At 32.7% G+C, this 144,179-nt stretch overlaps 1 protein-coding gene across 1 annotated transcript; it reads left to right on the plus strand.

The window, feature by feature from the left end:
- Nucleotides 1-12,440: 12,440 nt before the first annotated feature.
- LOC129226654 (uncharacterized) lies at nucleotides 12,441-111,618 on the plus strand. Its single transcript, XM_054861285.1, has 4 exons — nucleotides 12,441-12,530; nucleotides 93,009-93,096; nucleotides 102,180-102,970; nucleotides 111,532-111,618. Exons 1-4 carry the CDS (start codon nucleotides 12,441-12,443, stop codon nucleotides 111,616-111,618), a joined length of 1,056 nt encoding a protein of 351 aa, XP_054717260.1.
- Nucleotides 111,619-144,179: the final 32,561 nt, after the last annotated feature.

Here is a 144,179-nt window from a genome sequence, read left to right on the forward strand (position 1 = left end):
AATATAGTAGGGCAGGTTTAACCGCTGTGCCCTGGCGGTTAACAATATACTAATAATCATTACCGTGATACGTATCTAAATTTAAATTTTTTTTGTAAACATGCGATACTTTTAAAAAAACATTTTTTTTCCAATGAATCAACCAAGAAAAAAAAAGATATTTTTTGAAGCTTCTGATCTTCTCATGTTTAGATCATGAGTTGCTGAAATACATTTTTAGTCATTAATCTGGTTTTTGAAAGTATTCCGTGCCAAGTAGATGTTTATTTTGCGTCTCATTCTAAAGTCACCGGAAACCCACATTAGCGTCGAATCGAAGTGCCTGACATTTGCAGCGTTCGAGGAAGAAATATGACTGCAAAAAGTTCGTTTCTATTTCTTTCTGAGAACCGAATGAGAGTGAAATTTTCCAATTTGATTTCCACCGGGACTTTACTCCCTTTTATATGCTTCATTTATCTGAAATGAATCTTCCGGTTTTTCTTTCCACGTGCCATACGTGTCATTTAGGCCTTCATCTTGTGGAACATCCATGATCTATTAGATAAGATACGCCTTATATGGTTTGTGGTTTCATTTCATTTTATACAGAATAGGTTTCTGCGCTTTCTGTCAAAGGCCCTGATACGCTATTTAGTGTTTGGAAGAAAGTGGTTTAATTTTGAAAAAAAAAAAGTTTTTATGATTGGGTTTGCCATCAGAATGAAGGCACACAAATAGAAGTTGTAGACATTAAAAAAAATATCTTAATCATATTATCGATTCAGAAATTTGTGGTAATTACCATAATCGTTTTAACACTAGAACGACTGACATTTTCTATGTACCTTGAAAGACTGAAGGGGCCAGTGTGGTCCCTACCCATTTTTGGGGTGAATTCTTTTAAAAATTCTTCCTGAGTGAGTCACATGTCTAATACACCTTCTTTCATGACTAAATGAAAACTTAGTGTACATAATTATTTTCAGTTTTTCTCTCTATACTGGCCAAAAGGTTGAATTAGTTTTTCTTTCCAAGAGCAATGGCTACCGTTAGGCTGGCAAGCAGTTGGTAATGTTTATAGCATTTGGATATCTAACCGGCAGCATAAAGATGAAGTTACAGGTTAAACTACAGTGAATGATATTGTTTATGCTTCAATAATTAGGAAAAAGGAAAAAGAAAAACTTTTCAATTGTAAAAAAGCTTAGGGGTCATTGTGGCCCCTTTCGTTTTTCCATCCCTGTCTCGTTTAGCAATTAGTTCCGTTAGATATTATCCGAGTTATTAAACAACAAACTAAGCGGGGGGCCACAGAGGACCCTCCGTCTTTCTAGTGATTAAAAAAAACATAAATGATATTTTCGCTTCGTATAATAGTTTAGTTTAAAATATAAGGCTTTAATTTTAAATAAAATAATAGTTAAAAAACTAAAAAAAGAAACGCTTTCGTAGCAAAATTAACTAAAAAGTGAAAAATAATCTTTGGATGATAGTAGTTGACCAATCACTTAATTTTAATGTAATACAAAAAACCGTGGGGTGCTGTCTATTTACATTTTTGCATGGACAATAACTGGAAGAAATTTAAGACAACTGATAAGAAAATTACGATTATTGAAATTTTGCCGAATGATGATAACTTTGTCAAAAGAAACTCCAAATTTCGCCGAATGATGCCAATTTTTACGAATGGAACTCCACGCTTTGCCAAAAGAAACTCCAAACTTCGCCGAATAATGATAATTTTGCCGAATTGAATTCTAAATTGTGCCAAATGATGATAATGGGTAATTTTCAAAATTTTAAAAGGATTTTTTTTCTGACAGAGCATGCTTAAAAACATAGGATCTGACCATTTTTTAAATAATTTGATGAAGTTCAATATTTTTTAAAAAAAATATTTTAATCGGTGTGCAGCTTCAATTTTATTTTTACGCTTCTGCACATGACATCACAAGTGATGAAATGCCATTCACTGATGCCATTAGTGCTGAACACAATATTTAATTCGCGTCTTTACTCACATGTACTGGCAACGATTTGCTTGAAAGCAAGGGTAGAGCGCAATATTTAAGTTGCTTCTGAATTATCATAATGTGGAAACGTGGTAGACAGCAAGCGTAAGCATTCAGAGCGCCAATAGCGTTCGCACCAAAATGCGTTGATGCCATAAAGACCACGTCTTGTTTGAAATATCGGAAATTAAAAAAAATAATTAAAAATTAAATGTTTTGCAGATAAAAAAAGTTTCATCGATTTATGTTACTTTTCTTCCTGTTCTTCTTTTTTTTTTCATTCTATCAACTTCATTGACTAAAAGTAATACTTTTGAGTATGGAAACAACCCCACTATAAATCATAAATTCATTTGCAAGAGTTACGCAACCGAACCTCGTGGAGCATAAAATTTCTTTCAAAATAAGAACAAGATTTAATAAATCATAAATTCATTTGCAAGTGTTACGCAACCTAACCTCGTGGAGCATAAAATTTCTCTTTCAAAATAAGAACAAGATTTTATAAATCATAAATTCATTTGCAAGTGTTACGCAACCTAACCTCGGGGAGCATAAAATTTCTTTCAAAATAAGAACAAGATTTAAAAAACAGGACAACCGTCATGTTTCGAAGAAAAAGCTCTTGAATATGAAAAGTATACATATGTGTACCAATTACATTAAAGAATTTTTAATGTGTGTTCTATCAACTTAGATTACATAGTGTGCCAATAAGAAAATGCTCTTTTTTTAAAACATATAACCCTGCTTTAGTCAAGTTTTAAAGTTTCGTAGCATATTCTGCTCACAAGGTAGACAAAAAAATATGCACTTAATAGACACAGTAGAAAGAACATTTTGTTATGCAAAGCTAATTCTTTGTATATACTCCTTTTAAGTTTCATACGGAGTATGATAATGCTTTAAAAATTATTTAAATTTAAGTTTAAAATTGAATCAAAATATTTTGTCTTTTTGTTTCCTAAAACTGCTGTAATTGTTGACAAACTATTTAGTAACCAAAAAGAAAAAAAAAACATTTAAAATGACTGTTCTAAAATAATAATTATAAATGTTTCACATTTTTTTTTAACTTCTAGTATAGTACCCTACACCTAGTGCGTAGTTGGAAGGGGGGCAGGGGGACGTCATCGGCTGAAATAGGTGAATAATACAAACTTAATGTCGGGGAGACCGGGCTTAGTTGTTACAATTTTTTCTATATTTTTTACACTAAACTATTTCAATTATTTACACGCGTGAAACTTTAAAATGCATCTAAATTGTTTAACATTCTTATCATATTTTTTAAAAATGATTAGAAGCCACTACTCCAAAATATTTCAAGTTTTTTGAATAGATGTAGATTGTAACAATTTACCCCACCACGGGGCATGTTGTTACAGTATGTGGGGTTAGTTGTTACATGAGATGTATTTCAGTAATAAAATGAATTTTAAATATATTGTGGTTTATTCTGTTAAATTTTAAAAATTCTTAACCACGTTCAAAATCAAAAACTTTTTGGCTCATAAACTATCATTATTATTATCATTGTCCACGAATTACAATTTTTACAAGCATATAATTTATCAAACTTAGCACATGGGTCATGTGTCCATTTGTCACAATTATGACATTGAAGCCGTTTAGTTGGTTTTTTGGATTCTGAGTACGGTTTAGAGCACTCTATGCAGAACCAATCTTCATCATCTTCATCCAAAGGACGCACCTTCTTGCATTTTTTTTTTTTTTTTTTTTGCCTTTTTCTTCTCTGTTAGACAAAATTTCCTTTTCACAGATTTTTGTTTCCCAGCTTCGGCTTGCAAAACATTTTTTATTGGTGTATCTGTTAAAGTGGCGCTGACCTATGGTTTCCGCTTGCGAACCGTCTTCACTTCTGCATTGCTGCAGCGTTGGAGAAAGACCTACATTTGAATAATACATTATTATTATTATTATCATTGTTGTAATTATTGTTATCATTTATTTAATCACACATATTAACAATAAATTAAATCATAGAATGAAAGAGAGAAGAGATTATTTTTATTACTATCTTCATTCAACTACAGTATTTTATGACTTAAATCATGCAGTAAAACAGATCAAAAATAATACTGATCACCACTAGCATTTTTTATCTAACTGCAGAATCTCTCTAGTGTCATGAAACTCATCGGATGCCTTTTGTAATGAACTACCTACAATTACTTCTTTAGCCACATCTATATATGTTTCTTTAGATGTTTTGCCCCTGTCCGTCTTGTTTTTATGCTCCTCCGCCGTATCACATTAAAAAAAAAAAAAAAAAAAAAAAAAAAAAAAAAACATAACATTAAATTAAAATTTGTATGGGGCAAGTTGCTACTTGTAACAACTAACCCCAACAAAATTGTAACAACTTGCCCCATACGACGCCACTTTAGTTCTTGGCTCATATTACTGGTATTAAAACTTTGTAAAAAACTTTTAAATATGTTAGCTCTTACCTGAAAATGTAGGCTTTCACGTGGTATTGAATTGAATTCGTTATCTGCAACGACTTCGTCACAAACAGAAAAACAACAGCGTAAAGAAAAATTACTTACAGACTTAAAAAAACCGTTTTCCTTAAACACTCTCCCTGCAAGCACTCCAGTGATCGTCATGGAATGCAGATGGGTGAGTGCTGTCATCTACTGCAAGGAAAGTCAGTTTCTCCTGGCGGTTAATTTTAAATTCGAATGTAGCAACTTACCCCGTGTAACAGCTAACCCCGGTCTCCCCTACTTTGGTTTCAAACCACCTTTTTTGGTCAAACAAAAATTTGTCAACCGTGGCATCCCTACCCTATAACAAGGTATCTGTTCCCCAGATAATTTTTTCTCTCTAAATACAGCAATGCCTACACTCATGCGCGGATCCAGGTAGGGTGTCGTAGGGGTCACTTCACTTCACTTCACTCTCCGGGGGCCCACTGTACCTATCACTAAGTGATTTAACCAGTTTAGGACCCCCGGAGCTTTATTTTAAACATTCAACATATACATTTCAAAATACAACATATAACAATGCACACACATACAAACAAACAAGATCACAGACAATTACAGTACATGTTGACAAACAGACATAGAAGCACAAAACAATTCGAAAAAAACATGCTATAAAACATGATGCCGAGAAGATAGTAGAGTAGTCGATGGGTACATAGCAGGCGAGTTCGCCGTTACAAAAGTACATTTGATTATTACGTCGTGAGTAGTGTTGTATAATAATACATAATGCACTAAAACTGTGAATGCGTACGGGTCATGAACCCCTCCCCCCTTAAGAAGACCAAGGATGGCCTAAAGTTGCATTGGGAGGGGGGAGGAGTTTTTAAAAAGAACCTGCCCCAGATTCCCTATTTGCGCTTGAATATTGCACTTATGATCATGCCTTTCCGATAATGACACTCTCATTAGTAAAAAGTTGAATCCGCCCTTTCTACACTAATATTAATATTATGAAGAAGGCATGTGAACTGTTCACACCTATTCCAGACGTTGTGTTCTCAAGTTCTTCTATAAGCAATTTAGAAAAAATAAAAGAATTATTAACTCATTTAAAAAAATTAGACATTGTCATAAATTGCAAAAATAAAGAACTAATGGCTTGAAATTAGTTAAGTTTAGCTTACCAGTTAGTTTAAAATGTATTTTTATGTGAAAACGCCATTTATAAAACCATGTAGATGTAACACCTGTCAAAACAAAGAAGTTGTCACTACGGGAAACATAAAATGACAAATTGAGAAATTTTGCAAACAGGTAGAGCTGATGTTGACTTGAGATTTTTTTTTTTTTTTGCTTCAAGTTATCGTAATAAAACATATCAAGTTCATTAAATGCCGTCTCCTTTGCCCTTCTAATTCTTTTAATTTCGTACCGTCATACTAGTACAATGGTTAAAATGGCTTTTATTTCCCGCAAAATCCAATTCTTTATTCGTTTAGATAACTTAAGTGTACTGTAGTACGCTTTGTCTTTCATCTTTCTTTAATTCTGTATTTTCCCCTTTTTAGTACAAATGCAGGTGGCAGGGACTTTCAAGGATGACACGAATACCCAAGATCTTGAATCTCAGGAACTGCATTGCAACGTTTCAGATCTCTGGAGCTACCTCAATGATCTGAGGTCTGCACTATCACAGCATCTGACGCATTTGAGGCAGCCCCTGGTTCAATTGGAGACTGACGTCTACGAGCTTCAAGATCATTCACATGGAGAAGGAGGTGAGAATATTCAACTCTCTTGTGAATACACTCTGCAACCGTCATAGATAGTCAATGATTGTTTTTCGCTTCGGTGGTTGGTACCAGGCTTGGAGTAATCGTCGATCACATAATCGTAATCTGCGCAATCGATTATATTTTTGTGTAATCGTAGTCTGGCAATGAGACGCGCGTAATCTTATAACCATAATTTCAATCAACTGTTTCTTGCATAATCGTAACTGTAATTTAAATTCAAATAATCGTAATTTCGCCTTGTAATTGTGTAATCCTGACTTGCTGCAGAACTTGTTGAGATTCTACAATGGTATAAAGGAGATGGTATCCGGGCAGAGGAAAAAATAAAAGACTTCAATAGAAGCGTAAAAAATTTATTAAATAAAAACAAAAAACCCGACTGCGTAAAAACAAAAAAAAACTAAAAAGAAAAATGTATAAACCCAGTAGTTTAGAATGTTATTAAGTACTGCTGATTAACTGCTTCGTTGAAATATTTTTATAACCGTACACAGATAAGACAAATCATAAATTCAAAAACAGAATAGAAGGATCAACAATCGAGGCCAATTCCTTTCTGATTCAAAGAACCCCGTAAAATTTGAATGGGCCCCGACGGTTGATCCTTCTATTCTGCTTTTGAATTTTTGATTTGTCTTGTCTGTGTACGGTTATAAAACTATTTCAACGGTACAGTTATTCAGTAGTACTTAATAACATTCTAAACTACTGGGCCTATACATTTTTCTTTTTAGTTTTTTTTTGGTTTTTACGCAGTCGGGTTCTTTGTTTTTATTTAGTTTTTTTTTTATTTTCGTTATGCGTGTATTTTTTATATCTCAGAAAGTAACAAGTGAATTAAATGTTGATCTATCTGCTATATATTGAAAAGTAATGAACGGAGTCAAGCAAAAATTGGACCACTGTTAGAGTTTCAAGGGTAAATGTCAAGTCAATAGTGGCGCCAATACTTCAAAAGGATAGGTGGTGCAATCGAACGTTCTTTCTACTTCATTACGTCTGTTATATGTCAAGAAGTAATGCTAAAATTTAGATGAAATTTCGATCAAACGTAAATCTACACGGAAACGTGCACTGACTCTAATTTGGCACCAATATCTCCAAGATGAGGAGGTTTTTGCCATAGTTTGTGGAAATATAGCAGCTTAAATACAATAACTTGAAAGATATTTTTCATTAAAATGTTTTCGCTTAATATTGCTCGAGAAAACCTTTCACGTTAACTGTACGCAAATGATCGGAAAAGTTTCATAGACTTAAAGTTTTCATCAGTTGCCACTTTCCATTTGTTAACAAAACAATATTTATGATTAACTACCAGTACCCGCACAGCGATGCCCGTGCTAAAAACTTAATTGAAGTCCGTTGAATAAAAAAATGACGCCCCCTCCCCCTTTGATGTGAAATGATCTTTTTTTCTTCTTTTTTGAACGTATTCTAAAATCGTTTCTATGTTGCTGTTGAAGTACAAATTTTTAATCCCTTACTGCGATTTAAAATGTTACGAAATTTGCTGTAATCGTTTTCTGATACCTTGGATAAGTTTATCCCTCCCCTCCCTACTTTGTAAAACTGTGTGTTACTAATTTTATAGTATTTTTAAGGGTTAATGATGCTAATTAGGATTTTGTGGAATTAATGTCCCTATTTTAATGGCGACAATGGAGAATATTGTTCTTTCTTTCTTTCTTTTATTTTGTTTTTATTTTTTATTTGTTTTTTTATCCTATCGGACCTGTACTGATGAAGATTTTTGGAAATAATTATGACTGAGATCATCAGAGGGAAATGTTATTTGAAAACGCTGATAGAGACCATTCTAATAGAGACTTTTGGGAATTTTTCTCTTTGCGAAATGAGAAGTTTTTTGTACTATTTCCTCATTTAAATGGGAACTTGAAAAAAACTGTTGTCCTTACTCTGATTTTAATGGTATTTTCACTGTGAACTTTTTGGTATTGTAATTAGGATCGTTTACGTTATTTAGAAACAGTTGATTTCCTTCTAATGGTGATTTTAAAGGTTTGATGTTCTCACTCTAAAGAGACATTATTAAATCAGGATTTGTAGTGATTGTTGACCATATTTTGCAACGATATCTCCGGTAAAAAGCTATACATTACAGATTATACAATAATTTAGATAGCCGATGTAGCGCTGGATATTATTTGACGGAAATCGGGATTATAAGGAAATTGTTTCACTTTTTTTTTTTTTTTTGAGAATAGTTGACCTCACTCGAATTGGATTTTTTGAGAATTACCCAAACTGACTTCTTTACAACTCCTGAACGTTTTCGTGATTTATTTTTTGTGAATTTTGGGTTTCTTCTCAGTTTTGCCAACATTTCATTTACTCCCTTTCCCCCTAATTTTCAGTTTTAATCATACCTTTTGATACATTTAAAGGGACAGGCAATTTGAAATGTCAGCGAAACTGGAGACAAACCATTTTTGGCAACTATTTGACCTCTGCCTGTGTTGACCGTTAACTTGAATCGATTGAAAAAAAAAACTACATCAACGTGAGCGAAGCCGCTGGTAAAAGCTAGCATTTCGATAATTGGAAAATTGGTGCGGTCGCGAATTTTTTCACAAGTACTTTTATTTTATTGCTGTGCTTTATGGGAACTCTATGCAAATAAATATTTTTCCGTTCTTTGTTTTCGTATACAAAGGGAAAACATTCCTCCTGCAGGCTTTTGTGCCAAAAAAATATAGTCACTGAATTAAGATCGCCCAGAATTTTATAGTAGCAATTATAGGAGCGATTATGGGTCATTCTCCAGAAAACGTAACTTTTGAACGCAAATATTTTTCAAGTTTGAAATCTTTTGTTTTGTTTTTTTTTTCGTTCTTACATAAAAGTGTTACCTACTAGAAGCCACCATAAACAATTTCTCAGCTATGTTTTAATTATTTAACTCATGTATTTAAAAAAAAATAATAAAAATAAAATGCCTGTTTCATAGAAATAAAAAAAAGAAAAAAAAAACCTTTAATGTTTAAAAATCAAGGCCAATTTTATATCAGGGTAGTAATTTTGTTAATTGTGCAAACAATCAGCTATTTTAATGATTAGTGGAAATATATATTAAGCTCTCTTAATTAAAGTACGGCTTAATTAGTAGTTTCAAATATATTTTTAAAAAATATTATTCAATAAATTTGAGGATATACTGCGAATTTATAATTAAATAAAATGCCAATTATTATTGTATTTCTCCTCCATAATTTATTTTCTCCTCAGTAATAATGACATTGATAAGGTCTGTCACGATGAGGAATTTTCCATAAATATAGTCCTTATAGATACATTTTTCAGGGATTTTTTTCTTCTTCGTTGCTATTATCTCAATATATTAAGCAAATGAAAACATGTTCACTTATTTTTTTACATTAATTTACTTCCCTGAAATTCAAGTTCAAGGAGGTGAGAAGTCAGAATAACCAGACTAAGTTTTTGAAGCAAAATCTATCTTTGTGTGTTTTGACAAAAATCTCCCAACTTCAACTATGGCTGAAAATATCATGGAAAATAAAATTTGATGTCATTACTGCCACTTGTTAATGAGGAATCGCATTTTTTGTTTAGGTAACGAAGCTGAGAATTTATTGTGTGACATGACTTCTTGTCTTACTTAAACAAACTAAAACACAATATTGAAAATATAAATATACTAAAAAAATTAGTATTTGAGACACTTCTGAAAGGAATAATCAATGAAAAAAATTAATAAAAGTATATACTTTTAGTTAAACAAGTTATTAAGCAACAAAAAGTCACACAAGGAGTGTGACATGTCACGGAGGTGAGAATTTACATGTTGTGAACCAAAAATATACTAAAATAAAAATTATTATTAAAAAATTGTTGGCTGGTTTAAATAGATATATATTTGATGAAATTAAAAATCATTGTAAAATGAATTGTTCCATAAAGTTTTTACTGTAAAAGGCGTGTGACAGAAAAGTTACACTTTTGAAGAATGCCCCATATACGTTAGTTCCAAGAATTCATAATAAAGCTTTAAAAAGGTTCATGATGACCACAAAATACCAATTATTTCTTGATTTTTAAACCGGTTGTAAAATAGACAATAGTTAAGATCAAACTAAATTAGGAAAAGATACTTTGGAAACTTATTATACCAATTTGGATTATCAGAGAGTTACTCCGGGGTCACGTTAACCCTACCCATCATTATATCTACAAGGATTATTATTTGCGTGTGTATTACACAAATGCGTAAATAAATAAACACAAAAAATGGATCTTTACATAAAAAAATACTTAACGTTAATTACATTTATATTAAACGCATTGCATTAAAATTTAAAATAAAAAAGTTCTTCAGTGTTCTTTCTACATTTTTCATCTCTCAAGCACTAAAAATGTGGGAAAATATTACATATTCAAAACATGCATTCGATTACTTAATTTAATTAAAGAAACTCTATTGAATTGCAAAATCGATTTTTGAAGAAATTGATATCAAAATCTCAAACAAAGTCGTTTAAAAAATCCACCTTATTTTCCTTTGAAACATTTTTCCCCTATTTTCAAAAAGCAAACCTACGGACAAAATCTAAATCCTAAAATGGAGAGAGAGAAGTTCCTTATTCTCATTTCTATTTCAAACTGAAATATTTTGTATTAAATCACATTTCCAGTGCAATGGGAAGCTTTCAGTTGATAAGACCGCCAATTTTCTTGGAAAATGAAATGTCAAGTCATGTTTTTTACAATATTTATCACAATAGTAATTTTGAGATTACAAGATATATTTCATATTTTATTTAGTTCTCCGATATTCTTACTTTTCTTCGTACAAAACATCTTTCTAGCTCTGCAAATAAATGGAAAAGTTACATGAATCAGTTTTGATCCATGCTTTTATGAGAAATTTATTTGTCAAAAAGATTGGCTCTTTTCAGGGAAAAGGTTTTTGTTGTATAACTTTAATGTTTAATAAAAGCAATAGCATTTTATATTCTTTACTATACTTTCGGGAAATAAATTGATATTGGCTTCCCGTAAACAATGTATGATGGAATAAATATATCTTTAATTATAGTAATTGAATTTCAGCTCTAATTAGCTAAAAGAGGCATTTGACTATATTTTATTTATTTATGTTCGTATTCGCCGTTATCTAACAAAACTAAGTATACTTTTTGCATTTCGTTGTACTATCCACGTGCGACTCGCGTAGGAGAAAATAACAATTTTAGCTGTTGTTCATTTATATTTTTGTTTTTTAATAAGGATAAATAAAGTGTCACATTATTTCATATTATCTGCAGTTGCCAGGAAGGAATGGCAGGACTAGTTTTAGCAGTTGTGCATTTCCAGTAATAAATATGATTTTATATTAGTTTTATTTTTCACATTAACGTTAAGGAGCTTTATGACTTAACTTACGCAAAGAACTAAAGTAAGCTTTACGAAATATGTATTACTACGAAAATTTGTGCATTTAAAGTAAATAGTTTCAGTTTGTTCAGTAAAAAAATCCGATTAGTTAGTCTGTAAGAGACAATTTTAGCAACAAAAATAAAACGAACCCTTAAAAACATCCTGAAATTTTAAAATCTATGTTTTAATTAAAATCGCGTCATCATTTTTAGTCCATTAAGCTAAAATATTTTTTTTTTTTAGAATTTCGTTAAAATACGATACGGTACTAAAAACCTAAGAACTATTAATCTATGTTTTATCAATATTAATTTAGGGTGCTTAAAATCAAAACTTAAGAGTCCTATTCTTTGTACACATGCATGTTCCGATTTGCATAACATACTTAAAAAGTTAAAAAAAAAAGAATTTTGATATCTTGAATTAATTTTGTTTTTTGCGATCACGAATTACCATAGGACCCTGCTCGTCGGATTTATTGTTTCTAGAAATGGCTCCACTCCCACAGTATCGAATTCTTTTATATCGGACCCTCTCGACATTACACAATTCTCTTTATATAAAAAACAGCATCCAGCATACAACAAGCTACCGCGAACGTGTCCTTCTATCTGAACGGGGCTTCCATGTCCTCTGGGTCCAAGGGCCTTGAATATGTCCCTCCTCTTGGACGGTAGCTTGTGTGTAAGTGTGTATTTGCGTGTACGCGTGTGTATGTGTGTATATTTGTGTAGGTGTGTGAGTTTAGGCTTGCGTATGTGTAAGGTATGGACGCCACAGCCCAGAAGGAGCGTATTCCGGTGGGCGGTGCTACTGGTAAAGGCCCAGGACCAGAGAATCAGCACCTGGATGCAGTGGTACTCGCAGAGAACCTGAATCCAAAAATCATAGGAACATCGATTTTGGTCAGATGAGGTATATAAGAAATTCATTGATTAATTTAAAGAATATCCTCGTAGAAGAATAGCTTTGAGTGAATACTATGTCAATGATCAGGATATCTAAACTCACTGCAGAGCAAATTTTCGGAAATTCATAAAGTTTTTATGAGAACATACGAAGAAAAGTCTTTTAGTAAGTTACAAAAGATTATACAAAATAATTTACCTTGATTAACACTTGGAAACAATGGGGTCGTTTCCAAAACTTTAAAAGTATTTTTTCTGAAAAAGCATGCTTGAACACATAGAATTTGACATTTTTTTAAATAATTTAACAGTTTAATATTTTTAACAATAATTTTAACCGGTACGCAGATTCAATTTCATTTTTACGCTTCCGCACATGGCATCATAAGTGTGGAAATCCCATTTACTAATGCCATTAGCGCAAAGAGCAATATTTAACGCGCTTCTTTTTTCACATGTACTGGCAACCATATGGTTGATAGCAAGAGTAGAGGGCAGTATTCAATTCGCTTCTTAATTATCATAAGCTGGAAACGTGGTAGACAGCAATCCGAAGCATTCAGCAAGCCAGTAGAATAGCGCGCCAAAGTTCATTACTTGTGACGTCATTAAGACAACGCCTTATTTGGAAAATTGGACATTTAAAAAAATTAATTAAAAACTCAATCTTATTTTTAAAAAAGTGTTTCCGCGCCCATTATTATTATTATTATTATTTGTTCATTCTATCAACTTCAGTGACTAAAAGTAATACTTTTGACTGATGGAAACAACCCATTATTATTTTTCCTTTTAACCACCATTTGCGTTGGTGTATTAATAGCATCATTTATATAGAGGTTCTATTGCAGTGGTACAAAATAATTTGGTTTTCTCTCTGATCCGCAGTATGCCTTTATATTGAACATCGTCGTCAACTGCAAGTTATTTACCTCAAAGATAATCTTTCAGTGGACCAAAAGGATGGATATCACTTGGGGACAAGTTTGGGCTGCAATTTTAGACGCTTCAGTACTGAAGTCATCTGAAATAAATGACGACAATATTTTTTATACACTCCTACTGTGGTTGAGTTATCTACACCAACCGTGTTAAGCAGCTGGAATTGGTGCTAAGACAAAATGATGTGGTAAAAACATCAGCGTTGCTTGAAATTATGTGAAAAAATGGTAAATTATTCTTTTATTATCGTTCGTGACTAATTTAATGGCTTATACTCGTATTTAGACGTTGATTTGCAACAAAAAGTTTTCCATTGAGTTTCCGTTTGAGATGCATGTAATAAATACACTTCTTATAAAGATGAATTGTTATTGAATGATTATTGAAAAGTAGCACCTATTTCATCTAAATTTTATTTTTGTTTCAAAAATAGCGTTTTAATAAAACTCGAATATTCAAAGTGAATTCATTGATATTTATTTTTATTTCTTTGTTTATATTTCGTGCTATTTTCCAATCTCAACTCAGTTGATGTTTCATACAAATTCCAAATACGTATTACTTTCCAAAAAATCAAAGACTATAAATTGGAAGCACAATAGATAGTGGAATTTCGCTCTGTAAATCTTTCACAATAGATGATTTATTCAAACAGACAATCGGAGGCTATTTCTATGCTAAAGAATTCATAGTACGTCTGCACATTCACTAAAGTATCACAAAGGAAGATTTCCTACTCTTCCCGTTGAGCAACTTTTTATATTTTATCTGTCTATTTATTTTTGTTTGCGTCTGAACTTTTAATAAATATGAATTGTAAACGTACGTTTAGACAAAAACTTATTTCAATGAAAAATGATAAAAAATAAATAAAATCAAGAAGTAATGTAAACAAAGCACAAAATGTCTAGAACATGCTGTCAGGCCACCGATGATGTAGAAAGGCGAAAATCCGGTTTGCAAGCGGAAACAGGGGTTTCTAGTAGCTTCCAGGCATGCCAGTTTCTTTTAGATATGTGTTATCCTGTAAAATAAGCAGAATCACATTGAAATGAACGAAACAAATACATCAAACCGCAAGCGACATGAATTTCAAATTATCTGCAAATGCCTTACGAGTAAGGTTAGATACATATAAACTAACAAATAAGTTTTGCATTTTGCTAGGTGTTCACTAACAGTTACGAATGCATTAAAAAAGGGTTTAGCTATTTTATACTTAAGCGTTGTGTTGATTTCTTAATTTCAAATTTTAATTTTTCTTGGGTCTGTTTTCAAACCCTTCTATGCACATCTGAGACCTTTCAGTCACAAAAAATGGAAAAAAGAAAAAAAAAAACGAAATTCTGCATAGTTGAGCTGTCTGTTCGTATTATCAAACATTTTATCAAAAAATACGTTTTTATTGGCACATTCATTCCCTCGTTTATTATTTTATTAATTTATGGTTCGATTATTAATTTATGTTACAGTACAATCTTGTTGGTCCAGACTAACTTGTATTAAACACTCCAGAAAATCAAAAATTGCGATAATCCGGTTAATTATTCCAGGCCCCACAATGTATGCCTGTAAAAAATTTTTAGGTCCAGAGATTTTCTCTTTAGAGACTTGATCTATAGGTGTTCTAATGTGAGAATATCTTGGGTAGACACGTGGAATCCTGCGCAAAATAATTTTACAGGCCATCAAAGATAGCGGCCATTTTGGTTCACTTGCTCATAACGTTTTGCGAAACGTGCGTGCCTATAAACTTAATTTTAGTTTTGAACTGCGGTTTTTGGCGCTTAGAAGTCAATTAATGTAATGGTTACGTCATAAAAGCCGCTCTGGCTATTTCCACAATTTTTACGTGAGATATCTCTGACGTTTTTGGGTCATTCTCCAAAACACGTAACTTTTGAACGCAAATATTTGTCAATTTCGAAACCTTTTGTTTTCTTTTTTTTTTTTTGGTTTTACATGAAAGTGTTACCTACAAGAAGTAATCATAAACAATGGCTCAGCGATGTTCCAATTATTTTACTCACAAATAAAAGAAAAAAATAAATAAATGGCTTGTTCATAGAAATAAAAAAAAAAGAAAAAACGTTAATTATTTAAAAATCGAGGCCAATTTAATATCAAAATAGTAATTTTGTTAATTGTGCAAGCAATCAGCTATTTTAATGATTAGTGGGAATATAATATTAAGCTCTCTTAGTTAAAGTACGGCTTGATTAGTAGTTTCAAAAAAAAAAAAAGTATTTAGTAAATTTGAGGATATATTGGCAATTTATAATTTTGGTAGAATGCCCATTATTAATGTATTTCTCCTCCATCATTTATTTTCTGCTCAGAAATAATGACATTGATAAGGTCTGTCACGGAAGTGAGGAATTTTCCATTAATATAGGCCTAATAGATACATTTTTCAGGGAAACATTTCTTTTCTGCAAAAGTACTTGCTGCTGCGATTCGCTCACAAAAAGCTTCAGGATGCTCTTTGCTCAAAAGATGAGGAAAAAAGTCAAATAAATATTCAATCGCTACGCACAAATATCGAAAGCTTAAAAACAGTTTGAAGTTTTTGTTAAGGGTTGTAGTAACAAATCGCAACTGTCCAGGTATTGGGAAGTTTTCCCTTCACTGGTATGACTTGTAAAAAACTTGATTATTGTCGATCGCGAAGAAAATTACAAATTATACGTTCAAACTGTTGAGTTACTGTTTCCAGTCCTTCGTGAATTTGACTGTATCAATTATCTACTATATGCAACATGGTACATAGAGAGAATGAGGGAGCTAGAAAATAAGTGTCCTTACCTGTTGAAAAAATTCATTCCAGGTAAATTTGTTGTTAAAAAAGAATGGTAAATTCAATGCTGTGAAGCCAGACATGAAGTTGAAACGGACGATTCAACGGTCACGAAAAAGAACCGGAGGAATTGCAGGATGGACGAGAAAAGTATGTTGCCGAGTGGTATCATGAAATTTTAATGATATGCAATGTGTTTCGTGGTCTTACTAATTCTCATTTAGTGGATCACTGTGAGAGTGTCCCGCATCATTATCTTTATAGGCAATCGTAGCCAGTATTTTGATGAAAATGTCAGAAGAGTTGTTGATTTTATGTATCAACATAGAAATCCCCATGGGATTTCTGAAACAGTGCAAATTGGCAGCTTTCTCACTAAATAACTTGTGAATGGTAGTGTTAAGATTCGCCTTCTCAGTATCATGAATTATTGATCAGAACAGTATCGCCAGTTTAAGCACAAGACATATGTTGCAAAAACCAAGAAATCGTATGATTTACTTTCGAATGTGAACCTACCATGCTTTGATGCGCACAGTTCTTCACAAAATATCACTTCTAAGCTAATAGAAAAGAATCAACTTTCACAATGGTACAGAGACATAGAAATAGCGAAAGAAAAGGGAGAAAGCATTGAAAATATTAGCTCATGACTTGTTTCCAACGAACACATTATGTGATGGTATTTCACCTGCCAAGCTAAATATTATCTCTAAGCACAATTGCAGAAATATCTGTTGCCAGAACATTTTCTATTTAGCTAAGTATCCCTTATGAAAACTGCTCTCGTTATCTATTTCATGTCTCTAGTCCGCTAAATAAAATGAAAACTTTTGGAGAAGTTATCAGCAATGTTCTGCACGGATCCATTTCTGTATGCTCTTTTTATGAACTTCATGTTTTGTTCGATTGCTATTTTCAGCATTCTGTGAAATAATCTGAGAGGATGAGATGGGACTCAACTAAGGGCACTATAAACCTTGATGTAACTGACAGAAAAAACACCAGAACTTTTTCAAGTAGAACAATTATGGTCATCAGCATCAAATAAGGAAAGTTTACAGTAACTCTTTCGCAAGGAAATGGAAGAAATGTCTAAAAATGCTGCATTTTCAGCGATTGCTAGCGGCATAATAGTTAATGAAGAGTTGCAATCTGCAATATTTTTCACAGAAGATTTGAGACGGATCATCGAAGAACTTCGTAACTCATTAGATGGAGCGGAGCTGTGAATTGATCCACATATTTACTGGGCTGATCAAAATGATTCAAGTGATTGTGGTTTCAAATGATACAGACGTCGTAGTGCAGCAACATGCAATGCAAAAATAGATACAGTCGGACCTCGATTTAACAAATTCATTGGGACTGAAACTTTTATACGTTAAATCGGAGTGTGAACATTTTTTTTTTAAAAATCACTTACCTTATCTAATATCCCTAATAAGCAACTGCGCCAAAATATCCATAATTAGAAAGTTTACACTTTTTACTCAGCATTATACGAATTATTACACGCTAGTTAATTTGAAATTTTAATCTACTGAGTAATAGATGTTTGGGACAAATCCTTGATACTTCACTCGAAATAGTTATCTTTCGAATTTATGGAGAGAAAAAAAAATACTGGGTCTTTTGAGATATGTTTTTATAGTTTCCAGGCCATGTAAAGCATCTGAAACAGTAAGTTTTAATGGAAGTTTCACTGTCGCTTTCAGCATCAGAATCACTATTCGTTGGTTGCCCCCTCGACCTCGCTCGTCAAAAATTTGGCGATTCCGAAAAAAAAAAAGAAAAAGGAAAAAAAACTTTTTCTGATGCTGACAATATGGATGTAACATTTAGAAAACAATCCAATATTTCCTAATTCAAATTAACAAAAAAAAATTTTTTTTTTTGGCTGAAAAATAATTCGTCATTTCGAGGTTTATTATTCGGTAAATAGGGGTTTTTGTCTTCATTTTAGTCGAGGAAAAGGAAAACTTCGCTAAATTGGGAAATTCGTTAAATAGAGGTTCGTCAAATCGGGGTTCGAATGTAGTAACCTTTTTTTACAGTAACTAATCTTGTATTTTACATTTATTATGTTATTAAAGAAACATGTATGTGATAAACACGAGTGTAAACTGGGCATTATAGGAGCTTTACTAACTTTCGTACACTTTTTAGTAACTAGAGGTTAAAAAAAAAATTGTCAGAGATATCTCCACGTAAAATTGTGGAAATAGCCAGAGCTGTTTTTATGACATAGTTAATACATCAATTGACTTCCTACACCCCAAAAACCGCAGTTCAAAACTAAAATCTAGTTTACATGGCACACACGTTGCGAAAAACGTGATGAGCAAGTGAACCAAAATGGCCGCTGTCTTCGATGACCTGTAAAATTATTTTGCGCAGGATTCAACAGGTCTACCCAAGATATTCTCACATTAGAACACCTACAGATCAAGATTCTAAAGAGAAAATCTCTGGACCTAAAAATTTTTACGGGCATACATTGTGGGGCCAGGACTAAATGTGGGTAAAAAGCAAAGCAAATCCTTGCTATAAAGACTTACGATAGTGTAAAAAATGAAAAATATTCAAAGCTTTAGAAGCTTATATAGAATCTTATGATCGAGCATAGTAAATCATAAGTTAAATAAATACAATTGTGTTGAAAAGGTAAATTAGAAATGGCACTATCAAAAAGCACAAATTTGCAGACTACTGTAAGCACTTGATTCGGTTTTACAAAGAACGCCTTTTTCAATGCAAAAGAAATTACTTTATGGATGAAAAGACATCCGCATCCTGCAAATTTGATCCATATATTTCTGATTTTTAGATAAAAGAAACCCGGATAAACGAGGTTATCTTATACTGCAAAATTATTCCTTCACTAACTTAAAAATATTTTCAAGTAAAACCATGAACCATTCTTTTCAAAAAAAAAGAAATGTACAGGTGAAACTATTTAAAGTAAAACTTAAAAGTGACGCTAATTTTCCCAGGCTCAACTGTTTCGCCTTCAATTGTAATCTTCAAAATTTAAGTTCGTTTCTAACGGCGAATGCAAAAAAAAAAAAAAGAAAGAAAGAAAGGAAAGAAAGAAAAAAAGCTTTAAAGTTCAGTTCTAACAAAGAGAATTTCAATACATTTTAAATAATGAATACCATTGCTAAGGGGGGGGGGGGGGCTGTACTTTTTGAAACATGGAATTGATTCTGACGTTTCAGCTTTTATCATGGCTGCATTAAATTCGTTTTAAAGCTTCAATCTCTACTTAAAGATACAAGAAAAATGCTTCTTTAAGTGCTTTAGCTCTTAAAATTTTATAAGAATGGTTAAATATTTTTCAAAGATATTCATTTATCAAAAAAAAAAAAAAAAAAAACAAGCAAGAATGTTTGCATCTGATTGAATATGTCGTGTTTTTCCCTTTTGATTTCGTCACTCAATAGTAAGCTACTTTATCATGATTGTATTGATTTTATGTTAATGGTGCCAACCATTGAGAAGAAATAAAAAGGAGGGAGTAATATTTTTATTCCTTGAACCAAAGACCCCAAGTCACGTGATAGATTGTAAAGCAAAGCATTGGAATAAATCAGGTTTCTTTCTCTAGTTTGACGCAAAGCATGTCAACCATTCGTCGTTGTAGAGTCACATAACTTAGCATCTTTGCCTCAGCTTTTGCCAAGCCAATGATTAAACTTCCTCCCTCCTCCCCTTTATTAATTCCTGCTCTAAGGTACCAACTATTTTTGTTACCGGGGACCGCATCTCACATTAAGATGAAAATCTCGGTCCCAAACAGAAATGAAATTCCAGTTTTTATTTTTCAAAAATCTAGTAAGCATTAAAAAACATGGAACATGACAAAAAAAAGAAAAAAAAAACATGGATAACATGGGAGAATTTTCTGACTGTTGAAAATATTACTGTCATTGATTGGACGTCTTATATTTTAGAAATTTAAGCGCTATATTTTTCGATTTTTTTTTTTTTTTTTGAAAAACATAATTTTAAAGAAAAAAGTTATTATTTTTTTTAACACTTTGCCGCAAATAAAATTTCATGTTGTCAACGCTAGATTATTGCCTTTAGAAAAGTAGTTTTATATAATTAAAAACACAGCTATCGTAAATTAACTTCTAAAAATTTTAAACAATAGAAGTAAAAGCAGCTTCAATGTTTTAAAAATAAAGAATCTAATTTCAGGTAAAACTTTATGAGCGGTGAGAACTTATGGGTGCGAACAAAGTGAAAAATTTCAGTTAAAAATTTAAAATAATGTAAGTTACAAAAATCGATCCATCTTAGTTTCTTTCGTTTTAACGCAAATTTCTTTATATATCTCCCCAGGTATAAGCCTAATCTTCGAAAAAAGCATATTTGAGAGATCTTTGCATTCTAAAAATAAATCTATGTTAAATGTTAGGGTTTGCCAAAAAACGACTCTTCCTACTTGCATAATCAGCAGCAAAAATAGTATTTTTATGATGATATTTCAAAATCCAAAGTTTGACCTTAACGATAAAAACATGGAATGACTTTTTTATTTTGGACGACTAACATTTTTTCTTTTCCGTGTTAATTACTTTTAAGAATATAGCTGTGCGTCTGAGGAGTCTTACTATTTCTTTGATGCATAGATTATTTCAGTTTTATCAAATCCGTACTGAAAATAAAGGTTTTATCAAAACACAGGCTAATGTAATGAGGTGCGCAACTCAGAAGAAAATTTGTACCTTAATTTTATATTATCTATATCGGTTAAATCGCTATTTTTTGCACAGCTAAATTTGATAATTTACTTTAGTTTGTAAATGTAACTGAATGGCAACCCCGTATCGCTGACATGTAAAAATTCGCACTGAATCTAGTTCGCTAAAAAAAGTATTTTGTACGGTATGTGTTTCATGGTCTTTATGCCTGCTGTGTATTTCTATGCGTTGGAGTTAATAAATTATAATTCTTTGCTACATTCTAGACCATGCTTGGTAATAAACTAAGGAAGTTCTCATATTTAGAAGCATCTTCATCAGTGGTAACGCTAACAATCTTATATAATTAAGAACTTTTCTCCGCACACACCCCACCACTTAGCTGGAAGCCTTAGGTTCATATAATTAAGAACTGAGCCTATGTATCTATGTCCGAGTTACTTCTCCCGAACGCCAGTGAACTGACCATCCAACCTGGTATCGATAGATCCGTAATTTTCACGTATTTATGTTTGGCTATTTAACATAATCCTCCGATAATAATTAGCGGAGATATCAATTAAAACTATTCATTAGGATACTTCGATTTCGACATAAAATCCGTAATTCTTTCCTCCATTCAAATTATTATTCAGTGCTTCAACTCAACTTTCCGCAGCAATGCTTTTATTAAAATTTGTAGCGGTGAAGAAAATCATTTAAAAGAAAGATCTGTTGCCATTTTTCGTCTCGAATATGAGCAAATAAAATTCTGCCTTTCGTTCTAAGGCTTTTCCTGTAATCGGGGGACTTAAAATGTTTCCTTTTTAGGTGTTTTTCCGCAACCTGCAGCTAAATTTTACCAGTTTTTTTTTTTCCCCAAGCCTGTTTGTTGAACAGGCGTCACTTGACATGACTTTTATATTCCAGGTAGACCGTGCAAAGCCGAGCGACGCAGCTAGTTTGTAATTAAACAGTGAAAATATTCTTAAATGTACAGTTATTTTTAACCCAAAAAATATTTCATAACACAAATTAGGTCTGGTTAAACCTTAAATGTATTGTGTTTTATTATTTGGCTACGTATTCAATTCAGTCATCTAAAATTCTAAAAGAACAAATTGATACTCTGTAGTTGCCAATAACCAAGAATATACTCACTGAAGATGGTAATTATTCTATTTTAAACTTGTAAAGGCACTAATCTGATAAAAAACAAAAAACAGATTTTTTTTCTTTTTTTTTTTTTGACATTTGCAAGGGTAGGACTTTTCTTAGTTAGTGTACTTGAAAGTGCCTACTTCTTTTAATTCTACGACAAATAAGAACTACTTCAACTTAAATATTAAGGCATATTTACAATTTATGTCCATTTAGTTTTTTTCCCCTGAAGTCTTTATATTGCCAAGTATTTCAATTGCCAAAGAGCATATTTTAAAGTGCTTTCAAAAGATTATACATCTAGGGTTTATATATGTCAGTCAAAAGGTTTTTACTAACAACAAATACCCCCCTGTTGTTATTTAGATTTTTAAACTATATAAACAAAAAAGGTGGTAATTAATCAATCAAAAACTATTTTCATTGCTTTATCCGAGAGCTAAATTCGTTAATAGAATAGTGTCTGGAACTTTCAGTATTTTACCTGAACCCAACTCAATAAAAAAAGGATTTAAAAAGAAGCAATATTGCTGCTATTTCATTTTTTTAAAAAAAAGAAAGAAAACATCTCGGCAAAGAAGTAAAAATAGGCAGCATAAAAGAGTAAAAATAAGCAACATTAACATGTAAAAATAAGCAACATAAAATACAGCAACATTAAAAGTGCAAAATTACAATATATTGTAGATCCTTGCTCCGTAGTTACCTTTTTAAAGTCAAATGGTAAACGCTTATGAATGCAAAAAATTCGAAAAGCGATGGACTTTTGTTGGCTTTCTTTACATTTATAGATCCAAATTTTATTTTTCACTGAAAAGAGATTAGGGCTCGACCGATGGCATTTTTTGGCCGATGGGCCGATGCCGATTGTTGGCCGATTGTTCAAAGATGGCCGATGGCCGATGGCCGATTGTTTTCCTCCAAATGGCCGATTGCCGATGGCCGATGGCCGATGCTGTTGGCCGATGGCAAAAAAAAAAAATCTAACAGAAATAAATTGATAAGATTGTCAGAGATTTAAATGATCATTGATTCACTTCACTTTACTTCCTTTCTACGAATAAGGAATTGTAACCCCCCCCCCGCCCCCAAAAAAATATCAGATTTCGACCTAAATTTTTATTTTACGATCATCCAATTTAAACTTCACAAGTTTTTTCGGCGCGTATGTACATGCATATGTACCTAAGAACATATAGATGACCGAAATATCCATTTTGAAAACCTCCTTAGTTAATTATCGCAAATTCTCTTGTGATATTTTCATGCGCGTAAACTTACGTCACTCAAAAACGTTATGAAATAGTAAGTTGAAAACTCATACGTAGGTAGTATGATCTAAAAGTTCGAGGACAAGTTGTATAAAAATTTACCGTGAAACTATCTACAAAATAGTCACCTTGAACGACTATGCACTTCTGCCACCGTTCGTATAGCTTTTAAAAGGACTCCTGGAAGACATTTATCGCAAACTCCTGTAAGGCCTCTTTCGCTGCTGCTTTGACTTCATCGTGGGGAAGAAGGCGACTTTCATGTTGAGGATGCACGGTTCGATTGGTCAATACTCTGATATGACAAACCAATAACATCACGTTTCGTCGGACTTAGCTCCGTGTGACTTTTACCTGTTCCCAGCAAAAAAAAAAAAATTGCATGGACGCCGCTTTCTTCCGTTAGGAGAAGATAAAGTTACATCACAGAAGGTAGCGAAAAATGGCTTCCAGGAGTTTTTCCAAAAGTTATATGAACACTGGCAGAAGTACATAGTCCCTCAAGATGACCTTTTGTAGGTGGATGTGCTTCGGTAATGTGAACTATTCTGGGTAAGGTTTTATACAGCTTGTCCCTCGAACTTTTGGATCGTACTACGTACAATCTGTATAGGGTGTAGTTATGCTTCTCCTTTTTTGACTGAAGACAAAGAACAACAGCCAAAAAAAAAAAAAAAAAAAAAAAAAAGAAGGAAAAACAAAGAGACTGTTTATTAACCAATTGATTTTTTTTTTAAATTGAACATATAACTAAGATTTCAGTAATATTGTAATAATGTTTGGATTTAGGTAAACTAAACATAGTTAAAAAGCATTAAATTATGTTGTTTAATCATTCAAAAAAAAAAAACTTTGAAACCGTCAACAAATTACGCTATTAAAGTGAAAAGATTGCCCATAGACATTTTTTAGTCATCAAGTTAAACAAAAAAGGTAACAGATAAATTACAATATTAAATCATAATAGGAATATTTTTATACTTCTTTAAAATTTATGAATAGAAAAGTTGGCATTTTTCATAAAATGTATAACAGTGACATAAATTTTGCGGGAAAAAAAAATAGCCATGAAATGAGCGAGGTTCTTAAAACGCAGCTACAATAAACAAACTCAATATTTACACCAAGTTAATAACTGAATACATATATATACTACTTGATTTGATGTTTGCACACGTAATATTGAACAATTTGCTTGATTAATCTTTTATGAAGCACTGCAAACACGTTCAAATTAAATTTTTCAATTTAACAATAATTTTCTGAAATTTTTAAAAATTGCATAGTAGAAAATCCTTGAAACTTTTCTATAACATATTATTGTACATATGATGAAAACGAAAATAACTTATACATTGATTTTATATAAATACATAAAAATAGTTACAACAGAAAAAAAAAATCGATCGCTATTAATGATGCAAAAAAAGGTGGCGCATTACAAAATATAGGTGAAACAAGTATAAAAAATACGCAAAATGACATTTCTTGACCAAAATAAATAATCGCTAAATATTTAAGAAATGCTTGAAACGACGAGGTTGGGTTAGGGGGGTCACCGTCTGATTTTGGTGTAACTCACAATGTTAAACTTAGGCCCCAATTTCGGCTTAATTTTTTTAGTGCAGAACCGCTTCCACCAACCCCTCGGAAAAGTTTCTGAATCTACTTCAGCACTTCTGAAAAAAAAAGATTCAAAATCCCTTTGTTTTCCGAATTATGTCACCATTCAAAACGTCTTTAATCAATTTCTAATTAATGCTTTAACTTTTTCCTAAACAATAGATAAAACTTGAAAAAAAAATCTCTAATTTTATGAATAGTGTTAGTTTTAAACAACTCAGAAGTACAACTTTAGTTTAATTTCAGAAATTGAGGGAGTGGGAGGAGGAGCACGCAAGTGTTCTCGGAAATACAAAAAATAGTCGTAAAAAATAGAGTTCAAAATAATAATAAACATTGAGCAGAAAAACCCTTTTAAAACTTGCACCCGAGTTTGTTTTGACGTGCAGTGGCGGATTTAAAATGTAGCAAATGTTGCCATTGCGCGAGAGGCCCCATAACCATAGGGGCACCGTAGGAGTTACAAAAATGCTTTTGATAAATGTTTTACAACTTCTGTGATAGAGAAATACGGCCCCAAAATGTATTTCGACGGGCCCCAAACTTGCAGCTCCGCCGAAGCGATACAGAAAAGACTGCATTATTGTGATTCATATTACAAACATCGAAAAATCAAAAATTACCGTCGGTTCAACAGGAATCGAACAAAATAAAACAAAACCGGTTTCGCCATCTCATATTTGTTTCCATGGTCTCCAATTCTGCAATATATCACTAAATGATCGTCAGTCTGAGACACTATATTAGTTTTGCATTGAAATAAGTAATTAATAGCCACAAAAAATCAGTTAATAGGCTTTTTAGAACATCCGTTCGAAAACAAAAAGGGAAGGTCACAACTGGAACGTGCGCACTTCCCACAGGCGAAAATTTAGCCATCTACAGCTTACCATTTTTTAGTTATGACTTATAAGAGATACATACGTACATCCAGCCGCAAGAAACAACGCAATAATTAACGTGTTTGGTACTTGAATGCAGTATTAAAAACTCTTTCAGGGGTGACTAAAATATAAATTCATACTGAAATTTAAGTAAACAATTTTGTTTGAAAACAATAACTCCCTTTACTTTGTATTAAAAAGTAAAACAAAGGTCTTTTTTTTTTTTTCAAAAACATCGGCCAATTCCATCGGCTTTTCGATGTCTTTAAGGCCGATGGGCCGATGTTTCCTGCAAGTTAGCATCGGCCGATATATTTGGAAGCTAGCTATATGATTGATGTATTTTGACAAAAAGTAATAAATCCATGCATACGAAAGTAAAATGATTATTTATAAGTCATCGCAACCTGTATTAAATTCCGCAGTTGCTACTTTTTAAAAAATATTATATTAAAAGCATAGTCACTATCTTAAAATTAGTCAAATCTGAAAATTTTACAAAATTTGACTCTTAGTAAAGTGATGTTTAGAGTAGGGAAAGTTTAGAGATTTTAAAAATAAAATTATTTTCATGCAACAGAAACAAAACTTTTAATGCAGCAAACTTGTTTCAGCTAAATTTAAAAATAGATCTGTAAATATTATCATTAATGAAGTATTGAACTTGATAAAATTAATCAAACAAATTTATACAAAACTTTTTTCTCATTAAACCACGTAAAAAACTGCTATTTGAGCTCAAACAAATCTTCAGAAATTATCTCAAAAAAGGACGAGATTCATTAAATATTAATGTATTGGGTTGTTATGAAAGTTTCATATGATATGATTAAATTGTTATTGTACGCAATATTTTATTACGTCTTACAAGGCTATCTTCATGCGGTTACGAAATTCAAATTTTGTGTTGCAATTTTACTTAGACACAAAAACTTTTTCCGCTAATGGATCCGCTCTCACTAGGGGATTAATTTGAAAGTTTTTTTCAAAAGCAGGACAAGAATGCATTTACAAACATAGAAAATTTGGAAAGTCATTTAGGATTACATTAGCAATTTATTCATCCGTTGAACGATACGTAAACCAGATCTTTTTTTTTTTCTTTCTGTACTTATAGTTGCTCTTAGAAAATATTTCTGAAAAATATTCCATAAAAACTAGAGCATGTCCTTGCTTTTTATGTACGTAATGTTTTGTTAAAAATTTTCTTAAGAACTAAGTCATTTCTAATCATTGCAAAGAAGAAATCTTTTATTACCACACATTAGGGCAATTCTATCTTAACCGACTAACAATCACAAGAAGGAAAATGGCCTTGCTGCTTTAGGAAAGCTTTAATTATTCATTAAAATTGTGAACATATAATGCATCTTGTATCAAGAGTGAGTTAAAGGTTTTGATTTTCTGAAATATATTAAATATCATTAAATACCAGCAACAAAAGGTCGCCGTAAAAAACTGATTTTCCGTGATTCATCATTGTCTTGACATACCTCAATATGTATGCCTATTACGTATAAAACTGATAAATCCTTGTGAATACAACACATTTAAAGCAAAAGGGGAGAAAAGGCTATTCTTTCACAAACTGTGTTGAGTTTCTTGTAGTAAATACAACATAAATGCAACTTGTTTGCGCAACTGACTAACATTTGATACATATCAGGCAGAAAGTGAATTAACTGCCATGGATGAAAAAAATATGCATTTAACTTTTGAGTTACTATGGTTAAAAAAATGGGAATAGTTACTGTTGTCGTTACTTATGCCACTCGGGAATCCGAGCCCTATAAAACGCGCGGAAGAAAAACCGAGTGAACAGATAAAACGTCACACTTACTAGCTACCTACCTTATACCCTACCTGCTTCGCGAATAAGAGAAGAGCGCACCTGTTTATGAGCTGCTAATGGCTGGCGCGTTTAATTCAAATTTATGTACAGTTCCGCGTAGCTTCGCTCGCAAAATTGAAAATACTTAACAATTGACAAAAATGATGACTAAAAAAGGTTACGTATGCGCGGGTTTAACTAACTAATTCGGTTTCTAAAGTGAAGAGCGTAATTTCACCCGAATATCGGAAAAGGCGCTAGGAACTATTTCCTTCACTTGGTCTCAGTTCATTTCTCCATAGTCAAGTAAGCTTGCAGTCGAGTATAGTAGCAAGGCTACTCGATTTTAAGACAGAGGGGTACGACTTTCGTTTAATCGAGAGTCTATTTCTAGGTGGAAGTCAGACTTGGCTCAGACAGCACGATAGATGGCAGCACCATCTACGGACAGTTCGATATTTTAGAACCAGACCAGAAGCTAAATAACTTCTGGCCTAGCAGCCCCAGAGGTGTCGTTCCACTTGGAGGACTTTGCGAGCACGAGCATATTTAACGTCCCCCAGTCACCATTAATGAAGACGGTGGATTTTTGACCAGCTAAGATCGAACCCTCTGGTCACAAAGCTACCTGTACTATAAAGCATCAAAGCTCAAACTGCGATACCTAGGCTGCATACGGTATCTGCCAACATTTAAAAAAAAATGTACGCTAAAATTTTTTTGTACTTGGAATTTATGCCAAAAGCCGGAGTAATAAGAATTCTGCGTACATAAGATTTACCTACTGTTCAAAAATACGAAGCAAAAAACTAACGCATCTTTGTTTTTTTTCACACTTTTGAAACCTTTAATGGCTATATTATATACATGAGCACGGAAAACTGCGCCCTCTAAAGTAAAAGTTTTAAAATAAAATTCACTTAATTAAACTAAAAAAACAGTTTCGACTTGCCCTTTAATAAAACCATAGGTACACTGAGTGTTTATAGCAGAGAAATAATTTGAAGTAAAATGTACCGGAAAAAGTAGGTGATTGCAGCCCCGATTGGTGCATTACGTAACTTATGGTGCGAAAGGTATAAATCCCCATTCCTTCACTCCCGTCGAGTTCCATTCGGTATGTGACGGCAATAATGAACTCTGTTTCGAAACCCACAGCTTCTATCTTTTTTTTTTTTTACTCAACTGTAATTCTGACATTACATGTTTACCTATCTTTGGCCTCGCGAGCAGTGAAAATGTGCGTGTGATGGCGCTTTTGGCGTGTTTTATTTTACTGCGGGGGAGGCGAATTGGCGAGGAACTTGCCTGGGTTAAGGGGGAAAGTTTTGAAAGGAGAACCACTAGAGAGCATTCCCAGGCACTCAGTAATGCGTACCAAGCAGTTCCATAGCTCTGTTCAAGAAGCGACACTAGTGGTTTTGCGTTCGTTGTGCGAACATGTGCCTTCATAACTTCTCAAACTTCTCAAACAATGAAGAAGCAGTTCTACATCAGCTAAGAGTTTTTTAAGTACCTATTTATGAGCACTATTTAATACTCTATGCCGTATTATAGTTGTACTTCTCATTTCTGTTTAGGTGTTTTATTTTTTAATTGACAATGACAACTTATCTCTTAACCTAAAAATTACGACCTACTTTGGCCTAGAATAAAAATTTGAAAAAATCCAACAGATAGCTTTAGAAAAGTAAAGAATATATAAAAGTAAGACTCTAAACAGGAAAAACACAAGACAAAACCTGGAATTATCGGCAACGGATAAAGAGAGAGATTGCGAACACAATTTATCAGGGCTCAGTTACATGGCTTTTATAATGGATGATGAAGATGAATTTAAAGTTATTCATCTTCATATTCAATAGAATAAAGTTGAAGTTAGTTATATTAAATAATAGAAAAAGGTTTACCCAGTTGCATCTATATATTTCAAACATTGTTAAGTTTGTTGGAAAGTTTGTGGAATTTTATTACTGCAGAAAGGAATGAGCTCAAGTTTTCACAGATAACTGTTGATGCGAGAGAGGAGAAGGAGGTAATGTTGAGAGCACATGGAATGCACCAAAAAGTTTTGAAAGTGACCGAAAATTTAGGATCCTTTGTTTTACAAGTGGTGTTCGGTTAGTAAAATTATTCAAGATCTAAAACTAATGAAAATATGTCAGCAATTTCCGAAACAATAACTAGGTATGCACACACATTTAAAAATAATAATAGTTTTCTTTTTGAAAAAAAAATGTGACTCAAACTTCTTTTTAAGTGTATTTTTCCTTCAAGTAAATAGATTTTCGTATGAATTTGCGTTTTTCTGTGACTCTAGTTAGTTCTACATTGATTTTAAACAGGGAAAAACACTTTGGGCCAAAGTAACCCAAACGCAAGGGTAACTTCGACCCAAAGTAAAAACAATAAAAAAGGTAAAAATACTTGGAAATAAACTGATCATTATTCAAAAAATAAATTAAAAGATTTCTAGATGCGTAAAACAAAATTCCCCAATTTGAAAACATGAATAGTTACGAAATTATTGAGAAAATATTGAGATGAATTTCAAAATCTGGGCCAAAGTAGCCCGCGTTTACGATATTTTGTATGCAGTTACCTTTTTTTTTCTTCACAATTGGTATAAACATAAAATTATTACTTAATTCTATAGTATAATTATAAATCACTGTTTCAATAATGACAATAAATATTAGTCTTACTAGCTGCGTGCCCGGCGTTGCACGGGCTACTTAAAAAAATGAAAGAGATGTCCAATTGATGTTTTTGTATTATTCTGACATCAGTTTCGAAAGCGCTAAGGAGTAAATAAATCGCGTAATGCAAGGTTTGCAAAACAACAGAAGAGCATATTTTTGACAAAAATCTCTTTGACGTTAATCATAGTTATCAATGATACAAGTTATGAGTATTTTCAATTAGCACAAAAGATGAAAATATATGCATTATCAACTATAATCTGTGCTCATATTAAAATGAATTACATCTGATAGACTATATCTGAAATATTTATGTACAATTACAATCAGCTTTTTACATAAAATGACAAACACTCTTTGGTTGATTACGTGAAGCTAAAGCACCAAGACTAAATAAATACCAATAAGCATTAATTTAATACCAAGTCATCTGATTCCAATTTAGGTTTAGTTAAAATCCTTAAAAATAATCTTTTTTGTTCCACTCTGTTACACTTAAAGAAATCCAAACAATCGTAATTTAACATGTTCTCTTAACGATACAAACTGTATTTCAAAAATAGAAATACCAAGAAAAAAGAGAGTTATATTACAATTCGAAAACTCACCCATGTGACGGCAAAAAGTCCAACAAAATAAACATAAATAGGCGCACATCCTAAATGTACCAAAATATGAGGCCAGTGAATGATAAACTTTCACTACAATCAATAAACATAGCTAGAGGAACAACTTTCATATGCTGAAAAGAGTTAAGAACGTTGAATGTAGAAAATAAAAAAAGGACAGACGATAAAATAAAGACTATGTCCGAATAGAACAACCAATTTTTATCTAATTTAAAATGACATTCTAGATGTAAACGTTGTTTTAAGATTTGGACAGCAGCCAAAAAAAATCTCTTTTAAGACAATTAATAGAATTTTACTTGCTCATCCTTATGCAAAATGGCAACAGGAAAGAAATAAAAATTCCTGAATAACGCTATGTTAATTAACGTTTTAACTAATATCTCCGCTAATTAAAGTCGCACAATTACGAGATTGGTCCTACTGTTTTCTTTGGAAAATTTCAAATTGATCGGTATCTCGTTTGACTCTCGATTCGCAGCGGTTCTCGAGAAGATCTATCTTCAGACAGACAGACAGACCGACGCGAACAGATTTTAATATTATAGCTAGCCTGCGTGCCCGGCGTTGCACGGGCTACTTAAAAAATGAAAGAGCTGTTCAATTGATGTTTTTGTATTATTCTGACATCAGTTTCTAAAGCGCTAAGGAGTAAATAATTACGCGTAATGCAAGGTTTGCAAAACACCAGTAGAGCATATTTTTGGCAAAAATATCTTTAACGTTAATCATAGTTATCAATGATACAAGTTATGAGTATTTTCAATTAGCACAAAAGATGAAAATATATGCATTATCAACTATAATCTCTGCTCACGTTAAAATGAATTACATCTGATAGACTATATCTGAACTATTTACGTACAATTACAATAAGCTTTTTACATAGAATGACACATACTTTTTGGTTGGTTACGTGAAACTAAAGCACCAAGACTAAATAACTACCAATAAGCATTAATTTAATACCAAGTGATTATTTCAATTTAGCTTTAGTTAAAATCCTTAAAAACAATCTTTTTTGTTTAAATCTGTTTCACAAAGAAATCCAAAATATCTTAAGTTAACATGTTCTTTTAACGATATAAACTGTATTTTAAAAATAGAAACAGGAAGAAAAAAGAGAGTTATTACAATTCGAAAACTCACCCATGTGACGGGAAATGTCCAATAAAATAAACATAATTAGTCGCACATTCTAAGTGTACCAAAATATGAGGCCGGTGAATGATAAACTTACACTACAATCAATAAACATAGCTAAAGAAACAACTTTCATATGCTGAAAAGAGTTAAGAACGTTGAATGTAAAAAAATAAAAAAAGGACAGACGATAAAATAAAGGCTATGTCCGAATAGGACAATAAATTTTAAACTTATTTAAAATGAAATTCTAAATGGAAACGTTGTTTTAAGATTTGGACAGCAGCCAAAAAAAATCTCTTAAAACAATTATTAGAATTTTATTTGCTCACGCATATGCAAAATGGCAACAGGAAAGAAATAAAAAATCCTGAATAACGTTATGTTAATTAACGTTTTGATTAATATCTCCGCTAATTAAAGTCGTACAATTACGAGATTGATCCTATTGTTTTCTTTGGAAAATTTCGAATTGATCGGTATCTCGTTCGACTCTCGATTCGCAGCGGTTCTCGAGTAGATAGATCTTCAGACAGACAGACAGACAGACGCGAACAGATTTTAATATTATAGTGGATTACTATTAGCTGATTTTTAGTACAAAGTTTAGAAAGCAAACACTTAACCACAGTACTGAGTCTCTACTTTATTCGATAAATGTCAACAATAATTTGCCTTACATTTTGTTGCCAAAATCATGAGGTTAAAATATTGAAAACTCCCTTTGGGGTAGCATTGGAACGAAAGTATTTCTCTTGCTCGTTAGCATTTTAAACAACTGGGTGGTTGCATTTGGATTGGACTTTGAGAAAGTGAACTAATAAAGGTCTATGTATGCTTGATTACAGTTTGTTCTTTAAGTGATCATAGATATTTGAAATGTTTGAGAATATTTGACCAATTTTTATATCCTCGTATCATTTTGATGACATGCCATGAAAACGTAGTCATTACGACTTCCTGAATTTGAAGATACCTGTTTTAACTTTCAGTACTTTTAAATTTATTTATTTGTGGAGTGAAAGCTTTTTTTTTCTCTCTCTCTCTCCAATGGGACTGCTTTAGAAGAACTGCCTTTTGCTTACCTAGAACGTTCATCGAAAATATCATCCATTCTGTCATGTGGCACCCCTAACAGTGGATGCAATAATTTTCCGCGCCAATTTTCACTCCCAGTTTCCCCATCAAATGGAGGCAGCTGGCTCTTTTTGATGTGAAATTGCTCTAGGAATTGAATTTTGCCACGAATACTCTAAGCCAAACGGGTGCTCGAAGGATCCTTTACATGCCGCAGAATCATGCGACATGAACATTGTCGATTTTCTGCTTCTTAAAAGTCGACCGAATAGAGCCAGGACCGAACCTGCGATGCAAGTGACCAGTGTCTAACCACTACACTACTCTGTCGGCACACAGAATGAAATAAAGTGCCCTATGAGCTCTTGAGCCTTTAAGCATGCTAAACTGAAAACCGCTTGGAAGACTTAACTTATTTGCCAACATCTGTACCCTCTGTTCCCCAATACTGCTTAGTACTAGGTACACAAGTACGCAATGAAACATTTTTGGAAAGTAGATATTTCTTTCTATATTTCTTTTATGAAAGTGTTTGATGACTTTTCGATATTTGCTGAAAAATTCTACGAACAATTAACATGAAAAAGTATGTTGTTCTTTGTTTTATTGTTTTAATGACAATCTCTGAACTTCACCGAGCTGCAACTTTTGCTCAATCCAAATCTGCATAATTATAACTAAATTTTAAGCGTTAATTTAATAAACGTACTACAAACAAGCATAAAAGAAAAACCTAAAATAGACGCTTTTCTTAGACCATGCACAATAAAAAAAGGATGATCTTTATTGTTATTAACGGCTGTAGTTCCCTTGAAAAAAATGATACCGCTGCCTAATAAACATAAATATATAAGTCATTAACGTAGGAAAGACAGAAGATGTATTTGTTTTCTGCGAATTCGTGCTAGCACATAATGTAGTGCGTTTAATTTATGTAAGAAGCAATGCATTTATTTTTGGACCAAATGAATACTAATGGGTTAATTTGGTTTTTTAACACCACGAGGAAAAGACATTTAATTTGGAATAGTTTGATCCTAATGTTTTCAACAAGGTTACTGCGTCTGTTCTAATCAAGTTATGCACATTAGTGAAAAATGTATTTTGAAATGCATTATTCAAATTGTATGTTGACGAAGAAATGAGTTTGATATTTTTTGTTTTTAAATCATCTGATCAAAAAAATTGTTTTTCGTGAAAGTTTAACATTTTGTGTTGAAATAACAAATCTCTTTCCTTTAATCTTTTTTAATATTGAAAGAAAAAAAATGCATTAAAAATACATACGTTCATTAATTAGCGCAAATATTCTTAATGGATCTCAAATGTTTATCTTTTTGACTACGCTTGAAATTTTTCAAGAGTTACATTGTTTTTTTCATCACTCATAGATAGTTTAATCGAACTTTAAACTTAATGGGAACTGCTTGCGTAATGTGTGTTAGTGTCCACAGGACATTTTGAACGAATCTTCTAAAACAGTAGTATCATCTGAAAAGATATTCTGCAACCGTTTATCGTATATTTTATGAAATACAAGTCAGGACGGGTATTTCTTGAAGATACAAAAACAAATCAATTAATTGTATGCGTTTTAAAAAACCACACATCTAATCAATTATTGAAAATTCAGCACGATGTTACGGAAAAGAATCAACATTAGTCGCAAAATTTAGTATTAGGCGTTGCAACGTATGCAATCCATTAACTGTTTACTGAAATAAATCCTGTTTTTCAACTAAAACAGTTGCAATTTTGAACTATTAGATAAGTAACTTGCATCATCATTTTCAAAAGAGGTTTTAAGCACCAGGCTTTTTAAGCTTATAATTTCAATATTATTTACGTTAAACAGAAATGTAGCATTCCTTCCTCGAATGATCTTTATTTCGAAAATAGATTGTTAGGGAACTCTTTATTCCCGTTAGTGTTATTCAGTATGCTAACCAGTAGCTTCATGCTTCCCAGACTGATGCAAAAAAGAGGAAGTTGATTGTTATTCTGGGATTGTATTCCCACTTCCTTAGAGACATCATGTCAAATGGATGTTTATTGCTATTAGTTTATCTGCGTTAATAGGAAATAGCTAACGTTTCTCTTTTGTTGACTCTGGTTATGTCTGGCATAGGAAGACAACAACGTTTGTAAAACAAAACAAAATATACTTCGGATATTCTTTCGTAAGAGACGTTGATACCGATTTTGCAGTACGTTCTACTTAATGACAGGGTAAAATGATCGTTGTCATTAGATAGACAACGTTGTTGTACGCTGCAAATTCCGGGCAAGCATGTCTAACGCGTCTGAAGCACTCGTAAAAAGTGATCCGGTTGCATGAATGTGTAGTGGAAACTTGGGTATAGCTCATACACATTTAACGTTTTCATTTTTCTTATTTGTTTTACTAATATTACGCACCAAATGTTCGGATACCCGCGTGTCCGAGGATGATATAGAATGTTTTAGAAGATTCTGGATTGGTAAATTAGGTAAAAGTGTTATCTAATGAAATGCTACATCATTAGATAATGTAGCATTTGATGAGGATGCAGTGCTTTCACTGCATCTTTTGTCTGTTTTTAATACTACAGCTCTTTTCATGTCTGTTTCAGAAAATCTCCAAATATGCTTACCTGGCTTCTATACTTTAAATGCGTGTTAATTTTCTTTAAAGTATAGATACATATTTAAATTGTGAAAAATTGCAGTGAAACAGTAAAGAACAATAATTTGAAAAGAATAATTTGATAAATTTTTATGAATGGGTCATAGGATTTAGTTGAAGTTTAGCCAAAACCTCAGTGCTGCTAAGCTCTGACAGCCATAATTCCCTTCAAGCATCGCTATTTTGTTGGTGCAGAGTTTTTATTTTCTTTTGCTATTATTTTCATCAACAAGCTAGTTATAATGAGATTTAAGTCAAAACATAATTCGTCAGTTTTTAATATAAAATAACCATGGTGCAACATGCATTTATGGTGCCTTAATGTTCCCTCATTGAATTACATTAAACTCATTTGGTGACATTCTTAAACAATGGAAATTAACAATTTACTGTACTAGAAAAACATGAACTAATGGGCTAATGAAATATTATAACACCAATCTGTGAAAAAATTTTCTAACACTTTCGAAACAATACAACAAGCAATGCAGGCATTTTACTTTGATGGGGTCAAATTATGATGACATAACTATTTTTCTTTCATTAGATTTGAAATCAACTTTTTTTCTTCAATATTGTTCAAAGAAGGTCGACTTGACTTTTCAAAAGCTTTTTAAGACAGAAAATGTATAGAAAAAAAATTAAATACTGCTGTCTTAGAGTTCTCCTTGTCTCACAGTACAGTATAGTTAAAAGCTATACATTAAATACCCCTCATTAAAAAGCTAAAAGCAAAAGTATGAAGCAGAGTTGGAAAGATCTAAAGATGTTTTAACGCAAGTAATAAAATTGTATGTGTCAAAGTGATAAGATAGGTTAAGAATGAGAATGGTTTTGAAATATATGCCGTTGGTCAGAATATTAACAAATTTAATTAAGTAAGAAATGCCGTACAAAAGAAACTACGACTTTTCCTCTGTAGGATTTTTTTTTTAACTTTATTTTCTTTCGTAGGTCAAAACTTTTGACTTCCGGTATCCCCCTTTGCTTGACTTGTCAGGTTTCGGGGGTACTAGTGTTGTTGTTTTAGGCATTTCGCCTGCAGGACTCACGAAACATCTCCAGGTTTTTTTCCCTACCCTCAGGGAGAACCCCCCTGATGAGGCCTCAGGGTATATACAGGGTGTTCCATTTTAACCTGCAAGACCTTTATTTTCGCAACCGTTAGTCCTAGATTCATACTTCCAATTGCAAAAATGTTCAAAATCAGATGCAGTGTTAAGATGTTGAAAGTTTGAAGCAAAACTAAAAATTAGTCTAAAAATATAAAGTATAACTTTTTATACAGGCCCTATGTTTCCTAACTTATATTTAGAGAAATATTCTACATTGAAAGATATCACGTACACAAGAAATGTGACAGTTGTACAACCAAAACTCACGGAGATATTTGAGTTCAATGTTTTTAGGGACCATAAAGAGGATGAGATTGGAACTTATCGCCCTTTCAGAGGCATGATAGGTTGTCGGAGAAAAAACAGATAAAAGTATTTATATGTTTCATTGCTATTCAAAAATAAATGCAAATGTGATGCCGTGATACGCAAAAATACACTACAAATTCTCAATAAATTTGAAAAGCCACACTCTATGCACACATATAATTTTAAACCCATGTTAACTGCTATGTTTTCCCCCAAAAGGTGTTATTGACGGCGAGTGTAAAGTGGTGTATGTCATGAAACGCTGCGTTTCATATCTCGGGGAATTTTGATAGAACTAATGTCAAAATTTTTGCGTTGGAATTATTTTTCAATAGAATTGTTTCCCTAAATATAAGTTAGGGGACCTAGGGCCGCATATAAAAAGTTAAGTTCTGTATTTTTTGACTCATTCTTATTTTTGCTTCAAACATTCAATACCTAAACTCAGCATCTGATGTTGAACATTTTTGCAATTGGAACTATGCGTCTAGGACCAACAGCTGCGAAAATAGAGGTTCTGCAGGTTAAAACGGAACACCATATATATATATATATATATATATATATATATATATATATATATATATATATATATATATGTGTGTGTGTGTGTGTCGAGGTTGAAAGATCCTTTGCCTGTATACCAGTGTAATAGCAGTTGCGTCTAACAAGAATCCATAGTGAGAAAAGGAATGAGGAAAAAAATATGCCTTCTGAAAGTTAGTCAAATATTTGAATAGAAACTTATAAAAATTCGTTCACAAAAAGACGTATTACATTTAAAAATCAAATATTCTGCTTTAAGACTCCTGGCAACATCGTAAATTAAATGACTGTCAATACTCACTCCTCCTTATCTTGAACATTTATCATTAAACACAATCAGCTAGTTGAAGATCGAAATTGATTAGGAAAAGACAAACTGCTGAGACTTGATTGATCTCTCTGCCCGATTAATCTCAATCACTTTTATTTAATGAAAATATTTTAGTACTTAAAAGTTGGTATTGATTTTTTTCTAACTAGTATTATGCGAAACCCGATTTTTTATGTATTATAAATATATTAGGGGGCTACCGCACGCCAACGCCCCGAAACTGCTTTGCAGTTCCATGCGGATCGCTTTGGGATCCGAGCTTGTTACGCTCGCTCACCGGACTCTACAATACTGTAGTCTAGTAGCATCTAACATTTTAAACTCATTTGACAAGCATTTCTAGTTTTCATTTACCCGTTTATCGGTGGCCTCATCTGAATCAAAGATGGATAATTGACCATATTCTTCGTTGTGTTGGTCATTAGCATAGAGAGGAGACAGTTTATAATATGCTTTACCATGTAAATGATAGCAGTATTAAGCAGTTCATCGAGGCGGATTACTTTGGGGCCCCACTCATATCCATGGTAAAACACAAATAAAATGTTTCTGTATAAACGTAAATAATCAATTTGCGAGGGGAGCGATAGAACATGCGTAGAAGCAATTTACAATGTGAGTGTCTACATGCATGGACCAGGGCGAGGTACTCATTCTGTCCGTTGACAACGGCGGAAAAGAATGCACCCTCTTTTTGGTAATTACGTTTTCAAAAATAGTTCAAGAATTCAGAAAAAGCCGCAGTCTAGATGACGAGGCTTTTGGCCACCTTAAGAGAGTCATAGTTACTCCCGCAATGTTTGAAAGTGCTTAATGAACACAGGTAAATCTCATTCCGATGTGTTCGAAATGGATACCTTTCATAGTAGTAATATGAACATTCGATTGCAAAATGTTACAGCTATGAACGGTAGCGGTATGGCACCAATGGGTTCAATATGAGCAATGAGATTTGTCTCCTGTTCAATAAGCACACTTTCATACAACAATTAAAAAAACATTTGACTACAGCGCTTTCTGATGTCCAGTTTTCGAGCGATTTTTGAAAACCAGTGTATGAAAAATTAAGACCTGCTGGTGCAACATCCCTCTTGTTTCACTTTTCTTAGAGATCTGCTGGTGCAACATCCCTCTTGTTTCACTTTTCTTAGAGATCAGCTGGTGCAACATCCCTCTTGTTTCACTTTTATATCTCACACGGTTTTGCTGTTAAGTTGTTTCAAAGTAAAGAGTCCTTTCTCGTACATCAAGTAAAAAACATTTGACTGTAGCGCTCTCTGAATTTTTGAACTATTTTTGAACACCGGTGCATAAAACATTCCAGAGCGCTCTTATTTCACTTTTCTATCTCACACATTTTGCTGTTATATAATTTCAAAATAGGGTAGTTCTTTTTCAAACACCATATATATATTCATATACATATATATATAATTCTCTGAAACTGTATTACGCGTTAGAGCAACGTATTTACTTTGTTCATTGTATTGTGTGTTAAATGGGTAATTTTATTCGTTACTTTATTTTTGTTTTTTTATTTGTGCAAGTTTTCATTAAGTGCAGTCACAGTCAATTATAGCTAATGAACAGTAGTTGTACGTTAAAATAAACCTTTTCTTTATTTTATTTTTCTTGACCTAATTAGTCACGCAGCTTCCAGACGCTTTTTGAACGAATTAATAAACTAACTAGTAAACTAATTAACCAATTAATTAGTTACAGCCAGAGCAACGGAAATCCACGAAAAATATTTTTCACCGAGAATAGAAAACTGAATAACCAACCCTTCTTCCTAAAACTGTAACGAACCGCCGTTTTGTTTGTAGACAAATCAATACGTTAAAGTTTTGAGAAAAAAATGGAAAAAAAAATGGACATTTAATAATGAATTCTAAAAACATTTACAAGCTATACAGAAGACCCACGATTTACGCGGGTGTTACGTTCCACGGAAATGCCACGTAAATCGAAACCGCGTAAATTTAGACCTAATACTGGTGTTAAAATATGGGTTTGGTTCCGTAGATTACAAAATACTTCATTCTAGTGATGACTAATTGAATAATAAGGTTAATGTGTACTTAAACCCATTTTTATGCACGACATGTACAAAGAAAACATAAATTAATTTCGTGTTCTGTTTATAAAGAGAAATTGGCAATGATAGTCTTTTGGTAGTCATTAAGAATTTTCCTCTGTAATTCTTTGCAGAGCATTAATGCATCCATCATCACTTGTGTCGTTTTCGTGACAGAATCTTCCTTCACTAACAAATCAGAAAGATTATTTCTATTGTCTAGGAACGGCTAAAATGTTCAATGTGAATGTTTTTGGTTGTGGCGTCACCGACGTCGGTATCCTTGTTGATTTTGGCTTCCTTTGTCACTCCTAAACGCTCTTCTTCCAGTGAGTTCTGAACTATGTGAGTTTCATAACTTTACTTCTAGAAAGAGCTCTGGAACCAATCGCGTAAAAAGGCTCCAGTGGCCCAAGCTTAATTAGTACACCAAAATGCAGTTGATTACGCGTAATCTGCAATCTGTAGGAGCTTGGATTTTGAAAGAGGGGAAAATTTTATCTGTTTGCATTGCTGCATCTGCGTAAAACCGAAACTCATCCGAGTAAAATAAAATAAGGGTGTCAAATCTTAAAACGCCTATAATCGAAACCGCGTAAAATAAACCCTTGTAAAACGAGAGTCTACTGTTTATGAATGAACAGGATTGTATTTCCTCGGTTATCAAACCTTTTATTTTATAAATTTCTTACCCCTTTTATGTACGCCATTTTAACTATTGCGATGAACCTTTTTTTTTTTTTAAATCTATCCAAAGAGCAGTAGATGTGTGCTTACTTTTTGTCATTAAAGAAAATAAATGAAGCTATTAGTCAAAATCTGCAGCAAGAAATACCTTCTCCTACTATATAATTACTGATGAAGTAATCACGAAAACTTATTATCCTCATTTATATATATATATATATATATATATATATATATATATATATATATATATATATATATATATATATATATATATATATATATATATATATATATATATATATATATATATATATATATAATAGTGAATTCACTAATCGAATAACGCTCTAACGTCATCAACAATGAAACTCGAGCCATAGCATAATAATTTTAAAATTTTCTTTGGTAATGTTTGACATGCAGGAAAATGCTTTATTTTGACAAGGCTGAACTGGATCCGGTTACTTAACTGTTTTACTGGTAACACTCATTTTAGGAAAATGAAGAAACGAAAAGTGGTCAACAATGCTATCTACTGGAGTTTAGGGTTAATCCACAGGAATTGGGGTTAAATTTTAACTATCAAAATCTCACGAAACAGGAATTTGCTTCGTTGTAATGTAGAAGCAGTTTTCACCCGTCATACCTTGACGGACTATTTTCTAGTGTACACGATTTATCATCATGTAAAATTCCCCTTTTAAGTTGCAATCAAACTTACGTGCATGCAGCGCGTAATGAATAGCAGTCATATTATTAACTGGGAAACCTTTAACTGTTGCGGGTCCCGTTGACCCAAAAAACGAAAATAAGTTGTTTATACTATATTAGACTTAGGAGAGTGACTGCCCCTTAGTCATTTCAAGAGTTTAGTCAAGGCAGCACTGGCTGGCCTTAATCATTATTGGTAGTACTGATAAACTTTTAGTTTGTTGGATCATCCGACAAAACACGTATTTTGTCGGATGCAATCCATTTCTTTTGCAGTGAAAAAGGTGTACCTTGTAACGGTGTAACACGTGTCTGCAGTAATCTGTAATTTGTGTTACTCGACATTGGTTTTTCTCATTTCAGTTTTTCCCGCGAAAATGTTTATTCGACTAAGCATTCATTACCTTACCTTGATATAGAAATACATCATTTGCCTTTTGGTTTCATGAGATCTTTCACCTTTAATGCACTGAATTCAAACTTCTACCGGGAAAAATCTATGTCAAAGTACACCATGAAACGGAGTTTTTGATTTACTTCTGCATTCTGTTTTTCATTTTTGAATGACACCACATATAATTAGATCCAACTTTAATACTTAAAAGTGAAAACAGAGTTTATGTCTTAGACTGTGACAGAATCTTGAGGAAGTTGTGTTTTTAGCAACATGAGTAGATGAAAAAGGACAGTTCACCGACAACGGCGCAGCCGGCTGCGCCTGTGACCTCCCCCTCTCAACTCCGGGTTGGGCCTGTGACCTCGCCTGGTTGCGCCTGTGACCTTGGGTTAAGCCGCCTCCCAGGGCCGCCGCGAGGACTCCTTGAAGGTTACGGGGTTTTTTCCCGCGTTTTTGAATATTTTCGCGCCTTTTTGGACTTAGTCGTTTTTTCTTCTAACCTTATACGAAGGTTTTCGCACGGCCGCGTTTTCACACGACCGCGTTTTCGCACTTTGTCGTTTTTTACTTTTAGGATGGCAACACTTGTTGTCATGACAACCAAAGTTTTCGGGTGGCTTTACTAGTTGCTATGTTTTTACTTTTCGATTTTTACTTTTAAGAACGTTCGTGGCGCTATCTATCGGGACTTTGAATATTTTTTTCCAGACTTTGAATATTTCCATAAATTTAATTATTTTTATTTTTCAGAGTGTCGGGAGCCCCTGTCAACATTCAGAAGAAAAGAAGATACTGTCCAACCACGGATTGTATGGAATTGGCAAACGTCCAGATAAGACGAGCCTATCTGAATGAGGGGGGAAAGTAAAAATTTGATGCGCGTATTCTGCTCATTTGAATGAGACGCTGCTTCTGTAAAAGCTTACATCCCTAAAAAACAATAGATTCGTCCATTTCCGGCAGTAAAACGGATGTTTGCCTTTCCATACAATCCGTGGTCAGACAGTAATAACAAGATTTTCACCATGTTAGTAGATGAAAAAGGACAGTTCACCGACAACGGCGCAGCCGGCTGCGCCTGTGACCTCGCCTGTGACCTTGGGTTGAGCCGCCTCCCAGGGCCGCCGCGAGGACTCCTAGAAGGTTACGGGGTTTTTTCCCGCGTTTTTGAATATTTTCGCGCTTTTTTGGACTTTGTTGTTTTTTCTTCTAACCTTATACAAAGGTTTTCGCACGACCGCGTTTTCGCATGGCCGCGTTTTCGCACGGCCGCGTTTTCGCACGGCCGCGTTTTCGCACGACCGCGTTTTCGCACTTTGTCGTTTTTTACTTTTAGGATGGCAACACTTGTTGTCATGACAACCAAAGTTTTCAGGTGGCAACACTTGTTGCTATGTTTTTACTTTTCGATTTTTACTTTTAAGAACGTTTGTGGCGCTATCTATCGGGACATTGAATATTTTTTTCCGGACTTAGAATATTTCCATGAATTTAATTATTTTTTTTTTTAGAGTGTCGGGAATCGAACACCCCAAACTTTGAGTTAGCAAAAACGTATGCTAACCACTATGCTATATTTCCCATTACTCTTTCAGTCTTAATGTGAATCTGTTCCATGACAACGAATACTACAATTAAATTAATTTTAAAACCATCAATTAATTTACTCTTTAGTACTAATCATGGCACATCATTAACTAAATTTCAGCTCATAATTGAAACTATCAACATTATTATTATTTTTCATAATAACACAGTTTTTCACTTAAGTTAAGATTTATTTAAATACAACCCATTCGAGATTTTTGATTTATTTCAATGCTTTGTGGACTTTAAATATATTTTAAACTTTGATTTTCTTTTTCATGCATTTCAAACTTTATCATTTTTTTTTACAACATTGATTCTCTGCATGAATTTCAAAACTTGCAATCAATTTACTCTTAGCATTAATTAACACTTATCATTAACAAATTTTCTCGGAATTTTTAAAAATCATCTTAAATATGTTTTTTTTTCTTTTTTTACTTTTATACAACAAAATATTTTTTATAACTTGTTAAATTTTCTTAAGTATTTTTTTTTTCTTTGTCAAATTTACAAAATAATTTTTCTAACTTGCAAAAATTTCGAAGAAATAATTTTCTTAACTAATTTTTTTTTAACTTTCATACAACAAAATATTTTTTCTAACTTGTTAAAATTTCGAAGAAATAATTTTCTTAACTATTTCTTTTTACTCGTAATTTTTTTTTATTACGAATAAAAATGAAATCAATTTTTTTTTTTTTTTTACTTTCATACAACAAAATATTTTTTCTTACTTGTTAAATTTTCGAAGAAATAATTAACTTAAATATTCTTTCATACATTTTGAACTTTAACGTTTTTTCCTGTCATTTAGCACTTTGATTATTTTTTTTAAACTATTTTAGCGTTTTTCAATTATTTTCAGTCTTTAACTATTTTCTTACTTTTTAGTCTTTAACAAATTTCAAGCATTTCAGACTTAGATTATTTTTTCGTGATTTCGATTTTTTTAGTATACTTTAGAGTTTGATCATTTTCTTGCTTGTTTTTACTTTATCGCTTTATTTTCCGATATTTTTCAACTTAGAAATTTTTCACAATTAGTGACAGGAATCGAACCCTCAAATTTTTCGAAACATTATCAGGTCTACAATTTTCATCCAACTAATTTAATTTAAAAACTTGCAATCAATTTACTCTTAGTAGTAACTAACACTTATCATTAACAAATTTTCACGATTTTAAAAAAAACAACTTAATTAATTTTTTTCCAGTAAGCAAATTTCGCACTCAAGTTACATTTCATTACTACATATGCTTTTCAAGAGTTTCATTTAATTTATCACATTTTATTTAATCAACTCTAATAATTATTTTTTGATTAGTATTTAACTTAGTCATTTCATCGCATAGTATTTTACTTTATTATTATTTTTTTCATACATGCACTTTTGTTAGAATAAAACAAAATTTTCACGAAGTAGATTCACTTTGACTATTTCATTTTTCCAATAATATTTTATTTTACTTTACCATACTTTACTATTTTACTTACTGCGTTTTACTATTTATCATTCATTACAGCTTTTCCAAAATATTACTTTACAACCAACTAACTTCATTAACAGAATTTTCATTACAATTTATAAATTTCTGTTTTATTTAATTATTTTTACCTACGGTAAAATAAAACACATCACATAAAAATGTTAAACATCAATGAAGAACCCAAGAAATGTTAAAATTATAAGTCGAGTATCAAAACTTCATGTATACAATCCTACAAATTTTAAAAATAGACTCACCGAAAAATAACTTCTACTGAAATTAATTTCAAAACTTACAATCAATTTACTCTTAGCATTAATAAACACTTATCATTAAGAAATTTTCATGGATTTTAGATATCATCTTAAATAATTTTTTCATGTAAGCAAATTTCGCGCTCAAGTTACATTTTATCACTACATATGCTTTTCAAGAGTTTTATTGAATTTATCACATTTTATTTAATTATTTTTTGATTAGTATTTAACTTAGTCATTTTATCGCTCAGTATTTAACTTAGTCATTTTCTTGCTTGATTTTACTTTATCGTTTTTTTTCCCCCGATATTTTTAAACTTAGAAATTTTCACAATTAGTGACAGGAATCGAACCCTCAAATTTTTCGAAACATTATCAGGTCTACAATTTTCATCCCACTAATTTAATTTAAAAACTTGCAATCAATTTCCTCTTTGTAGTAATTAACACTTATCATTAACAAATTTTCACGAATTTTAAAAAATCAACTTATTTAATTTTTTTCCAGTAAGCAAATTTCGCACTCAAGTTACATTTCATCACTTTATATGCTTTTCAAGAGTTTCATTTAATTTATCACATTTTATTTAATCAACTCTAATAATTATTTTTTTCATTAGTATTTAACTTAGTCATTTCATCGCATAGCATTTTACTTTATTTTTTTATTATTATTTTTTTTCATACAACCACTCTTGTTAGAATAAAACAAAAATTTTCACGAAGTAGATTCACTTTGTCTATTTCATTTTCCCGATAATATTTTACTTTAACAACTAATTTCTTTAACAAAATCGACATCATTTATTTTATAGTCTTTATTCTTTTCGAACAAAACATTCAAATGGTCATCTATACGTTAAATTAAGAAACTTAATCTAAAATTTGACAAAATTAAGTTATAACTAAATACTGAGTAAAATTAAGTACAAAAGACTAACCTTTTTGGGGTGAAATCCCTCAAGTACCAGCTATCGCGATGTTATTCAAAAGCAATGAATGAAATTGTAATAAGTGGATTGTTAATTATAACTCAATCTCACAAATTACAACAACACGCATGTTCTATTTGAAATCGCTGCATACGGCTGGCTCCCCATCGTCGATTTGCAGAAGGCATGCCGTGATATCGGCAAATCAACGCGGCTGTTGAAAAAAGCTACCCTCATCCTACAGCACTTCGGATCGTCCACACACACCGATGCGAATTGAGAAAATGACTTTATCAATATTGCTATCTACCCCTTTACCGATAACAGATAACAAACCCCATGTGCGAGTATGATTCACCCCTTAGCAAGCACGTCTTGTAAGTGGTGTCACTGTTTCTGACCAATTAAAATTAGTTCACGTTTCTCAAACGTCACGGCAAATCTCAATCATAGATCGTCAATAGCCTGATGCCAGGTTTTCCAAACAAAATTTTAGATTTTAATTCGTAGTTTCGAATTAATGTCTTTTTCATTTCAAACTTATAAAAAAAATTCCAACTTGTAAGAATATTTCTTTCAAAACCAGATTTTTGATTCAAAACAGTATTTTTTTCAAACTTGTAATATTTTTCTACTTAGAAAATGAAATCAAATATTTTTTTTTCTTCAATCATATAAAATGTTTTTAAGAAATAATTTCTCAAACTTGTAATATTTTTCCACTAATTAAAAAAAAAATCACCACTAATTAAAAAATTTTTAATTTTACAAAAATAAATTTTTCCGCAAAAATATTTTTTTCAAAACAAAAAAAATAATAATAATATTTTTGTAACACATTATTTTTTTTTTCTTTTCAATCTTTTTTTTTTTTTTTTTTTGCAAAACTATTTTTTTTTTCAAAAATTTTCAAACTTACAAAATAAATTTTTTTTCAACTGAATCTTCAAACGAAATGATTTAATTAAATTTAAAACTCCATAACACTTTACTCTTAGTATTAATAACCAATAGCATTTAACCATTTACTCTTTGCACTCTAAGTATTAATTAACACACATGCATTACAAATAATAATAATAATGTTTAAGATACTTACAAATCATCCACTCAAGCTTTCAAATATCCATCTAGCATGTTATTGTTTATTCGTGTGAGGGAACTTGTAATTAAACTTTACTCATCAACCGAAATTATAAGCGAAAATATCACATTTTTAGCACTTAATATAATCATACAATTAACAAAATGGTTTTAACTTTGAATTTATGAAAAATAAAAACTATTACACACTTAGTAACATATCTATCGTTATTATTTCATGACGAATCGCAAATAGGTGAGGGTCTTTTATTGATCATGTAACCAACTAAGTTAAGAAAGAGCGTTCTTATTTCATATGAGAATTTGAAGGTCTATATTAAAATTTTTCTCCAGTATATAGACACGTACGAGTTTGTGTATGTGAATATAACTGTGTATTGTTTTCAAACCATTGACATGTTTAAGCATTATGCTTCTAATTTTGACTTTCCACTTAGCATAAGTCGAAGTCCTTCGCATGTATTAATCTATTGAAATATCACAAAAATTATATTTTCATTCAGTCTTAATTACAAAACCATACAATAAAATGAAGACAACACCGATAGTATAAAGATTATTTACAAGAAAGTGCATATAAAAAATATATGTAAGAGTGATTTCAAAGTATAATCCATCAACCATATTCAACAACTCAATAAAAACACAAGTCTCTTTTAAAATGATAAACACAATTTATTCACACACACAGTAAAAGACAATTAAATAAACTTACATCTTTAAGTAAAACTCTTCAAAACTTTCAAGCATATTTTTAACATTGATTGCATCAAATAAATCAGACACAAGACATTTTAAACATGGACTATCAACATTCAAAGTAACGAAGTCACGAACCAAGTTTTCCCAATTAACATTATAAAGAGCCAGTTCGAAAAAAGTGTCGAACTTTCGACCCCTTGTTAATGATTCACATTCATGCACTCTCATGTAAAAAATGAATCCATTTTTACAATCCACACATTCTTTTTTTGAAAGGTAGTTTATGTTGCGTATGAGCTCATCAAATAGACACTTACGTAGAGAATCAGCCAATTTACCAACTCCTTGTGATATATATGTGCTGATTTTATCACATCGACAATCACAGGGATATTTTTTCTCAATTTCCGAAAGGATGTACTCTTTTAGAGTATAAGTCATAAGTTTGTCTTTGACACTACGTGAGATACAAGGGGACGCGTAACACAATTTGTCAATCTGGCTTTCCAAAAGTAGAACTCTATCAGGCATCAACTGGAACACTTCTCGTTTCAGTTTGAACAATCTTTGCACACTAACACAGATGTTACCATTCGCACTCTCGTTGAATACACATAAATCCTTTTTTATAACAAAAGCGAAATCACGGTCTTCGATTAATTTTTGATTTATATTTTTACGTAGGCTTGAAACAAGTGATCTCCACACATCTGGTTCTAAGGAAATACCATCCTTAGTTGGTCGAAGAATACCATCTTTCCCACACGTATATCTTCTAATATGCACGCGTGTACGTTTCCGAAAAGTATTTACTAAAGTGAAAATACAATCACCCAAGTGTATCATATCGTCAGGATGTGGAGTAGGCTTAATGTTCGTTTTCGTGCTCGTTACATTCATCTGTTCATCTTCAGGCTTCAAAGTTTCAGAATGATTTTCACCAACGTTACTCATTCTCAACTGTCATGGGATTAGTAGTCACAATACTAAAATAACTTCCTATGAACTTAAAAAATAAATCAAATTAGGTTTTAACACTAGCGGGTGAAGAAAAATCCTAAGTACATAGAACAAAATTTCACGACGTCTTTCAAAGCTCAGAATCACTCTGAAAATGATTCTCCAAACATCCCCTATAAACCAATGAATATTCACTTTAACCAATAAGAAGTGTACATAAGTCTCTTGCTACTGACGTCATAGAATATCACACGAACTTTTGAGCAGAGTTGAGTTGTTTTCCACAGTATTCAGAGTTTTAGAAAATGCCAACACTTTGACTTCCAACTTCATCCTGACCTACTACGAGTAATTTTAAGATGGAAGCAGGTTTTCACATCACACCGAATGTCGATGATGTTTTCGCATCTCGCGCATGACATGGTCAATCACGTGTCATTGATCATGTCAATTTGTTATTGAGTTTTAAATTTAATTAAATCATTTCGTTTAAAGATTCAGTTGAAAAAAAATTTATTTTGTAAGTTTGAAAGTTTTGAAAAAAAAAAAAAAATAGTTTTTGCAAAAAAAAAAAAAAAAAAGATTGAAAAGAAAAAATAATAATGTGTTACAAAAATATTATTATTTTTTTTTGTTTTTTAAAAAAACATTTTTGCGGAAAAATTTATTTTTGTAAGATTAAAATTTTTTTAATTAGTGGTGATTTTTTTTAATTGGTGGAAAAATATTACAAGTTTCAGAAATTATTTCTTAAAAACATTTTATATGATTGAAGAAAAAAAAATATTTGATTTCATTTTCTAAGTAGAAAAATATTACAAGTTTGAAAAAATACTGTTTTGAATCAAAAATCTGGTTTTGAAAGAAATATTCTTACAAGTTGGAAATTTTTTTTATAAGTTTGAAATGAAAAAGACATTAATTCAAAACTACGAATTAAAATCTAAAATTTTGTTTGGAAAACCTGGCATCAGGCTATTGACGATCTATGATTGAGATTTGCCGTGACGTTTGAGAAACGTGAACTAATTTTAATTGGTCAGAAACAGTGACACTACTTACAAGACGTGCTTGCTAAGGGGTGAATCATACTCGCACATGGGGTTTGTTATCTGTTATCGGTAAAGGGGTAGATAGCAATATTGATAAAGTCATTTCCTCAATTCGCATCGGTGTGTGTGGACGATCCGAAGTGCTGTAGGATGAGGGTAGCTTTTTTCAACAGCCGCGTTGATTTGCCGATATCACGGCATGCCTTCTGCAAATCGACGATGGGGAGCCAGCCGTATGCAGCGATTTCAAATAGAACATGCGTGTTGTTGTAATTTGTGAGATTGAGTTATAATTAACAATCCACTTATTACAATTTCATTCATTGTTTTTGAATAACATCGCGATAGCTGGTACTTGAGGGATTTCACCCCAAAAAGGTTAGTCTTTTGTACTTAATTTTACTCAGTATTTAGTTATAAATTAATTTTGTCAAATTTTAGATTAAGTTTCTTAATTTAACGTAAAGATGACCATTTGAATGTTTTGTTCGAAAAGGATAAAGACTATAAAATAAATGATGTCAATTTTGTTAAAGAAATTAGTTGTTAAAGTAAAATATTATCGGGAAAATGAAATAGACAAAGTGAATCTACTTCGTGAAAATTTTTGTTTTATTCTAACAAGAGTGGTTGTATGAAAAAAAAATAATAAAAAAAAATAAAGTAAAATACTATGCGATGAAATGACTAAGTTAAATACTAACGAAAAAAATAATTATTAGAGTTGATTAAATAAAATGTGATAAATTAAATGAAACTCTTGAAAAGCATATAAAATGATGAAATGTAACTTGAGTGCGAAATTTGCTTACTGGAAAAAAAATAAATAAGTTGATTTTTTAAAATTCGTGAAAATTTGTTAATGATAAGTGTTAATTACTACAAAGAGGAAATTGATTGCAAGTTTTTAAATTAAATTAGTTGGTTGAAAATTGTAGACCTGATAATGTTTCGAAAATTTTGAGGGTTCGATTCCTGTCACTAATTGTGAAAATTTCTAAGTTTAAAAATATCGGGGGGAAAAAAACGATTAAGTAAAAACAAGCAAGAAAATGACTAAGTTAAATACTAATCAAAAAATAATTAAATAAAATGTGATAAATTCAATAAAACTCTTAAAAAGCATATGTAGTGATAAAATGTAACTTGAGCGCAAAATTTGCTTACATGAAAAAATTATTTAAGATGATTTTTAAAATCCATGAAAATTTCTTAATGATAAGTGTTTATTAATGCTAAGAATAAATTGATTGTAAGTTTTGAAAATAATTTCAGTAGAAGTTATTTTTCGTTGAGTCTATTTTTAAAATTTGTAGGATTGTATACATGAAGTTTTGATACTCGACTTATAATTTTAACATTTCTTGGGTTCTTCATTGATGTTTAACATTTTCATGTGATGTGTTTTATTTTACCGTAGGTAAAAATAATTAAATAAAACTGAAATTTATAAATTGTAATGAAAATTCTATTAATGAAATTAGTTGGTTGTAAAGTAATATTTTGGAAAAGCTGTAATGAATGATAAATAGTAAAACGCAGTAAGTAAAATAGTAAAGTATGGTAAAGTAAAATAAAATATTATTGGAAAAATGAAATAGTCAAAGTGAATCTACTTCGTGAAAATTTTGTTTTATTCTAACAAAAGTGCATGTATGAAAAAAATAATAATAAAGTAAAATACAATGCGATGAAATGACTAAGTTAAATACTAATCAAAAAATAATTATTAGAGTTGATTAAATAAAATGTGATAAATTAAATGAAACTCTTGAAAAGCATATGTAGTAATAAAATGTAACTTGAGTGCGAAATTTGCTTACTGGAAAAAAATTAATTAAGTTGATTTTTTTAAAATCCTGAAAATTTGTTAATGATAAGTGTTAGTTACTACTAAGAGTAAATTGATTGCAAGTTTTTAAATTAAATTAGTTGGATGAAAATTGTAGACCTGATAATGTTTCGAAAACTTTGAGGGTTCGATTCCTGTCACTAATTGTGAAAAATTTCTAAGTTTAAACATATCGGAAAAAAAAGCGATAAAGTAAAAACAAGCGAGAAAATGATCAAACTCTAAAATATACTAAAAAAATCGAAAGCACGAAAAAATAATCTAAGTCTGAAATCCTTGAAATTAGTTAAAGACTAAAAAGTAAGAAAATAGTTAAGGACTGAAAATAATTGAAAAACGCTAAAATAGTTTAAAAAAAATATTCAAAGTGCTAAATGACAGGAAAAAACGTTAAAGTTCAAAATGTATAAAAGAATATTTAAGTTAATTATTTCTTCGAAAATTTAACAAGTAAGAAAAAATATTTTGTTGTATGAAAGTAAAAAAAAAAAAAAAAAAAAAAATTGATTTCATTTTTATTCGTAATAAAAAAAAATTACGAGTAAAAAAAAATAGTTAAGAAAATTATTTCTTCGAAATTTTAACAAGTTAGAAAAAAAATTTTGTTGTATGAAAGTTAAAAAAAAATAGTTAAGAAAATTATTTCTTCGAAATTTTTGCAAGTTAGAAAAAATATTTTGTAAATTTGACAAAAAAAAAAAATTAAGAAAATTTAACAAAATGATAAAGTTTGAAATGCATGAAAAAGAAAATCAAAGTTTAAAATATATTTCAAGTCCACAAAGCATTAAAATAAATCAAAAATCTCGAATGGGTTGTATTTAAATAAATCTTAACTTAAGTGAAAAACTGTGTTATTATGAAAAATAATACTAATGATGATAGTTTCAATTATGAGCTGAAATTTAGTTAATGCTGTGCCATGATTAGTACTAAAGAGTAAATTAATTGATGGTTTTAAAATTAATTTAATTGTAGTATTCGTTGTCATGGAACAGATTCACATTAAGACTGAAAGAGTAATGGGAAATATAGCATAGTGGTTAGCATACGTTTTTGCTAACTCAAAGTTTGGGGTGTTCGATTCCCGACACTCTAAAAAAAAAAATAATTAAATTCATGGAAATATTCTAAGTCCGGAAAAAAATATTCAAAGTCCCGATAGATAGCGCCACAAACGTTCTTAAAAGTAAAAATCGAAAAGTAAAAACATAGCAACAAGTGTTGCCACCTGAAAACTTTGGTTGTCATGACAACAAGTGTTGCCATCCTAAAAGTAAAAAACGACAAAGTGCGAAAACGCGGTCGTGCGAAAACGCGGCCGTGCGAAAACGCGGCCGTGCGAAAACGCGGCCATGCGAAAACGCGGTCGTGCGAAAACCTTTGTATAAGGTTAGAAGAAAAAACAACAAAGTCCAAAAAAGCGCGAAAATATTCAAAAACGCGGGAAAAAACCCCGTAACCTTCTAGGAGTCCTCGCGGCGGCCCTGGGAGGCGGCTCAACCCAAGGTCACAGGCGAGGTCACAGGCGCAGCCGGCTGCGCCGTTGTCGGTGAACTGTCCTTTTTCATCTACTAACATGGTGAAAATCGTGTTATTACTGTCTGACCACGGATTGTATGGAAAGGCAAACATCCGTTTTACTGCCGGAAATGGACGAATCTATTGTTTTTTAGGGATGTAAGCTTTTACAGAAGCAGCGTCTCATTCAAATGAGCAGAATACGCGCATCAAATTTTTACTTTCCCCCCTCATTCAGATAGGCTCGTCTTATTTGGACGTTTGCCAATTCCATACAATCCGTGGTTGGACAGTATCTTCTTTTCTTCTGAATGTTGACAGGGGTGAATCAAGTAACGTTATTTCATGTTAAAGCAAATGTTTTTTCTCTATTTAAAATTATCTCTACATATTTCCATTAAAAATATCTTTAAATTAGTACTTTCGTTCCATATTGATGATTAGAACAAGATGAAAAAAGACCGGTTTCTGTTTGTGATGGAAAAAAAAATATATTCGCGTTCGTTATATTCAATATTTCCTTGCACTAATCGATGAAATTTCGAGAAAATTATTAAAAAAATAATGGAAACTACGTGATATATGCTGGTTAAATACGTTTTATTTAATTTTCTTCGGAATAATCGTCACACTTCACACAAGTCTAATTGTCTTACCGGATTCTTTGATACTTATCTCTCTTTCTCTGGTGGTAAAATAAAAGTAGAGAATAATAGAGAAAAGAATAATAGTGCAACAAAAGCAAAACTTAACAAAACTCTATTAGCCAAAAATCTCTATCTTTCTCAACAGTTAGCAGTACATTAATTAATGAAGGTTTTTACTAAGAATCAATACTTTAGCAAATGTTCTACAAAATAATATGAAGAAATCCTTATTTATTTATTTTTTGACCGAACAAGTCTGTTTTCCATAAAAGATTAACAGAAAGCGAAGTATCAAATATTTAAGTGGTTTCATATGCTTATTTCTTACACATCATAAAATCAACTCATTTGAAATAGTAAAAAACTAGTTTTTAAGTTATCTTATCGGACATTTTCTGTTTTAATTGCAACAAAGTTTGTTTAATTACCTATTATATTATCTGGAATGCATTTTAAAAATCGGTTAGTAATCATACTATTCACGGAATTCTATTCTTTCAATACATCCTCATATATATAAGAGCGAATTCACTGATCGAATAACGGTGCTGTGATCAAGAATGAAACTCGCGCCACGGCACGATAATTTGATAATATTTTTGGGTAATGTTTGACATGTAGGGAAATGTTTTGTTTTGACAAGACTGAATTGGATCCGGTAATTTAGCTGTTTTACTGGTAAGACTGGGGCCTTTCAGGGGAATAAAGAAACGAAAAAATGATCGACAATGAACGTTACCTACTGGAGTAACGCGTTCTAACTGAAGTTACTGGAGTCCACTGGAGTTAGGGTTAAAATTTCAACTATCAAAATATCTTCAATTAGGCACATGCTTCGTTCAAATGTAGAAGCAATTTTCACCCGTCATATCTTGACGAGTGATTTTCTAGTTTAAATATATTGAGGCAAAGTTTCTCTTTCACTACTGATGCAAGACAAAACAATCACAAGTTTTACTTTGGACGTGTCTGCATTGGTGGCGACTTTAATGTTTAAAGATTCTGAAACACTAGGGAAGACCGGGGTTAGTTGTGATACGGGGTAAGTTGTTACATTCGAATTTAAAATTAACCGCCAGGAGAAACTGACATTCCTTCCAGTGGATGATAACACTCACCCATCTGCATTCCCTGACAATCACTGGAGGGCTTGCAGTCAGTAGCATGGAGGGTGCTCAAAGAAAACTTTTTTTGAGTCTGGAAGTAATTTTTCTTTCAGCTGTTATTTTCTATTTGTGACGAAACCGTTGCAGATAACGAATTGGTTTCTATACCACGTGACAACCTACATTTTTTGCTAAGCTTTAACATATTTAAACGTTTTGTACAAAGATATAATATCAGTAAAATGCGCCAAGAAATAAAGTGGTGTCGTATGGGGAAAGTTGTTACAAATTTGTTGGGGTTAGTTGTTACAAGTAACAACTTGCCCCATTCATGTTTTAATTTAATATTATGTTTTCTTTTTAAATGTGATATGGCGGGGGCTATAAAAACAAGACAGACAGGGGCAAAACACCTAAAGAACATACCTGGATGTGGCTAAAGAAGTAACTGCAGGCAGTTCATTACAAAAGGTAGCCATGAAGTTCATGGCACTAGAGGGATTCTGCAGTAAGATGGAAAATGCTAGTGGTGGTAAGTAGTATTTCTAACTTGTTTTATTGCATGATTTAATTCATATAAAATACTATAGTTGGATGACGATAGTAATAATAATAATAATAATTCTGATGTCTTTCATTCAATGATTTAATTTTTTGTTAATATGTATGGTTAAATAAATAATTATTATTATTATAACAATGATAATAATAATAAATAATGTATTATTCGAATGTATAGGTCTTTCTCCAACGCTGCAGGCAGTGCAGAAGTGAAGACGGTTAGAAAGCGGAAATCATAGGTCAGCGCTACTTCAAGAGATACACCAGTAAAAAATGTTTTGCAAGCCGAAGCTGGGAAACAAAAATCTTTGTAAAGGAAATTGTGTCTAACTGAGAAGAAATCAACAGACACAAAGGCAAAAAAAAATGCAAAAAGTACGTCCAATGAAGATGATGAAGACTGGTTCTGCATACAGTGCTCTAAACCGTACTCAGAAACCAAAAAACAAACTAAACGGCTTCAATGTCGTAATTTTGACAAATGGGCACATGACCGATGTGCTAAGTTTGATAAACTATATGCTTGTAGAAATTGTAATTCGCGCGCGCGCGGACAATGATAATGATGATGATAGTTTATTAGAATAAGTCATTAATGAAGTAAATCTGCATAAGTTTTTGATTTTTAACTTGGATAAGAATTTTTAAAATTTCACAGAATAAACCAGAAAATGTGTAAAATTTATTTCATTGCTAGAATATCTCTCATGTAACAACTAACCCCAAATACTGTAACAACATGCCCCGTGGTGGGACAAGTTGTTACAATGGAGATGTATTCAAAAGACTTGAAATATTTTGGAGTAGTGGCTTCTAATCATTTTTTTAAAAAATATGTTATGAATGTTGAACAATCTAAACGCATTTTAAACTTTCACACGTGTAAATAATTGAAATAGTTTAGTGTAAAAAAAATATTGAAAAAAAATGCAACAACTAACCCCGGTCTCCCCTACTTGCCACAAAATAATCATGTATGCAATTTAATGACATTATAATTGCTGAGGGAAAAAGTTACGAATAATTTGAACATACTCAGTTAGAATTTTACGCATAAAAATATGTCCCTGATCAGTTTTGCCTCATTTAATTTTATTCGAAACAGGCGGCAGAAATATGTTTTTCGCTAATTTGTTATGTATCGAAACTCGTGTTGCCTATTAAATCTAAATATATCATTATACACATTATTTGCTCCCTAAGGAATTTTCATTTCCTGACACAAAACATTCGTTTTGAATATAAATCGACGTCTGATTTATTGCTAAGTTTTTGTAACAATAAACACTTTATGCTGAAATCATTACGAAGTTAAAAAGCATTATTTTTTAAACTTGTTTCGTATTAGAAAAAAAATCTCCATTAAAAGTTCAGACATTCATTAATTAGCGTTAATGCGCCTAATGCATTTTTAGTGTTTATCTTGTTACTTTGTTATTAGACTGAATATATTCTTTAAGAAATATTTGTTTTCCTTTTACGCTAACTCAGTTTAAGTGTTTCAACTTTTTCAAGACTGAATAAATGAATCTTTCTAAAATATGCATATTCCACTTTTTTTCTATGTTGAAGAAAATATTTATGATAATAAATTTGAACTAAAGCTTTTTTTTTTCCTGAAAGTTTAGTTCGAATTTTTTTTACTTGGAAACGCACAACACTGAACGTGGCCACTAAAAATTAACAACGCCAAGGGATTAAAAAGAAACTTTAACCATCGGTAGAAAATTTTGAATATTATTACTTTTTTCTAAAAGGGTTTCGGATAAGAAAAAACTTTCAATATTGAAATTTCTACAAAGCAACACATTTTAAGGAGTAATAAATACATTTTGATCATTTTTGAAAAATGTCTTAACGGATTTTGTCTGTATATATGTCGACGGGGGGGGGGGGGATTTTTTGTGGACACTTTAACTGAAAGTGAAATGAGCTTAACCGAATGAAATTTCAAACACTGTATACCATCATGGGAACAGGTGCGTATAAGTTTTAAGGAGTGATGAATACATTTTGACCATTTTTGAAAAATGTCTAAACGAATTTTGTCTGTACATATGTCGACGATTTTTTGTGAACACTTGAACTGAAAACGAAATGTGCTTAATCGAATGAAATTTCAAACACGTGTATACCATCGTGGTAACAGGTGCGTATAAGTTTTTTTGACACCAACCGCTTCCGGGAGGGTTCTCAATTGAAGTCTTTTTATGTTAAGCGTGACTGATGTATACCAAGAAGTATTGGAAAGATTCAAAAATAAAATTGATCCATATGCATTTCAAAGAATTGACGATTTGGTTTTGGCAGCAATCGACTCATGGGGAGAGGGGGAGGCAGTTGCACTTCTTCCCCGGTTATTGTGACAGCTTTATCTTAAGAAGTAATTCGAAAGTTCAGACGAAATCTAGTGCATCCGTGGACGCGAGGCAACTTTTTCTTACCCTATTTCTTACCATCTTCCCTATTCCATTTTGTGTCAAAATATGCAATTCGATGTCAGAAGTTATGCGACACAAACTTAATGGATAAGTTTGCAAAAAAGCATTAATGTCGCAATTAGAATAAAAGGGTATTTACAATGATTGCAACACACTTTTTAAGAAACATTCAATAAAAAATCTGTCGGTTATTTCATTCAAAGTAACACGAGTATATCTGCAAGCAGCAAAGTGTGATGTATTTTATTTTGATATTTCGCACGAAAGTTTGAGCTGCACAGTTGTTCAATTTCATTACTATGCTAGAAATATACAGGGTGTCCTAAAAGACCTGTGTTTTAGGAAAGACCTTATTTAAAAGACCAATTTTAAAAATTCATAGAAAAGCAACAATCTGTCGTATAACTGTGTGGTTTGTGCTATAATACTTCACAGGCTCACGAATTATTTTTGTATTAATTGTGCACCATATGTAGCATTGAAGACCTGAAAATGGCGAATTATAAAGTAGGCTGAACTATGTTTGCAGTCTATGCTTGCTAGGGCATAAGAAAAACTAGATACGATAAAAGAGTTCCGTTTAAATATGGTTTAAACATAAAATGGTGCTTTCATTCAACTCTAGTAATGAAAAGAAAGGTAAACACACCAATAGTGTCCAGTGCATCAGTAGTGGCCAACTTCAAAGTTACTTATATACTTTAAAGAAAGAAATGAACAATAATAATGTGATTTTTTTTTTTGGTACTGAATGTAACTATCATATTTTATCAATTTTATTCATCAGTTATTTGAGGTAAGTTCTTCGGATGAGAGAATGTGAGATAGCCACGAATGAAGTTTTCAGCTTTCGGGATGGCCACTCCTGGATCAGATTTGAGGTTTGGGCAGAAATTGAAAAAAGACTGAACAGTTGAACTCTTGGCATTTTTAGAAAACGGAGTTGGGCTATAATACAGTCACTGAGCTTTAAGAGAAGTAATTAATATTGTAGACCCGCAATTTAAAAATATTCTTCACTGTGGCCACCACTAGTGCGTTTTAAACCATGAAGTGGCCACTACTGAAGCGCTGACCACATTGGTATGTTTACTTTATTGTTTTCTGTTGAATAACATCACATTTTTACTTCCTTTTACAAAGAAGGAAGTATTGTATTCGCAAAAAAATTTTCACCCAAAAATCGGCCTTAATTTCCATTTTGCTCATTCCCAAATGAATGTTGAGTTTTTTTTTTCAACTCGACCATACGTGGATATGTGCCTAGGAACGTACAGATATCCGAAATATCCATTTTGACGATCCCCGAGTTAATTACAACGAGTTTTCTCGTGACGTCTGTATGTACGTATGTATGTGCGTATGTGTGTATGTATGTCGCATAACTCAAGAACGGAATGTCATAGAAAGTTGACATTTGGTAGGTAGACTCCTAGTGGGATCTAGTTGTGCATCTTCCTTTTTGGCTGCATTCCGATGCTCCAAAGGCTGTCTTGTGCCCCATTTTGGGGGAAAATCATTGTTAATTTCGATGTAAACTCAAGTTGTGTTATGATTTGGCGGACACTTCGCGATATATCGCCAATATCGGCGGTCTTTTGGTCGCCAAGTTGGCGACAAATTTGATGATTTTTTATTTTATTTTATTTCATTTTATTTTATTTTTTAATCTGGTTTCAATTTGGCCACTATTGGTGATGTTTAGAGAGTAAACAATTGAATCATATTAAAACTGCCAATAATGAGAAAATAACATTAAATTGGAGTAAAAGGAAGTCATGTGATGAACACATCAGCTCGTTTTTTTCATAGACTGTGACAATAGAACGCCACTTTTTAACGCAGTTCGGATGCTTTTTATTTATTTCTTTTTTCTTTCTTTTATTTTTCATAGATACAAAAATTTTTTGTTTTACCGTGAATTTTTTAAATGTGTCAAGGATTTTTCAGACATCCCGCATATTATACTTCTCAAAATATTTAAATACTTCATACCACTTTTTACTGACGCTTTTTCATGTCAATATTCATTATGTACACATAAGAACACATTTCTTTTAGGGTACCATTTTTTAGGGTGAAAAACATGATTCGAAAAAGTTTCTGAGCATTAAATGGTCAACTATAAATAATTACATCAAGCTTCAAAGTGACAGTAATAAAAACCGTAGTGCAGAAAAATCTCTTGTTGCCTTTTTTCACTTTTGTGAATAGATCTTTTTCCCACAATACGGCTACTCGGTGTTCGTGCTACACATGCTGATCAGATGTGGCAAATCAGGAAGCTAATTGATATTCCGGCATTGAACTTGTACATCCTTGGAGACATCATGTCAAATATATATCACAATTAATTTATCTTTGTTAATCCGAAACATATTACGTTTCTTTTTCATTAACTCGAGCTATTTTCTGCTGAGGAGCAGACACGGAAAATACAAAGGAGTTCGTCAATCTTTTTCTTCCGAGCAGAATTAGAATGGATTTTGTGTAATTAAATGTACTGCTTCCTGATGGCATCCAAAACAATAGGTAGTTTCAGGAAAATGGAATCATGGCTAACACAAGTTGATGAGATTTTTTTCTTCAATAAGCCATGCTATACATTTCTTCCTTTTTTATTTGCATGAAATTTATTTATAAGTACGCCCTTTTATTTATTTATTTCTTTTTTTTTTCTACATTCAAATATGATTTTATCTTAAGACATTGTTCTTGGAAGTTTCACACTTCGCACAGTTTTACGCATCATATTTGATCAGCAGACATAGAAAATACAAAGGAATCCATACAATCTTTTTCTTCCAAGGAAAACAATGATTTTGTGTAATTAAATAGACTTTTTTGATGGCATGTACAAATTTAGGTAGTCTAACGATAATGGGATCAAGTTATCCACTTTTTTTTCTAAAAAAAAGCTGATTGATGCTCATTTTGACGAAGAATTTGAAATCTACTCTTGGTAGGCTTTTTATTATATACATGAGATTGATTCATATAGGATAAATACGATATTTTATTGCTTTTACCTTTTACTACATTTAATTAGGTTTAAATCTTATTTGGAACAAACTAAAATCTTTTTTTTTCTGTAGCTATCGAATATTTCTTCTCCATAAAATGTTAAAAAATGTTGTAATGGTCACAACCATTAAAATTAGTTAATAATGAGTTTCAACAGGGTGACAAGAACTGATTTGGACACACATGCTACATCAGAAATTTAATGTTAATCAAAACATTCCAACCAAACTTTAAAGTAATTATTAATACATTATTTTTTCCAATGTATTTGCAAAATTTCAAAGTGGAAACCTTTTGCCTTAATACGCAGCTTTAAACGTGTCACAAAATTTTTGGCTACGGCTCGTAACTTACTTACTGATACTCTATTCCATTTCTTGCATAAGGACTTCTTTACAGATGTCAAAGTTTTTTAAGACTTAAAACATACCCTTGTCTCTAAGATGGACCAAACAGAAAAATCCATTGGGTTCGAATTTATGGAATACGGTGACCAGTCTTGAGCTCCAATGAAGTCCGGAAAATATGTCTTGTACGAATTTTGAGTGCCTTCAGTTCTGTGTGAAGGTGATAAATCCTGTAAGAAGGTCCATCATTTGTTTCCAAAAAAATTTTTTGCGACCAAGGTAGGACAACATCTTCCAAAATGAGTTTGTGATAAGCTTCTTGATTATTATATGTCCCTGAATCAAAACAATTAGTGGTGTTATCCCACTAGCACATTCCACTCCAAAATATTACAGATTGGGGTCGTTGACGCCGTTTAACAATGCAAGATGGTCTTGGAGACAAGGGCTTCTGCTAAACCTCATAAAACTTTGGCATCCCTAACAAAATCCTCATGCAAGGATTGGGATAAAATATCAGTAAGTGAGTGGCGGTGACATAATTTGTGACACGTTTAAAGCTCAAGCTCTGTATTAAGGCAAAAGATAGCTATTTAGAAAATTTAAACATATTAGACGAAATAAGGCATTCATATTTATTTTGAAGATTGGTTGTAATATTTTCAATTTTTCAATGGCATTAAAACTGTAATGTATCATGGGTGTCCAAGTTATTTCGCATCACCGTGTACTATTTTTTTTCAATGCGTCAAAAGGTGCTGAATACATGGTGTTTGAAACTATCATTCAAATTGTAGGGAACGATTTTGTTTTCATCACCTATAAGCAGTAATCTCTGAAAATCTATTTCTTGTTAAAAAATGACATGATAAGACATTTATGTTCACCAACACAGTAAATGTGAAAAAGTGTCATTAAATCATAAACTAAATATCTTTAAAGTGTTACCTTTGGAAATACTTCTTCCATTTCCTAAGAATAAGATAAAATCAGATAATTTGATTTTATTAGAAACAGTAACTAATTAAAAAAAAACATTTTCTTTCATATTTTTCAAAACTGGGTATTTATTAATGAACTTTCAAACAAACCCCTTCTACTTTTTCTGAAAAGTAGTAACAAATGTCAAGTTTATACACTTCTAAAACTCTAACTTACGAAAACTCGCAACGCAGTATAAATGAAACTATCTCCTAAGAGACGCCAGTCGTCATCTTAAATTAAACGCCTGTCAATTGCTGAATCTTCTTATCTTGTACATTTATCTCTGAGCACAATCACGGAGTTGAGGTTTGGCATTGATTAAGAAAAGACAAATTACTCGAAATGAAAGTAAACGTGATTTCCGTTATTAATGGAAGAGCATAAGAGACATTACCGACAAAAATGCTGCTTTATGTTTTTAGAGATGGAAAGATTTTATTTAATGTTACAAATTTTATTCGTGAATAGGTAAACTTTTCTCGCAGACACAAAAAATTTAACCGTACTGGGAGATAATTTGTTTTTTAATTCATTGCTAGCTAATAGAATGCTTATCAATACCAATGTATATACACTGGCCTCAAAAAGTTAAGTTACAACATCTTTTTCGAAGTTCACCTTTAAAAAAAATGGCTGTAACAATAAAATGCATAGTTTGCCTGAATGATAATAACGAACTTTAAAATCATTTACGAAAAAATGATAGCTTCCACTTTAGTTTTATAGAAAAGAACATATGTTTATGAGTGAGGAAAAAATTTGCAAACATCAAGCTTTCGTACATTTGTGTATGTGTTGATTTTCAACTGTTGTTGGCAGTTTCGGTGACAATAGTCAATAGAGTTTAGAAAATGTCTCAGAGACGTCGTTTGCCCGATTCATTGCGGTGGCGCGCAGTTGGATGGACGGAAATGAGATTGTCTCAGGCTGGTAATGCTAGACGTCTCAATGTGTCCCGTAGTATTGTTTAGTGACTTTGGGATCAATACTGATCAGAAGATTATGTGTCCAGAAGACATGTTCCAGGGCGACCCTGAGCTACAACACCTGTAGAAGATCGTTTTCTAGTTCGTTCGGCCTGAAGGAGAAAAACCACTACTGCACTGAGAAAAATGAAATTTTTAAAAATGAGTACATTCATGTTTTCAAATTTTCTTAAAATATTTTGTTTCAAATATGAGTATCCATGTTTTTAAATATTGTGCTGAATTATTTCATACTCAAAAATGAGTACATACTACTCAGTTTTGAAATTATTACATTTTCAAAAATGAGCACAAATACCTCAAAAATGAGCACACATGTTGATTTGAGTACTTGATGAGTATTTGAATGTTTCAAATTTGAATATCACGTAGTCGGAGCATTTTGACTCGCAATATGTTCAAATTTGAGTAATTTTTCGTCATTTTTGAAATTATTATTTAGTGTATGCTGCAGCTCGTTGCAGATTACTTTGTAGCATCAGAAAGAAGAATGTCTGCTACTTCGGTGCGAAATCGTCTTCACTATGCAGGTCTCTACGCAAAACGACCAGTTGTGTGTGTTCCCCTCAACGGACCAGAGCGAAGGATCCGCTTACGCTGGGTAAGAGAACATGTTTCCTGTTCCCAACAGCAATGGGCTTCTGTGCTGTTCGTAGTCGAGTCCAGATTTATATTGGAGAGTGATTCAGGGCGTCTACTGATCTGGAAAGAACAGCGCATTAGATACCATCAATCCAACACTGTTGAAAGGCACAGTTATAAAGATGGTGGAGTCATGGCTTGGGCAGGGATCATGCTCGGTGGCCAGTATGTGTTCCATGGAGGAACTTTGAATGGTCTAAGATATCGGGATGAGATCCCTGATCCATATGTCCGCCCTTATGCTAGTGCTATTGGTAATGACCTCATTTTAATGGATGGTATGCACTACCTTACCGAGCTCGGATTGTTGAGGAGTGTCTTGAGGGCGACGGTTGGAACAAATGGAATGGCTAGCTCGACCTCCAGAACTAAATTCGATAAAACATCTTTGGGGCCATCTTAGCAGACAGGTTTGCTGCTTTTAATCGTCCTCCAATGTCGTTAGAAGAGCTTGAACAAGGCTTACTCTATGTCTAGCCTTTGCTTCCTATTCCGTATTGTCTAATAACGTCATAAACAGCATAGAAAATCGATGCCGCCAACGCATTTAAGTTAGTGGGGACACATTTCTTATTAAAACCCATTTTTGTATTGTTTCTATCACATTTTACTACACTCTGATGTTTTGTTCTTCAAAAATAAACTTTTCCACAAAGATTGCTTTTTTGTTATAAATCGTTTTTGCAATACACTAATACAAATCTCGATAACGCATTTAAAAAAAAACTATTTAATGCACATATTCTCCAATTTTTTGTTTCTACATTCATTCATTTGCAAATTAGACGCAAAAAACCTGTTGTATCTTAACTTTTTGAGGCCAGTATGTATATATATATATATATATATATTAAAGAAAGTTAAAAAGGGGCTTCATTACAACTCATCGAATGGCATTTTTCGTGCATTTACCAATGATTGCAGCTAAAAACGTCACGTGTTAGATCGGCGCGGCTCGACGTACAGCACTTTCAAAGACGAAAACTGAATCTCACGACTCCAGGTTACTTTTCAAGCAATCAAGATTGCTGATTGCGAGCATCTTGCCTGGTGCCTGTCGTTTATTTCAAATCTGTTGTCTTCGTGATAGGTACAACGAGTCATGCGATTATTTATGGTGTGATCAATGAAATTCATTCTGTGGAATCAAATTTTGTCGGTTGCTTTTTTTCGCAATTAAAAAATTGGTTCTTTTTTTTTTTCGTTATATTTGTTTACTCATTACTTTCAAGATATTTAGAAAGTCAGTTCCATTTTGCAACACAATGAAATAATGGAAATAGCCATTTGGAGCTATTTTTATTGAAAAACAAACTACGACAATCGAACCTTTTTTTCGCAAAATTTATAAATTTATTTGTGAATTTTAGCTTTGAGAAGTTGAAGTGTCTGAGCATTATTTGTATGGGGTTCTTATGTTGATTTTTTCAAACACGTTAAACGCTCAATAAACAATTAGTGATATGATTGATAATTCGTGATTGAACAGTATTCAGCGATTTGAAATTGATTGTAAATGACTTATTTTAAGAAAATGCATATTTGCGCAGCATTTTCGTGGCGAAAATAAGAGAATATATTTATTTTATGGATTTTCTTGCATTTGCAGACAATAAAACTCTTGGCATAGTTTTAACTCGTTTCATTTATTTATTTGTTTACTTTTAGAAAAAATATTTGGAGTGGATATTCTAGATATGTTATTATTGTGTTTTTTGACTAAAAACATTAAGATACGGCCATTATAAATTAGAAATTCTGTAAAAAATATCTAACTTAGAATCTCTCATACCAATAATACTTACTTAAATTACTTTAGAATATGTACAGGCGTACCTCGTGTAACACGTTACTTGTACAAGACGGTTTCCATTTACTGGGTACGAAACATGGTTTTAATATAACACGAAAGTTATGTAAAAAATAGTTGGAATTTCTTTGTTGTTTAATGAATTCTGTTAATTTTTGATAATAACTCTAATAAGTTTGGACTTCGTTTTTATGAAACTTGGTTTCGATATAACACGATACACATTGACATGCTTTTTACTATGTTTATTATTAATTATTGCAAAAAATAAGTTAAAAAGTCATTTAAAAAAAAATCGTATGACACGGTTTCGAGCCTACACGGAACAAATTAACCGTGTTATACGAGGGACGCCCCTGTATTTCATTTTCATTTTGTTTCACTACTAATTCTACATTTGCAAGACAATACGGGAAAACAATAGTTTTCATTTCATGCCTTGTACTAACCAGGAAATATGTATTGACACAACAAGATTTTTTGAATTTTACTGTGAAATTAATTAAATTAGTTTTTTTTTTTTTTTTCAATATTTCAGATGTAAAAATATTATCAAATCAGGTAGAAAAAAATTAGAGAATCCCACAACTATATTCTTCATTCTGTACACTTTTTAAAAAATCCAAGAGAAAGTCTTATTTCGCCCACGTACACTCTTTTCAAAAGTTACAACCTAAAAACAAATACTTTAGAATCTAATTTTTGAAATGAGACGCACCTAATTCATTAACTAAAATGATTGTTCGAGAGAATAAAAACAGATCAATACATTCTTTGTCATGAAATCCTAAACCGAATTTTAATTTACGAGCATAATTTTTGAGTGTAATAATATTCCTTCATTTTTAAATTTCTCTTTACCGTGGAAGCTCTATCAGGCGCTGTGGAATCACTTTTCCTAATTAATTAAAACAAAGAGGAAATACTAATAAGGCTTTCTCTAAATTTTACTTCTCTTTTTCTGAGAAAATAAGAGTTTTACAACTTCATTAAAATAAACGGAGGCGGCCAATTTATGTATTGCATTCATAAGGGTAAACAAATTTTGATGCGCAGATTTTGAAAAATATTAAACTGAGCAAAGCAGAAGTACAAAGAAAGTAAATGAAAAGTTATAATGCTAGTAAATTTGAGTTCTATTATCATGACAACGATAACAAGTCGTTACAGGAACTTATGAATCATTTTTTATGGAAGACTTTTATGATCACATTAGTATAAAGTACACGTAAAGATTATTATTAGCAATGGGTAGGTTTTCTTCAGTCAAAAGTACTACTTTTAATCACTGAAGTTGATAGAATGAGCAAAAAAAAAAACATGGACCCAGAAAATACCTTCATTTTCCCCAACAGTTATTTTTTAATTAATTTTTTTAAATGTCCGATTTTTCAAACAAGGCAACATTTTTTATTACGTCACAAATGATGAACTTAGGCGCGTATTCCATTGGCGCACTGATCGCTTACTCTTGCTCTCTACCGCGATTCCACGTTATTATATTCAAGAAGCAAATTTAATAGTGCGCTCTACGCTTTTTATCAAGCATATCGTTGCCGTACATGTGAGTAAAGAAGCGAATTAAATATTACTCTCTACGCGGATGGCAACAGCGAATGGCTGTTCATCATTTGTGATGTCATGCGCAAAAACGTAGAAAATGAAATTGAGTCTGCGCACTGACTTAAATAATTTTTTTTAATAATGAAACTTTATCAAATTATTTAAAAAATGCTCAAATCCCACGTTTTTAAGCATGCTGATTCAGAAAAACATATTTTCAAAATATAGGAAAAGACCCCATTGTCATAAAATTTAAATTAAAAATTTAAAAAAAGCTATTTTATACAATTTAATTTGATTTTTATTCTACAAAAAGATAGTTTTGGAGGGAACTTAGGAACATCGTGTAGCTAGAGTTTCAAATATGTTAAATTCTAAAATTTATTATTTCGTTGGGTTGGGGAACACACGCATTGCTATTTCTGTTGTTATTATGAAATACCGAAGGACAACACCATAACAGGATTAAAACGCCACGATGTAGTCGGAAGTAAACTATATGATTCATTAAGCAATAAATAAATACCTTTGTGCAAGGAATAACAGGAAATATCCAACGTTGTTTGACACAAATAAACAGATTACAGAACTGATATTTTTCTGTAATATGTTCATTTGTGCAAAACAACGTTGGATATTTCTTGTTATATGATACACTAGTGGTACCCGCACGGCTTTGCCCGCAGTGAAAATTAAAAGATATTTTGGTTCACCTGTATGTTTACAATTAATGTATGATGAATTTTTTGCCAATTGGCTTGCCCATGTTACGGTTCCACGTTGTGATAACTTGGTAACTTACTCGTCCATCTTATGATAATTATGCTCGGGAAAATGTTCTTAAAATTGGAATAGAAAAAGAACAAAATCGTATTTTCGAAAAATCGCTTCGAGGTGCACACCCCCATGCTACAAGCTAACTCTGTCTCAAGTTTCATGAAAATCGGCCGAACGGTCTAGGCGCTAGGCGCGTCACAGAGATCCTGACAGACCGAGATCCGGACAGAGAGAGCTATTTAGACGGATATACTTTCAGCTTTATTATTAGTAAAGATTACTGATGTTGCTGATAATATTACTTTTACGAACGATTAAAAATGGGTTGCTTCCCATTTATCACGGTTTGAAACCTAAATTTTAAGCAAAGGCTCCAAGTACCGTGATGTGTTGTACCTCGGATTATTTTCAAAAAAACGAACGTTTTACGAACTTTTTAGTTGAATTTCTTTTATATTTTCAGCATTTATACTAATTTAAACCAAAACTGCTAATTTTTTGAAGGAATTTGGAAATAACAAACAATTTTATTATAGCTGTAAATCTAAGGCTGCTCATTCTCAAAAATCTATTTTTTTGTTACCGTATTTTAATATTGCTATTTCAAAATATATAACTGTTTGTGTGGAGTCGGGATTAAAGCAAGGATATTCATTAAAGACAAAGAGTTTCTTCAAGCCCTGAAAGACGTGTATGTAGTAATCTGCAAGTTTTGTGCAAATTAACGTTGTTGTATTTTATTTCAAATAATTTTTATTCGAAATTATAAGTGATGAAAAGGGGTCGGGCTCTAAACCAATGCTTTATTGATTTAATATTTTTAAACCAAAACTAAAGACATAAATCTTTGGATTCATTAGGAGAAGAAATTATTTTTTATGGTGTAAAAAAACGGAAAAGAAACCATTCTTGTTTATAATCGAATGTTTTGATACCGCATCATTTTTTGCCTGTTCTACTTTCCAAAATCAAATTTTAATTATTTCTAGAATAGCCCCCAGCCGCCCGCCTCTCTCTCTCTCTCTCTCTCTCTCACACACACACACACACATTGCATCTAAGACGTTCAATGTAGAAAATAAATAGGGATCATTAGTATTTCACCTTCTCTTACGTCATTAAATATATTTTTTAGGACTTAAGAAAAGACGAAATACTAATGGGGAAAAAAACGAAAATATAATTTAATAATTTTTGTAAAACATTCTATAAAATTGGTTTTCTGGATTATGTGTTTCATTTAACTACTTTCATATTATTTAGTTCTTGTATGAAATGCTAATTGAATTCATCTAAGATTTTTAATGTAAAATGGATGGAAAACAACAGTATTTCGTCATCTCTTACGTCACTAAACTATACATTTCAAAGTAGTATGAAAATCATCCTAAAGAAGACTTTTTAGTTGCAAAAAAAATCCGGATATATGGTCAGAATCTTAAGTTTAAAAAAAATATATAAAAGGATTAAAAAAGAAAATTTTATTTGCAGTGCAAAACATTTAATACAAAAATGCTGTTATGGGAGCATATTTTTTTTTCTTCCATAATGGAATAAAAAAGAGAAGACAAACAAATGCTTCACAACAATGCCCAAGTCTTGAGTTTAATAAATTATTCATCATTCTTACGAAAATAATACAATTCCTTTGTCACAAAGAAAAGTTCCGTTCTGTTCAATTTTCTGTGGTGTAATTGAAACTTTTATGCACCCAGGAAACGCTGTTTCCTTTTTTTGTTTCAATTATAAGATTGAGAAATATTTTTAGCCTAAGAATATAGAGCATAAAAGAAAAAACTATTGTTTTAAAGTCAGTTATGAAATGCATGTTACAAGTATATTACATATATGCTGGAAGTATACAGGGTGTTCTGTTTTAAGGGGTCTAAGGACCTTTAACCTTCAAAATTTTCGACTTTCTGACAAAAATATATGTTATGCATAATTTGATTCTGAACAATTTGATACCTTATTTTTTACCATACGCCAAAAACTTTTCAAGTTATCGTAAAAATGCGTAAACTTTCCCCATAGAGATTTATGTTAATAGCAGCTGTTTAAGCCTCTTTTTCTCAGGTACCGGTTTCTTCGGTTTTCTCGTTTTGCGCGCATGATATCTCAGAAAGTTTTTTATATATTTCTGTAAAACTTTTTATACATGTTTTTCTGGTATATATTTATGATCTGAACCTAAATTTTAACTAAAAATGAAAAGTAATATTAAAAAATATATATAGTTTTGCCCAAACTTTTGGAAATTTTTGATTATGACTTGTAAAATTTCAAAAAATAAATAAACAATTTTAAAAAAATTAAACAAAATTTAGGTTCAGGTCATAAATATAAACCAGACAAACAAGTATGAAAAGTTTTACGGAAATATATAAGAAATTTTCTTAGATATTATGCGCGCAAAACGAGAAAACCGAAGAAACCGCCACCTGAGAAAAAGAGGCTTAAACAGCTGCTGTTAACATTAATCTCTATGGGGAAAGTTTACGCATTTTTACAACAACATGAAAAGTTTTTGGCGTATGGTAATAAATAAGGTATCAAATTATTCAGAATTAAAATATGCATAACATATATTTTTTCCAGAAAGTCGAAAATTTTGAAGGTTAAAGGTCCTTAGACCCCTTAACCTCCAAGACCTTTATTTTCGCAACCGTTAGTCCTAAGTGTATACTTCCAATTGCAAAAATGTTCAAAACCAGATGCAGAGTTGAGATATTTAAAGTTTGAAGCAAAAATAAAAATGAGTCAAAACATGCGAAATGTAACTTTTTATACGGGCCCAAGGTCCCCTAACTAATATTTAGAGAAATAATCTCCATTGAAAACTATCACTAACACAAAAAACTTGACATTTGTGTGACCAAAACTCAAGGAGATATTCCAGTTTAACGTTTTAAGGGACCATACAGAAGACGAGTTCAGAACTTATCGCTCTTTCAGAAGAATGACAGGTCGCCAGAGTATGAAAACCAAGGTATTTATATTTTTCATTGCTATTCAAATATATATGCAAATGTTATGCCGTGTTACGCAAAAACACACTATAAAGCCTAGAAAAATTTGAAAAATCACTCTCTATGCACACATGTAATTTTAAACATTTGTTAACCACTATATTTTCCCTCAGTAGGTATTATTGACGGCGAATGAAAAGTGGCGTAAGTCACAAAACGCTGCGTTTCAAACCTCGGTGAATATTGGTCGTACTAATTTCAAACTTTTTGTGTTGGAATTATTTTTCAATGCAGATTATTTCAATAAACATAAGTTAGGGGAATTGGGGCCCGTATAAAAAGTTAAATGTTGTATTTTTTGACTAATTTTTATTTTTACTTCAAACTTTTAATATTTTAACCCTGCATCTGATTTTTAACATTTTTTCAATTGAACAATTTCAATTGAACAATTGAATTTTGAACAATTTTGCAGGTTAAAACGGAACACCGTCTTAGTAAGTTCTATGAAAAAAAATCAAAATAGTTTTTGGTGACTAGTTAAAACGCTGTCAAATAGATTGCTTTTATTTTAAATTGATTTTATCGTTTTCGTAAAAAAAATAAGTTCTTTGTAATTTAAAAGTTTAAAAATAAATTGAATTTGTGCATTATTTATTTTATTATTTGTTTCAGCTTTTTTTAGCTTTGCAATTATTATTATTCTATTGTTGAATAAAATTGTATTCAACAATAAAATTAATACATGCTTTCTTAGAAATTCAATCATGTTCCATTTTCATGTTTTTAATCATTTACTGCCGACAAATGAGTTGGAACAGGAACATAAGAGAGGTCTTTGGCTGGATATACGTACTTCTTTTATTAAGAGATCTGCTGAAAGGTGAGATCATTTTAATGAAGAAGAAGGATTTGAGCTTAAATATAAAAAAATAACCTAATTTGTTACCTCCAAATAAAATTCTTTTTGATATTTTCTACACAATTTACGAGAACAATGCGTATAATTCGCATTAATTATCTCTGTGACTCAGTCAGAAAAACAATAAGATAAAAAATAATTTTTGTGAAGTTTAATTATGCATCATAAACATAATTCAGTACCTTGAATAAAAACAAACCTCAAAGAAAAACATGACATGTAACTCCTAGAATACTAACCGAGAATTTAAAAAAAAATCAAGATTTATTGTGTTGCTTATTTTTGCGAACCATTTTGCAAAATGAAGAGTTAATTATGGGTAATTACAGAAAATGGTTAATTGTGCAGGAGTAGAATAATGTTAGAATTTCGTTTTTCCAAACCAGTTATTTAGGATTCCTGGCAGCAACGTTTTTTTTGACTGCGATTCATTTATTACGCTCATGAGGTAGTCTCTTATCTGCGGATCACATTGCTATAATTATTCGATGATACATTTGCATTCTTTACTTTAAAAGAAGTATTTACCTAAGCATGCGTGTTATTTTAATAAAATTAACGTGGACGAAAACATTTTGCCCTTCTGAATTATCTAAATACAACTACTTTATTTTTTTCCTATTTTTGGATTCGGTCAGAAAATAAATTAACAATCTAGCATTTAGTGAAATACTTGAATGTAAATTATGTGTTGGCATTTTCCAGTATAAATAATATAATCCAGTATATAATTTATGTTCTGAAGGAAATTTTTTTAATACTCCTCGTAAGTTGGTTAAATGCGGCAACGAATTTCAAACTTATAAAAGAGTCACCTGGATAAAGAACACTTAAAAAAATATATACTCATGTTTATATTGAAAAAAAGAGTGCAGCAAAAAAAGCAACTGTAACGCTTTAACCTAAGCAACAAAACCTCGCTGTTTATCTTCATATTACTATACAACGTGTTTTCTTTCAACCTGCAAGACCTTTATTTTTGCAACCGTTAGTCTTAGATGCATGCTTCTAATTGCAAAAGTGGTCAAAATAAATTACAAGTAGGAAAAGTTCCCAACGTTTTGCTTGGTGAAATCACAAGCACCAAAAAGAACTCAAACACAAAAAATTGACTGTTTAAGGCTTTCACGGCCGGCGTCAATATGGGGAGATAACATTTCCGGGCTTATTGGCCGTGTTTTAATTGGAGTAGAAATTCCAGACGTTTCGGCCTGCTTGGAATTTCTGACTCCAATTAGACCGCGGCCAATAAGCCCGGAATTGTTATCTCCCCATACAAAAAATTGACATCCGTACGAACAATATTCACCGATATATGAAACGCAGTGTTTTATGATTTATACTTATTTACACTTACTGCCGGGGGGAATATAGCGACTAACAAGGGTCTAAGCTTATATGTCTGCTTAGAGTGTATTTTTCAAATTGTATGAACTTTTGTAACGTGTTTTTACGTATCATATCACAGCATTTGCATTTATTTTTAACTAGTGGCACCCGCACGGCTTTGCCCATAGTAGAAAATTAAAAGGTGTTTTGGTTCGCCTTTATATTTACAAATAATGTATGATGAATTTCTCGCCAATTGGCTTGCCCATGTTACGGTTCCATGTTATGATAACTTGGTAAATTACTCGTCCATCTTATGATTATTTTGCTCGGGAAAATGTTCTTAAAATTGGAATAGAAAAAGAACAAAATCGAATTTTCGAAAAATTGCTTCGAGGTGCACACTCTCATGCTACAAACTAATTCTGTGCCAAATTTCATGAAAATCGGACTAACGGTCTAGGCGCTATGCGCGTCACAGAGGTCGAGACAGACAGACAGAGAGATATCCAGACAGAGAGACTTTCAGCTTTATAATTAATAAGGAAGATAGCAATGACAAATGAGGCAGTGAGAAGCAAAGGGGTGTAAGTGCAAAATTAAAAAACTAGAGATAACCAGTACACATGGTAGGTGAACCTCTCCTCTGTCTGGGGGCAAGAGATGGTACTAGTAGCCCTGGTAGGTGCAGCTGTACAGTATGATTTTGAAAAATAATTCAATAAAAGCCTATCTGTTACATTATCTTTAAACGGCATTCATTTAAGTTCACTCACTTCCCTTCTCACTGCCTCAAATATAGATGTTTTGTTTTGTTTTTTACTTCGACAATGTGCCATTCTTCTGATAGGGCGAAATGGTTCTAATCTCATCTTTTGCGCGGTATCTACTAATTTTAAACTGGAAATTTGAAGGAAAGTTCAAGGAAATTTCTTGAATTTTGCTTGCAAATGTTTAAAATATACTGTGTTAATATTATTTTTCGATGAAGATAATTTCCGTAAATGCAATATAGGGAACTGGGAGCCTATATAAAAAGTTAGATTTTGTATTTTTTTACTCGATTTTTTTTCACTTCAAACTTTTGATATCCTAACGCTTCATCTTATTTTGACAATTTCCTCAACTGGAAGTATGCATCTAAGATTAACGATTGCAAAAAAAAAAACGTTTTTCAGGTTAAACGGGGACACGCTATGTATACTTGCTATATGAAACTTTACTAAAAGACAGAGTGAAGTAAATGTAATCGTCACTATATCACTGATATAAATATGACTTTTCAATTAATAACTTCATTAAACAATCATTTGCTTTAATACTTTTTCAAACTACTTTTTGAACTCCGAATGTTTTCATATAATGCATTTCCAGAATTAGTCATGTTCTTTATTTTTTTACTCCTCCCTTATACGATATTAGATTTTCGGCTTTTTGTAGCACTGGACATTTTTACAAGGGAAAAATACACTGTTTTAGATTATATGTGCTTTCTACGTAAGAAATAGGTTATTTCTTGCAGGTTATGCAAGGTATTTCTTCTTACGAAAAAATAAATAAATATACTTCCTGAAAGAAAGCTTTTCCCTAATTTTATTTTCATTGATTGCATGACAACAAGATAATGTTTCTTCATTAACAAAAACAAATTATCCCATTTACCTTAACGGCAAAGTAGCTTTCCTGCGGAATACCAATAGATGTTACATCTACGTGTGCCGACGCTTGGTGCTGGATCTAATGAATAAATAGCAAATGGTGGGAAGTTGGGTTCTATTACTGAGTATTGACTAATTACTACTTTTGCAGAAGGTGTTTTTCAGCACAGTATTCGTCTTCTTTGCCTTTTGATGTCAATGCAATAATCTAAAGCAGGTGTTTTTTTTTTTTTTTTTTTTGTATTAATCCTTATTTTCTAAATATTAGAAAAGGTGTAATTATGGGCGTACTTTTTTTTTCCTTGAAATACATTTCCTTTATATTTTGGGAAAACTCTACATTTTTGACCTTCATTAGTAACTGCTACAAGTTTAGTAAATAAAGGAGTCCAAACTAATTAAAATGTATATTTTCAACTAAAAAAAAAGCTTTAAATTCATAAACGCAAAAATGAAGGGCAAATATAGGCTTCAAAAAAAGTCATTAAAAATTTCATAATATTTAAATCAATAAAGAAAATCTGCAAAATTGTAGAGAATATGTTCATTAATAGCAAAATATGGATTGTGGATATAGCAAGCTCTAGCTTTTTCATCCCCGGCAATCCAATTACTCCCACATTCGGGACATAACACATTAAACGCACACTTCCTCCAGTGTTTTCAGTGAGCTCTTTAAAACGGAAGATGCAAGTTGCATCAGTCTAATAGTGGATTTATACTTGATATCCGAGTTTTATATCAGCTTCTAGTGAACAAGTGAAGGAGCATATTAGTCAGTTGAGTGCGATTATGAATCTTATCGGTTTGTGGGTCGAATTTTTTCTCTTTGAAGATTTTGAAGTTCTCATTTCGGGGTCCAGCAAATATTCTAGTCCTAAAACATTTAGGGCAACTTTTTGAGGACTTTTACGTTACACAACACGATCAAAGAACCCGTTTTTGATAATCTATTGATACAGCTGGATTTAGCAGACTTGCAACCAAAAGACATGGTCAAGGAACCCTTCTTTGGTAATATATTTATGCGGCTGGAATTTGCAGCCTTGCCGCGAAACTACATGGTCAAATAACCTTTCTTTGGTAATCTATTGGTACGACTGACCTTGCACCTAGAAATTTCAAATTTGTGTTCAACCTCAAGTGTCTAAGTTAAAATCGAATAGGTAGTAAAAATCGACATCCATCTTTACACCAATAAAGTATGTCCACATTTAAACCATACCCACGAAAACCAAAGGTACTTTAAAGTGCAACATAAAGGCGTTCGTGCCTAAAAGTGTACTTCTAAAAGTAACTTAGTGTTTCCGCTTTCTAAGAAAGGGTTTTAAATTAACTTTATATACATGAAATGGAAACGATTTCTGTTTCCTGTTAGCTTGCAGTAATAAAAAAAAACACACAACTTCAAAAAGTAATTAAAGCTGCATCCAAAGTACTTGAAATATTTATTTCATTTACTTTCCGGTATCTTATACCAAAAAGGGGCATCGTCTACAGTAATCGCATCCCGTAGCCAATTGGAGACTGACGCTTATACACATGCTCCCTTTTTTAACATTTAATGAGTAAATTTCAAACGAATCAAATATAAAAAAAATATTTTACTCATCGGGTCAGTAGCAGACACAATACTTCACGTGAAGGATATGAAAATTTGCTTCTTACACTTTTACAAAAAAATTTAAAGATTAACTGTTGTTTCTCTTTAATCTACTGGTGAATCATTTTGAAATTATAGCATATTTGAGTGAATGTAACTATTTAGTGTGTGCAGTCAAAATTTTAAATCTTTGCTTTGTTTTATACCATTTTCTTCCGATAGCATGCAAATTATAGCGTCAGTTAAAATATTGATATAATTTCTAATCTGCACTCACTAATCACGAAAAGTGCTAAAAAGAGACCAAAAATAAATAAATAAAATAATAAATGAATGAAATAAGGACTTTTTTTTCCCATTCGACCATTGATCTTTCTCCTTTCCATACAGTTCAAGATATTTTATACGGGCAATTAAGAATTTTTAAATATTTCTTAGCCTGATAGTACTTTTTGGCGTTTTCATAAAGTTGGTCATATCAGGTACTCATGTTCTCGATAAGATCAAATTGCATTTCTTTGTTAAAACTGCTAACCAACATAATTGAAACGTGCTTTTGCATGAAATTGTGTGTGTGTGTGTGTGTGTGTTTTTTTTTTTTTTTTTTTTAATGAATCATCCAATCAACGTGGGAATTTTGTAACCAACTGAATCTTAAATGAGGCATACACTAGACTATGAACCTTAGGGTGACCTTATTTAGTACACTTACATTGTATTTTATTTTTGGGGGAAAACAATTTTCTTTATCATCTAAAAATTTCCGAAAACTACATCAAAACCTTTTAACTTATTAGAATTTCCAGCACATTTACTAAAGTCTCTTACGTTCGTAAATTAAATCTAGTGAGAATACCTTTTTTCCATTTTACCTACTCCCTGTAGGTAGTATCTTTTAATCGCAATGGATCGAAAGGTAATATGACAGACTCACAACAGACCTCAAAATTTAAGGATGATAAGTGACAAAAATTGTTGCAAAAGCGTGTCATGGCGTGTACTACATTTGACATTCGAGACACTAACATCCGACAGTCACAGACACTCACAACGTTATTATTCACTCTTCAATCAATTTCTTCAAAAATAAGCCTTTTCTGACAACAATACGTCAATAAACTGAAGTTTACATTTGGTGAAAATATTTTTGCACATAAAGTGACATCGCTTTTGAAAGAAAATCTTGCGGGCAAGTCAAGAATAAAAGCTTTAAAAAATAGTAAGGTGAGTTGGGGGAAGTGCAGCCCTTAAATTGTACAGTTCGACTTTATAAGGGCCTAGACATTACAAGACTTGATACAAATTTTTTATTTTTTATTTCGTATGTTACCTGTTTTAGTGTGTTTCATAAGACATGAGCCTGTTAAAATCATTGCAGGTAAAGGAGTTGAAATTTTTTTAAAAAACTATTGTGCTCTAGGGCCGCACTTTCTCAATAAAAGTGGGGCAAGAGCATCACCTATCTGAATTTTTTTTAAAAACCGTTTGAGAAAATAAGGGGCAAGTGCAATCAATAGAGTATTTTTTCCTGGTTAAAAACGATTTTTTTATTTTTATTTTCACCTATTCATTGGGAAGTTATTACATTTTTCCTAACGAAACATGTCAATGTAAAATGAAGAACATTCAAGGAACAATGGATTATTAAACAAAATTATGAAGTTTTTATTTTAAATTAAATAAAGAACATGAAAGAGAACTTTTATTATGCTAATAAACTTAAAAAAAAAAAAAAAAAAACTTGCATATCAAGGAATAATCTTTAAAACTTGAATATCAACGAACTTATAAAATATTAACTTAATAATACAAAAAGTAACTATACAACTGACAAAAGGTAACATGTCTTTGACGAACACATTTTTTTGTATAAGTACACTTAGTATAGTAATTAACAATTTAATTTATATTATGGAGCACTATATATAAGCAGTTATATTGGAGCAATATAGACTAGTGACACTTATTATCAGTTAGACAAAGATGCAGGGATTAAAAATTAATTACATTGCTTCATTAAATCGTTGCAAGCAAATTATATCTGTCATAAAAGAACATTGCCAGATTAATGGGAAAATGCAGCCCCGGGAAATGCGAGGCTGCACTTTCCCCTTTTTTTCGGGCCACACTTTCCCAGTCGTATAATTTTCTGGGGCAAGTGCAGCCCTAAAATTAATTGATTTTAAAGTAAAAAAATAATAAATCTCAGCTTTAAAAACACGAAAAGTAGACATGAAATAGTTGTACTTACGTTTTGGAAGCACGAAAAAGTGAGAACAACAGAAGAAACGATGATTTCTCGAACCATAACAACATGGTACTGTAGTGAGAATAGGAAAAGTTAGGAAACGAGGGAGGGAGTAGAGTTACCATTCAAGTAGCGCGATCTAACGCACGCATTTCAAAGTAATAACGTTTACCAAGCTACCCAGATGGCAAGCAGCCTTGCAGATATTCCCGGTTTCTGATTATTAACCTAAGCCGCACTTGGCCCAAGACCGCAACATCTATCGGCAGATTTTGGAATAGTTTCTCTTTACCAAGCAAATTCCCTCGACCTCTAGACTGTTCTGGTGAAATATCTGAAATCGTTCGGATCAGTAGGGTTTTTTTTTTTTTTTTTTTGAATTAGAGCGATTTGTCATCGATACTTCAATGAGTCACGTGAATTGTATTTCAAAACAAGACTACTTATACATAGTTATCGTCTCTGTAGGGATGTATTATTCCTTATAAATTTATCAATTTCAGTGAACGTGACAATGTTGTTTTCTTGTATCTTATGAGAAGTTTGGGAAATCTAATCTTCAGCAGTAATCAGCAAATAATATCTTCTCGTTTTTAAAGAGATGCTTTACAAAATTAAAATTCCTTTTCTCGTAAAATTCTACTTTTTGAGCAATCACGATTGATAATTGTTCTCACTTGACCATCCTTGGTGTTTGGTTCCTTTTTGAACCCCACCCTCCTCTGAAGGCACGACTGTCCCCCGGGTAAGCCGCTTCTTTTGGCCGGTGGCGTCCATGTCCTACACACACGCACTCTCATACACAAACACACTCACACACACACGCCATTACACACACGCCAACGTGCATTCACTTACAGGCCAACATGCATTCACACAGTTCTACGCACACACACAAGCCTAAACATACACAAATGTACACACGCAACCCGCAGCTTGTGATTGCGAAAAACTTATTTGGAATTTAAAATTTCAAAATGCAAATGAATTTAATTTGTCCTTTTTTTGTTTTCTACTTTCAGGTTGGAAATCAGCTAAAAAATAAAGGTATAGTACATCTAAATATTTATAATTTCTATGTGACTACATTTTTATTTTCATTTACTACGAAATAACGAAATACTTCTGCATTTATTGACAAATAATTTTTATCAAGAATTTCTTGAAATATTTACACACATGTTTTACAAGTAAAAAAGCAAATTAAAAGCCATCAACATTTTTGACAGTAGAGCTCCCCAAAATAAATGTCAATAATGAATGCAATCGTTTTATTGTTTTTATAAAGTGTCATACCATTTTTTGGAGGATATTTATTTACTTCTAACCAGCATGTTCTGTTGTGTAACTGATGTAATTAAGGTCAGTTGGGGTAAGTGCGGTGTACGATAGCTGCGATAGCGGACTGTATTTTTATGCGGAAAGGTGCTGGTAGATGCGGGGTTGTTCATATTTATGCGATGTGATGAAATTTATGCGATATAATGAATAAAATAAGACAACTGACCACACATCATCCTTGTTCCACCATTTATTGCGACTTAAAAACAAAAACAGAAAGAAAAATGCATGCCAAAATAAAACTCGTCTGCAGATAAAAATCGTCTGCGTTATTATTCAATTCAGAGCAAGGCTAAACTTAAGCAGCGGAACTTCCCTTAACGCTAAACACACAACATTCCGCCCGGCATTGAAAGAATTTTTAATAATTGTCACATAATATGAGATGAGTTTTTTCACAAAAGAAATTATTAACACACTTTTTGTCCTGGCAGGACACATATCTTAGATATTCCTCTTGTATAAACATTTGATGAGGTTTTTACTTTGACCACCCTAAAATCCCCATCTGAACCAGGCGTAGTCTGTATAATTTTGCCCAAGGTCCATTTACCTGGGGGTAAGTTATCATCTTTAAGAAGAACCATAGTACCAATAGGAATATTACCTTGTTTGAAACACCACTTAGTACGGTTTTGGAGATGATTTAGATAATCTCTTTGCCAACGTTTCCATATCAATTGCGAGTACCTTGTAAGTTTTTGCCATCTTGACAAGTGATTTTCATTAGTATCAATTAATTGTGGCTCTGGAATTGCGTTAATTGGACGACCGATTAAGAAATGGCTGGAGTGAGAACTTCGTATTCATTAGAATCTGATGGCAAGGGAGTTAAAGGACGCGAATTTAATGTGCCTTCTATTTGAATAACGATAGTCAAAAATTCTTCTATTGTAAGTCTAACATTGTTTAAATTTCTTTTCAAATGGTATTTAACCGACTTAAACACCAGCTTCCCACAAACCTCCAAAATTTGGGGAATTGGGAGGAATGAATTTCCAAATTACTGATTCAGAAGTTAAGTAATTAGAAAAACTGCTATTTTGCTTAGTAACAAGTGATAACAATCGTTTTAACTCCGAATCTGCACCTTTAAAATTAGTGGCATTATCTGACATAATAGTTGAACTTTTCCCTCTGCGAGCAAAAAAACGCTTTAGAGCAGCTATGAAAGCTTCTGAAGTCAGCTCTGTGACTAATTCAATGTGAATAGCTTTTTTAGCCAAACAAATAAATAAAGCTAAGTAAATTTTGGAGCAGATTCCCTTTCTTTGGTTCTTGTATTTAATTTCAAACGGACCACAAAAGTCAACTTCCGCAACATTAAATGTAAAATTAGGGTTGGTCCTTTCAGATGGAAGATTACCCATAATTTGTTGTGCAGTAACAGGTTTATTTTTGAAACACGTAATGCATTCATGAACTATCTTTCGGGCAGTACTTTTACCATTAATTGGCCAATATTGCATGCGAACATGATGCAGCAATGATTGCGGACCCAAATGTAAGTACTTTTTATGGAAATATTCAAAAATTATTGAAGTGAGTTTATGGCTCTTAGGTAAAATAATTGGATGTTTATGATCAAAATTTAAGTTGGAATTATTTAACCTACCTCCCACTCTAAGAATTGAGTCCTTATCTAGAAATGGATTTAAAAATTTAAGTTTACTTTTCCGAGCTACTGATTCGTTTTTCTTCAGCAGTTCTATTTCTTCTGCGAATTCCACTTCTTGAACAGATTTAATCAAGAATTTAGTGGATTGCTCCAACTCTTGGATACTTATCTGACCCTTAGAGCTGCTTCGGCCCTTAGCAAATCTGAATATAAAACATAATGTGCGAATAATTTTAGAAAAACTGTTAGAAATATTTAGGACTGTCTCAATAAACGAAGTGTCTTTCGTTAATGTCAAACAAATATTCTTTTTGAGTTCAATTTCATAGCTGTTAGAGTCTAGATAATTTGTAGAGGTTTCTGTCATTTTCTCTTCCGACATGTCTTGTTGTAGAAATTCTGGACCCTTAAACCACAAAGATGAGAGTTGAGAGCTGCTTGCTCCGCGTGAGATCAAGTCTGAAGGGTTCTGTTCGGATGCTACATGTTTCCATTGGTAGGCTTCAGTAAGTTGTTGAATGGTAGAAACTCTGTTGCCAACGTAGGTCTTTAATAGATGCGAAGGAGCTTTGATCCACGCAAGTGCAATGGTGGAATCTGACCACAAGATGACTTCCTTGATATTCATTTTCAAAGATTTTAAGGTTTTTTGTGTTAATTCTGCGAGTAGATGACAAGCGGAGAGTTCTAAACGGGCAATTGACATTTTCCTCAGTGGAGCTACCCGAGATTTGCTACATATTAGATGCGAGGACACTTCATGAGATTCAGAAATGCTCTGAAGATAAATAGATGCTCCATAGGCCTCCGTGTAATTTTAATGTGTCACCGTCTTCATTTTCTATGTAACGCTGCACTTTAATATTTTCTTTCTCCTTTAAGGATATCAAAAAATTACGCCATTCGGTTGCGATTGAATCTGGTAACTTGTCTTTCCATTTTAGTCTAAGTAGCCACAGTCTTTGCGTAAAGATTTTTGCCTTGCATATTATGGGGCCAATTAAGCCAAGAGGATAATACAATTTTGCAATGTCAGCTAGAACGTCTCGTTTGGTGTAACTTATCCTGGGTTTCAAGGAAACCTTGAAGGAAAATTTGTCTTCTGTTGGGTTCCAATTTATCCCTAAAGCTTTTTTCTCGTTTTCCGATTTCTCGTCAAAACTATGATTTTCTCCAGCCGAATTAAAAATGGAATTGCTGACATTTGAGCTCCATTTATGAAGAAACATGCCACTGGTTTTAAACATTTCCAAAAGTTGTTTTTGGACCTCTTCAAATTCCTTAATGTTTGAGGCTCCGGATACCACATCATCCATATAGAAATCACTTAGAGTTACAGCAGACGCAAGAGGAAATTTTGATGCTTCATCATATGCAAGTTGTTGAAGTGTTCTAATAGCTAAATAAGGGGCACTTGATGTTCCGTATGTTACAGTCTTTAACTTAAATGTGAGAACATGGTCTTCTGCCGTCTTTTTCCACAAAATTCTTTGGAGATTTTGCTGAGATGGATGAATTCCAATTTGCCTGTACATCTTCTTAATATCGGCTATGAATGCGTATTTATGTTTGCGAAATCTGACAATTATGTCAAAAATATCTTCTCGGACGTCACCTTTCAATAAAATATCGTTAAGGGATTTTCCAGAAGTTGTTGCGGCCGATGCGTTGAAGACGACACGTAATGGAGTTGTCTGATTTTCTGGTTTATATACTCCGTGATGCGGCAGATAATAAGATTTTTCTTTGATATCTTCATCTGAGATAACTTCCATGTGATTTAGATCTTCGTATTCTTGCATGAAGTTTTGATATACAGTCGAACCTCGTTATCACGACACCTTTGGGACTGTCAACAAAGTGTCGTCATAGCCGGAGCGACGTCATAACCGGAATATTTAAAAATTCATAATTATACATTTGTTAACATTAAAATTAGATTTAATGAAGAAAATAGTAGTATGTATATATACATTTTAAATTAGATTTAACTAATGTAAATTTGAATTATTGGTAGATATAAAAAAAATATTTATTTCTTAAAGAAATCTTCACTTATTATTATTATTTTTTGTGTAACTAAAAACTTTTCTAACTAAATAACTTTTCTATAGCATTTTTAACACTCCTCTTTTCCACGAAAGTATCAGCAAGAAAGAAACTAATTCAAGACTCTCCACCTGCTTTGAATTCCTTTCTATTGTCCCTCTTGTCAAAGTATGAAACCTGTACCTTTCAGAACTTATCTACTTGCCCCCCCCCCTCCCCATTCTTGAGGTGTCATGCCTGGTCAAATCTCTTGCAGAGTCCGAAGTTCCTACAACAAACATTTCCTGATGTTTTCATTATTTTACAGAAAAGTTAACAATTGCAAAGAAATATTTGATCCAGTCGGCGCTGTTCGAAGTGTCGTCGTAACCGGAGGTGCACCAAAAAGACTGTCGTAAAATCCGGAGCTACTTAACGTTAAAATTATGTGGCATAGGTTCGGGACTTTGAAAAAGTGACGTGACATCCGGAGTGTCGTGAAATCCGGGTGTCGCGATAACGAGGTTTGACTGTAATTGCATCATTGTTGGTTTGTTTTTCAATTGCTTCCACAGGCTTTCAAGTCTTCGTTCTGCATTTGCTCTGGAATCTCCTAAGCAGGAAGGTTCTTCTTTAAAAGGCATAGAAACAATGAATCTACCGTCATTATCTCGATTATACGTTGACGTAAAATATTCTTCGCAAAATTTCGCTTCTTCGCTAATGATGCGTTTATCGTCTTCCACGTTTTCAATGTTCCAAAATTTCTGAATACTTTGTTCAAGAGAGTCCAAACCTTTAACAAAACCACAAAATTTAAATTCGGATGCGCTTGTGCTTGTTCCAGTAGCTATATAGCCAAAAACTGTCTCTTGAAATCTTAAATCCGGTGAAGGGGTTCGAAATTGTCCAGTTTTTATGATTTCCCAAAACAACTCTGCGCCAATTAATAAATCAATTTTATTTGGAGTGCCAAAACCCGGGTCTGCTAGGATTACACCTGGAGGCAATGTCATATTTTTTGTACTTATGACATAGGATGGGATGACATCAGTAATTCTTGAAAGAATTAATAAATCTAATTTTCTATTAAAAGTGCGATTTTCATTCGAAATTACTGCTTTTATTTTTGAAAATAGTTTCACTGAACTACCATTGATGCCCGAAACGGACGCGTGAAACCTTTCTTTCCTTAAATTCAATAAATCAGCGAATGCAGCTGTAGTGAAGATGCTTTGGGAACCACAATCTAGGAGAGCACGTCCAATAACTGGATTTCCAGAAGCATCTAAAACTGAAACAAGTGCAGTTGACAAAATCACATTTCGCTCTGCTGAGGGAGTGTAGCCAGCGAAAGTCCTAACGTCTTGGACAGCGGGAGAACCATTGTCAGGGGCATTGTCCGAGAACTGCAATTTTTCAATTGTATCCAAAGATTGGAGAGGGGGTGTGGGTTTCGTAGTCTCTCTGACTTTGTGCAATAAGCTGTTATGCCTTTTCCCACAAGTAAAACAGAAATGTTTGGATTTACATGAATTAAGTTGATGCTAATAGCTTAGACAGTTAGTACATAAATTATGTCTCTTTACTGTGTTCCATCTTTCTTGAACATTAAGATGTAAAAACTGCTTACATTTAAATATTGCATGATCGGGAGATGAACATAAAATGCACGAATTTTTATCACTATTTATCATTAACGATTTTGAGTTAAATTTTTGTTCTGACACATTTTTTGAGGTTTTATGATAAACATTCCTCGATACATTGTCCAAAACTTGACACCTTTTTTCTAAAAATGATAGAAGCTCTTCCAATTTTGGAACTTCTTTGGAGCTTGCGTTTAGCTCAAATTGCTTGCGAGATTCTATGTCTAGTTTTCCTAAGATGATATTTATCAATAAAATATCACTTAAATGATTTCTCTCATATTTGAGGACTTTAAGGGCACGAATATTTTTATTAATAGTGTCAATCAGATGTCTAAGTTCTTTAGTAGATTGTTGCTGAATTTTAGAATACTTAAGAATAGAATCTACGTGTGTTTCTACAATTATTCTTTCGTTTTCATATCTTTCTTCTAAAACTTTAAATAATGAGTCGTAAGTGTCTTCTGCTGACATTAAATGTTTTGCTTCACCGACTAAGCAAGATTGTAAATATTGAAGTTTGTGTACATCTGATAATTGGTTGTTACTATTAATTATACTATTGAATTGCATTTTAAAATTGTTCCATTCTTCAATTTTACCTGCGAACTTTAAAATCGAAAGTTCCGGTAATCTAACTAATGCATTGTTTTTACTTTCATTGGTAGAATTATTTTCTTCATGCGTTGAAAGAAATGTATAAATTCTTACCTCTAATTCTTCAGTTTTCGATTCTAATTCATCGAGATCCTTTTCAATTGGAGGCAAATCTTCATCTTTTTCAATTAGCTGATAATACTGAGAACGCAATTCTGAAGCACTTTCTTGAATTCTTTTCAAGGCTTTAAGTTTAATATCCAGTTCAATTTTTGAAAATGTCCATTCTTTGTCCTCGAAGAGTAGTCCTAATTTAGTTACTTGCGTTTTTAGTGCGCCCTTTTGGCGGTTTAAGGCAGTTATTTTGGCCATTTCCTACTGAGAACAACTGTTTTGAAGTTCTGTAATGCGGTGCAAATAATCAATGTTCTGCTGCGAAGACGGACCAATTTGTACGATAGCTGCGATAGCGGACTGTATTTTTATGCGGAAAGGTGCTGGTAGATGCGGGGTTGTTCATATTTATGCGATGTGATGAAATTTATGCGATATAATGAATAAAATAAGACAACTGACCACACATCATCCTTGTTCCACCATTTATTGCGACTTAAAAACAAAAACAGAAAGAAAAATGCATGCCAAAATAAAACTCGTCTGCAGATAAAAATCGTCTGCGTTATTATTCAATTCAGAGCAAGGCTAAACTTAAGCAGCGGAACTTCCCTTAACGCTAAACACACAACATGCGGTGGTGCAGTCAGGCATTTAATCACTGTATGGTAATTAGAGAGACCCAACACATTCATACCTTCCACACAGATAACATTTCACTTGGTAAGGAACATGCCGTTTGTGCTTTCTCTTACCACGTAGTATCGGAACAAGGCGTAGGATATGTCGAACAGTTTGACCTGCCTCACACGAGGCAAATTAGTTAAATCAGCTTTCGAAAAATTTGTTATCAGGAACATTGAGAAGAGATAACATGGAGGCAATGATGACTTTCATTCCTGAAGCAAAGACACCAACTCACGTGATAGCTTTTAAAGCGAAGCAATGGAATAAACCAGGTTTCTTTCGCTAGTTTCACACAAAACGTGTCAACCATTCGTCGTTGTTGAGTCACGTGGCTTGAGATCTTTGCCTAAGCTTTTGCTAAGTCAATTATTGGACTTGCTCCCTCCGTTAGTAGTTAATGCTCTAAGATCAGGAAGTGTAACCTGGAAGGAAAGGGAAGGATTCGAGTAGCAGACTGTTTAATGGCATTCGACAGTCAACTCATTAGGCACACCGAGCACATGGGCAAGTACCAATCTGAGCCTGATGAGTTAAATCAACTCATCGAGACAAAATCCTGGCAAAAATCCTGGATTATTTCTTGATGCACAGATATGCTAGGAAAAGTACGTGAAATTAGAATAATATCCATGTTTAATGTTTCGAAGAAATAAGGAAAATCCTGCATGTATCTAGTGAAGTTTTTTCTTTTCCAATTTAATATCAAATCTCAATTCGCTCGTTGATTACCTCCAAAGATCAAAGCGTAAACTAGAAATGAAAAAGGAATCGACAGTCATTTAATTTGAGAAGAATTGCCCTGAAGCGTTAAAAGGAAAAATTACGGTGTGATATTTTGCAGAGGATTAAGAAGGGAATAGTCGTCAATGTTTATGAAGAATTTACAAGTTAAGTTTATATTTTATTTAGAGATTTCATAGTATGAATAACTTATTCTAATGGTTAGATCTGAAGTGTTATTACAACTTAACTTCACCAGTTGTAAAATGTTGATTGAAATGTATTAATTTCTGCGATACAATGTCAGGAAAGGTACAATAAATTATCATTTAGAGGAAAAAAACTTAAACTTAATATCAATTATTGACTTTCCAGAATGTTACAGCAAGAAAAAAAAAGCAGTTAATTTAATTCAAAAAATATATAGAATTTCAGGTAAATATGAGTAATTTAGAGATATTTATGAACAATTTTGAACACTTTAACTCAGTTAATGTTTTGTAGTGTTTCGATAAAGTTAAAAGCTAGTTCTTAGAGTTCGTGTTTTGTTATACAGTTAAAACTTTCAAAAAATGCTTCACAAAAAGATTTAAAACCAATGAATACTAAAGTTTAATAAAATTGAAAATGCAGTAGCATGGAAATAAGCAATTTATTTATATGCCAATTTGGCGAGTATTATCCAGATTATTCGAGTTAACGACTTATATTGGAAATGCAGGAGAGTAGAATTAATTTTAAAAGAAAAATAAATGAAGAGCTCGGGGCAGAAATGTGAACACACCACAAGGAGTTCGATCAAAGTTTTGTTTCTCTTGGCTAAAATTGAAATAAACATGACAATGGATTACGTCTTTTGGACAAAATAGATCTGGTTTTAGTATTGCACAATATAGAATAAATAATACCTTTGAAGAGTTCAACAAATACTTTTTATAAGTTGGATATTGGCCTACTGAAAATTCACATCATGTGGCTTACCACATCCTTGTCTCAAGCCCTTCAAATATAGTGTGGTAAAACACCTAATTAGAAACGAGAAGGCAACCTTTTTCTTTTGCAATGTAAAAACGTTTACTGGTAAATGCTGTCGATAAAGAGAGAGATAATATTTGTATATAAATTTGGATCAGAATTTAGCTGAAGAAAAACAGTTATTGAAGAATTACATTTTCTGGCCCATGGGTCTCATAACCTTCGTGTTATTGGCAGGAAGCTCTTACCAACTGAGTTAATGGAATATTTTCTCAAAATGCTGTACAGTAAGGCCCTCGTTGGAAGTTACGTTTCTCGGAAATGCCGAGTAAATCGAGACCGCGTAAATTAAGACCTTATATTAGTGTTAAAATAGGGGTTAGGTTCCGTAGACAAAAAAAAATACTTCATTCCAGTGATGACTAATTGTATAATAAGTTTAATGTGTACTTATATCGATTTCTATGCACAACTTGCATAAAGAAAACACAAATTAATTTAGTGTTTCGAAAAGGAGTTGGATATAATGGCCTTTTGGCAGTAAAGAATTTTTCTCAATAGTTCTTTGCAATGCATTAATACGTCCATGATCATTCCCATGATAGAATCTTCCATGATAGAACCTTCTTTCTATGATAAAATCTTCTTCCTATGATAGAATCTTGTTTCTAATATAAAATCTTCCTTCACTAACAAATCAGAAAGATCTTTTTTATTGTCAGGGAATGACCCAAATTTTCAATAATAACGTTTTTGGTTGTGTCATCGATATCGGTATCCTTGTTGCTTTTGGGCTCCTTTGTCACTCTTAAAAGCTCTTCTTCCAGTGAGGTCTGAACTGTGAGTTTAATAACTTTACTTTTGGGAATAGCTCTGGAACCAATCGCATAAAATGTCTCCAAGGGCTCAAGCTCGATTATTAGCACGCCAAAATGCAGTTTACTGTGCGTAATCTGAAATCTTTATGAGTTTAGATTTTGAAAGAGGGAGAATTGTATCTTTTTGCATTGCCACATCCGCGTAAAAACAAAACTCATCCGCGTAAAATAGAATAAAGGTGTCAAATCTTAAGCCGCGTATAATCAAAACCGCGTAAAATAAACCCACGTAAAACGAGGGTCTACTGTACACTTAAACAGAGCGTAATTAAGTAACAAAAATATTTAAAATTGATGCCTTTTATTTTGTTAAAATATTTTTATAAAGTTATACTGTGATTTATCTTGTTAAAATTAATGTCTTGTGTCCTGATTTAAACAAAAACATAACTGTATTTATGGGTGCCACTATTATTAAAGATTAAATACAGTCGAGCCCGCTTATTGGAATATCGTATAAAAGAATATCCCGTTTAATATAATTCAGTGTACTACACCGTTGATGCGTGTTATTTTTATCCCGAACAATGGAATGTCCCACTCATTAGAATAATTTTTCGGGGCAAATTGCCTATTCCACTAAGTGGGCTCGACTATATTTATTAACATTTGCATCACGATTCTTCTGAAGTAGAAAAGTCAATAAAAAGTATTGCGGCCCAAGGGGACTCGAGCTCACGACCTTCCACTGTAAATGACTGAACCGATATGCCTCTGTTTTGAAAGCTATGTATTGAGTCAATGCGCAATTAAAAACAGAAAAAGTCGGTTTTCCCGACAAAACATTCAAAATGTGATTTGTTTCGTTATTTTTCGCCAACAGCGGTGAAAAGATTCTTTAATATGCTGCACTACTTATGGTGTTTGGTAAGGTATTGAGCAAATTCACGACGTTCCAAAAAAAAAAAAAAAAAACGCTATTGAGAAATTATATTTGATTATTTCATTTAACTTATATGTTCAAAATTTGCTCGTTTCAGTCCTTTAAAGAAAATTAATTTTTCTTAACTAATAAAATATTCGTATAAAAATATACAATGCGCATGTAAAACTATATGCATTTTTGAAAATCAAAAAAGAAAAGAACTTTTAAGTTATGGATGTGCAATCGGTATTTTTAGAAAAGTATTGAAATTCATTTATTTAAGACCATTATTAACTAGTATGGGGAAAATTATTTTCAGTCAGTAAAAGATGTTCTAGAAGAAATGAACACGAGAGACTGAAGCGCTGTTGGAAATATCAATATTTTCAAACTATACCACAAATCAATAAAAAGTATTATTCTTTTTAACTTTAAAATGATTTTAAAACTGTAAATCTTCATTAGATTTTAAAAAATATTGCTGCTCAAAAGAGATTAAAATGCTGAAAAATAGATGTTTTTAAGAAAATTAACAAGACTTTTATTAACACTTAATTTACTTTAAAATGTTGTATTAAAACGTATAACAGATTGTTTTTCTTCTTGGCACTATGTAGTATTAACAGTATTCATACTCGAATAAAAAATTTGAAAGACGATAGTCAAGAAAAGAATCAAACTTAAAAATTATATATGTGTTAGATGCAGCTGACTTTTCTTTTTAAGTTCTGAAAACAACATTTTTATACTACGTCATTTCTCTTTCACACATTCATATTTCTAGGATATTTCTACATTCTGGCATGTAATTTCGTTCAGACTTAACTCCCAGATCCCCTTTCGTAATGTTAATATTTCCCTGAATGGAAACAGGAGGTAAAAAGAAAAGTAAAAAAAGTCTTTTTCTAATGCGTTGCTGATAGAAATTTCTTTTTCCAGTTAAAAGTATTTCGACAGTTATCTTCTCTGAAAGAACTCTTTGAGAAGTGTTGAAAGGAGTGGAGTTCTTTTCTTATGTAGGTTTATCGTCATTCATTCTTTGCGAACAAAAGCAATTGCTGCGTAGTCTTTGAGTCAATCAATCATTTGCAGTGAATGTCAGAAAAAAATCAAAAATGAAATATTTTATGTATAGTAAGAATTTTCCATGAATGGAACGTAATTTTCTCATTTTAAGTTTTTAATTAATTTCTTGTGAGAATTGTGAGGAAATATTGTGTTAGCCAAGATTTGATAATGTGTTCATAAGTTAAGGGTATTAAGTTATTTACTTTGGTGATTAAATAAAGTAAGTGATACGTATTGCAAAAGGTTTCATAAAATATGTTTAAGATATTTTAAGCTGAGGAGGAGTCAATAAACATGTTTTGCTCTTTAAATTTTATGATAAGATATATTTATTTTTTCATTTATCTTATTTATTTTAATAATTGGTAGTTTTTATCTATTTTATTTATGTATTTATTTATTACCTCCCTATTGGAAAAAAAAATGATACCGGAAAAAAATATACCGGCTTATGAAACACCGGAACCGGTATCATACTTCCGGTATGTCAGTATTTATACCGGAACCGGTGTTCTATAAGCCGGTATAATTCAGATCCCGGTATCCTATACCGGAACCGGTATTCCATACCGGAACCGGTGTTCCATAAGCCGGTATAATTCAGATCCCGGTATCCCATACCGGAACCGGTATTCCATACCGGAACCGGTGTTCCATAAGCCGGTATAATTCAGATCCCGGTATCCCATACCGGAACCGGTATTCCATACCAGAACCGGTATTCCAATAATACCGGTTTTCCATACCGGAACTGGTATTCCAATAATACCGGTATTCCATGCTGGAACCAGTACTCCATACTGGAACCGGTGTTCCATAAACCGGTATACTTCATATCCCGGTATTCCATACCGGGACCGGGGCTCAATACCGGAGCCGGTATTCCATACTGGAACCGGTGTTCCATAAACCGGTATACTTCATATCCTGGTATTCCATACCGGGACCGGGGCTCAATACCGGAACCGGTGTCCCATTAGCCAGTATACTTCAGATCCCAGTAGTCCATACCGGAACCTGTGTTCCGGTATACTTCAGATCTCGGTAGTTCCTACTGGAACCGGTGTTCCATAAGCTGGTACTTCAGATCCCGGCACTCCATTTCCGAACGGTTGTTCTATTTTGGAATTTATTTGGTTCTTCAAATCCCGGTAGTTTTAGCCAGAGTTGTTGTTCCAACTTCAGTTGTATACCGATATTTCTTTCTGGTACTGGTACAGCACATTTCGTTACTTCCTATCGCGGTAGTATATTCTGGTGGTTCTCCAGAATGGTCTGTACTGACTTATGATGCGGGAATAGACACTGGTGCAGTCCATTTTGATGTTAAAATGTACTGGCATTGCATAAGCTGGTACGGTGCATGGTGCCAGTAGCATACTGAAGTCACTAGAATACCAGCATTGCATTAGGTATATTTACGAAGCACAATATTTTAATGTAACATAATTAAATCAACTAAAAATGCGACTTATCAATATCCAAAACTTAAAATAAGGGATGCAAAATTACAATATTAATCAAAGCTATATGTAGTGCATTATCGAGTAAATGATTAAAAAGTAAATATATTTAGTCAGAACAAAAATGTTTAATTGCAATATATTGTTATGAGTCCAGCCACTTCAAGAAATTCTTTAAATGACAATAGTTCTTGAGAAAATAGAGAAGATTTATTTACGACAAGAAATATCGTTAGCAACTGCTAAATTAACCATAGCAATTAGGCAAATTCCATTAACACCGTAAACTCAACGGTCACACACGTATTTACATCACAATACGCAAAAACAAAGCATAAATCTGAGCATGATACGCAAAATCTGAGCATGTTTGGCATCTCTGTTTTGTGCACAAAAAGTGCACTGTATTAACAGCACACTCTGTACAGCTAAATTGTACAATACTTTTCATATGCAATCACAATGCTCAGACTTAGTGCACTTTTTTACATAATGTTTTCATTGTGTAGAGACTACTTTTTGTCCGCAATATTTAAAATGAAAAAAAAGAAACTGAAAATTAAAATTTCTTAATTTTAGCATGTTTATTAACAATAAATTTATTTAGGAGAACATATCAAAAGTATTGCTCAGTTTTTGATGAAATATAAGAAATTCTAAAATAAAGCCTGTCGTGGAGTGGAAATCATCTTTGTTACCAAAAATCTGTTTATTACTCCTGAAATTCAGCAGCAGTTGTTACAACTGTTACTGCAGTTATAACTTTTTATTGAATACATTAATAAGTTAAAGTTGAACAAAATATAGATTTTAACTTACTAACATGTATGGCAAGAATGTCCTTCCTACCAGGAATGATGATGAACCCCCTCCCCCAAGCAAACAAGACCCCAAAGTTGAGGTCAATAAACCCTTTAAAATGTCTATGGCATAATCTGGATTAATAAATCTGGATCACTGTGTTATAACCCAAATTTAATGCTCTTTCTTGCCACAAAAGGTTTTCTTATGCATGCTTATGATATAAAACTATATAATCAATGGTGATGCATTAAAATTTCATAATTTAGAAGCAAAAATTTCACACATTCAGTATGCATTATTAATTTAGACAACAAAAAGTAAATAATGAGCGCCACATTATAATTTTTTCCAAATATTGTAACATTCGAGTTCAAACCACTTAAAACTACTATTGTGTAGATGTTTATTCTCCAATATTTTTCAGCTGTTCGTGTCAGTTTTGTTGCTGTATAGCATAGAAAAACATAGTGTGTTATCTATATAACTCACAGCGTGTTACTGGTTTCCATGGTTTGAAAATATATTTTGATACCTATCAGATATTTTCAAATTTAAATAATTAAATGTATTTTCAAATTGTTGCTGTTTATTTTCCTACATTATTCTTATAGTATATAGATTTAAAATTAATGTTTCTTTCATTACTTATACACCCAAACCTGTTTTTATGCGGTGGATGGGGACCGCATAAAAAAAAATCCCATTAAAAAATATTGTTCGAAACTTCACAAGTAGCTATAAAAGGTTGTTTTTGCAACACAGTTTTAAAAAAAATGTGGTGGATAGGGAACGCATAAAAAAAGTCTCACAAAGAAAATAACCCCAAAATTAAACAAAATCAAAATTAACCAAGTGAAGATAATTTTGCATACTCCTGAAAAATTTCCTGAACAAGGAAATTTTTGGGAGGTCAGTGACTTCCCATCAGGATGCCCATGTCCTCACTTGAAGATATTACCTCACACTCGTTTTATAAATAATTTTCATACACTGCACAAAAACAGGTTTGCATATAAATAAACATGTATTTAATGTAAAAATTTATTTACTTTAAATGGTATTAAATCTAGCTAATATCTACAATTTTGAAATATAATTTAATGTAAGAATAAAATATAGCATAACTACAGTTGATATCGACTATATTTTGGTTATTGACTATAATATTTATATACTCTATGAAACTGATTACAAATATACACACAAGCCTTGTAAAGAATCACAGTATCATATACACAAATATAATGTTTTATGTAATATTAATGCATGAAAAGCTGATTTAAAATCATAGGTTATATTAGCTTAGTTTTATTGATTATTGCTTACATGTGTTTTAATGCTTATATGTAATTTAAAATTAATGTTTTACAATAAATTTTATTAAATTTAATTGAGTTGCTTTCGCAACAACAGTAAACAAATTTTACAAAATTATAAATTTTAGAAACTGAAAAAAAAAAAATACCAGTCAGGGTTGGCCGATTGGACCCAATGGGTTTTTTTAAACAACCCATTTAAAAAACCCATTATTTAGCCCACTTTTCGGTTTTTTAAAATTTTCTGAGAAGTTTTTTAAAAAAAATTAAATATTTTCACAATTTGAACTTTTTTTTTATTTGTTCTTCATCACAGACAGTGGACATAAAAAACGAATTTTGAACTTCAGTGGTATTTCTTAACTCTTTATGGCATTAAAAAATACTTCAAAGATTTTAAATAAATATATTTAACTTTTTTCTTTAACTGGTCAATAAATAACTCAAATTGTCTTGACTAAGCCCTGTCACGTCTGATTTTCTCAATATTTGTAGTTTGTACAGAGGAAACTACTCTAGCTAAAAGGCTCTTTCATTTGAATTATTTTCTGCAAACCAACACATCACAAATCTCGAATAAACAAGGTATATTTTTTAGAAGATAACAGGCATTATAAACGGTCAGACGGAAAACAGAATAGGATGTACAGTATTTTCATTATCTTATGAAAAAGTTTAATATTTCTTACTCTGTACACAGAAATAGAAAATAATTTGTGGGTCCGAAAGTCATGCAATAAGTCCCTTGCTAGCACTTACCTTGGGTGGAGGGTATTGGAGACCCTCTCTCTCCTTCAGCAGCATATTGTAATTGTAGGGATATCAGCAACTCACTTGACGTGGTCTGACAAAGTTATTAAATTGGTAGATGCTGGCATCATTTGGGGCTAAGTGCAAAGACCCATAACAAAATGAAGTTAAAAAATGCTACAGGCCTGTGTGAACTTAATGTAAATACATTAACACCTTTAGTGAAAATACAGGGTTTTGCATATTTAATTTGAATTCTTGATCCTGTAATATATAAGTCATATCTTCTTATAGGAAATCTTTGAATAACTTCGTTTATTGACGTAGAGTGGATAAATGAGATGAAAGTTAATTAGGTTGAAAATTAAAAATTTTATTTCAATTTTTTAATTATTATGACAATTCTTCTGATTACATGATAAAGCAATTAAATTGATAGTTGCGGGGGTCGTAAAAAATGAAGTCACAAAAGCACTACAGGCCTGAGTGCTCTTAATAAAAACATAATATACCTGTAAGGAAAATATTGTGTATTTTCATTAAGAAATTTGAAACCTTGACCCTGTAATGTAAAAGTTCTCTGCTAATGGGAAATTTTTTAAGAACTTGTCGTGCACGGAACAAGAGTGGATAAATAAGATGAAAGGAAATTAGAATGAAAATTTATATTTTTAAGTGACATAGTCGAACCTCCATAACTCCAATATTTCTTTATCTCAAAAGTTTTCATCAGGTCTCGAGCTTTCGAGACTGTTGTGGAAACTTCACGTAACTTGAACGTTTTAGCTGGTGCCTTGGGACTTAAGTTATCAAATTTGAGTTGACTGTATCTATAGTTTTTAATTTTCACGATAATTCTTCAGATGACGCATGCCTCAGTTTCCGATTATTATCTTTATAGAAACATATATTGACAAAAACAAATTTTGAAAATCAATAGGCGTGCATTTGGAGCCATTCATTTGTCTAATGCAGACAGTAGAGTCCCGGCATTTGAATGATAATCTGGCTGAATCTAAGAAACGCCCTCAGCAGCAAGGACGGATTCAGGAAACCTTCGAGGGACAAAATTGCGCTTTAGAACTTCAATTTTGGAAAAATGGCAAGCCTATGAACCCTCTCCCTCACCATAATCCAGTATCGTTTAAAATAGTCCTTTTGGGACTGCAGTTTTGAAAAATTAACAGAGGAAAGAGCTTGAACTTCATTCCCTCACCAAAGCCTCCTCCTAAACATTACCAAAGATGATTTAAAATCACATTTTTAAGACTTCAAGTTTGAAATTATTCCAAAAATCTTCTGATTAAAAGTTCCATAAAATTTTTGGCAGATTAACTAAAAAATACTTTTGAAACTTTAATGTCGAAAAATTGCCTATAGAGTGCCTCCCTTGTATCCGTTCATGCATGCTCAGTAGGGCAAAAAAACCTCTACTAGCAGACTTATTGATAAATACCCATTAACAATACATTTATACTGCATTGACAAAAAATTTATCTTTGGATGCCCGTTAAAAAATCATGACCAATAATTCAGAACAATCATTTAACAGAATTCCAAGATTCTGGAATGGAAAAACTGTATGAATTCAGCAGAGTCCAGAGTATTCTTGAGAGAATTTTCTGCTTATAGGGAGAAGAACCCAAGACAAAAAATAAATAAGTAAAATCAACCTTTTTTTAAAAAATGAATTGACGAAAATCAGAGTCCACACAACAATCTAACAGTGGCCTGAAAACTGCGCAACCTATGGTGTAATTGTCTATTTACTTTGCACGTTTTAGCTAGTTCTCTGATTTGTTAACATGTCCTATTTCCAGTTACTTATAAATTAAGTCATGGATATTTTCTATTTGTTTTTGTAACACACATCTCATTTTCCTTACTGATGTGTACAGTAAGTAGAACTACTATTATCCAAATTTTTTCCAGAAAAAGAAAATTAAGACAGAAACTAATGCAAAATATTTGTAGAAGTGATTCGCAAAATAAATAATCTGTCTAAGCGCTTTTCCCTCTGTGAGTTAGTTAAACACTAGCTCACACTAGTCACTTTGACAGAGATATTTAGCAAGCAATGATTTTCATTTAGAGTACAGTACATATTTACTGACATAAAGTTCAGCACATGTTACTACACTTAGCATGTAAAAACACTCTACTTTCATTTGATAAAGAATTTAAAAATAGTTTTGCCCCATTTCAAATACAAAAATTTATTAAAATAGCATTTTTTTTTCGGAAGAAATTCATTTGTCCGAGTCTACTGTAGTTGAACATTGACCAATTTGTAATTTTTCTTATTTCTATACATTTGAATTTTTAGCCTTATTCTGCTTAACTTGTTTCTTTTAGGTACAGTTACTTCTGTACAAAAGTTACTGCTACTCAACTGTGGTTTTATTTTTGTGTAAATCATGCAAAAATGTTTGGTGATAAATTTTACTTGACTGTATACAAAAAACACCGTAGAAATATCCCCCAAAAATAAATAAATGTGAAAAAAAACCGAATGAAACAAATAAAAGAAAAGGGGCTTTACCTAAAAAATATAAAAGGAACGTAACAAAAATTGCTTGTGAGCGAAATGTAAGATTTTTTTTCCCCGTTTTCTAGCGACGAAAATTAATATGGTTAAGTTCTCGGGGACTTATTTAATATGCTAGAATTAACTCAGACAAAAATTAAAAAGAACAAAACTTAAAATTAACAAATATTTAAAAAAAAATTAACTTTATATTAGCACCTTAAAGAATAAAACAAGGACAGCGCAACACTAGTAAAGAAATTACACGACAAAAAAATTGCTAGAAATAATAGTAAGAAAAAAAAATAATAAAAATTTTTCGAAAGAGACATACTGAATTGAATGAACTAAAAAAGAAAAAAAAAGAATCATCGAAAAACGTGCAAGGCATGAAGCAACAATGTAAACAAATCGACCGCATGGCTCTGTGTTAGGTTGAGTTGAGTTGACTTCATTTAAGTCGGAAACTGATTCGTTAGAAGTGAAAGAAATAGGGCAGTCGCAAGTGACGCCATGCTGTGGGACAAACAAAATCCATGTGCTGATGACAACTAAACATGCTGTAATGTGGAATCAGATCATTCGATTTCGATCTTTCGCCACGTTGGTTTGCATTGCTTACTTTTCGCATCTGATTTATTTTTCTATTTTTATTAGCTTTGTAAATTATTACTTATTAGTCTATTTTTAGTTATTAGTCTATTATTAGTTATTAGTCTATTATTTGTTATTAGTCTATAGGGCAGTCGCAAGTGACGCCATGCTGTGGGACAAACAAAATCCATGTGCTGATGACAACTAAACATGCTGGAATGTGGAATCAGATCATTCGATTTCGATCTTTCGCCACGTTGGTTTGCATTGCTTACTTTTCGCATCTGATTTATTTTTCTATTTTTATTAGCTTTGTAAATTATTACTTATTAGTCTATTTTTAGTTATTAGTCTATTATTAGTTATTAGTCTATTATTTGTTATTAGTCTATTATATTAGTTATTAATCTTAGTTATAGTCTTATTATTAGTTTTGTATTGTTTTGAGCAATGCCTGCCTTTTGTGGCGTATTTGGCTGTAGCAATCGAGCTAATCGAGATGCAACAACATTCTTTAGATTACCTGCGGTGCTGACTAAAGGGTCAGAATTCAAAATAAAATTAAGTGCTGAACGTCGGGAACGATGGATAACCGCTCTTAAACGAGCAGACTTGACAGACTCCAAATTACAATGGTTCAGAATCTGCGGAGCACACTTTCTTACCGGTAAGTGAACTATCTTGATTAGTTTTTTTGCATGAGTAGTGTAAACAGTGTAATTTGAAAACATCAATGCTGTTGCTAGATTCTTAAACTAAAATAAAAATGACTGTCATAACCTCAAAAATTATTTACAATATCTTTTTATAATAAACATGTATTGATAGTGAATGAAAAGTTCAGTTTTTTAATCTATCACCACTTTCCCCCACCTGACCCAACTCGGTCAATTTACCGACTACTCAGTACTCGGTACTCGGCCAAATTTTGATCAGATACTCGGCCAATACCGAGTAGTTGTAAAAAATTGAATATTGTTCAAGAGAGATTTTACAATCGACAAAAAGTGCAAGCATATTATATACTGCAATCATTTGCAATTGCTATATTCATAAAATAAGACTGTATTCTATGTATAAGTTGAAAAAGAAACACTTATAAAATATAATCTGAGTAAAAGTCAAGTACTTTTCTGTATCACATATTTGTGTAGGACAAGTTACTTTTGGTCAGAAACATTCTAAGGGACCCTTAAGATGAATATTCATAGACTCGTAACAAAAAACCCTTTCAATCGTATTGCAACCTAATCACTTGAAAACTTGACTGCGAATTTTTAAAACCTTGGTTTTGCAGATCCAAATTTTACCATAATTATAACAACGAAAAGAAGTAAAATTAAGTCGATTTTTGAGAGTAAGAAAAAGGTTGTGACTTTGGGTAAAGAAATACTTAGGGGAAAAAATGCTATTAAAATATTTTAATAATTGAAATTGTTTCACAAAATGTGAGATTAAAAATTTAAAGACATCTGACCGATATTTTTGTCGTATGTCTTTACATTCATGAGTTCACATTTTATGCACTGAAAAAAATATTCCTTGTAACACAAACATGTGACTGCAGTGTTCCTGCATATTTGGGCTTTTACCATTGCGTTATTTACTTTAAAAATTATTTGCTTTTATCAGACTAGAACTATAATAGATTGATACAATTTGTTTTAATTCCAACTTGATCAATCATACTTTTTATTTAATTGTTTATTGTTATTTTTTAAAATAACTTTCTTGTAAAAAAATTGACACAAAGAATAAATTTCTTAAATAATGTGTAATTAAAGTTCACCTGGAATTTAGTTTTAAATCTATTATATGGCCATAGAGGTCTATACTACTACTCCAATAAGTTCAAAATTCATCATTTGTGTATCGTTGGTTCTTAAAACATATTTGGTAGTCGATAACTCGGCAACTTAGTACTCGGCCGAGTAGTGAAAGGCTGAGCGAAGTGCTACTCGGTATGTCTCTATCAAGGAAGGTACTTCCATTGTTCCACTTATAAATGTGTGCAACTACTATTGATGAAGAAAAATATCATTTTCGATGCCTGCTCTGAAAATAATTCTGGAGAAAATGAGTGTAATTAAGGTTTGATATACTTACGCTTTTGAAAATAATTTTCTGACTGAGATAGGGTTTTGCAGTGGCGTGGCCAGGATTCTGATTTGGGAGGGGCCCAGCAGCGGCGCTACTAGAAAATAGTTTTTCTTTGGGGGGGGGGACATTAGAAAATGATCCCTGTTGATCTCATCTGATTAAAAGAGAGGGATCCAGGAGTTGTTCTCGGGAATTTTCTCAAAATTGTTGAATGAAAATGCAATTTCTTTTTGGACAAATTTAGGTTAGGGGAAAAAAAAGCTCAGCAGAAATTTGTAGAAACTAAAGCCTTAAAAATGCTATCATAGTTTTGCATTTATTGACGTTTAGGGTAAGGGATGGAGCTTGGGGATACTCCCCGACTGTTTCAAAAAAGAAAAAAAAAACAGATCAAAATCAATTCCTCCTCCCTCTCCTGATGTTTTTTAAAATTGAAGATCTAAACACATTCGGAGACAAACGTAGAAAATTTTGCTTAAAGATTTATTTCCCCATTTAATAGGGGAAAGTCCACAGTGGTGCACACAAGAACTTTTCATACGGTTCAGGATCGAAGCTCCACCACCCTCATACCATGCTTTAATATATCGCGAAAACATTTTCTTTTGGTTTTATCGATAGTCGGGAACAAAAAACTAAAAAATACAATATTGAAAAACTACTTAAAATTAGTTTATAAAAGAAATTATTTATAAAAAATACTTTTAAAAAAACCAGAAAGCTGAAAAATGTATGTATTATTAGCAGTTTAAAACACTAACTACTAGTTGAGACATATTCAAAGCATTTTTATCTGATGCTTTAATTTTGTATTAATAATTTTATTTCTGGTTTCAGGCAAGCCCTCTGCTTTGGAGGACAAAGATAATCCAGATTGGGTCCCATCGGTGAATCTTGGTTATGGTTCCTCCAGCATTGATTGCTCGAGGTATAAACGAAGGATGAAAAGAAAAGTTTGTTCTCTTGCTGAGGATCTTGCAGAAAGCGGTGCTGCAGACAATAATGATACCGAGTCAAATCATAAGGATGTGGGTGTCCAAACTGATGTATCAATGAAAGATTTAGATCTGCAGCAACAGGTTTTTCGAGACATGCAGTTGGAACTTTCAAAAGTGAAAGACAATCTTAAAAAGATAACGTTAAATGAAGATTCCTTCAAAGATAATGATGACAAGGTAAAATATTTCACGGGATTGCCTACTTATGCATTGTTACTTATTATTTTCGATGTGGTTCAGCATCATTTAAAAGAAACGCCACAGTCTGCCTTAAGCAAATTTCAGAAACTTTTGCTCACCCTCATGCACCTAAGGCTGAATTTCGACTTTACGGACTTGGCATACAGGTTTGGAGTGTCGAAATCAACATCCTCCAGAGCATTTGAGGATTGCTTATATGTCATGCACGAACGATTTAGTCGCATGGTTTCCTGGCCTGAAAGAAGTGATTTGGTCGAGAAAGTGCCATCCTCGTTTTTAGATGCATTTGGCAAAAAAGCAACAATAATCATAGACTGCTTCGAAATCAAGATAGAAAAGCCTTCGAATGTGGTAGCTGCAGCACAAAGTTACTCACATTATAAAAGCAGCAACACTGCAAAGTACTTAATAGGCATCTCACCTCAAGGTGTAATAATTTTCATTTCATCAGCTTGGGGTGGGAGAACAAGTGACAAACATATTGTTCAGAACTCTGGTCTGCTAGAAAAGCTCCTTCCTGGAGACCTTGTTCTAGCAGACAGAGGATTTAACGTCAAAGAAGACGTAGAACTTTACTGTGCGGAAATAAAGATTCCTGCGTTTACCAAGGGTAAAAGACAGTTGAGTGCATTAGAAGTGGAAGCGACAAGAAATCTTGCTCATGTACGGATACATGTTGAACGTGTGATTGGACAGCTAAGGCAAAAATATAGAATTTTGAGTGATATCATGCCTATCACCCTTGTGAAAAAAACTATCCCAGACGCTCCTCCAGTCATTGACCAGATTTTGGTTGTATGTTCTGCGCTGGTAAACTTCATGCCATCTGTCATACCTTTTGATTGATTTTATCTATAAATGTTGATTATAATTATTACTAAAACAGTTGTTAATGCTGTATATTATGTATTAAAGTAATTCACAAATACAAATTGAAAAGTCATTTTATTTTTCAAGACATTCATGTTTAAAATGGTTTTAGATGTGTCATGTAAAAGACAGGCAAAAATAAAATTCATAACAATTTTAAATATTTTTTATTTAAAACTTGGTATTAAAAAAAAAGAAAATTCCTAATTTTTAACATTTTTACTAAGTATTGTCAGCTTGGAGATTCACACAGCTCAGGAACTAATGATTTGTATTAAGGATTTCAAACATTTCAGAATTAGAATGGAGAAAACTATTACAGGGCATAAAACCCACGTTTAAAATCTAAGGGAGATTTTTTTTTTATTTCTGAGGAAAATTTTTGTGAAATTATTAACGCCAATTTATTGAATCAACTGCCTTAATGAATCAAATTGTGAAATACAAATACAAATTTAAAAAAAACTTCGTTAGGCAAACCGCTGGGATGTAAATCAATTTTGTGCCAATTTTCATCATCATACGTTGCGTTGATTTTTCAGTAGATTACTTGACCCGAAAAGCTATTGCGCAATAAAAAGTTATTCGCAGCTCCAATGCTCGAATACGCTACCTTGCGGTGATTAGCAATACTGAAGAAAAAGGTAAAACATTCCATTCCACGGTTTGATTCATACAAAATTAATTTCAAATGGAAACGCGTGGCGCAAAACGAGCCTTTATTTTTCTCTCTCCGTTGGCAACAACCCGCTTTGTTTACGTACGATCTTTGTTTACGTTCTGCAGACTCGCTTCTAGCGTTAGATGTCTAGCGTTAGAATTTGATTTTAGAATGAGTGTTTTTAATCACTTGAATATAATTTTAAAAGAAGAGAACAGTGGACTTGGGAATCTTTAGATGAAAGATTTAAACGCAGATCGGTCAGAAATGCTGCCAATAGGATTAGGCGCGCAAACGCACGCCGTGAACCGTGAATTGCAAACCGAGTGAGTTCTGTAAGTGTTTCCAAACATATTTCCGGTGTAATCATGCACTTTACTGGAGAAAAGAGTTGAGCTAACATTGACAGTAATAAAACTGGAGAAAAATATTAATGTATAAAAAAATGCTAATAATAACATTGATACTTATCCTCGAAATACCACTTATTTTATCCGATAGTAACGTGCCTTTTAATTCAAACGTGAACAATTTCCTGTTAGATTAGCCTTCCCAATAACTATAAATAATGCACAGAGTCAAACTTTTGATAAAATTTGTTTAGATTTTAAAAAACCACTTTTCAGTCATATACATGTCATTGTAAGTCATTCAAAGTCTTGTATCTGAAAACCCAGAAATTTTCAACTGTGTATGTAGTGAGGTATTATGATTTTCTTCTTTAAAAAAAAAAATCCTTTGCAAAGCCAATGTTTCTGTCGAAAGGTTTTTCCTTAACCATAATACTTACAAAAAATTAAGCTCCCTACTTACTTGAGCTGTAGAGTCGGAGGAAAAATGTCTTACTCCCACTCCAGGATTTTTAGAGACTCCGATTCCTTTACCCAAAATTAGTCTGACTCCAGCTGTGACTCCTCAAATACTGGCAGAGCTGCGAATTTTGAGAGAAAATTACCAACTGTCTCTTGAAATTTTAAACCTTTGACTCAACCTCTTTTACCAAAAAACCACTCCAACTCCACAGCCCAGCTAGAGCTTGACCACAAAAAGAAGACGGATGACTTTGATGCAAAAACATCCGTCATTTGTATCATTTGTAATAGGTTTTTTGTTAATATTTTTAAAGATAGAATTAGCGAAACCATGCCTCTTATTATTTGGTGCTTTCTGGCAGATTCTACCAATTACAAATGATGCAAATTATGTTTCACTTCAAGGTCATCCGCCTTCTGTTCGTGGTCAAGCTTTACTAACTGCAATCTGTAAAAACTGAAGTTTTTTTCCAACCACATTTTTGTATATACAGTGAAGCACCATTTATGCATTTTTGAAGGGACTATGAAAAAAGCGTACAAATGAAAAAACATATACTTGGTAAAGGTTAATGAATATTAGACTCTCCAGGGACCAATTTAAAAAATGTATTATTAAAACGTATAAAAGGGAAACGTATAAACTGTGCTTCACTGTATTATGTTATTCCACGTAGACTAAATGAATTTATTGGACAATTCTCATTGCAAAACATGTCACTTAGTTTTGCAAAGCATTGAAGTTAAGAACTGAACAACAATGACAAAGTAAAGCAACAAATTGAATCACGAAGACCTGAAAAGCGAAACATTTCACATACTTTTGCAATGGCATTGATGTTAAGAACTGAACCACAGTGACAGAGTAAAGCGACAAATTGAATCGTGAAACCTGATTTTACTGCTAATATGTTTTCATAAAATCATTTTGACCCTGCTTTATTTATAGTCATTAGGAAGCCGAATCTAACATGAAAATGTTTACGTTTGAATTTAAAAGGCATATTACTATGGAATGAAATAAGTGGTATCTGAGGTATGACATAAACATTAGTGTTATATAATAATCATTAATTTTTTTGCTACAATAATATTTTTCTTCAGTTTTATAATTATCAGTCTTAGGTCAACCCTTTTTCTCCAGTAAAGTGCATGATTAATCTGTAAATGTGTTCGGAAACTCTTGCGGAATTCTCTCGATTTGAAGTACACATTGTGCATTTGTGCACCTTAGCCTATCAGCAGCATTTCTGACCGATCTGAGTTTAGTTTTTTCATCCAGGGCCAGATTTGGAAATGTGGAGGTCCCGGGGGAATGAAAGAGTGGAGGGCCCTAATCAGGGTTCAAAAAAAAAATCATATTTTGGAAAATATCCGATACATTGATATATATCCGAATTGATATATAGCCATTCATCCCTTCAGTGTGTCAATAAAATGAGTACGAAGCATGCTTGGGAACTAAACCCTGGGAGTTTTGCATTAGGCTGACCTCTTAACAGGAACATCTGCCTAGCTCCCAAGAGACCTTGGTCAGGAGGAGTGAGATGGCTACAGTAGGCCTTGGCCCTCATAAGATGTCATGCCACTGGGTTTGGTTTTTTGACTCTTAAAACACTCATCCTAACATTTTTTACTAAATCACTGCTTTTAGAGAATGTCAGAAGTTGCTTGCTCTTTGCAACTGTTAGGCATTTTAGAAAATATATACACACATTTTGACACTGAACATAGTATAATTAATGACCATGAAATGTTTTTAAGCTGCCTTAGTCTTTAAGTATGTAAACATTGTATGGTTTTTTTCACTAATTTCTTTTGCATTCAGTAAATGTAGGAAACAAAGATTATATTATGATTGTAATTTTAGTGCAAAAATGTTCCCTTACATACTTTTCTCAAAAGATAATGAAATTGCAAACTTATGCTTATAATAATCTAATGCAGGATTTGCATGTCAAATTAATTGTCCCCTTTAAATGTATGAAAATCATAAGTGTTATGAGATTCATATAAAAAAACACTAACCTTTTTTTAATACAAATAAAACTAGACTAATGTATTAGTGACCTGTGAGCGAGCGTAACAATGGTATGCTTTTTGATAGGAACTGTATGGGGAAATTAACTTTAGTTTTGTTGCAAAATAAACCTTAAATTATCTGGCATGCCGAAAGATTCAAATTTCCGGCATGCTGGTCAACCTCGCTTTTCGGGGTAATATGGTATTAAAAAATCTAGATTAAATTGATACTCGTTTCAAAATTCCCCCGTAAGATTTCATACTGGCATTTAAATTTCCAGTGTGGTTAGTTACAGGTTTCAAAATTTCTAGTACGTTTAAAAACCACTATTAAAAATCCAGATTAAATTGATTCTGGTTTCGAAATTTCCAGTATGTTTAAAAACCGGTATTAAAAAATCCAGACTAAATTGAGACTGGTTTCAAAATTTCCAGTATGTTAAAAACTGGTATTAAAAAATCCAGATTAAATTGATACTGGTTTCAAAATTTCCAGTATGTTAAAAACCGGTATTAAAAAATCCAGATGAAATTGATACTGGTTTCAAAATTTCCAGTATAAATTCATACCGGTTTCAAAATTTCCAGTATGCTTAAAAACCGGTATAAAAAATCCAGATTAAATTGATACTGGTTTCAAAATTTCCAGTATAAATTGATACCGGTTTCAAAATTTCCAGTATGTTTGAAAACCGGTATAAAAAAATCCAGATTAAATTCATACTGGTTTTGAAATTTCCAGTATAAATTGATACCGGTTTCAAAATTTCCAGTAAGATTTCATACCGGAATTTAAATTTCCGGTATGATTTTCTTTTTTCCGGTACAAATCATACTGGGTCCGGTATCATTTGGATACTGGTTTTAGGATTTTTTTCCAATAGGGTATTCATTCATTTATTTATTCATTTTTGATAGAACGTCGGTAGGAAACTTGAGATTTTTTCCTAAACTTTTTGTATTGAGAAAAAATAGGCATATTTTCGAATAAATGGCGTTATCGTTGTAAGAAAAAGCGTTCTTTTACAACTTGCGTTTTACATAAACCCTGCTAAAATTTTATTCATTGCTTCAAAGTACTAAGTCGTGTACTAAAAGAAACTGATATTTAATTTTTTAAAAAATCACGATCCCGAGGGCCACATCTCAAATTAAACTGAATTCCGCAGGCTATAGCACAAATAAAATTTGAAAGCACAATATTTTTTCTAGATTACCATAGGAAAACAGAAGAAAGAGTGTTTTGTTCGTCGTGAAAGCAGTTTTTCCTTGCTTAGAAAATAAAATATAGCAATCGATAAAAACTTTACGATTTTTAGCTTTCTTCCGATTGCCTGCCAGAACTGCTGAATCAGAGCAAAAATTATCAACTCAGACTCCGAACCCGCAAGCGCTGGCCAGTGGTCCGATTCCGATTCCTGGAATTTTAAGCATTGGACTCCGGAATCTTTTACTCAAAGTAAGTCCGACTCTTCAACTCTGACCCCGCAGCCCTGTAATCTGCCAACAATGATCAACTATCGAACATGTGAAAGGCTTATAATCTTATATAATTAAAAACTGAGCGTATGTGCTTATGTATCTATCTATGTATGTCCAAGTTACTTCTCCCGAACGCCAGTAAACTGCTCATTAAACCAGGTATCGTAATTTTTCCGTCTTTATAATTGACTTTTTAACATATCCTCCGATAATAATTAGCGGAGATATCAATTAAAAATTATTTATTATGACACTTAGATTTCGACATAAAATCGCTATTTTTCGAAGGCTTTCCCCAACTCAAATTATTATTCAGTGCTTCATCTCAACTTTCCGCAACAATGCTTTTATTAAAACTTGTAGCCTGAAAAAAAAATTGAGAAGAATAATGTTGAATTTTTTTCTCGAATATGAAAATAAAAATTCTGGCTTTTGTTTTAAAGGCTTTTCCTGTAATCGTAGAATTTAAAATGTTTTCTTTTTGGTTATTTTTCCGTAATCTGCAGTCAAATTGTACTGTTTTTTTTAAAAGCCTGATTGTTGAAGCATCACTTGAAGTAACTTTTATTTTCGAGATGGACCGTGCAAAGCCAGGCGACGCAGCTAGTTTTATTTAAAATATATCCACCCAATTCTCTAAATGATTTGGAAGCTCCAAACAAATTTCATCTTACGTATAAAATTATGTTCTTTCGGTTGGTACCAGTATTTTTAATGAGCGAGTAAGTTTTGACTATCGAAATTACGAAAAAATGATGATTCAAATTTTAAATAATGTCTTCGGTAGTTAAAGTCCTAGATAGATAAGGGGAAAAAACAGTTTTGATCATATCATCTTTCAAACAAAAATAAAACCATTATCGGTTCCTCCGTTAAGGAGCTATAACACACGTAAGTCCAAGTAACGCTTACAAAATATATTTTAGAAACAAACGCATCCACAAAATCTTAATTGTAAAAATACGGGACCCGTCACTGGTCAAACACAATCTAATGAATACTTTGTTTCTTCACTTAATTCTACTTCACACTACTGCGGTTTTACTTATGATAAATAGTAAAAAGAAATTGATCATAGTCAAGAATTCGATTTTACAGATTGTGATATTAAAGACATAAATGATTATAATTACGAAATTGTTGTTACGATTATAATGACAAAATATTAAACTTAAAGCTTGTTAAACAAAGTATCATATAAATATTGCAAATCTGTGTACTGTATGAGTTTTGTAAATGATCGCAATAAAAATTAAAGAGGATTATTGATAATAGTGTTGTGAGAACTGAATCCAGAAAAGCATAGAGCGCACAAAATACGAGTATTACAATTAATTAAACAGACCTCTAGATAAATAGTTTCCAATTTATCGCAATTAAGAATATTATTCAATGCAATTTTATTTGAAGTTTGTTTTGACTGAAAACATTAGTTTTCAATTAAAAGATCTCTAAAGATTTATTTCCTCTGGGGGCTCTTTGAACTCTTAATTAATTATTCAACTTTGTTTAAATATTTTTGCATATGTTTGCATCTTGGAAAAAAATTCAACAAGTATTGCATTTTTTCCGCCTATAACCAAAATAGGGAATTAATGAGCATTTATTGGACCAAACATAAGACTGGGTTTTCGTGGAAATTGGTACCTGTGTTTAATAAGCAATACATCAACGATGTATTAAAATATATAATTTTCGGAAAGCTTAAGTTATGCAAAATACGGCTATTAATGTATATAAAAATAAGAACGTGTGAAATATTTTGTGCAATATAATAAAATTTGCAAAAAGAAAAAAAAAAGAAAGCAAGTATAAAAGCGATCAAAATATTTGAATCTCCATTCTTACTCTTTGCAGCATTATCTGGCTATTTTGGACGGGGGAGGGGATTGGGAATTACTTGTTTCAGTTATTTTAATAACTATAATATTAGTTACCAGCCGACCCGTGTGAAACATTTATGCTAAACAGCAATAATTCTAAAATCCGGTTTTTTAACTGTACGAATAACTGTTCGAATAATTGCCGAAATGGTACTCGTTTGTTTGTTTTTTGCATATAGCCTTGAAGAAATTTAAAAAAAAAAAATATATGTTTTACGTATGAAGTTTGATTGAAGTGTTTGAGTAAAAAATTAAAGAAGTTATAGAATACACTCACGAAAAACATATTGGAAAGATAATATATATGCTACGATTTATCATGTTTAAGAAAAACTTTTTGTTTTCAGATTTTAATGCGACAGCACAACTGTGGTTCAGAAACAAGAAGTACATAAAATAATAGATTTATACCTTCTGAAAAGTTTGAATAAGTATTCCGCAGACTAAAAGACTAATATTAGGATGTTTAACACTAAAGATATGCACAATAAAGTACCACAATAAATTGAAATCCAGGACTGTATTTTGTTAGAATATTTTATTTAAAGTTATACCGCGATTAATCATGTTAATATTAATGCTTTGTTTTCTGTTTTTAACAACAAAAGAAACTTGAGTTCAGAACCCTACAGTAAGTTCAGATAACATATTCATAGAAATTTGGATCAGGACTCTGCTCGAAAAAGAAAAATCATAAAATTGACATCTGTACCTAAGAGCCAGATTGACGTAAGCCCAAAGTTATTAAATTGATATATCTGTACCTCAGAGTCAGACTGACGTAAGTCCAAAAATTGCGATTTTCCGTCCATTAGTGCATTGTATGTAGAAGTCTATTCCGCATTGAACCATTCCAACGTAATTGTTTAAAGAAAATAATTTTCATTTTTTTTACCAGGGTTGCGTGCATGAGAAAAGAGGTTTTCCTCCCTTCTGTAAAATTAACATATTGTGACTTATGTCCTTCTGCCTCTGAGGTACAGACATTTTAGCTTTTGGGGATTCGAACTCACGATCTTTGCTATATTATCACGACGCTGTTCCCAACGAATCCAGTGTACCTTAAGTTCAAAAGTCTATGCATTAAAGCACGGCAAAATAAAAATCAAAATAAATCGGGGATTTTTTTTCGAAAATACGACCAAAAGGTTAATTGCCTATTTCTTTTTTTTTTTTTTTTTTATTTCACCAAATCCGATGAGTTTTGTTAAATGATGACTTACTTATTTCTGTGTCTTAAGAGTTCTGTGTTCTTAAAAGTGCGAATACATGGAAAATGTACGAATCGAGTTGTTCTGGTGGCATGTTGAGCCAATCTGCTTGGAATCAGTTTTGTCGAGAGAGTGAGAGAGAATTCAAATTGAAAAAAAAAGCTCAGAAAGATCTTTTCTGCATTTAGACATCTTCGCACTTGTCACCTCGGCAAGTTTCCGAACGAACCCTTTTCTATTTTTTCACAGTTGAGTTTTGGTGATGGTTGTGCTGCGTTCGAAAGCTGTCCACCAGTTACACTGGCTGGTCAGGTTGCGGTTATGACGTCACCGGTATTTTTCTGATGAGCCCGGTAGAACAGCTTTGTTTCCGAGCACTTGTAGTTATTGTTACTGCGCAGATAATCTAATTCAGCAACAACCGACGCTCTTATCAAAGCGAGTGTAAAACTGAATACACGACTGGATTGATCACAATATACCACGCGATCTCGCTAACCATGTCAAGACAGTGGGGAGAGTGGTTGCAACCGAGTCTACTGCCAGAGAGCGCCGTCGCAAGCATTTACGAAACGCAGGTAGGTGGCGTCGAAGTTCTTAGTAACCGAATGCTTGCGGTGACACCTTTGCGACCGTCCCTTGTTCCCGAACATATTCTCAGACTGCGTTCGGAAACACCCCACCAGTTACACCGTGTGGTTAGCCAGGTTGCTATTATGTCATCACTGGTATTTTCTGGTGATCCCGGTAGAACAGCTTCCTTTACGAACACTTGTGGTTACTGCGCAGTTAATTTTAGTTTAGATTTAGACAACGCTCCAATCAAAGGAAGCGTAAAACTTAAAAAACGGCTGCATTAGCCAAAAAAAAATACCATGTGATCTCGCTTACCCATTTCAGAAAGCTGGTAGGTGACGTAAAAGTACAAGTTGATGTCAAAAGTTTTAGTTCCTGAAGGCTTGGGTACGTTCGAAAAGAATCGGTCGTCGTGATCACCGGTTCCACCACAAGCGAAGAACACCTGCCCGATTTCGTAAACGATACAGTGGCTCTCTGGCAGTCGACCCAGTTGCAATCCGTCGCACTGCCGCGCCGTCTCGACGTGGTTAGGAAGGTTACAAACTATATATTGACCAATCCAGTCGTGTTTCATGTTCTGATCGTAACGTGAATAACTCTCCCATCCTGAAAGTTACGCTTTGTTTGGAGTGTAAGTTTGCTGCTGAACTAGAACAACCACGCTCTAACCACGAAGATTCGGAAACACAGCTGTCCATGTTCTGATCGTAACGCAAGTGACTATCCCATCCTGAAAGTTACGCTTTAATTGGAGCGTAAGTTTGTTGCTGAACTAAAACTACTACGCTTTAACCACGAAGATTCGGAAACATAGCTGTTCATGTTCTGATCGTAACGCAAGTGACTGTCCCATTCCGAAATTACGCTTTGATTGGAGCGTATGTTTGCTGCTGAACTAGAACCATCACGCTCTAACCACGAAGATTGGGAAACACAGCTGTTTTACCGAACTCGCCAGAAAAATACCAATTGCGTCATAACCGCACCTGGATAACTACGCGGTGTAACCGGTGGATTATTTCCAAACGCAGCCCTTGTGTTGCCACCAGAGAGACCATTCCTTGTATCCGAACGTGCCCTTATTAACCTTTCCAGTCAAATGACAGCTATGCGTGATTACTTCGGGTGAGATTCATCTCAAAGATTACGATGGACGAGCACGAGTGGTAGCGCCCGGTTGGTTAATCACGTGACAGCAGTGACGTCACTGGTTACTACCGGTTGTTCACGAAACAATGCTCCATCGAACGCTTTCGATTGACCACTGTTTACTTGCGCAGACATGGCGCAGACGAACAACACGCATGTGAAAATTACTTATAATTGGTCAAAAATGTCACGTGGTTCCCTCAACCAATCAACCAGCTTAAGTTGTGGTTGACCGGTAGATCAACCGGTGATTCTCATAGAACGACATCGGAAGCAACCAGTTAACCGGTAGCTCTCAAGAACGCTGCGGTTAGCTACCGGTTACTCACCGGTCGACCGGTGAGGTTCGTCGAACGCACGCAAAGGCACGTGTGTACGAGCATAAACACATTAACCAAGTGGAGTTAGTGCAAGCATTAAACTTTCCCAAACTGACGAAGTGTATGTGAAAGTGCTTTAGCGTTTTCAGCATTGGATCAGTGACAACGAACGCAGCATGAAAATGCTGTTTTCTCGAAACTAATACAGTTAAAACGTGTTTCAATACGACCTCAGGTATGTCAATTTTATTTATTTTAAAAAGTGTCTTGTAGGAGTTTTTAGCATTTGTTTTTCCTGCCTCACGATACAACTTATTTGAAATAAATTATTTTAATTGTTTTCTTTAAGTACCATCATTATAAACAGTTTTCATTTCTAATTTTCCTTTTGTACTGTGAAAGAATTTAAAACTATGGATCATTTATTTTTCTGCAATATTGTGACACCTTTTTATCTTAACAATGTTTCATTTTTTCTAACTCTGTGAGTGAAAATAGAACTCCTCGCTATTTATATGATAAGGGAAATCAGAAAAAACATATAAAACTATGTCTTCTTGCATGGATATATGAATTCACTGCAATATTTTTTTTTTTTTTTTTTGAAATTGTTTCCTCATTTTAAAAAGAATTCAAATAACACTGGAATTCCTGTATGTTCTCATGAAAAGTATTTTCTTGAATATAATAAGGAAATTTCATTAAAAAGAAGTTATGAAATTGCGCAGTTCCTCATAATAATTCCGTAACTATTATGTATTTTAGTATGAAATCGCTCTTTTCGTAAAAGGAAGGAGTAAAAATGTATTTCATAAGACTCGAAATGCAACTGTGTTGAAAAAAATGTCACATATATGTTCAGAAACTAAAGTATTTTATTGTCTTCAAGTATACTTATAACATTTTGCAAGTCCTGGAAATGTAGTAAAAGAGTCGACGAAATTTAAAAAAAAAAAAAATTTAACTGCCGCCAACTACTGAATCTAGAACCAGTCTTCTAGAAAAAAAGCGCTTTTAACAAGCAGATTGTTAGATTAGGTGGAACGTAATACAACTAATGGTAGGAAATACGCCATGCAGATAGAAATAAGAGAATTAAAAATAAAACACAAATCATTAGTATTTTTGCATTTTAAAAATCAGAAAAAAAATCATCAAAAAATATTTTTAAGCTCATATTCTACATTGCGGCAAGCATTTTGGTTTGTTTTTTCGGACATCAAAAGTATTTTTACCACGCCCACGTTAAAATAATGCATCTGATCTTATTCGTATATATTTGTATCTTTTTAAAAGAAAAATAAACTGTTTAATATTTTAATTGGCCCAGAATACTAGCATCGAATCCGTAATGATTTTTTTCCATTAGTACAATCAAAAAAACAAACTAATATACAATGTGAAAGCTTTTATATTAATCCCTAAGAGAAGAAAATGCCATTAATGAGTAGTACTGTTTTCATCAAAGAACCTGCTGTATAAAATCATATAAAAAATAAAGTAAGAGATCTTATTCATGGTACTTAATAAGCATTCAAATAAAACCTCCAAGGACCAACATCGTAAAAATACATAAACTTAATTACGATTTGAAAGCAAATGAGGAGCTTTAGTGTCATTAAAATTCTTTTTACCGCATGAGTTTAAGTGATAGCTTAAAATAAATATTACTCCGCAGTACTGTATATTCAGAACATAAGAAACTTCATACATCTTCATTATTTAACTCAGTGGTGGCTGTAAAGCTAAACTATTTTCTTTTGAATTAAATACGGCTTCTTATGACGCAACGTAAAAAATAAAAATTCGCCACATTATTTATCTATGCAATTTGTTTCAAGGGCTCTGCCTAAAATATAAAGCGGCTTAAATTTGAAGCATTAAAGTTTGTCGGTTTTAAACTATAGCTGATAACAGTTTACTCGTTAGATTCTATTAAAAGAATTCAGTTTCAAAAAAAAAATAATAATAAAGTGCATGAAAAATCCCAAAATATTAACTGGACAAACTTTGGGTTTAATATAACTTTTCAAAACAGGGAAGTTTTGTACAACGACGATAAGTTGAACGCTTCACTTGGCTTTAGCTTTTAATTTTACTCTTGCGTATCGTTAACGCAGCACTAACCTGTCAGCAGGGATTGAGCTTTTGTAACTGAATCTGACATAACCTGCTAAATGTTTAAAAATAACTTTGTAACACGTAGTAGAAACTTTTTTTTAGGTGAGTACCTTAAAATATCATCGGGTATTGGTTTGGTATATTCGTTTGCAAAAAGGACTCAGAGACAGTCTAAAAGAATTAGTTGTTGACAGTTGGCATTAATGTTCGTCGATTCTTATGCTATTGTCTACTACCTAGTAAACAAAAACTGCAATACTACTAGAAACTGTCTAGTAAACAAGACTTCCTTAAAGGTTTTTCTAAAAACGATACAGCTTCTTCTCAAATAATTTTGTCAACGTTACGTTCGGTACATTCGAAACTGAAATCTAATTTACAAGAAAATATGTAAAGGTGGTTAAACACAAAACAATTGTTGTAATTTTTCCCTTTAGATGCAATTACTAGTTACTTCCCTACATTTGTAACAGTATCCACAAAAAACAGCAGTATAGGCTGGTGGTAGTGTACTCGACTAGCCACATAAAATCCCAACCTTGCAGTCACTGTTTTGAAATGAAGGACATGAAACGGTTTTCATGAACCAATAGTCCGTAATTCAATTTCAAATTCATGTTTTGATAACTGTCAAGCAAAAAAAAAGAGACATTTTATGCCCTGCACGTGTCATCTTTTTTTTTAAAAAAATATGTTGTTGTAAAAGGAATGCAATAGTATGAAACTGTTGTCAGATTGATCTTTGTTGCTGATCCAAACATGATTAAAACAAACACTTTTGGCGCTTAGTAAGTTTTTTAGAAGGTCTGGTTTTTTTATTTGCGGGGGGGGGGGGGTCAATTTGGTGAGCTTTACTATTTCATATTTTATCAGACAGCTTTCGAATTTAGTAGTGTGCGGAGCAAACGAAGTTTCCCATGCCTTAAAAACTTAGTGTAAGGTAAAAACACCAGTAGTGGCCAGTGCATACAAGTGCTTCAGTAGTGGCCACTTCAAGATTTATACTTGAAAAAATAGGCTTCTAGGTTCCTCAATGGATTTAAACTACAATTTTGAATCCTTTGGGAGACCTGGAAATATATTTTTTTCATATAAACCTTGAAGTGTCCACTACTGAAGCACTGGCCACTACTGGTGTGTTTACCCTACAATCAATTGAAATGGAAACCATTAAAAACCTTGTACGAACATTATAATTACTGAACTATTACTGACCAGCACTTATACGTTAGTTACATTTTGATACTTAAATCATGAGTTCTTAATTGATGATTTAATTTTGTTTGCTATTAAAGAGGGAAGAAAAACCACGAAATTGAGAAATATTGAAACAATATCATGAAAATACTTCATAATGTATTGCAAAATAGCATTTGGGAGGAGTATTGCACTTTAAAATACTTATTGCTTATTAAAAGTTCACTTTCAGAACCAGAATTTTGAATATTTTAAGGAAACCGTTAAAAGCCAAGTTCAAGCATTCCAATTACTGAACAACACTTTTACGTTAGTAACATTTTACTTCTTAAATCATGAGTTCTTTGTTGTTGTTCCAATTTGGTTTACTATCAAAGAGGAAAAAAAACACGCAATTGAGAAATATTCAAAAAAAAAGATGAAAACGCGTTATAACGTTATTGCAAAACAGCATTTGCGAAAAGTATTGTACTTAAAATACTTATTGCTTCGGAAAATTTCGCTTTTAGAGCAAGAATTTTGAATCTATGAACTTTCACCCAGAATAATACAGGACTCAGACAAATTCTTACGCACTAAAGGGGAAAAGTGATTTACAATAACCAGAAAAATCTTTTTTCGTCGTTTAAAATATCCGTAGAAAATTCAGAAGCATAATATATGGGTTGAATATATTTTCAGGTTATTGTAAAAAGCATATTCCACTACCAATAAATATGCAAAGTGACATCACAGAGTCGAAAAGAAATAAAGAAAAAAATGTGTTGAGTTCCTTCTTACATACTTTTATAAACGTTAAATCTGACCATGAATGCTTTACCGCAAAAATTGCATTCAATCGTCTACTTGAATAAATCACGATTTCTTATATGATATAAACAGAAAAATTTTGCCTTATTCCGAGAAATGGGTAGTTTTTTTAACTCCAATTTTGCTTACGTATTTTTACGTAACCGGAATATGAATTCATGAAATCGCTGTGTATGCAAAAATTTTAAATATCTGTAGGATGAATTGTTCAGTTGAAAGTATTTGTGACGTAAATATGAAACTGTGGCATTTGGAAACAGCAGTTTCTTTTTGCATTGTTCGATATTTTCTTGGTTGTTCCTTTTTTAAATTATGCCACATATTTCATCGTTACTTGTTCTCATATTGCTGTTTATATTGTCACAGCGTTCAATACGCTAGTATTAAATGCAGGTTTTTCCCTATATCTATATTTATGAAAGCATAAATATAGTTGTTTTTCAACAGCAAAAAAAAAAAGTAGGTAAAGCAAGCTTGGCGAGCTACCTTAAAAAAATAAATAAGGAATGTGTTTCTTATTCATTCCCTCAAGATCTGGTCCAGATCTATGTATTTTGGGGGCCCCTGCAACAAATCAATTGGACTTTTCCACAGAGGTCAGCAGTGCATATTTGCAACGTTGTAAGTCTTAGTGCTAGTTTTTTCGATCAATTTCTTGGACCGTTGGGCCCTTTAAGGACGTGCCCCCCGCCCCCGCTCTGCGGTGTCTGCGGCTACACAGATCCGGGGCTGCTCAAGATAAATTAGATATTTGAAAGCAGCCGATTGTTGCTCCGCAGTGTTATGTTTTGGAGAAAGAAAGGATTAAAGTTACTAGAACATACATGCATATACCATTGAGAACAAATAAAATGGAGTGAGTGAAGACATTCAATCATGAAACTAAGACCCCAAGTCACGTGGTAGATTTTAAAGCAAAGCATTGAAAGAAATCAGATTTATTTCACTTGCTTCACGCAAAATGTGCCAACCATTCGCCGTTGTTGAGTCATGTGATTTGGGGTCTTTGCGTCAGCTTTTGCTAAACCAATGATTTAGCAAAGTTGATTTTGGTGCTAAATTTTGGTTGCTAAATGGTTGGCACATTTAGCTTCACGCAAAATGCGCCAACCATTCGCCGTTGTTGAGTCATGTGACTTGGGGTCTGGGTCAGCTTTTGCTAAACCAATGATGGACTTGCTTCCCCCTTTTTTATTCCTGCTCTAAGGTACATACAGCGAAACCCCGATTTTTCGTCCTCCGAATATGCGTTTTCAACGCATTCATCGTTTTTTCATCAGATCCCAGTTTTACCGATCGGATTGTTAGTTTGTAAGGTATGAATTTCCCGCATTTTATGTTTTCTGTGGGAATTGAAAAAATATTAGAGAAATGTTCTAAAATAAGCAATATTATGTTTCATTTGTTCTTCATTAAAGACTAGTGGTAGCCGCACGGCTTTGCTAGTAGTAGAAAATTAAAAGGTCATTTGTTTTGCTTGTATATTTACAAATAATGGATGATGAATTTCTGGCTAATTTGCTATGTTAAATGGCTCGCCCATGTTACGGTTCCGCGTTATGATAACTTCGTAATTTACTACTCCACGTTGTGATAATTTGCTGTTCAAAATTTTCTTAAAATTGGAATAAAAAAGGAACAAAATTGAATTTTCGAAAAATCGCTTCAAGGTGCACACCCCCATGCTACAAACTAATTTTGTGCCAAATTTCATGAAAATCGGCCGAACGGTCCAGGCGCTATGCACGTCACAGAGATCCAGACGTCCAGACAGAGAGAGATCCAGACATTCAGCTTTTGTTATTAGTAAAGAAAAGACAAATCACGTTGTTATAAGTTAATCTATGAAAACAGAAATGCTGCTGGACTTTTTGTCCGCTAATGAAAATGAACAAAAAGAGCAGGGAGCACAGCCTATCCCTTCTTTCAATATTGTATTGAAGAGCTTACAAATGGTGAAACACTATTTTCTCCTTCATAAAGACTAGGATTAAAAACGTGCAAAATATTTCAATTCTGGAAGATGCTGCGTTAACTTTGAACTCAATGATTAAAAAGCAGTTTACTATTACTGACTATCTTCAACCTAAATGTCCGAATTCGCAGAGAAAGGCGTTAAAATGATCTAAAATGATATCTATAACTGGCAGTACCCACACGGCGATGCCCGTGCTAAGAATTTAAAGGAAGTCCTTTGAATTAAAAAAAAATCCACCCCTCCCCCTTCTGTGAAATGATCATTTTTCTTCAACTAAAATGCATACACACCTTTTTTTAAAAAACCTATAATGTTTCTTTGGAATTTATTCGCCAAAACACATAAAAAGATAGCCGCCTGAAAAGATAGATGCCCATTTTATCGGAAAATAACAAAAAGGACATCCACTTTAATGTGAATGCTTTATTTTTTCAAAGTTGGGGGGGAGGGGCATTGATCATCCTTGAAGTTCCTTAAATACGGGCTTATCTATCTATTACTGACCATTTACTTATATCGACCTCTATATTTATCTATCGATCTATCCATACGATCTAGCATATCTACCTGTGATGGTAATTAACAATCTTTTTCTATGTATATAAAACAAAGATCATGCAAAAAAAGCACAATTTATTTAATTAGTTATAATAACACCGAAAAAAGAACTCTATGTTCCCTGTAGTGCGCAGCAGATAAAAAAAAGTCACTGCTTTTATTGAATCAAATGCGCGCTAATATGTAATGTAAAATAACAGGGGTGGGCGAGAGAAATGAATAAAATTCCTAAATGGGGAAAAATAACTTTTTTTCTAATTAAAATAGATCATTGTAAATTATGGCTTTACTCAATAAATGAACTATTCAACACAAAAAGAAATTTTCAATTCTCAGTAGTTACTGAGATTAGCGCGTTCAAAAAAATCTTCAGTATAATATTATTAGTATAGATAATGTTGTTTTCGTAAAATATCGATATGATACGTTTTGAAAGAGTCAACTTTACTACCTTCAGTTTATTCTATTAGGTTTTTCCTTTCTATCTACGTTCCGTATTTTGCGTTTTTTAAAAACTAGTTCTTTGAGAAACGTAAAATCGGAATTTCACTGTATATATATATTTATATCATCGCAGTACGCCTATTGTATATTTAACTTCACAGCTTCACACACATATATATATATATATATATATATATATATATATATATATATATATATTAGGGTGGTCCTTATTTATATGGGAAAAAAAAATTTCGGAATTCAACAAGTGACACCCCGTAGTTTGTGACACTATAATAAAAAGTAACGTGTGCAAAATTTGAACTCGATCGGTCAATAATAACATGTGCCCCTAGGCCTTTGAACTTTAACACTTTTGATAATTTTCCGACAAATCTTCGAGTTTTTACTTCAGACCCAGTACATCGTTTCTCATAGGTTTGCAAAATATTTTTACAGTGAGGTAGCACTAAAATTAATCTTTTTAATTACTTTATATCATCTAAAGATTTTAGGATGAATAAGAATAAAATAATGCTTTAGAAAAATTCGTACGCTTTTCTCAATGTATCTTGATAGTGTGTATTTTTTCCGATAATCTTGGACGTTCTGTAAAATCAATAGTTTTTGTGACTCATATTTGATAAATTAGTTGCGAAATTCTTCGATTAATTGTCCTCCTCTTTCAATTGTATCATTTACAATTTTCAGTATTTTAACAATACCTCTTCCCTTGAAATAGCTTCCTTCATTTTGCCGTGAATAAGGATCAAATAGGAAAAACTCTTTTAGTATTTGTAACTTATCAAACAGTTTTATTGACTCGTAAATGATTCTATAAAGAGGAAGATCTTTACTAAAAAAAGTATTCCAAATCATCTACTGTTATCTGAAATTTGTTAAATAGTCATCAGACACGTCTTCCTTATCACAAGCATTTTTTGAACTAGTCATTTCCTATCTTCAAAGTTAATTCCTTCATCTATTACCGACAAAGCTACTAGTTTATCACCTAAATACCAGAAGTGATTTTTGAATTTTCCAATCACTGCTTCTGCTGCATGTTTGTCATCACTTTGTACGCTGCTAGTTTTTCAGACATATTATATTATTCAAAGCAGCCTCCATTCCTTTTGCCACCCATGTGGTTGAGGGATAAGCTCTAGGTTGCCGAAAACATATCCCTGTAAGGAGGAAATTCACCAGGAAATATTATTACAAGTTACGACAATTCTCTGTAATCTTTCTCAATTTCGCTTTTTACGAACAATAATATGTCATCAACTTCGTCTTTTAGAATTTAAATGGTATGTGTACTTGATTGAAATGTTATAAGTTCTGAATGATGGAGATCTTTCCACAAAATTTTGAAGAGCTTAAATAATTGAATAGCTGATCTAGAACTAAGAAAGGCAAGAATTTCTTTAAGGACACACTCTGCAGTACGATTTCAAGTGCATGATGATGGAAATCCAAATGTAATATATCACCGTTCAGTTTTTGCTCTAAAAAATGCATGCACAATTTATACGGCCGGTATTGGAAGCCGTTGTATCAAACACTGCTGCTTGAACAGTTAGCAATGAACAACAATCATCTAAGATATCATATACAACTGAAGAAATATCTAAGGAATTCCGAGTAGCTGTTCAATATTACGACCTGAAGCTATCACGGTAATCCTGTCGGCGTTCTTTTTCCAGTTACATCTGGATGTAGCTTTGTATCCCAGTGAATAACTAGAAAATCTAAATTTAAATTCATGAAATTTAATTTTAAAACTAGAAGATTTTCTCTTGCTCTCTTAAGGAGAGTACGATTGATCACTAGGTCATTTGGATTTAAATTTACTGCATCTACATAGGCTGTAAATAAATGAACAGCATCTTTATCCCTAATATGGTATTTGTCTAACAGTGATGAAAGGTGAGCAGATATCAATAGTTGTCAAGCTTTTTTGTATTGTGGTAGACTAGCTGTAGGAAACAAAAGTTCAACAGGTTAGGATAGATACCTATTTCGGTTTCTAAATCTTATGAATCGCAATATATTTGACGATAATAAAGGACTATGTACTGAAATAGAAAATTAATTTAAAGTATAGATTTCTACATTGTTCCGATCTGGATATATTTTTTAAATTTATATTTTAGCTATGGAAAATACAGTATATTTTTATGTTAGGAGTAATCGAAGATTTTTCGAAATTTATGTTTTAAAAATTAAAAATTGCATAAGCATTTAGGTATGTTTATAACAAAAGAACAGCGAATTAAAATATAATTGCAATTACTTATGTTTATAGCATTGAAACCTTGCGACTCTATTTGCCACACCTATTACATACACAGGGAATTTTGTAAATCAACAACCCCAAAGCCTGGAGGAAGTAATTTGTTGTTGTGAAAGATCATTCATTAATGCCCTATAGAATCCCTTGTGTCTATCTTGGTGGAAGAAACGTTGCCCTGCCGCTTGGTTGGAACAAGCGCAGAAAAGCGGTACGCTTGCCCCAAGGCCATTGGTGTACATGTACCCTCTGTAACATGTTAAATTTTACAGAATGAAAGTGAGAGAATAGTCAATCTGGAAGTAGCAGTACCTATTGAGGTTCAAAATTACTTAAATATAAAACATTATAATATTTTTACATAAAAATGAGACAATCCGCAATTTTTTTCTTCGAAACTCAAAGAAGAGGGCCCTAGGGGCACGTGTTAATATTCATGGATTGACTTAAAATTTTGTAAGAATCATTTATTTGTGTAATGGAACAAATTGAGAGGGCGTCGCGTAAAATATCTGCAACTTCAAAAATAAGGACCACCCTAATATACATATATATATATGATGGGAATTTTCTACATAACATAGCCTATCCCAGCCCCCAATCCACCCCCAACTAGACAGATGTAGGCGTATCTGTAAGATTTGTCCTTAATATCCATTAACACATTAACTAGAACTGCATACCTTCGTTCTAATGCTATCGACATGTGTGCACTCAGATTCAAATTCCTTGCCAATGCTATATTTGGCATTCTGAACACAATATGTAGAATGTGTTGTCAAATTAATCTGGACGGCCTATTTCCACACTTTGACACAAGCATTTATGACCATAAGCACTGATAAAGTTATTAAAGACTAAATATTTTATGTAAAAAAATTCTTTATGCAAAATATTTATCATTTTTGATATTAGATGTCAGTTTTCTTTAAATGTAGTCTTTCGTTTTTACAACTCTAATGCATCAGATAATATTTTTTAGGAATCCTTACAACTAATTTGCAGCATTTTGTACCTGAAAAGCTTATAGTTTGAAGAGAATGAATCGAGAAAAAAAAGTTTTTGTATTACAATAATCATTAAACTACTAATATATAAGCTTAATAACAGCAAGGAATATTTTGCTATGTCTGATGCTGATTTTACATCAAATGCAACAGTGACGCAATTTCGCACACAGCATGGGTGCTACATAAACTACTTGACAGGACTTTTGTGGCCCATCATGTACTTGTTCGTTCTTATATATTTTTCATCATTAAAACACTTACTCAGAATATTATAGGTTCTTGATTGCGTTATGCTGAAAGAATGCTATTACTTCTGTTGTATAGTCCAGGCAACAATCACGGCAAAAAAACGTATTTGTAGTTACTGCAGATGGTGCTGTCAATATGAATAGCAAAGCGACTTTTTATTTTTAACGATCCCTGAACAGCAAATTTCAAAGTATATCTTATCGTCGCTGAAAAGACGAATAAGTGTTTATCTCAATTTTAAGTATTTTGCAGAAAACCGATTTAAAGGTCTCCAGTTTACTTTATCACTTGAGAACCGCCACCAGTGCGAAGGACTGTAACGTTTTTACTATTTAATTGTAGAGATACACCCACTGATCATATTATAAAATCGACTTTGAAAATTTCTGTGGTGGTCGTAACTCATTTTCCGATTTTTTTGAAATACGCCCATTCGTCTTTTTAGCGACGTTATGAATGTCTCTGCCATTTTACCAAATCTGATATAGGGGAGACCGGGGCAAGATGACGAGCCAGGCAAGATGACGAATTCTTTATTTTTTTCGTTCAGCAATAGTATGGAGACGCTGAAATCGCCATATTTGTGTTAGTTCTGAAGCTCTGATTGTTCACCGTTGCCACGATCTAACTTTTATACATTTGTAAATAAGCTCTGCTACAGATACAGATAAGTTATATCGTGTCTCTTTAGTATTTATGAGTAACTTAGTTTAAATACTACCTATTCCCATGAATAAATGTCCATTAATCGCCTTCTTTTATGGCAGTGGAGAAGAATCCGTTCAAACAGGCAGTCCGGGGCAAGATGATGGTCCGAAACGCGGGGCAAGATGACGAGCTCGTCATCTTGTCCCGTGTTTCGGAAATTATTAAATTAACAATGTTGTCCATTTTATTAAATCCTGTAAACGCTTATTTGTCTGTGTGTTTGTTCACGCGAACTTGCGCTTCTATCTCTTCTGAGGTTAAAGGACGCATTGAATCAAGGGAGAGGTCGTTCGAAAGCCGGTGACCAGAGGCTATTTATAAACTAGTTGACCAAATGACTAGTTGACTGAATTAAACCAAGCAAAGAATCTCCTGCTCTGTTGATTATTGACAATCATAAATCTTACATAACTTTGCAGGCTATCTTATATTTCAGTGAAAAAAACATTATCATGTAGTTGGGTTGCCACCCCACACATCGCATGGTCTCTCTGTCCATTTCTCTGTCCATTAAAAACCTACTATAACCAAGCATGTGACAACTTTATGAACATTCATTTAGGGCAAACTATCACAGACAAAAAAAATTGGTAGCCTTTTGAGCACCGCTTACTTCAAGCCAGCTACAGTTGGAAATGACGATAAAGGGTTGACAGAATAAGGGATCAAGACGCATTACTCGCTTGTTCATTGGACTTTGATGTTGTTGGCGATTAAACTGAGAATAATAGCGCTAATCCTCAGATCTTGGGAGTGGAAATGCAAAATAAAAACCCTCCAGACGAAGCAGAAGTTATGGCAAATGCCGATTCCTATGCACCAAAGAAACCTGTTAGTGTTTCTGATTTCAATGCGTTGCCTAAAGCAACACAATGTGAGAAGAAAAAAAAAGCAGAAAACTGAGCTCAAACATTCTTACAAGCACACCCATCAAAGAAATGTCAGAACAAGGAGCAAAGAGGAAGGACAAAAAAGATTATTTAAAAAAAACAGGGACAATATGCTCGTAAAGCTAAAAAGGGAGTAAAAAAACTGAAACTAAGTTCCTTTAGGTCCAAGTTTATTAGGTTCAATTCATGCCAAGCAATTCAGTTGCATCATTTTCATAAAATGGTGTTAGAAGATGCCCTGTTTGTAAAGACGAATATTGTGACCCTCAAACAGAAGAACGGACCCAATGCTATAAAAGTCAAGAGTGGTGGCATGAGGCATGTTCCAATTATGAAAATGGCATTTTTACTTGTATCTATTGTTCGCTGCACAACTTAACACTTCAACATTACGCTCCAATGGGTTACGCTTAATTCGATACTTTGTAAGCTGTAAAAACACAGTTATCATTTTTAAAAATAGGTAACATATTCAAAACATAAAATGTGTTCAACCTTTTTCAACGTCGTCATCTTGCCCCAAGGTCAAAGTCATCTTGCCCCAGTACTGGGGCAAGATGACGATTAGTTAAGGTAACGAAAAAATAAAAATATCCTTCGTTATTTTTATTTGAAAAATTAAATGGTAATATATTTAATACCACAAAGCACTACTCTAACAGCTCATGTGAAATTAATTTTACTATCCTTAAAAATGAATTAATAAACAACAAAAATTGTTAACATAGTCATCTTGCCCCGGTCTCCCCTAATTCATTAAACTTGAAAAGCAGTCAACTAAATCAACCAACCGTGATTAGAGTTCATTTTTTAACAGGGGATGTGCTGTCTCACAGACCGCTCAAAATTTCGTCCGATCATCCCTATTTCATTTTCAGTTCGATTGAATGGTTTTTCCCAATAGCTTTTTGTTTTGTGACCTTGAACTTATCAGTATCTTTTGGCAATTGCATCTGGTTTACATTTGATTGCATTCTTTAGAAGCGGTCTGTGAGACCGCACCTCCCCTTCAGTGTTAGAATTTTCAGCCGCAGTAGACATGGCTTTTAACGTTAGAACGGCGGATATAGGTCCATTTATCTTATCCGCGTTATGCGGAAGAAATGCAAAATATTCTAGATAAGATTGAGATGTGTTTGAAATGTTTACAAAAGTTACGCAATGATGTTCTAAGGACGTTAAAGGCTTAATTATTCTTGGAAATACGACGTGAAATACTAATAGTTAAAAGGACTGTCAAAATTTTCCCTTAATGTGATGTAATCAATTTTCTGGTATTAAAATGTCCTGTATATATTGAGCAACAAAAATAAAATCATTGTTTAATAATAGATTCATTTTTATTACGAATAGTAAATTATTTACTGCAGCTTATGATTTCTCTCGAAAAATCTTCAGAGACTTGTTAAATTTTCTCGGAAAATGTATATTTTGGTTCAAAATTCAAAAATATTTTTTTGCTGTGCAAACAAAAGTACAAAGAATATTCAAAGGAATTTACAGAAATTCATCCTAATTACACGATTTTTTTAAAAAAATTAAAGTTGAGCGGTCTCAGAGACCTCACGTTCCCTGTTATGACCTAATTTTTCACCTCCATGTTACGGGTTAGTCCAACGCATTTCCACTAAGTAAGAATTTATTCATCTTTTATGTATCTTAATCTTAGATACACTCAATCTATATTTTGCCTATTTCTTCTCATTATAATTTACTCTATTTTTAAAATACAACACAGCAAAACATCGTATTTGTTGCAACATTAAAATGCGGAGCGCAATAAAGGTTTTCAAAAAAAAAAAAAAAAAATCACCGTAATTCAGAGAAAAAATGCTCAAGGAGTTATTGTATTAAAAAAGAAATACCAAGCAAGTATCTAAATTAAAGCAGGCATCAATAACGTCAATAAGTTGAAAAACATTTCTACCAAAGTTTATATAGCTTACTTTGTCTTTCCGTCAGGCATTTTTTCTGCTTTGAGTTCATCTTTAACGATTGGAAGAACTTGATGCAGAAAAAAATACAGCTGTGTTAATTCTTTTAGCTTCTTATTTTTCGGTTCAGTAATTGCTATCTTCAGACTGAGAAACTTAGTTCTTTTTCAGATGAGTCAGTAATAATGTGATATAGTGATCTCTTCAAATAGATGATCAAACCATTTTATTTCTGTGTCAATGACACATTGCACTTTCAAAATATTATAAAGTTGACTCCAAAAACAGAGATAACAGCGAATTTTGTGGTTTTTAAAGAAAGTGTTATGCAAAAACTAGCAGTTAAATGCTGAATTAATTTAATATTAAATTATTTTGTTTTTAGGTTCAATATCAAGGGTCAGGTAACTTGCTTATAAAGTTCAGAAAAGGTTAACGAAGGACAATAAAGACTATAAGTAAAACTATTAGTACAATATTGATGCTTAATATATACAGTGCTGGCCAAATTATTAGACTAAGACTGTTTAAAAGCAAATTCTTTATTGATTACATAACTATAGACACATTAACGAACAGTGAAATAATTATCTAATATTTGGTATGCATTCCCTTGTTCTTGATGAACATTTTAAGTCTTTTTGGCATACCTTTCACAAGGTTTACACCATTTCTTAACATTTTTTTAAAAAAGGAGGTGAAAAATTGTTTATACTCACAATTATATATACTCACATACACATACTCACTAATTACACCTAAAACTAACTTTAAATATAAAAGAACACACTAATAAAAAGAACTAGTGAACTGTTTAAGCTGATTGAGCTTATGTTCCTGGCAGGTAGATAAATAAAGAACATAAACAAAGCAGACAGTGCTGCCACCTGCAAACATTAAATTGTGCTAAAATAACGTAATAATCAGTGTACAGTATCTACTGTACATTGACAGTAAAATAAATTGTATTTTAGTACAAATAGTGTACAAAAAAAAACTCTAGTCTAATAATTTGGCCAGCACTGTAAATTGTGACAAATGCGGGGGGGGGGGAAGTATCTTTCTCACGTTGTACTGTGAGCAAGCGTATTTTTTCTTGCATCAGCTCAGACCTCAGTCTAACAAAAAATTTGATTAAGCTCATTACTTTTTAATGCATTCATATAGTAATATTTATTTCTTTTGTAATATATAGATCAAAGTCACGCATTTTATTGTTTTTACGAACATCAATAAAAACATCGTATGCATTTTTAACTTCAGACTTTACTCATAGCAATAAAAAGAGTTTTTAAGAAGATAAGTCTGTGTTGGAATTGCGATTTGAAAACCACCTTTCGAGAGGTTGTTTTTAGAAATTATTAGCTTGGGGGCGTTGCCCGGCTTTGCCCGGTCCACCTTGAAAATACAAATTGTGTCAAGTGACGAATATACAACAATCAGGCTTAAATATATTTTTTAAAAAAATCATGCAAAATTCCCCTTCCAAAAAAGACAACAGATATAAAAATACTTTAAAGAAATTAAATAGATCAAGAAGGATTTAAAAAGCGTAACCATGAAAACATAAAATAAGTTAAAAGAATTAAAATGCGAAAGAAAATGGCTTGGAACAATTGACTGTTTAAAATACCAATTGTTCAAATTTAAGGAACAATTTGAATGAAAATCGATATTTTGAACTTGATTTAAAAAAGATCGTAACTTTTTTCCTTTTCGAGATAGAAGCTTAGTTTTTTGACCGGAGGTCGAGATAAATCTGGAGTAAAAAATGTCGCTTTTTCCAATGGTGTCAAAAATAAAACTGTGGGACAATCCCTTCACTTTATTGATAGATTTAATGAAGAAAGTAGTGCCTAAATTTCTGCTACGCCTAAACAAATTCGAGATAAAAACCTAAATAACTCCCGCAATTAAGGAAGAGCATTGAAACAAATTGCGTAGAACGCGGAAAATTCTACTCTTCCTAATGATATATAATATTAATATGTGCAAGTAATTTTTCACCCCCATATTCGGGACTTTATGTGAAAATTGGGCCTAAATTGGAATAAAAAAAGAACTATTCATCGATTTTTTTTGGTCTGCAAAACTTCTCAGTACTTAAAGGGAACAAACTGAATATTTCAGCGAAATAAGCCGGGTAGTTAGTTTTGCGAGTTTAAACACGCAGACGCTTTTTGGAGACTTCATTTTATACTATGTAGAGAAGAGATACTAGTCATGAATCGATTTAATGAAAATATTTCAGTAGATTTATTTACTTACTAACTTCATAGAAATTCTTTCAATTAAATGTAATTTTAAGAAAAGTTTCAAACAGATTCATTTATTTAATGAAGTTCCTCGTATTGACACCACACCTTCAGGAATATCAAATAAAGTGTCCTTTTGTCAAATCCTTTTTACAAGTACTAATATAATTTCCACACCCTTTCGATACATTTTATGTTCTAGGAAATGTTTTGCAATTGAATTATTATTTCAAGAGTTTTCCCCATCAGATATATTTTTAGAAAAAGCCTTGTATTTCAGCCATACCTTCAAGATAATTTCACCCAAATTTCTTTACATGTCCTACATGACATATGGCAGAGACAAAGTCCAACAGATGTTACTTTAAAGAAAACATTTTACATTTTAACTATGAATTTAAAAGAAAAATTCTGCGCTTTAATTATCTTAGAAAACACCTTTTAACGAATGTATTTTACATTGGTTATCTAAACTGATTTTTTTTCCTTTAAAGTGCATTGTATATGAACATTGATCCCTCTTATATCTCTGACAAACTAAAATATCTGATGGATGTATTTTTTTAGAGTGTATGAATTTAGGATGTATTTTTTATACGAGTTATAGTTTCAAAAATACTTATGGCACATTATAGGTTTAATTCATACCTTTTGTAATGGTTAAGAATGACAGAAAGTATTAATGGGTATGCTATTTTTTTTATTATATATGTTAAATACAAGCTTTCTGACTTTGTATAAGACACCTAAAATAAAAGTAAAAATTATTTTCAAAACATCTTATACTCATAAAAAATGTTAGTTTGCACATGTGACGTGTGTTAATTTATCTTTGCGTAATTTATATGTAAGGATGAATACACGTAAGTTAGGCATATGTATTTTCTAATTGATATGAATCCCTTAATCAAATTTAAGTATATCAGGACATCTAACAAAAATCATTATGCATTTACAAAGTATTTAAAAAAAATGTAATTACGACCCTACACTACTCTTTTATAGGACTATTGTTTTTGACCAACTTAATAAAATAAGCAAGCGTATTTATGTACGCGTATTACACGTAGGGTAGGTGAGGGTAAAGCTCCGCGATTTTCAGTTTTTATACCACCACGGTCAATAAAGGGCATATTTTCCCATTTTTTCAAATTAGAGTCTTTGCGTGGGTTGTTACCTATAATCCTTTCAAATTTTAGCTGCGTCTAATTAGTAATAATTGAGAAAATTACAATTTAGCCGGAAAACAAAATTGCGGGGTTTTGCCGCACAAAATGGGGTAAAACCCCGCAATGCGGATCTTTACCCCACTCAAGATAAATGTGAATAAAAAGGGTGACTGCTTGATAAAAACACTTGAACCATTGGTATATTGTTATTCAGCAGTACCGAACTTAAATGTCTCACACGTTTAATCTTTTTTTTTTTTTTAACTTTGTCACGAAAATATTTTCTTCTCCACCAAAGGAGGATTAATCACCAGGGAAAAAAGGACAGCCGCATTATAAAAAATAATTTAAATGCCTGAAGCTATAATTTAATTGAATATCTAGTACCCAGTGCTTAAAGTTAACAGTACACTAGGTTGAGTTTTCTAAAAATGTTATTACGTCGTGGATGGAATCGTGTCTTCCTGAGGTTACGACAATTTATTTATAACGTCTTCATTTCCAATGACTCTTCCTGTGTCTCAGTACATTTGCAGGCTTCTAGGTGTTTTATGTAAAAAAAAAAAAAACAATCCTCTACATAACCTCCTTCTTGTCATATTGAAGTTATCTTGGCCACATTGCGCAGGGATAAGCTTCGAGTTATTCTCTACAGTTTCACTTGAAATTATAGGAAAATCTGTTTCTTCTTCGAAGTCCCAAGCTTTTGTTCCATTTTTCAGAGATGTCTTCAATCGATATTTTTGAACCTAACTTTAATGTCTACCATACAGAAAGAAGAGATGCCTGCAATTTAGTTACGTGTTTCATTAAGCTTGACATTTATCATGGTTCTGAATTGTATTTCTTCTCTAGAACAAAAAATTAAACGTACGTAAACGTTCAAAGAAAAAAAAAAGAGAAGAAATTATTACATTAATGAAAGCACATTTGAATTGAAATGAATGTAAGATTTAACCCAACAGATCTTATCCAAATTAAAACTTCATGAGTAAATGTCCACCAATTAATTTTTAAGATGAATAAGCTGTACAAAACACATGCTAAACAAAAATACTAATAATATTTCAAAAAAGAGACAATTTTAAGCCGAGTGGAGAGAATTTTTAAACTTTGGGAGATGCGGGGTTTTACCCCAAAACAACTGCGGGGATTTTCCCCATTTTGTCACTTTCTGAAAAACGCCCCATGTTGCTTTTAAGCAGCCATTAGAATAACTGTTTTCACGCGAAGGTGAAGCTTTAATGTACCAGTAGTAACATGTAATTCATTGATTCTTCTTTTCAAATTCTACATTTTACATTGTTCAAATAATATATTAGAAAAGTTAGATCAAAGTAGTAAAAAACAGACTTATCCCCCTTTCTTTTCTTTGGAGTGCCTAGTCAGGACAAAATTTCATTGATCAATAGGTTTCCATAGGATAAACCCACCATCTAGAGGTAAATTTCTTACTTCAAGGTGATCAAGTTAAAATGTCGGTGCGGGTTTTTACCCCACGCGGGACTTTACCCCCCCCCCCCCCCACCCTAATACTTTAGTGCACAACTTATTGTATACATTCCTACACCTGTAAAAGTACAGCAAGCATAGGGGATAGCACTTTTAAATACGGGTGGGGGAGAAGGGGATAATAAAAGAAAGTGATTGTTTTTTTAGCGTCTAAAATTCAAAACTGCAATGAATGCATAAAGAAAAACCTAAAAAAAAGGCCTTACATCTAAACTATCCAACTAAAACTATACTAAACCAAATTATTGAGGAGAACTGCTTTAGATACGAAACATTATACAGCAGCACCTGTGTGTGTTCCGGTAATCAAGCGTTCGAAGTTATCGCAGCTGGATGACAGCTATATATAAACTTTGCACATATTAAGCTGGGAGCAAACATAGCGGAGCAAAGATCTAGTGCTATATTATACTCAGTAGGAAATTATATTAGGTACTGATCTAGATGTCTTATAGTCTCATGCGAAAAGCACTTCATTATGAGAATCGGAAATGCTATCGGAATATAATTTCAATGCATAGCATTTCAATGTGCGTTTATAGTAGGTATGTATTTAAAGCGCATAAATCATAGGCTGTTTAACAAAGAAAGATCATGATTGTAAAAATTTTGAAGCCTCAGGGTAATAAATTTATCTTTAGCACTAAAAGCATATTTGTCTAGTAAAACCTATAAACATACCTGCAAACAAAAATGTATCTGAGTTCCGTCGAAGAGTTGAAATAACTAATAAACGAAAATAATTTGATTTGTTAATCATCTATATTGCTTAAGCATGCAGTGTTTTTCAGAAAATATCACAAAACACTGAATCTCTTATGGACCATTTCAAGGAAAACGGACATTTTGATCCGCAAATGATGCCTCATATATTTCATCAAAAATAATAATTTCAAAGTGTAGTGAATACATTTTGTTGAAAGAGCTCACAGGCGTATGCGGAATTTTTCAAGCAAAAAAAAAAAACATTTCAGTACCTTTTTAAAATTCTTACTTTTTAATGAAATGTATGAGCTGTTAAGTGCGGCTTAAAATGACGGTTTTTTCATGGAATGAGCCTAATGTATTATCAACCACAATTTTAATGCAATACAACCTCGTTTATCCTGATTAACTGAAACCAAAAGCAATTCTAGACTAAAAAATCTGGATACTTTGGAAAGTACGGAATAGTAAGAAAAACTAACCCTAGAATAGGCAGATTTATTGTTCAGTGCGAAAAAATCTATTTTGTAGAAAAAATGCATGGAATTGCTTACGAGACATTGAAAAATGTAAAAATTATTTCTTATATTTTTTTCTTAACAAAGAGTTGATCCATTGTCTTCACAAATGAGTAACGTTTGAAGGAAGCATGACAATTTTGTGCTAGCCATCCAAGGAAAAGCTTCTGAAGGAAGCATGATCACACAAACATTTGGTCATTAAAAAATAAAAGTAAAATTTAACAGATCTTGTATTATACTTAAACAGATCGAAGTAAATGCGAATGTATGGCGCGCTTATGCTTACGTTGTTGCAAACAAAATTTTAAAGCCTACAAATTTGTCTGGATAAACGCGATTATACTGTATTTTTAAACTTAGTTTTTCTTTTTGTATTTTTATGATACAAAATTGCAAGAACTGGGCTTAGGATTGATTTTGAAAAAACCTTTATACCAATTAGTGGAAAAAATAACATATAAAAGGTTATTTTAACAAAATGCAGTTAGTTCTCTGTTTAACGGTGCTCTATTTAACGACTTTCTTTATTTAAAAACGACTTCTCACTGTACCGGACCCTCCAATGCAGTTTTAGAAAAATTCTGTTTAAGGACCCCTTCTACTTCAGTAGGATTTTTTGTGGTCCCTTGAATGTCGGTCAATAAAGAATCAACTGTATTGCAAATAACTAGTTCAAGCCTTCAATAAAACACCTTCTTCAGCTTAAAACCATTGCGTGACATGTTGCAGACGTTGTCACAGTGTACAGAGTGTTTTTGCACAGATGGCAAAAACACTCAGTACACTGAAGTTCAAAGGAACTATATTAAAGATTTGAACTGTGAATCGGACATACAAAGCAAGAAGAATTGAAGCAGTGAGAAGCAAAGGAATAAAAGCGGACATTTTCAAGCTTTGAGAAAAACGCGCTTTAAGTTCCGGTCCTCGGTAGGCTTTCATTGAAAACTTTTTCTAAGACATGCTGTATAGCAGTGCTTACCAGGACTACCAGTACTATCTTTTGTATCAAAACAAATTAGAGGTTCACTAACCTTTTGTACTGGTTATCAAGGGCGACCATATTGGGAGGGCAAGTGGGGACTCAAGCCCTCCTTTGAAATTAGAACTTCCTTGCTTTTAATACTTTTTCTTTTCAAAAATGTAAAAACATTTCTTCTCCAGCAATTAATGAATAAGTTATTAAAAATTTCAAATTTTAATTGCGCTAATCTGTACTGAAATCGGTTTCTATGGGGAAAATACCCTGCTAAACCATAGGGAAAATATCTGAGCTCCCCCCTTAAAATTTTGCATACGGGCGCCCTTGCTGGTTATCTCCAAATTTTTAACTTTACCACTTAACATCCCTTTGCATCTCGCTGCCACAATTGAACCAGGCATGTATAACATTTGAATAATCCTTCATACCAATAATAATTCATGTAAACAAAATAAGTATCTCGTCGCATCAGAGTAACTGCAAGATATCTAACCTCAGTGTAACAGTTAGATATCCTAATGTTGCTTTCGGCTAACGATATCAAGGTCAGTCAAACACAAAACTGCAAAAGAAAACCGCAAATGACTTTTAAGGCTATAAAGGATCTTTTTCAATGTCAACGCGCTGCTCTGCATCAAAGTGGTGTGACTTGCTCCAGTTTAACTATCTATGTTTTGAGCAATATGTGCCAATTTATAATTGATAAATGCTAATGAGTAGTATTTTGAATTAATAGCCAGTGCTGTCTTTTTTACATAAGTCAGTTAAAACAGGCCATTCAAATGCGTCTAAAGCAGCAGCGTGAAAAATATGTTGACAAATAAGATTTTAAAAAAGTTCCGCAGAACTCGACATTACTGGATAACAAAACTAGTACAAAATTTCCACCCATAAATGTTTCATAAACGTATCCTTTTCCTAATGATCTCAAATTTCAGAAAGCTTTCCACATTTAGGTTCCACACTTTTTTCGCGCGTCTAGCATCTTTTATGCAATTTTCCTTACAAGATGAACTATTCCTTTCATGGTCATATTGTGTCGTGTTTACTTCTTCAGTAATGTTTACTTTTTGCTGTCGTACTTGTTCTTCATAGCATGTTTAATTTTCTTGTTATGTTAAAATTTTTACCGACTTTAAACAGGAGGCGGTTATTAGTTCATACCGTATGTACATTTTTTTGTCCATTTAAAGTGTCTCACCTAGTGAACCGATTTTGATGATTCTTTTTTTAATGGATAGGGCTAGGTTCAACTTAGGCCCCATTACTCTGTTTGACGATATTTGTTCATTCGAAAAAAGTTATGGGTAAAAAAATTACAGTCAATTTCATGCAATTTCCCTATTTGGATTTAGACTATGGATTTGGGAGGAGAATCTTTTTTGAAATTATGTTCATTGAGGGTATATGAAATGTAATATGTTTTTGAAATTACAGTAGATTCTCGTTTATCCGACCCTCGTTCGTCTGGAACAAATTTTCTGAAAAAAAAACATTTTTATCGTTACATAAATAACAATTTTAAATTACGCTAGCAATAACATAGCTATAATACGCTCAACGATCGCTCTTTTTAAATGAAAAGCTCCTGTACAGATTTTACAATAAATGACAGTGCTCTGAAAAACAGACGGTCCTTGAGAAAACTCCAAAACTTCCGTTATAAATCGCAATTTTGGCCATTTTTTTGGTTACGTAAATGGAAGACATGGAGCAGTGATTTTCTGTCGAAATATTTTTGAAAATTGAAGTCACTGGTGACGTTATGGAGTCGTGGGGTATGTTGGATGAAAGAGCGCAAAAAAAAGTGACTTTCTTTTGGAAATGTTTTAGAAATGTATTCTCTATAAAAATGCATTTTTTAAGTTTTCGTGGTAATATTAGGAAAGGATGTGGGAATCGGGGTTTTCTTTCAGAAATTTTGCGGAGCAAAAGGGCGAAAAGTGAGGTTTTAAGCTTTCTTTGGTCTCTTAAAGGGATCATGACATAGTTTTGGCAGCACTCTTGGCTCTATCGATACACTTCGATTTTACACTTGAAACAAGGGTCCTGCCTGGTTTACCCCAGACCCAGCAGTGGTCAGACTAAAGGTATTTTGGAATATTTTTGTGTAAAGATTTCCCTGGCGGTAATAATTCACATTTTTGGTCATTTACTGAACCGTCCTTGATAGGATGATTATTTGTGATATCAATTCCACAGTCCCCCATCTGAGACAAAACTCTCAGAATCATCTAGGATTTTGGAAAGGGAACGTTCTTCTTATATCCGCTTCGTGGACTGTCTTCACCCTACCCTCCACAGTAAAAACCATTTCTTGCAAAATTTTGTTACCATATAACAGTAAAATTAATAGTGATTGTTATGAGAATGTTGAATGAGGGCTTCTCCGAAGCATGCATCAAGTTAATTCCCCGTCATTGCTCTATAGTGGGGGTAAACTTTACCTGCAAGCGAGGAGAATCACATATGCCAATAATAGACATTAAGGTTAAGTAAGTAGATGCGGTATTGCGTCACAAGCAACTTGTATGTTGTGAAAAATAAATTAGTTTGGGAAACCGTTTATATTTTTATAGTTATAATTAAATCAGTATACAAATGAATCCCAGAGAGGAACAAGGGCACATTTTTACTGCCAATTGCTTCAAGGTTAAGGCGTGTTTATAGTTTTTTTTTTTTTTTTTTTTTTTTTTAGTATATGGAGCATTTTTATGAAAAAAAAAAGGTGACGTTTAGGGATGGTAACTGCGTACTATTTCTGAAATTTATTTTCACTAAAAAGAATGAAATAAAATAATTTTGAAAAAAAAAATAGAACCGACTTTAAAATTGCTCTAAAAAGTTAAAAATAATTTTATTCTTTGAACACCATCGATAATACTTTTAAACGTAATTTTTGAAGTTGGCACAAAAATTATAGATAAAATCATTAGTAGCCATAATTCAATTATAATAACTAGTAAACCTGGCCCAGTTTCTTCAATACCACTGTAACATTATGCATTGGTGACAGCACATTTGAATAACGGTATACATGTTTTGCTCCTAATTTAAGATGATTTTCTTAAAAACTATGAACGAAATATGGTTACACATGATTTTACGTTTTGTTTTTGCGTCAACTTAAAAAATAACGTTTTAAAGTATTATCGATGGTGTTCAAAGAATAAAATTATTTTTCACTTTTTAGAGCAATTTTAAAGTCGGTTCTTTTTTTTGCAAAATTTTTAAACTTTGTTTTTTTTATTGTACTTTTTATGATACAAAATTGAAAGAACTGGACTAGGATTGATTGTATTTGAAAAATCATTCATGCCAAACTGTTTAAAAAATAACATATAAATGGTTTGTTTAACAAAATACAGTTGGTTCTCTGTTTAACGACACTCTAATTAACGACTTTCTTTATTTAAAGACGGCTTCTCACGGTCCCGGACCCACCACTGCAGTTTTAGAAAATTTCTGTTTAAGGACCCCTTCTACTTGAACAGGATTTTTTGTGATCCCTTGAATGTCGGTCAATAGAGAATCAACTCTATTGCAAATAACTATTTCAAGCCGTCAATAAAACACCTTCTTCAGCTTAAAACCATTGCGTGACATGTTGCAGACGTTGTCACAGTGTACAGAGTGTTTTTGCACATATGGCAAAAAACACTCACTATACTGTGAAGTTCAAAGGAACTCCATTGAAGATTTGAACTGTCAATCAGACAAGCAAAGCGAGAAGAAAATGAAGCAGTGAGAAGCAAAGGAATGTAACTGGGCATTTTCAAGTTTTGAGTTCAAGTTCCGGTCCTCGGTGAGCTTTCATTGGAGTTCTTTTTCTAAGCCATGCTGTAGAGCAGTACTTACCCGGACTACCAGTACTGTCTTTTGTACCAAAACAAAGGAGAGGTTCATCAACCATTTGTACTTGTTATCTCCAAATTTTTAAATTTCGCACTTAACATCCCTTTGCATCTCGCTGCCGCAATTGGATCAGACATGTATAAGATTTGAACAATCCTTCATACCAATAATTCACGTGAACAAAATAACATCTCGTCGCATCAAAGTAACTGCCAGACAGCTATTGTCCGTTTTCCACAAGAAGGAACCTGACTCATCCTTCGTCACGTGGAATCCGATGCTTCTATTTCGCTGTTTCCAGCATAAGGTATATTCGGATTATAGCATTTTGTTGTAAAGCAGCAGTTTTTAAGATGTAAGAATAACTAAAATGACAACAGACCTGTGAAGCAAGTGATGTAAAGGACACTAAGACTTTTTTGCACATTAAAATGCACGCCCAAGTTAAGGATGTCTGTTTGTCTCATTTAAAAGAGCGTGGATTGCTTACCAATCAACCCCGCGTAAAATGGAACTCAGCGTTCGAGGAGGCGGAGCGAAGTGCCTTCTCATGGAAAACGGACAATAAGCACAGGGTAGCAGCAAGATATCCTAATGTTGATTTCGGGTAACGATATAAAGGTTAGTTAAACAGAAGGTTACAAAAGAAAACCCGCAAATAACTTTTAAGTCTAAAAAGGACCATATAGAGGACCTTCTTCAATGTAAAAGCGCTGCTCTGCAGCAAAGTGGTGTGACTTGCTCCGGACGTTGTTCAACTGAACTAATTTTTGCACGGATAAAGCAACTCCGTTAAACAATTTTACTACCTATGTTTTAAGCAATATGTGCCAATTAATAATTGATAAATGCTATTGAGTAGTATTTTGAATTAATAGCCAGTGCCGCCTTTTTTACATAAGTCAGTTAAAACAATCCATTCGAATACGTCTAAAGCAGTGTGAAAAATATGTTGAAAAATAAGATTTTTAAAAAGTTCTCTAGAACTCGACATTACTGGATAACAAAACTAGTACGAAATTTTTACCCATAAATGTTTGATAAACGTATCCTTTTCCTAATGATCTCAAATTTCAGAAAGCTTTCCACACCTAGGTTCCACACTTTTTTTCACGCGTCTAGCATCTTTTATGCAATTTTCCTTACAAGTTGAACTATTCCAAGTTGTCATATTTTGTCGTGTTTACTTCTTCCAGTAATGTTTACTTTTTGCAGTTGTACTTCGTTTTTCATAGCATGTTTAATATTTCTCGTCATGTTTAATTCTTCTTACTTCTTAGTTACCTGTTTATCTCGCTTTTACTTCTTCCTGATATGCTTACTTTTTTTCCTGCCTGATGTTTCTTTCTTTTTTCACTTCCTTTTACAAAAATGGAAGTATTGTATTCGCGAAAAAAATTTCCCTCAAAAATCGATTTTAATTTCCATTTTGCTCACCCCCGAATGAGTGTTTTTTTTTTTCGACCGGATCACACGTGCATATATACCTAAGAACGTATAAACGCCCGAAATATCCATTTTGATGATTCCAGTTAATTACAAAGAGTTTTCTCGTGACGTCTGTATGTACGATTTATGTGCGTATGTATATCATACTCCTGACACAATTATATTTTTATTAAACGTCACGTGCGGGACATCTAAATTTAAAGTCAACCTCTGGTAACTTGCTTATGAATAAGCTTATATTTTTGCTCTATTAATACAGCAGTGAAGAAAAAAATGTAGATTTTAAAAGCTATGGTTCCAACGTAAAGGAAACATATGTCATTAGTTTAGAAATAATTATTTAAACCATTGTAAAAAATATATGTATATGCCCATTCCATTGAAAATGGTCATTTTGTTCCGCACGTGACGGTTCCTATATTTCATAAAAAAGATAATTTTTGAAGAAAGTTTTTGCTTAAGAAGTCACACATGCGTTTGTGATTTCTTAAGCAACAAAATTTTGTTCATCATCCTTTTAAATTATTATTTTTATGAAATATAAAGCGTCACGTGCGGGACAATATTACCATTTTCCGTGGAATGGCCCGTTTTTATTTTTTTTCGAACTCTTTTGTTTTTTTTTTTTTTTTTAACCCCTTTCATGTGTGCACTCATTTGCCTGTAGAACAGATTTTTCGTTGTGTATGTAGTTAGATCATCAATGCAGCTTGCATAGCAGTGCCACTAATACGAGGAAACTTTTGGTTGGCCAATGATAAAAATGCATATACCTCGCCCGGTACTAAAACCTCGCCCTAGGTGCATTTGCACTGTTCTCATGTGGGACCTGCAATGTGACATGCGTTCAGATTTATGAAATGCGTTGGAAAAATCAATTGTATGTGCGGCGTGGGTACATGGAGTATATTCCATTTTTTGCTCTTAGCTGATTGACATACTTTTGAGAATTTTGTCAAGTAGTCCTCACACTACCATTGCAATGGCGCTAGCATCAAAACATAACGCAATTGCACCCGATATTCTTCCAACCTTATACGTATGCATTCGCCACGCTAGAAAAAAAACCTAAGTTCTTGTTTTCTTAAGTAACTGTCGTACTCAAGAAAAGTATGTGTTAAAGGCAGGGGCGTGAACAGGAGGGGGGGAGAAGGGACACCTGTTGGCCCGGGTCCGAGCCTGAAGGGGGCCTAAGATTCTTGAAATGAGGGTTCAAATATATGTAGGGAGGTAGGGGTAAACAATATTGGGAGGGGACATTCATGACTGGCCACAAAATTCCTGTGCACGCCCCTGGTTAAGGAGTCACACTGACACCTTAAAACATATCAAAGGTCATGCTACGGAATGGTGCATTGAAGACCTTACAGTTTTACTGGTTACCCTTTAAAGAAAAATCTACTCTTTTCACCTGTTTAGTTGAATTTTGACTTCGTCTTCCTTAGCGAAATCCTTTTCATTCTTCCCAACAATACTGCCACTGATTTTGTCAATAGGTAACGAACTTATATGAGAACATATCGCTCTATCTTTCCAATCATCGAGGTCAAAGAAAACTTTTTTCCATCTTGATTCCGAAACTTTTTTTCACGTTTTCCTTTGTCATGTTATAGCGAGACGATCACTTTAAACCTTACATGATGAAACTTTTTTAGTTTGCTCGTATAAAGGATAAGGTTTTCATATCATTGGCATACTAATTACAAAACTTCACATGCATCCGTTTGTTGGGTAAAGCCGGATCTACTTTGTCTAACGAAAAACGAAATCCATCATCAGCTTCGTTTAAGGTTTTACAGCTGCTTTAGCCAGACTCAAACCAGACTGTTCATTAATGTTTCGGCACCTGGCATCACGCTTCATTCATTCCAGCTTTTGTTTTCTCTTCACTCTCAACCATTTAGTGTGAAGCTATCAAACTGTCATATAGCACATTAGAACTGGCATGTTCTTTCCATGCCCAGATCAGGAATGGATCCTAAGTCGCTTGGGAAAACATTTCTCCTTCAATCGAATGTGTTTAAAACAAAAATGGACCCAGATACTACACGTTTAGGATTGAGCATTAGTTTTCCGGCAAGGCATCGTTAACGCTGACTGGGGCCGATCATACAGGAACTGCACAACTCTACATAACTCTGTGAGAAAAAAAAAAAAAAAACTCTATAAAACTGACAACAATAGTTTAAGGTTTTTTAATTGGAGATTTTACTTTCTATTACATTTATTGTAATTAGCTTAAAATTTGTTAAAAAGCACTTCACAGCATCTGACTTCAGAAATGCAAAAGGGAAAAAACAGCTTCAGTCTGAAATTTTCATAAAAGATCCTGATTATATCTCTAAATAAGAAATAGCAATAACCCTTTATTTATTAAGTAATATGAATTAAAATTGCCACATAAATAGCGGTAAAATAATACATTAATCAAATGTTAAAATTATATTAAATTAAAGGATGAAAACAGATGAGAAATCTATTGCAGCTGTATTTAAATCTGCTAATGGCCAAAGAAATGCTCGAAAATATTGAAAGGAGAGTTTCAACTTTCATTATGAAACTTAATGCTGTAGCTTTTAGTTAATCAATGACTGAGAAAGTTCTTGTATATTTTGATGTTCTTAGAAATTATCTAAGCATCTTAGTGTAAAATGATGTAAATACAGTAAGATGCTTAGAGATTTCGAGGAAATTTGAGAGCTGTCTATCTTTTGTCTTTTCATTTCTAAAATTTCTACTTGTGATATGTTACGAACTATTTTTCAGCGCCTAGATTATAATAATTAATTTTTACGTTGCGAATCGGGCTAATTACCTTGCAATAAATAGGTTCATTAACGTCAAATTATTTTGTATTGTAGGATTTTGCGTATACAGGGTGGGGCAAAGAGTATGAATCGGTTTGGAACGACCAGCGCTCGGCCTGGGATGGGAAGAGGGAAGGGGCCTCGTTTTGGCAGTGGGAGAGTCTAGCTTCATTTGCAACCATAGTTGGAACAAGAGAGCATCTTGGGTCTACTGTTAGATTTTTTAGCCTTCCGGTAGATTTCACTAGAATGCATTGCGGCTGACGACTACCATCTTACTTAAAACTTAATATAAAAAAATTGCTTGTCTGCTGTATCAAACAATGTAAATGCAATTTCTGTAAGTTGAACTGATTTTGTTTTACGCGTCTTTACAACGGATTCATATCCTTTGCCCAACCCTGTATTGTATATGTTTGTAATGATAGACACTTTACTCAAAGAGTTACAAACTCAACTACATATTGATGAACTAATGGTATTGCAACTTCATCCTTCATAATTAGTAAATCAAATTTAAAGGATAATACTTTATATTAAAGTTCATTGCAGCAACGTGTCAGCAAGTTATAATTTAAAAAATATGTTTTTCGGTACAATTATTCAGGGTAACTTTGATAAATGCCTTTGAAAACTTTGATAACCTTGCGTCAAGTCGAACTCCTTAGCATATTTGTGTTTTCAAAAGACCAAAAGGTCCTGTACTGCATTCTCTCGGAAAAGTTAGGAAACAAGATTTTCAGTATGAAGCAATAAGTTACCGCCCCTAAGCCAGGGCTAAGGAAGAACTACTTGCAATTATAGATATCTAGAGACTGCAGTGTTGTCCTTGCTATGGACGCATCAGTCTCGAATGTATAATAACCAAGCTGGATGCAGATGCCCTTTTTAGTCTTTGTTTTGCAGAAAAAAAAATGTTAGTATTATTGTACTCGGCTCATTGCATCCTCATACATATAATAGCTAAAATCACTGATAGAGTAACTCTCTGACGTCACCAACAATGAAACTCGAGATAAGATGGGTGTACTTATGTGCGTCAATCCCTCCCTATCTTAGTATGAAACCATAGGTTATAAACGATTAGCATCAGAACGTTATTTCATCAATGGAACAACTAAAATTCGATAATTTCGTTTAAAATAGGTAGAAAACTAATAGATGCGTCTATTTCCGCCCGTAAACTGGATGTTAGTCTTTCCATCTCA

The sequence above is a fragment of the Uloborus diversus genome, chromosome 7 (genome assembly GCF_026930045.1).
Source record: "Uloborus diversus isolate 005 chromosome 7, Udiv.v.3.1, whole genome shotgun sequence".
Classification (NCBI taxonomy): Eukaryota; Metazoa; Arthropoda; class Arachnida; order Araneae; family Uloboridae; genus Uloborus; species Uloborus diversus.

Bases quoted from the DNA above. Each gene is read 5' to 3' on its own strand.
- LOC129226654 (XM_054861285.1), top strand. From the start codon at position 12,441: ATGGACGCCACAGCCCAGAAGGAGCGTATTCCGGTGGGCGGTGCTACT. The intron at 93,097-102,179 runs GTGCAGTCCATT...TTCTGGTTTCAG, and splicing joins TGATGCGGGAATAGACACTG to GCAAGCCCTCTGCTTTGGAG. The intron at 102,971-111,531 runs GTAATAATTTTC...TGTTCTTAAAAG, and splicing joins TAGGCATCTCACCTCAAGGT to TGCGAATACATGGAAAATGT.